We start from the raw sequence: 144,179 nt of genomic DNA on the forward strand, positions 1-144,179 counted from the left end.
ACGAATCATTTTAACCCGTTTTTGCTCCCAAGTCACTTATCCCACTTTTGCTCCCAATGTTATTTTAAACCATTTTTACTATCAGCCCCTCAATTAATATCTCGATAGTAGGGTAGGGTTCTCACTATTGGGTACTATGAATCATTTTTATAACGTTTATTTTACTTGTAAAGAAAATGTATTGTTTTTAATTATTTCAATTTTTAATTATATACTTGTATATAATTAAAACTTGAAATAATTAAAAAAATACATTTTCATTATTAATAAAAATTAATTAATCATTATTCTTAGTAGAACTTATTTAAAAACAATTATAAGATTATGATGCTGTACAAATTTTCTAATATATTTGTGCATCAGTAGAACCTTATTCGGACTAAATGTATTATATATACATAACATGCTTGCATGAAGAAAGAAACTAACGCATATAATTCATATGTGATTGTATATTCGTATATACGGGCTAAACGTGTCTAATAATCGTGCTTGTAAGACGGAGAAAGACGAAGATGACGAATAACACTTCGACCAATGGGATACAGGTTACTGTGACAAACTTCGAGAGTTTATCGATTAGAGATTTATTATATAGGATAGGATATATATATATATATATGGTTAGCTCGGCGACGAGAGCTCAACCTCGAGAGAGTATTAAAAAGATAGTGATTCCCTTTTTTTGAAAAATGCAGGAAGAAAATATCAAATACCTTAGTGCAAATTCCGAAGTTTTCCGAAATCTCACAAAATTACAATATCTTAAAGAGAGGGAAATTACCTGCACATCGATAAATGTGTTTTTAAACTCTATTGACAAGAGCGTATAGTTACAAAGGAGAATTCTTTTTCAAATATAAATAAGCGCCTTTCGAAATACTCAAAATTTCAAAGGACTTGAAAGTAAAAACTATCTTATATTGTAACAAACGTCTGCCTTACACATGGTTTCAAAGTTATAAAAGAGAAAGTGCGAAATAGTAATTATTCAATGAATAATATAATCCTTACTTTAACCTTTTTTGTACAATATTTAAGAAACTGTTTCGAATTGTATTTTTCTTAGTAAATAGAGTATTAAGAAATAATGAAAAATTATTATTAAATAATATAAAAATTATATTCGAAAATAATATAAATGTTGTAATATAATTGTTGTAAATTTATACGCTGTCAAGACTCAACAATATATTCAATATTTTATTATAAATATTTCAATATATTTTAAAGATTTTAATTCGAAAGCTTAAATCGTATAAATTAATACAAATAAATTAAATGTATTTACATTACTAAAAAAAATTACTAAATTTTTTACTGCAGCGACCACCACTGAGACAACACCTACGTTCATATACCCAGTCCATGTCGTTCAAACTAATAAAAATAATATTAATTTTTTCTGAGTACGTGAATTAATTACGCATGTTATTATAAATAACAAAAAAAATTACTTATTTTATAAACTGAAAAAGTGATAATCTCGCCCCACTCTACTCTATTTTACGATTCTAATTAAAATTTCCCCCACATCACCGAAACTTTCCTGAAAATTTAGTAAATATTTACTAAATTTTCAGTAAAGTTTCGGATCTGTGGGGATTTGCTGTTTTTTAAAATTCTAAAATTGATGCGGTAATTTTCCGGACTCAACTAATTTAAATTCGTCAAGTTATCGAAAACTAGTGAGTATCACGTCTCAAGCCAATGTAATGAATTTTAAGAGATTTTTGCTTGATAAATTGACAGGCTATTTTAATTTAAAAAAATGATCTCGGAATCATAAGCAACGAGCCAGAATATCCTTATGTATAACGTGTTTTAATTGAATTTTAATTATTTTGAAAATTGATTTATCGGTTGTGTTACGTTTAAAAAACGGCAAATTCCTATGACAATCAATTAAGTTGATCTATTGATTTAACGGTTTTGGGGGGTGCGACAAAATTATTTATTTCACAACTAATTAGCGATTAATATAAGGCAAATTACATACATGTGAATTACTTGATTTTGTTGTATATACACTACCGTCGGAAATTGTCGGTAAGACTGGAGTAGAAATTCGGTGCTGACTTTAAAGCAAGATATTTTAAGTTAGAAAGAAGATAGAGACTTCTACCTTAGATGGTTGGAAACCTAATAAAATTCTTCTACTGAATGTATATCAAGAAAATTTTTTTTTTGTATTTATAACACCGAAAAGATTACAAGAAAAAATTATGCAATTTTCGTACTTTCGTACTAATGTTTTTGACTTCCGGCATAATCTGGAATAATATATGGAAAAATTTGACAATTTTTTAACATAATCTTTAAGATCTCAGCTTTAATTTGCATTTTTGAAACTTAAAAAATGTTGTGCGGTTCCTGAAATATGTTAAAAAAGGTCCGAGCATGTTTTTCTACAACTCAGCCGTCGATCATCACTTTTTGCCGCCTCGCTGCTGGGTTGTAGAAAAACATGCTCGAATGTTTTTAACATATTTCAGGAAATACAAAACATTTTTTAAGTTTCAAAATTTTTAACATAATCTTTAAGTTCTTAGCAATTTCTTAGCAGTTCTTACAATTTTTATTTGTTACTCTTTATGTAATTAACGATTAAACATGAGCATATTTTGTATTCTCAACGTCAGCTGTGAGAGGCAGTCATGAAAACCAGACTCTCTACTTTCACACTATTACACTCGTTATGTCCGTGTGTTTCGCGCGCATCGTCCAGTCGAGTCTAACTCACGCATGTACGTAAATAGTGGGGTTGTATTTCGATGCAGCGTCTCCACCAATCAGAGACGCGCCACTTTAAATGCCTTTCCTGCAAAATTCGCTTTCAGACCATAAGGTCCCTTTTCTCGTGAAACGTCACATATATAATGTATTCCAAGCCAAAGTGTAAGTCCATCTGCAATTGCATCTCCGATTTTTTTTCTTTTAGTACTAATAGAGACTAGCTTCCATGAATTTTTTCAAATTTTATTAGCATCCCGTTTTCGAGTTATGGAATTTTGAAAATTGGAGAATTTTCATGACTTTTAATTTTTAAATGCTCATAACTTCCTTAAAAATACACTACCGTCGGAAATTGTCGGTACGATTGACGTGCGCGGGATGAAATGTTGATGTCGCACCTAAATTAAGATATTTTAAGTTTGAGAAAAGCTAGAGACTTGAAACTTAGATCACCTGAAAGCTGATAAAATTCTGCTTCTGAATATATACCTAGAATTTTTTTTCGACTTTCTGGAGCGATTATAACACTGGAAAGATTTCGAAAAAAAACGTCTAATTTTCCCAATTTCGTACCCAGTTTTTGATTCCCTGCATAATCTAGGAAAATGCAAGGAAAAATTTGTAACTCCTACAACATAATCTTTAAGATCTTAGCTTTAAAAGTAATTTTTAAGACTTAAAAAATATTGTTTCGTTTTTGAGATAAGTTGAAAAATGTCAGAGCATGTTTTTTACACAACTCAGCGTCAAAGATTAGTTCTTGCATCCCCGCTGCTTCGCCCGTTCCTTGCGCCAGGACCGAATATGCGTGCGGGCCTCTGCTTGAAACCCGTCTTGTATTTTCTTACATTTACAGTTATTGATTATTATAAATGTTATAAATATTTTATTATTATTAATATTTATATTATTATTAATATTTATATTATTATTATTTATTATATTATATTATATTATACTATATATAATTTAGTGTACATAAGAAAGTTCTTTTTTTCTGAAAATGCACTTTCTGCCCTTTTAATCGAGACTAATTTTTGTATCTACATTCAAACTTTTGGTTAAATTTTTACTAAAATAATTAGTACTACAAATTAAATTTTTCAAAATTAATTACAAATTTTAAACAAAAAATTTTTAAGTTCTGAAAAAGAAGAACATTTTTCCAATTTGGTAAATTTTAAGTACAATATTAAAAAGTATTTGTTAAAGTTTTAATTAACTAATAATAATAACATTTTTTAAATAAATTAATTAATATTCTAATAATCAATAACTGTAAATGTGAGAAAATACAAGACGGGTTTCAAGCAGGGGCCCGCACGCATATTCGGCCCTGGCGCAAGGAACGGGCGAAGCAGCGGGGATGCAAGAACTAATCTTTGACGCTGAGTTGTGTAAAAAACATGCTCTGACATTTTTCAACTTATCTCAAAAACGAAACAATATTTTTTAAGTCTTAAAAATTACTTTTAAAGCTAAGATCTTAAAGATTATGTTGTAGGAGTTACAAATTTTTCCTTGCATTTTCCTAGATTATGCAGGGAATCAAAAACTGGGTACGAAATTGGGAAAATTAGACGTTTTTTTTCGAAATCTTTCCAGTGTTATAATCGCTCCAGAAAGTCGAAAAAAAATTCTAGGTATATATTCAGAAGCAGAATTTTATCAGCTTTCAGGTGATCTAAGTTTCAAGTCTCTAGCTTTTCTCAAACTTAAAATATCTTAATTTAGGTGCGACATCAACATTTCATCCCGCGCACGTCAATCGTACCGACAATTTCCGACGGTAGTGTACATCAATTTTAAAAGTCTTTTTTCAAATTGTGTGTTTTTAAACGTACTTTTCAACAAGAAATTTGAAATTTTTTTTAAACGATATTACTATCAAATTTTTGAGTTTTAATGATAAAAAGTCATTTTTCGCATACTGATCGATTTTTTTCAAAAATTTTTCAAAAAACTACTTATTACGAAACTATTAAGCCTAGTCCGACGATAGGCAAACTATTTTTACAGTATTTTCAGAATTTTTCGAAAATTTTTAAATTTTGATTTTTTAAAAAATATTTTCGGTTTTTTTATACTACGTACTTTTATGGATTTTGATGCGCTTATTACGAAAATCATAGTGACAATACCCAAAAATGTGATTTTTATGGTGAAAACCATAAAAAAGTTCCAAAATTTATGGTTTTTTTCGTTTATTGGGTAAAATATGCAAAATTAAAAAAAAACTTTTAAACAAAAGTTGAAGGGTAGAATGACAAAAGGGGTCAAGTGCCAATTCACTGTTTTTTACAGAAAGTAAAAAAAATATTTTTAAAAATTTTGTAGGTCATTTAAAAAAAAACTGAAAAAACCGTTTCGATATATTAGTATGTTTTAATAAATAAACAACAATTTGTTGAAATAAACCTACATATTAACGATAAAATTAAAAAAACTGTGGTGCCTTGAGGTTATATCAACTGCGCACATTTTCTTTAATCAATAATTATAAAAAAAATATACAGTTTAAAGAAAAACTGGAAAATTAGTTTCTTTCTATGGAATCGACGAAATGAATAGAAAAAAAATTCCTTTAAAAAAATTGTTTGTTTTCAAGAAAATTATGAATTAATTGCTTGCTTTGAAATTGAGCAATATACTTTCATCTTTAAATTCAATTGTTCACTTAGTATAATCATAAAAATATTTAAAAATTAATAACAAAATAATTTTAAAATTGTTTAAAATTGAAAATATATTATTATTATTATTAATTTTATTAATTAAAATATTATTACAATAAAATTAAAATTAAAATTTAGGTTACATATACATACGTATACCTGATTTACAACTTCTTTAGCTAAAACTTTTTCCCCATTACTTTTAAAAAACATTTCACCTTCATATCATAATTTTTATTAAAAACTGATTTAAATACGCAATAAAAAAGGAAATCCTTCTACAGAAATGTGTAAATGAATTTTCTTGATTTTTTTATGCAAAAACCTCATTTTCGATAAATTGGCGCTTGACCGCTTTTGTCATTCTACCCTTCAGTTATAGATCTTATTAAAATACATTTTTTTTATCTTATGCATTTTTTTTAATTTTGCATATTTTATCCAATAAACGAAAAAAACCATAAATTTTGGAATTTTTTTATGGTTTTCACCATAAAACTCAAATTTTTGGGTATTGTCACTATGATTTTCGTAATCAGCGCATCAAAATACATAAAAGTACGTACATATCCCTATAAGATGACTGTCCTATAGTTCACTTTCACAGATATTAACCGGAAATATCTAGATGCTAAACATTAATATTCATTTTTCTCAGTGTATACACGGAAAAAATTTTGGCGCGTCAGAAGCGCTGTAACATCAGACGCACTGTACGGGACATAGATTGCACCAAACCGGGATAACTGATGTCCGTTTTTAAAGTACAAAAATTTTTTAACTAACCAGTACAACCGGTGCACCAAAATTTTTTCCGTGTAGTGAATATATTTGTCAAAAAAATTGTGAGTCGAAGTGCAATTTACAATATGTTTGTTAAAAGATAGTGAGAGGGAAAAGTACACAAATGCGCTTAAAGAAGTTGAAAAATTTTTAGGATGGAATTGTATGTGTGATACTGATGTCTTTTAAAGTTTAATTAGGTGAAGATTTGTCCTGTAGGTTAAGTCAAATTTGTGAATTTAGATTAACAATTTATGTATGTATTTGTGGTCTAGAAATAAAAGAGTATATTTTTGATGTAAAGAAACATGAGGAGAGTGCAATAAATAAAACTATTTAATGTATTCAAATTGCAATCATTGTGAATTTTGATTTCTAAATTCCCTAATTGTTTTCCAACATGAATTAAATAAATATTTGGTTTGTTAAATAAATTTTATTTTACCAAAAAATTAGGAATTTATAAAGAAAATAATTTCTGAAGTAATGTAAATTTTCTGTCTTTAGAAATGTTTAATTATTATGTTTGCTGACGTTTGTTTAATATTTTTGATTTTTTGCATTATTATATTACTGATTAAAAACATTTTTTTGTATAATCGAGACATTTACGCATAGCTGGAGAGAAATTTCCGGTTAACCTTTAAATTGTTAACGATGCCTGATATGTCGTTCTTCATACTAATTATATTCCCAATGTAATGATTTGACTTTTAATTGTCTAAGGATTTCCTCGCCGGATGGAGTCCGGGTACATATTTTGACTAGTTTCTTTAATTCTTACGAGATGTCGTGAAGCGCCATCTATGTTTCGTTTATTTCGGAACTATTTCTTACTATGATGTAGAGGAGAGGTGTAGTCATTAACAAGTCTTTATTTAAGACCTTCGAAAGAGAATATATTGTTTAATTAAAAGAATAATAAAATATACAAAAATAAATTATTACATAAAATAATAAATGAATAAAAGAATCTATACAATGCAAATGAAATATTAAACTATAGAAAACATAATGATAAAAAGAAATAAGAAAAGAACTAGCTATTCTAGTGGAACGCTTGATATTTCTGTCCTTTTCTAACTCATTTGAATCATATCCTGCACACTGCTCTGTCTTTTCTTATGCGAGCGCCCTAGCGTGAGGTACATTCTGGAAATTACCCCCTAGACGACGGAACGGACGGATACTGGGGTCGTGCACGCGAGGACGATTATCATTCGTAATCGGGGAGAAGTTAGATATTGGATTTGGTTCCAATATTTTTGCCCAACGCGAAGCTAGTGCAAAATAATATTCATTAGGTGTCTCCTCCACCCGAGAAGCACCTCGAGATGGGGAATCGATCTAGTGCATCATCTTTGTCGAGAGAGAAGCACCTCCACTCGGCAAGGATGGTCCTGGTACATGGGTGTGTAACGTGTAACCCAGTTGGCCAGTCTTCCACGGACGCACCCATAGGAAGTCCGGTTCACCAGGTGGAAGAAGGGCGACGGGTGTTACTGTTCCGCAGAAGCACCTACAGAAACAAGTACAGCTCCTTCTAGGAAGTGAGGAAGGCTCTGGTGTTCTGAGAGAAGCACCTCTACTGAGCACCAGGTAGCCATCAGGAGTGAGACGCTCCCATTTGTCCAGAGAAGCACTAGGAAGCACTTGTAGGCGAGTTGGAAGAAGACTGAGGAAAAAGGTAAGAGAGGAAAGGTATATCACTGGCAGTTACGTGACAGCGAGTGGTGGGGGAAGAGAGTGACACTACTAGTTACGCTGTCTACTTCCTCTCTTTTCACCGGGCGACTGTACTACGTTACTCTATCACGGTGCGCGGGAACGAGCTTAGAAATTGACAAAAATGACGACAAAATCTGATAATGCCATCTTTTTTATCACTTAAAATTATGTAAGAAAATATTTTTCCCAAAATCTAAATCGCAGAGTTTCGCGTTTTTTAAAATCATTTTGTAAAAAAAATAACTTTTTAACACTAAATCTTTTTTAATGCTTTAAACTTTTTTATATAGATGATTAAGATTAATTATTCTTATTTTAGCATAAATTATGAATTTGGTCATAAAATACAAAAGTTAAACTTTTTATAGATGACAAAAGAGAACATGAGCTACTGCTCAAATTCAAACACTGCGTGACATGGTAATTTACTAGTAGTCCAGTTAAGTTAGTCTGAATACAAGGCATATCATGTTTTAACTCAGGACCTCAAGTTTTTTTTGCTTAAACCCTTCATTTTGGGGTAAGAATAAAGTACCTAAAGTTGGTACTTCGAACTTCTACTAAACCTAAAATTTTTCTTAAGAAATAGGTGCAAAAAAATCAGGTTTTTCAAATTGCCGCCTTTCATGACATATTAGCATAAAAATACTTATTATAAAAAAGAAAGTGTATCAAATTGCGGCAAGCTTGCCGTGAAAGATTGCTGTAAGCTTGCTACGTAAGTTTGCAGGAGAATTTCAACAAGATTCTAGAAAGGTTGCTGCAAGCTTGCTGGAATTTTTAAAAAATACATTTTAAATTTTAAAAAAATTTATTTGTTTTCTGAATTTTAAAATCCTTGTGACGTTTATTATTATTATTAATTATGTCCTGTTTATTTTCATTTGGAAACTTAACGAGAAAATTTTCGAAACAAATTTGAGGGGACTGGGAATTGAACCCGGGTTCGACAGACACTAACCGAAGACCCTAACCGAGAACCTACTCGACCAACTATCAGAGAATAAAAAAATTTTGCTCTTAATCCTCGACTGTTTTTATGAGTTGAAAAACAGTTGAAAAACGGCGGGCGAGGGTTAAGAGCAATATTTTTTTATTCTCTGATAGTTCGTAAACCAGTGCTGATCTTTTTCTCAGTGCGCAAAATACTTGAAAGGTTGAGCTATTTATAATTGTTTTGTTGAGGAGAAATATCGCAGAACACATTAAAATTGACAACGCCAATATAAATAATGTACGCAGTGACATCCCTGTGGGCAAACGTTAGAACGTTTAGAACGTTTCATGTCCACCAAATAATGTTCTGGAACATTATTTGAACATCCATGTTCTTAAAATGTTCCAGAACATTATTTGGCGGACATGAAACGTTCTAAGAACGTCCTTAAAACGTTTTTAGAACGAACATGGTTTTTTGCCCACAGGGAACCGTTTGTAAAGTTACAAATGATTTTTTTGGTAAAGTTACAACGTTAGACATAGTAAGAAAATCAGAGGTTAGGAATACAGCGACGTCTGACGTTGTAAAGTTGCAATATTTTGAACAGAAACAGTTCGTTTTGTAGCTTTACAATGTTAGACGTTGTCCATTTTTCGTGTCATGTTGGACGTTGTAAATTTACAAACGATCGTAAATTGACAATCGTTTGTAAAAATGCAAACTAAAATAAATAAATAAGCTAATCTTTAGTAAATAAACAAAAAGGCTTGTATGAATACGTGTTCATACAAGAATTTATAAAGCGCTGTTCGAGTCCGCAGTAAAATTCATGACAAAAAAATAAAGTCATTTTGTGATTGCATTGAAAAAAAAGTCTGGTTAAAATAACCAGAATTCTGGTTAATCTAACCAGAATAAAAAGTTATATATACCCTTACTACTTTTTCTGGTTAAAAGTACTAGAAAATTTGGTTAAAAAATTCTGATTAAAATTCTGGTTAATTTAACCAGAATTTCAAGTTAATCTTACTAGAATTTTTCTAGTTAAAAATTTCTGGTAAAAAAATTTCTGGTTGATCTTACCATAAATTCTAGTTAATCCGAGAATTAATTAAATTTATTATTATTATATTATAAAATATGTATTAAAAAAATTTGTATTATGTACATATAAATGCAATCAAATAATAACACCTTTACACTGAAATTCTCTTAATAATGTTTATTTAAATATGATTATTCAGAACTAAAATTTTGATAAAACGTGTCGAGCACGTTTTCAACATAACCTTCAAACTATTTTCCACACGAACGGGTTTGCCGTTCGTTAACAATTTCTTCACTTATATTATAAAATTAATTAACCCACCTTTAAACAGATCTTTTAATTCTCCCAAACCCCAATTTTCCAGAGCTTGGTTAACTTTTTCATCCATTCTTACTATCCGCACGATAAACTATTCGAAAAAGAACATCAGACGCTATGCAGTGTCCGCGAACGCGCGTTTTTAACCAGAATAATTTAACCATACTTATTTAACTAGAACTATTTAGTCTTTTTAACTATATTTTCTTGTTAAAATAACTAGAAATTTTTTAACCAGACGCATCTAGTAACTTTAACCAGAACTTTTTTTTCAGTGTGTGATGATAAGATACTGTGTAGTGAAGATAATTCCTTTTTTTAATTAATATATTCGTTGCTTTTAATTATAATTAAAAATTATACTTTTAATAAAAAATTATTTCTTTAATATCTGAGTTTTATTATTAAGAATATAAAAAAATAAATAAAAAAATCTAACCTCTTATTTGAAAATCGCATTCTCATATTTGTCTCTACAATTTTACAAAATGTTGGTAACTCTACAAAACATACCGTTTTTTTTACAAACCGTTCGTAACTTTACAACGTCTGACGTGGTCCATTTTTCGAGTCACGTTGGACGTTGTAAAGTTACGACGGCATTTTTCTCAGTGCGAGAAAACCTGCGGAGAATATTTACATGTAAAATCACAACAGTCACATGACCCTTACTACACAACACTCTTTTCTAAATTTTTGCTGTTAACAAAGCAGGACGTAGGAAACACTGCATTTACAATTTTGGGAATAATAATTGTTATTTTATTAACTCTCGTGCGTTATTGTATCATCTACTTTTTTTAATTAAAGAATTGTAAGTTTGGCATTTAATACCCGTGCAGCACATGATATTGTGTGGATATCCAAATGACGTCCCGTTCAGATCCCGAAATATCTAGGATATCTTATGGATATAACATGAAATATCTCAAGGGGGGGGGGAATTTTTGATATCTTGAGGATGTTTAGGGGATATCTATGGATATTTCTCAGATATTTATAGACATCTGAGGGATATCTTAAGAGTCGGAGTTTGATATCCGATTAACGTCCCTAAGATATCTTGGAATATTAGAGGTTAAATTAACTTAACCTCAAAAATTCGTCGAAACCACAAATGTCAATGTATTTTAGTTTGTGATAAACAGGGGCAATAAATTATTGATAAGTGGAAAATTTGTCTGATGTATCGCATGTACAAAAGGGTAAGTAAACTGTGTTATTAAATTTATTAAATGGACTTTTAATTTTGAACAACATAAAAAGTGCTTAATTTAAATTCTTTTACTTTAAGATAAATTTTATATTGTTGAAGAAAGAATCGTTTAGTGTTTTAAATGCTACCTACTGAAAAACGAGTGACTTATAAATATTTTATTCAAATAAAACACATTAGTGCATTTAGTAAATTTTCTTATCAATGTAAGAAATAATATTGATGTCACTTAACATAACTTCAAATTTACGCATTTTTAGAATACCCAGAAAACTCGAAAAAAAATATTTAAAATAACTACGTATCTCGTATCTTGCATGAAAACACTTGTTTTTTTAGTCAAAAATTACGATAACATTTTTTCTAATTTTAACCTTCGCGCTACCGGGAGCTAGCAGGGGTGATCCAGTGATAGAAAATGTTTAAAATCTACTCGAGTTTTGCATCAATAATTATTAATTTCTAAAATTACTATTAATATTACTACTACTAAAATACATTACTTGTAAAATACACACTATTATGTCGAAAAATCTTGATGAGTGTATGTCTTTCGTGCAACATAAAAATAAAAAAACGTTTGGGTCACCCCTGGCGGCTCCCGGTAGTCCGCGTATACAAAAAATCGTCGGTATAGCGCAAAGGTTAAAAAAAATATATTAAAAATAATTTATAATTAGTCAAGAATAGATTATAAATATAAATAAATAATAGAAACGTTTTATTTGAAACAATTACATAGTAAAATAAACAGTACAAAGTGCGAAGATATTGTATGTAAGTACAATTTTATACAAAAATGAAATATAAAATTTATTTTATGTTTTTATAGAAAATTAAGTTTTAAATATCCCAAATATATCTCACAGATATACACTACTGACATCTTAAGAATATCTTAGTAGAGGGAACTTTTGATATCTATTTGCTGTACGGGTAATTAAATAATTAAATTTTCAAAAAACTTGATTGAAATATTACTAACAGAAATTTATTTAGTGAAGAATTGAAGATGAAAATTTTAGTAATAATTGAATTTTTGTAGAGTTGCAGTTAAGATTTTTTAGAAAAAAATAAATTCTTGAAGTTTTTTAATCAAAATTGTTGGAAATTTTAATTGCTAAATATTATTAACAAAATTTTAAACAGTAAATGAATTTTAGAGAATTAAAAAAAAAATGTTTCTACCAGTTGAATTTATAATTATAATTTTGCCGAGAATTTAGCCAAGAGTTTTAGATTCAAATTTTGGAATGATGTTAAAGTCTACGCAATATTTTTAAAAACGAAAACTAAAATTTAATAATGTGCGATTCCAAGTGAGATTTTGACTTTTTCGGAGTAGGTTAACCGATTGCAATGAAACTTTGGAATTTTGTTATATATAGTAAGACTAATCTTTAACGTAAATTTCAGCCTAAAATATTTGTTAGTTTACGAGATTTGCAATAATAACAAAAAATTTAAAACTGCTATATCTTCCGTTCTAATAAACGGATTGAGGTCTACTTTTTTTTAAAATGTCAAGGAAAATGAGAGGAATAAATCTCTTTCAGAACATTTTTTTATAATTTTACAACTAAAAAAATTATTAAATAATAATTGAATAACTTTCGCGCGACTAACTAAAATTCAATCACTTAAACGCTAAAATGATCTTACCTGTGTTTTCTTTAATGTTCCAAAGGATTTTTATTGTAAATGTAAGTTTAACTTAAGAAATTTTATTAATTTATTAGTATAAACAATTGAGATTTCTGCTAGTTGACGTGCAGACGACATTGCGCACGCAGCATTCTCACATAGCCAACTGACGTGATTCGTGGACTAAATTGGCTATGTGAGAATGCTGCGTGCGCAATGTCGTCTGCACGTCAACTAGCAGAAATCTCAATTGTTTATACTAATAAATTAATAAAATTTCTTAAGTTAAACTTACATTTACAATAAAAATCCTTTGGAACATTAAAGAAAGCACAGGTAAGATCATTTTAGCGTTTAAGTGATTGAATTTTAGTTAGTCGCGCGAAAGTTATTCAATTATTATTTAATAATTTTTTTAGTTGTAAAATTATAAAAAAATGTTCTGAAAGAGATTTATTCCTCTCATTTTCCTTGACATTTTAAAAAAAAGTAGACCTCAATCCGTTTATTAGAACGGAAGATATAGCAGTTTTAAATTTTTTGTTATTATTGCAAATCTCGTAAACTAACAAATATTTTAGGCTGAAATTTACGTTAAAGATTAGTCTTACTATATATAACAAAATTCCAAAGTTTCATTGCAATCGGTTAACCTACTCCGAAAAAGTCAAAATCTCACTTGGAATCGCACTAATGAGTTTATATTTATGCAACAATATCAAATTTTATAAATAAATTTTGTTCAATTTTCAATAAAAAAAAAAACATATTCTGGAGCTAACGAAAATTCAGCTGGCTGATAAAATTTTCCCATTACCCTAAACCCACATAGCATGACATTTTTCAGCAAGTTTGCTGCAAACTTGCACCATGTATGCAACATTGCTGAAAATTTGCATAGTAATTTTACTGAAAATTTCTATGGTAAACTTGTTGAAAGCTTTAATAATAAATTTACTGTTAACTGTCAGGATAAAATTGTTATAAACTTTCGCTGAAATATGGAAAGGTAAACTTGCTGAAATTAATTAGGAAAAATTTACCGACAATTTTTAAAAAATTGTAATGTACAATCGTTTCAATTTGATTATTTGAATTCAACATTACCCATTTTTATAATTGAGGCTCCGGATCTTAAAAGGGCACACGCGCCATTCACTTAACATTGCGTATGTGCCCTTTTAAGATCCAGAGCCTCAATTTTTAATAATTTTATATGAAAAAGATTTAAATATTTCAACAAATTTATCATGAAAGTATATAGCAACTTTATCTCGACAGTTAACAGTAAATTTACTATTAAAGTTTTCAGCAAGTTTACCATAGAAATTTTCAGTAAAATTACTATACAAATTTTCAGCAATTTTGCTATGTAAACTTGAAGTAAGTTTTTAAGTTCAACTTACTGCAAGTTTTCAAGGCCATTCTGCAGCACATTTTAATGGTAACCCTTGTAGTTTACTTACTTTAATATCTAGAAATATTTTCAATTTAATAAGAAAAACTCGAAAACAATTTCTTTTTGTAGTTACTACAAATCTATCAGAAATGTGACCATTTGTCTTCGTACGACATACACGAAAATTGTCAAAGTTTTCCGAATTATTTACGCAAAATTTAAAGTCTCTAAGTACTTGAAATTTGAAAGCACCCGTTACCCCACCTATCCCATTTTCCTTATTTTTACACCTTATTTAAACGTATTCCTCATAAGGAAGCAAAATTATTTGTTTTCAAATGAAATACATTATATATATAATTATATGTCTTCTTATTTGCATTTTTTTCTGATGGGCTGAAAACGTGGATGGGTGGCGCAGCCACCCACCAAATCCCCTCTCTGTCGAAAGTATTGTGCGCCACTACTCCTTTGATCTTTCACATGCATCATTTCGTTTACACAGGCGTTACAAGCGTGTAATAAATAATAGTGTTGAAAGAGTTACAACTAGTTATATATTTGACTTTTGCTATCAGCCCCTTATTTTAAAATACATTCATGTAAGTAATTTAATAGAATTTTATAATAAAAAAATATTTTAGAGGTACTAGTTTTTTGAAAAAAGACATTTTTAAAATTTCGTAGGAGCGATGAAGATTTCTCAGGAATGACTTTAAATATTGATTTAAATATCACATGAATTTCACACAAAAAGAACTGGTTTTTGAATGATGGTTTTTTTAATTAAATAAAATCTTTTACTTTTACATGAAATAAGAACTATAATCATGAAAGCGATGGCCAAAGTCGTTTTTGTAAAATCTTGGTCACTGCAAAATTAACAAAATGTTCTTTTTGCTTCCTCTGGAGGAAGCTATGTAGTCCTTCAAATTATGAAATTATTAGAAATGCACCAAACAAATTTTTTTCTATTTATAAATGTCATATATAAGTCCCTGATCAATTGTCCGGATGTATGTATGTGTGTGTGTGTGTATGTGTGTGGATCCATTTTTTTGTGAACACGATAACTTTAATACGTTTTAACGGATTTGGCTAAAATTTGGTACGTATATTTGTCACATCAATATCTCAAAATGGACACAATGATTTTAGAAAATACCCACAAAAAAAATTTTTTTGGCATTTTTTCAAAAAAATCGATTTTAATCGAAAAAATTTATTGAAAGCAAAATTAAAGGCAATACATAGTAAAATCGTATTCCTCATATCAAGACGAATCGATTGGTATATGAGAGATTCTTTTTCAATCGCCCCAGCCCAAAAAGTCAATGTTCTGGGATTGGCTTCAGACTTTGGTAAATTGTTGTCCTATATGATAGTAATAAATCCCTAAAATATAAACTCATTAAAAAAATATTTGTAGAAAGTAGAGGGGGTTGAAGTTTTGACGTTAAGGGTAACATTGTCATTTTCAAATCCGTTTAACTATGACAAAAGTTAATGGATTTTAATTTATCTATAATGAATTTTATTGCATTTTTCACGTACTTTTCAAAAATGTATACGAAATTTTTAAAAAAAAAATTTTAACCCCTTTTCTTCAAAATCAACCCTTATTTTTCGATTTTCACCCCTTCGGGTATTTTTTTTTTTTTTTATTTTCATTGGAAAGCTGAGGTTTTTTCCCATGAGCTATGTAAATATGAAAATGGGACAACAATAATTTTGTGAGAAACATAATATTAAATTAGGCGGTGCCTATCTAAATCCTCAAAGATGATCTCCAGGTACACCCCTTATCGGCACCGCCTACTTTAATATTCTGTTACTCACAAAATTATTGTTGTCCCATTTTCATATTTACATAGCTCATCGGAAAAAACCTCACCTTTCCAATGAAAATAAAAAAAAAAAAATACCCGAAGGGGTGAAAATCGAAAAATAAGGGTTGATTTTGAAAAAAAAGGGGTTAAAAATTTTTTTTTTAAATTTCGTATACATTTTTGAAAAGTACGTGAAAAATGCAATAAAATTCATTATAGATAAATTAAAATCCATTACTTTTTGTCATAGTTATACGGATTTGAAAATGACAATGTTACCCTTAACGTCAAAACTTCAACCCCCTCTACTTTCTACAAATATTTTTTTAATGAGTTTATATTTTAGGGATTTATTACTATCATATAGGACAACAATTTACCAAAGTATGAAGCCAATCCCAGAACATTGACTTTTTGGGCTGGGGCGATTGAAAAAGAATCTCTCATATATAAAGTTTATATTTCATTGAAATTTAAAGAATAAATTAAAAAATTCAAAAATTCATATTTTAGTTAAAAAAGTTTTTGTGAACACGATATCCTTAATACGTTTTAACGGATTTGGCTAAAATTCGGTATGTACATTTGTCACATTAATATCTCAAAATGAACACAACAATTTTAGAAAGTACCCCCTAAAAAAAATTTTTTTTTTACTTTTTTTCAAAAAATCGATTTTAATAAAAAAAAAGAAAAGATATATTTTTTGAAATCATTTATCATATTTTAAAAATAATATGTATATAAATTATTAATTTATTGCTTCCTCCAAGAGGAAGCAAATCTTTTGCTTTGCGCAATGAGGAAGCAAAATGTTCATGAAATGAACATAAACTTCTTTTATAAAAAGGGACCCCCATCTTGTTTAAAAAACTAATACCTCTAAAATATTTGAAAATACATTTTGATTATAAAACTTTTGTTAAAACACTTAAATTACATATTTTTAAATAAAATCCAAATTTCTGACTTGCCAACAGGTTATAAGTTTAGTGAGTTGAAAAACATTATTTGTGATCCCCTGCGTTGGAAAAATAAGAAAAGTGAAAATTTATGTTTGTATGGTGGGAAAAATTTGAGTAGAAAAAATCTGAAATTTGTCTTTACAAGTAATAAAAATAAAAGAGAAGAAAATGTCTAAGGAAACAAACATTTGTGGTGAGTCAAATATATTAGTAAGGCATGTATAGTGAGAATGAGTTATATGGTATGAAGTAAAATTTGTTGAGAAACATGTATTTTTAATAAAATAAGTGCTTGCATTTAAATATGAAAGATATGTTTTAAAGAATAATAAATAAAATTTAAAGAGGATTAAAATTTTATAAAGAAAATATTATTAAAATTACAATTTTAAGAAAAATAAAATTAACGTGGATGAAGAAAGATTAACCTGTTGAATAAAAGACCAGTGATAAGTGAGACGAAGAGGAATAGATAGTGTTGCATTCGAGACGAGAAAATCGTTAAACTCGCTTGATTTCACTTGAATCTCCAAACATTTTTCGATCAATTTTCTCGGTTCATCTTTTGTTAATTATCATGAGCGAGTATGTGTCAAATTTAATTTTTGAAATTTAAGATATAAAGTCGCTAAAAAGATTTTACTATTTATTGATTTATTTTTACTAGCATCATATTTCTCTCTCGCTAACGCTCGTTTGGTTGAAATTAAAATTCTTATTATTCACTTATTACAGTTCATTTATAGGTATTTAGTTTATTTTTTAAATTAACATTATATTAAATTTATTATTTTCAAATTTGACATTTTTAAGAAAATTTTTTAATATTTTTCGTAAATCTTATAAGAATTATATTAAATAATGATAGAAAAAAGACATTCTCTCCATAATAGAGGCTCCGGATCTTAAAAGGGCACACGCGCGAACTGACGTAAAATAAGTTGGCCTCTGGAGATAAAATTTTGAAATTTCTCAAAATTAAATTCCAATTCCAATTATTGTTTCTTGTAGAGAATTTTATTGCGCATATTTTTTCCAAAATAAATTTTTTTGTATTACTTACCGTTTTTTATTTATTTACAAAAAACGTCATTTTTAAGAATCGCAATTTTTAATGCATTTTTGTGTTCAACTCGCAATTACTTGGACAAATATGAATATTTTTTTACGAAATTTTAACACAATATTCTTCAAACTATTCTAAAAGTGAAAGCACATTTGAAAAAATTTTATCTCCAGGGGCCAACTTATTTCACGTCAGTTCGCGCGTGTGCTCTTTTAAGATCTGGAGCCTCAATTACTTTATAAAATTGTATCAAATAATTAATGTTTCATACAATTAAAGATTGTCGCTTGAAATTAAAGAAAATAAGAAAAATTTACCAAATTTTGACAGTTTATTCTTTAGATTATAAAGTCATGATTTTCATATTTTTTTAGAAAAAAATTAAACTATTTGAGCAATTTAACATACTCTCTAAATCTGAATTAGTAGTTTTCTACTAATTAAACAGTGCGCATTCGTTTACCAATTGAATTAGTAGTTTTCTACTAATTAAACAGTGCGCATTCGTTTACCAATTGAATTAGTAACAGTTTTGACTAATTTGTAATAAAAAACTACTAATTTATCGAGTAAATCGGTTTACTAATTTGAAATAGTAAAAAATACGACTTACTTCATGAATTAGTAGTTTTCTACTAGCAATTAGTAGTTTTTTACTACAAATTAGTCAAAACTATTACTAATTTAATTAGTAAACGAATACGCACTCTTTCATTAGTAAAATAACTACTAATTCAGATTTAGAAAGTATGCTGGGAGCTTGCACAAACATATAAAGAAAAGGATGATGAAAATAAGACAAAAATCTAATACTTGGTACCCGCGTGGAAATGGAATCATGGATAAAATTAAAAAAAAACATGTGCGAAATCAATTGCCAAGGTAAGAACGACTAGAGTCATAGTTTCAACCTTGGCAAAAATCACAAAAACCATTGCTCATGTCCGTTTCCCATGGAACAATTAACATTATTCTTACTTATAGACCAATTTCATTTTATTAACGGATTTTTGACCATTACTAAAATCTTGCAAACAATGGGAATATTAATTTTTTAATTTTACTGATTTTGAATCATTGCTAAAGGCAATTTTAATTAATAAAATCAATTCTAAAATTTTGGAGGAATGGTAGGCTGATTAAGTCCAGTTGGTAAAGCTTAACCATTTATTTTTATGTGAGAACGTTTGTTCCTATTGATCCTACGGGGGTCGTCTTTTAATTTATTTTACTATTAAATAATTGCCTTGCCTTGACACTTATAGTTGTTTAATTTAAATGACTTTAGGTATATGAGAAGTCCAATAAAGAATTTTATTGATATAAATGTTGTATAATTATTATGTATAAATCAATGAAATCAAAATGTTACAATAATGTTTGATGTTAATATATGCTGTTACAAAGAACTGTGAATTTTAAAATGTTGTACTTACAATTGCCTCTGTTCAGAGAGCAGAAACAATTATAAATTGACAACTTGGTACTTGTCCTTGACGCTTTGAGTTTTTACAACTCCTGGAAAAGAAGGGTTGGGACTTCCTCACAGTTCTTAGTTCGTAAACTCCGAAATGCATACACGTCACGTTTGCAAAATCGTTAAATTGAGAATACACTAATACGACGATTAACAATAAAATTTAATAAATGACAAGCTTACAAATCTGGCAATGATGATTACTTGCTCTGATACCGAACAACGAGTAAACATATACTGTTCGAGATGCAGGAGTTACAGTCGTAATAATTCTAAAGTAACCGAAGGGGCAAACTCACGTTGGTAATTTCACATTATGAAACGAACTATGAAATGATTCTTGAGTAAATGACGACTGACAATGCATTTGCATGGGTTTTTATACTAGAAAATCATCCTCAGTGGGAGTAAATACGTTTAAACATCACCCCATCTCCAAGCTTGACTCTTAAGACTTTTCATAGAATTGAGACAATTCTCAAAATTTAGTAAACGCATACATGAGTTATAAGTCTATTCGTTGCTAGAGAGTGTTATGCGTAGTAGCGTCAAATGGCATAGGTTTAATATCTAGGACTTGCCCACCATCACGCTTTCGATATTCAAGTCAAAGGTCAGCCTATGCTATTTGATACAAGTGAGTAATTGAACATTGCATAGAATTTTATACTTTATGCAGCTGCAAAAACAATTACTAAGAATTAGCCAAAGAATTGAGTGGAAATCATATTAGGAAAGTTTTTATATTGAGAATTATTCATACTTTTAAATAATAGCGTTTTGTCAGCTTAAAATATTGAAAATGTGAGGTTTGTTATTTTGATAATAATAGGTAATTAAATTTTAAATAATATTACAAAAAGAAATAATTAATTTTGAAGAATTAGGGCGAAAACTAGTATAGATAGTTTTCGCTCTTGATCAGCAACCACACGCGATTCCTCAGCATAGCCCTTCTTTGGCGGGAGGTCACCTTCGGTGATGCATCTACGCGCTATATCTATACTCACGAATCCATGCCTGTACGCACTATATCTATATACATCGTTCGCTCGCGTCGAGTCAAAGCATGCAGGCAAAGATATGCGTATATATAGATATAGACACATGTAATGATATATATTTGAGTCAATGCTTTAATGTAATATTAGAAATAATTATAATTTTAGATTATCAATTTTGAAAAGATTAAGAATAAAGATTTGTTTACTATTATTTTTACTACTTATTAGGGTAACGGCACCAGTGAAGGAACTGACACCAGTGAAAGAACAAATTTCATGTTTTGCATTCTAATTAGTGTAATAAGCAATTTGGTATTATAAATTATATATTTTTATGTTCCTTATTTAATTTACGTCTTTAGTATCTAAGATACCTAGTGAGTTAACACGTAAATTTTATAAAAAAAATTTTTTAAAAATGTTGTGTTGCAAATTTATCTTCAACAATAAGAACTCTTCTCTGACACGTTATTTCTTTTTTCACATTTAACTAATTTAAACTGCCTTAAATCGTCGGTCTTCTTTAAACTAAATTTATCTTGTGTATTAGAAATACTTCTTTTCATTTAAAAGCTAATAAAATATTAATTTGCCATAAGAAAAGCAAATTCCGTCATTGGGGGTTTTTTTTTTATTTACTAGTGAAAGAACAGAAATATTTTTTCACTGGTTCCAATGCAATCCAATGAAGGAACACCTTCAACGAATAGTCTGAAGTCAAACAAAAAAATGACAAAATCAAATAGGTTAACACTGTTAGGTTACAATAATATTGTCAAAATAAATTGCAAGTAGATGATTGATTGTAGGTTATAAATGCATTTTCAATTAAAAATAAGATTCTGCAAACTTAGTTAAAAAATATTCATAATTATCATTAATTTACCTTTATTTTAGTATATTACAAACATTTTATTACTTTATCTTTGTTTTAATATATTTTTTAAATATATTTTAAATATATATTTCACATCGTTCTTTCACTGGATGCAGAAAATTCTTTCATTAGACAATTTGTTCTTTCACTGGTGAAATAGGTATGTTTTACTTATTTAATTAAAATTTTAATTAACATCTTATATTTATGAAAATTAAATATGACCTTCGCATTCTACACTTAATTAGCTATCGAAAAAAAATTGGTAAAAAAATTTTCAATAACTGCATTCAAAAATAATAAATGATAAAAGTATGCATTTCCTTAAATGTTCTTTCACTGGTGCCGTTACCCTATATGTCTATATAAATAAAATATATTTTTAATATATTTTTAAAATTTTTGTTCCTGGGATGTAACAGTAAAATTAAAAATTAATTTTCCCATGGATGCCAAGATTTAAGCAATATGATAAAAAAAAAAAAAAAAAAAAATACCTGTTTAAATATCCAACGGGTTACAAGATTTAAGGAATGGTTCAAAATCCGTAAAATTAAAAAAAAATCTGTGGGAGTACTGAAATAATAATAATTCATTTTTATTTATTAATTTTTAATCAATAATTTTTTTTATTTATATGATATATGTATTTGCATATATTGTATGAAATATGTAACTTGTCTCACTTATTTTAAAATATCCGGTGTTTTATATTATTTTAATTACTTAACTTTATCAAATATTAATTGATTATTTGTTTAAATTTAAACATTATTTAAAAAGAATTTTAAACTTGGTATTTAAAATTGCTTTGATGATAAGAAAAAGGTATTATCACATCCTAACCTATAAATATGTTATATGTATAAGAAAAACTATAACAAAATAACAGAAAATTGAATTTAAAAATATATCAATATGATCAAGACCGAATTTATGAATTTTTCTTAATATAAACAAGGAGGGGGTCCTTTATGTTTATTTCATAAACATTATGCTTCCTCATTGTGTGAAGCAAAAAATTCGCTTCCTCGTGAAGGAAGCAATGAATTTGTCCAATTCAATTGATTGATTTAAAAAATTTCGAGTTAAAAATGGTTTAAATTAATTAAATTTTTTGAAAAATAAAGAAAATTTTAATTAATTTTGAGTGTAACATAAACTTTATATATACGAATCGATTCGTTTTAATGCAAGGAATACAATTATTTTATTCATCAACTTGAATTTAAAAAAAACACAAAATTTTTTAGCTAAAATATGAATTTTTGATTTTTCAATTTTTATTAATTCTCAAATTTTAAATCAAATCTATACTTTATATATACCAACCAATTCGTTTCAATGCAGGGAATAAAATTATTTCATATTGTATAAACATGAATTTAAATAAACACATCATTTTTTAGCTAAAATGAGAATTTTTGATTTTTTAACTTTCTTTAATTCTTTAAATTTCAATCAGATCTATACTTTATATATATATCAATCGATTCATCTTGACATAAAGAAGACTATTATATTATATATTACCTTAAATTTTTCGATTTAAAAATTTTTTCAATTAAAAAAAAATTTTTGGAAAAAAGACGATAAAATTTTTTTTTTGGGGTATTTTTAAAAATCCTCTCGTCATTTTTGAGAGATTAATGTGTTAAATAAGCCTACCAAATTTTATCAAAATCCATTAAAACCTGTTAAAGATATCGTGTTCACAAAAACGATCCACACACATACACACACACACACATACACACACACATACATACATCCGGACAATTGATCAGGATCTCATATAACATGTTTCTATATAGAGGAAAATTTGTTTTCACCATTTTTAAAAAGTTTATAAAAGAAAGGACTACATAGCTTCCTCCACGAGGAAGCAAAATGTATAAAAAAGATTATAAAAGAAAAACTTTTGATGTTTTTTAATGACAGAACACCATAGCACAATAAGCGGCATGTCAAAGTAAAAGAATAGAAATCTTATAAAGATCGAAAATTTAATATAAATTTAATCTCGGATATTGAAGATAGTACAGAACCGTTTTCAACGAAGCTGAAGTACGCAACGTTTATATAAACGATTTTTAAAGAAATAATTTTTTAAAATGAAAAATTCTATAATTTTTTGCCTAAAAAATATTTTTTTATAATGTAGAATCTGGAATGTAGAATCTGGAATGTAGAATCTGGAATGTAGAATCTGGAATGTAGAATCTGGAATGTAGAATCTGGAATGTAGAATCTGGAATGTAGAATCTGGAATGTAGAATCTGGAATGTAGAATCTGGAATGTAGAATCTGGAATGTAGAATCTGGAATGTAGAATCTGGAATGTAGAATCTGGAATGTAGAATCTGGAATGTAGAATCTGGAATGTAGAATCTGGAATGTAGAATCTGGAATGTAGAATCTGGAATGTAGAATCTGGAATGTAGAATCTGGAATGTAGAATCTGGAATGTAGAATCTGGAATGTAGAATCTGGAATGTAGAATCTGGAATGTAGAATCTGGAATGTAGAATCTGGAATGTAGAATCTGGAATGTAGAATCTGGAATGTAGAATCTGGAATGTAGAATCTGGAATGTAGAATCTGGAATGTAGAATCTGGAATGTAGAATCTGGAATGTAGAATCTGGAATGTAGAATCTGGAATGTAGAATCTGGAATGTAGAATCTGGAATGTAGAATCTGGAATGTAGAATCTGGAATGTAGAATCTGGAATGTAGAATCTGGAATGTAGAATCTGGAATGTAGAATCTGGAATGTAGAATCTGGAATGTAGAATCTGGAATGTAGAATCTGGAATGTAGAATCTGGAATGTAGAATCTGGAATGTAGAATCTGGAATGTAGAATCTGGAATGTAGAATCTGGAATGTAGAATCTGGAATGTAGAATCTGGAATGTAGAATCTGGAATGTAGAATCTGGAATGTAGAATCTGGAATGTAGAATCTGGAATGTAGAATCTGGAATGTAGAATCTGGAATGTAGAATCTGGAATGTAGAATCTGGAATGTAGAATCTGGAATGTAGAATCTGGAATGTAGAATCTGGAATGTAGAATCTGGAATGTAGAATCTGGAATGTAGAATCTGGAATGTAGAATCTGGAATGTAGAATCTGGAATGTAGAATCTGGAATGTAGAATCTGGAATGTAGAATCTGGAATGTAGAATCTGGAATGTAGAATCTGGAATGTAGAATCTGGAATGTAGAATCTGGAATGTAGAATCTGGAATGTAGAATCTGGAATGTAGAATCTGGAATGTAGAATCTGGAATGTAGAATCTGGAATGTAGAATCTGGAATGTAGAATCTGGAATGTAGAATCTGGAATGTAGAATCTGGAATGTAGAATCTGGAATGTAGAATCTGGAATGTAGAATCTGGAATGTAGAATCTGGAATGTAGAATCTGGAATGTAGAATCTGGAATGTAGAATCTGGAATATAGAATCTGGAATGTAGAATCTGGAATGTAGAATCTGGAATGTAGAATCTGGAATGTAGAATCTGGAATGTAGAATCTGGAATGTTGTCCAGTCAGTATTGGTCAATGTAGTCACTATCAGGGTTAGAAATAAATTTTTGCTTGAGTTCTTTTAGGTACATAATATTTGACTACTTATTTATAACTATTAACTCTTAGTATGTCTAAAAAAATTGTAAATATTTTTCAATTGAAGAAATCTTTTTGTACATTTTAAAGCAATTGATTACATAAAACAATAAATAACCTATAAATTAATAATTATGATTATTTAGATTAATTGTAAAGATGGTTATTAGGTGTCATCTATCGGATAATTCTATTAACTTATTCTTATCTTATGTGATAAAGTAGAAATTATATTAACTGCAGTCAATTTATGTACGATATTGCACAAATCAGTTCGTACATATTTTCCGAAAAATTAGGTCGTATCATGCCGCTCGGGTATGATGCCGGTACCTTCTTATATAATTTCTACCTTATATATAATAAGAATAAGTTAATATAAATATCCGATAGATGACACCTAATTACCATATTCACATTTAAAACTCACAGACAAACAAACTTACCATCATTTCACTATAAAAATTAAAAATAAATTAATAAGAAAGCAATAAATATTTTGCATAATATTATTATTTATTAACTAAAATGTTTAAATCTTTTCGGATTAAAAGTTACTTTTTCAGTAAGTATACGAATGTAAACAAATTTCTCGTTTTAAGGTTGTTGGAGAATTATTATTACATTATCAAATTATGAACATTTAATTTTTCTTTTGTTCATTTTATAATATTCCGAATTGAATTTGGCCTAAAATTTGTATATTTTCAGAAAATTTAAAGGGCAAACTACTAATTGCTTTCCTTATACCGACGCCTGCTTAGGTCACTTTCGGTACTATCGTGATACAGATGATGAATTACCGACGGAAAGCCTGATAAATTGTCAAAATTGTGAAAAATAATCAATAGTACCGAAAGTGACCGTCGCAGGCGTTGCTTCGGTTAGTAGTGTGCCCTTTAAATTTTGTGAAAATATACAAATTTTAGGCCATATATTACGTCTTCAATTTGAAATATTATAAAATGAACAAAAGAAGGAAATGTTCATAATTTTTTTTGCTTTGAGAACGTAAGTCCGGCTAGCGTAGTTATTATAATGTGAAAGTTTTTAAAATAAGTGACATGTTACATTATAGATAATTATTCACCCGTAAGTATTTACTTAAATTAGTATCTCCTGATACTACTGGTAAAATATATAAAATGTAAAAAAAACCTTTTTAGCCCAAAAATTTTTGAAAAAAAACTTAATCCTGAAATAAGGTATTATGAATTGCATTTAGCATGCATAGCAGGAGGAGTTCCGTTTACTTGCACGAGTAAAGGTTTGAAAGACAAAGGGTAATTCAATTTGTTGTTTTATTACACGTAATTTTAATTCAGGCTCAAATAAACATTAGTTACATTAAGAGCTTAATTTATTTATGACTTTTTAATTTTTTAGTACTACGAAAGTGGATTGTCATGTCCATATTAAATTACGTGCATTTGAGGATGGTAACGAACTCGTTGTTACAAGTGTTAATATGGATCACAGCAGCCATGATCTCTCTCAGGTAATACTGTAAATATATTTTTTTACATTAATTTTTAATTAACAGAATATGTTTTATGATTATAATTTTCAGACAGTGTATGAACATCAAGCACCAGTCAGACGACTCAAGGGGAAAAACGAGAGGAGGTGAAAGAGTTAATAAAATTAGGATGCAATAAGAACTAATTTAGCAAAAGATTTATGATGAAACAGGAAAGCGACTAACTTATAAAGACTTGGGAAATAATCAAAGTAAAATTAGGAAAGAGTTAAAAGGGATCTCGGATAAATAAATATATATATATATATATGACTATGATGTATTCCACACCAAAGTGTAAGTCCGTCTCCGATTTTTTTTCTTTTAGTACTAATAGAGACTAGCATCCACGAATTTTTTCAAATTTTTTTAGCAAGTCGTTTTCATCATAAAAATCAAATTTTTGGGTATTGTCACTATGATTTTCGTAACCAGCGCATCAAAATACATTAAAGTACGTAGTATAAAAAAAACTAAAAATATTTTTAAAATATTTAAAATTCAAAAATTTTTGAAAAATTCCCAAAAAAAAATTTGTAAAAATTGTTTGCCTATTATCGGACTAGGCTTAAAAGTTTCATAAAAAGAAGTAGTTTTTTTTAAAATTTTGATAAAATTCGATCAGTACGTCAAATGAGAGAAATGACTTTTTTTCATTAAAACTCAAAAATTTGATAGTTCCATAACTCGAAAACGGCTTGCTAAAAAAATTTGAAAAAATTCATGGATGCTAGTCTCAATTAGTACTAAAAGAAAAAAAATCGGAGATACAATTGCAGATGGACTTACACTTTGGCGTGGAATACATCATATATATATAAATAAAAATTTCATTAACATTTTTTTAAATACTTGTAGGAGCTAACGTTCATATTCTACACGATGAAGCCGATATTTTTCTACACCCAACATGAGAGAAACTGTGGCAGCATGGCCATATATAGTATTTATTGATGAGACTGTTTTATACATTTGTATTTGGCATACATTGAAAACTTTTGGGCGGCAAATAACAGTAGAAAAAATGAAAAAAACCTCTAGTGAACGAAACTTGTCATTAGAATTTCTCTCTAAACTACTTTATAGTAAATCTCCGGAAGATTATGATGAAATTTATAGCTCATTTTGTGAATTCGTCCCTGAGTCAGTTTTAGAATATTTTAATAAGATTTGGCACTCCATAAAGTCTGAGTGGACTGTTCACAACATGACAGTAGGAAATGCTGGACATATTACTAACAATAAGTTGGAAAGCATAAATGGTAAAATTAACCAAACTGTAAAGAAAAACAGCAATATAACATTATTTATTCACAGTTTTATGATATGGCTCAATTGTCATAGATACAACAAAGATCACAAAGCTGCTGATCAAGTTTTGAAAAAGTCAGTCAAAGATTACGGAGTAGCATCTGAGTACATTGAATTTTTGCAAAAAAAATTGGTATAACTATATAAAAGAACAAATGGAACTCAGCAAAAAAATTACCGTGATTGAAGAGTTATGAGGATCGTAGATCGTATCGTGTCTTGTAGACATATTTTCGTCATAAGAAGATTGGAAAAATTGTCTCTTTTTGATAAATTGTTATGTAACGAAAGATTCACCAAAGAATATTATTTAAATAATCAAAGAGTTATGCGTGACCATTTTAGAAATACCGAAACCAACTGTGATAATGTAATTAATATAGAAGAGAACAATAATGAGGTAAAACAAATTCCTCCTGTGATTAAAGGTCCTCGAACTAAAACATTGACAGGCTTGTGCTCAGACGAAAGACACTACGAGAAAATAAAATTATTAAAGCAATTGGATGAATATTGGAGAAAGGACTTGAACGTATCCTTATTCGCGTATCCTGAGAAAATTAGCGAAAGTGTAGAGCAAAATTTAATCAATGAAGCCAATGAAAAAGAATATGCAATAAACTATAAAACTAAAGGAGCTGCAATGTTAGATTTGAATAAGTTAGATAATATTGTGACTAGTTGTGCTGAATTACACATTTCTTCTGACACCTCACCGAATTATACTTTAGCCGACTATATTGTAGAAAATGGTATTTTGATAGCAGTACATAAAGTTCATTCTGATTTTTTTTTTTATTTGTACCAAAGAATACAGCCGTAAGAATATCATTTTCGGCACTATGTGTATACATTAATTTATGAAAGGATAATAAAAATAAAAACATATAATTTAAAAAAAAAATAAAAAATACAGTAATAACCAAATAGTATTAGTTAATGTAGAAAAAAAGGATAAAAAAGAAACAGTTTAAAGAACAAAAAAAGGTAAAATATTAAACAAAACTCAAAGAGGTGATCCTATCTTTTCTGTAACATGTAGGTGACAATAAGTTTAGCAAAGGTACTAATATTTGTGTTGAAAAAATCAAAGTCAGATTGCGCATTACTACAAATCTCATTTAATTCATTACACATGACGTACATTGGTGAAATAAAACCTATAGATGAAGTAGGCCTCGGTAAATTAAAAGGTAACCACTTTCTACTGGTTTTGCGAGGTACTCTCAAATTAATTATATAAAGTAATTCAGAACAATCGATTTTATAATTTAATAAAGCATATATAAATTTACATTTGGCGATTGTTAGTCTTTCTTTCAATGTAACAACGTTATATTTGGTACAAAGCTCCAGATAATCCGACCCTCTAGGCGGATAAAAATTATATTTCTGAAAATTGCAATATTTTAAAAATCGTTTTTGTAGACCTTTAAACATTAAAATATCTTTATCATAGATGGGGTCCTAAAGTAAGGCTAAATATTCGATTTTAGATCTAATGATCGTATTAAATAAAAGAATTAAAATGTCAGCTGACTTAATATGTTTGGTTGATCGAATAAGGTAACCCAAAGATCTGGACGCTTCTTTATAAATTATTTGTATATGGTTAGAGAAGGATAGATTGGATGAGAAAGTAATTACTAAATCACGAATAATATTTTTCCTAGGAATCAAATCATCGGAAGCCTTGTAATCAAAAAGCAAGACATTATTAGAAATAGCGAATGTTACAACGTAACATTTAGACGGGTTAAGATCAAATTTATTTATATTACACCATTGGAGCAAACTAATAATGTTTTTTGTAAAGTACGACAATCTGCATCAGACTTAATAACTGAATAAATTTTTAAATCGTCAACAAAAAGTGAATTATTTACAATAATTTCGACGACGTCATTAATATAAATTGTAAAAAGGATTGATCCAAGTGTAGAACCCTGCGGTACTCCAGAAGTAGGGGTAAAAGGGGGGGAAGAGAAACCAGCATATTGAACAAAACAATTACGATTAGTTAGATAAGAAAAGAGCGTTTTAATAACGTTACTAGGCAAATGTAAATCTAATAATTTAGAAAATAAAATTTCATGATCAACTTTATCGAAAGCTTTAGAGAAATCTGTGTAAATAACGTCGACCTGAGAGCCCGATTGCAAAGCTTGATTTATAAAATTAATTAAAGACAGAAGGTTAGTGCAAGTTGATCGTTTTGCAATGCAACCGTGTTCGTTAGGGGAAACAACATAAGAAAAAGCATTGGTTAAGGTTTTAAGAATTGACTTTTCAAAAATTTTTGCAAAATTAGAAATAATAAAGATAGGTCAATAATTTAGGATATTTTCAACATTATCACTCTTATAAACTGGAACCACTTTAGTATATTTCCAGATTTCTGGAAAGTAACCTGTTTGTAATATTCTATTAAACATTTGACATAAGATGTCACTCAATATAAAACTGCAATCTTTTAAGATAAAGCTAGGAATTTCGTCAGTACCTGATGTTAACTTTGGTTTAAGAGATTTTATAGCTTATAATAATTCGTTGCTAGATAATTGATAAAGTAAAGAAGAATTTGGATTTATGTAAAAATTTAGGAGGTCATTATTAAAAGTAGAGGGATTGTAAACTGAAGCAAAGTGGGTTGCAAAACCATTAACGACACTTTGTGGATCACTCAAAACAATATCTTTATAATGAAGTTGATCAGGTATACGTGGTTTTTTCTTAGACTTATTTATATGACTCCAAAAAGCTTTTGGATTACTTTGCAATTGGGCTTCAATGTTTGCGTGATACTGTAGAAATTTTGAAGAAGCTTTAGAAAAAGATGCTTTAGATGATATTAAATGGCCAACTACTATCAAAAGACGTGGACGTCCAAAACATAGTGAAACTACAGTCGCAATTGGATTAAGGAAAAATCGTCAAGTAAAAATTCTAACTTCATTTAGACTTCTTAAAGAAACAGAAAAAGTTGGTGTTATTTTAAGTTGTTATTTAAATTGTTATTTTAAGTTTAATATCGAAAGCCCAGTTAACTGCAGCTTTAAATGGCGATTATTTAGTTGAAGAAACAGACCTTGAAATGCGACCAGAATTTATAAAGCACTCGATTTACGACGAAGAAGTTGATTTAGAACTATTAATACCTTATATGACTAAAACTGCATATCAGGGTTTAATGAAAACTGTTGAAATTAAATTAAAAAGTAAGAAATGGCTTTGCGAAGTATGTAAAGTATCTTCTGATACAGAAATGAGTATTGTATGCGAAAGTTGTCTTTAGTGGTATCACTTTAATTGTGTCAATCTGAAATCTGCACCAAAGAAAAAGTGTTGGTTCTGTTGTAATTGTTCTTCCTATTAACTATTTTTAATATTTGTTTAATTTAAATGCGTTAGACTGAAATTTGCACCACATAAATATCTTGGTTCTGTTTTAATTTTTCTTCCCATTAACTATTATTATTTGTTTAATTTAATTGCATTAGACTGAAATTTTTACTAAAGAAAAAGTCTTGCTTCTTTTTTAATTATTTCTCGTTATTAAAATTTAAAAATTCAGTTAATGTTAATCAATGTGTTGATAAAAATGAATAAAATAATTCTATTGTAAAATCTTCCTTATGCTACTGTATTGAAAGGAAAATAAAACAAGTTTTATAAAGAAAAGCAATTATTATTCTTATTTTATTGTCCTATTTTCTTTTCATTCACCGAAATTAATTAAGTATTACAATATAAATCATCAATCCTCTAAAAATATCTGACTTTTCAAATACTCAATTCAATTAATTTTAATTAATTAATAACGATATTATCAATTTTATTTTATTTTTAGTCTGTAGCTATTCCTTAGGACCATCAAAAGTATGGTACTAAAGACGTTTGCAATAGTGCCTTACATGTGGGGAGGTGAGGTCAAAATACCAAAAAAGAAACCTTACGTAATTTGTACATGGCCCCCAAATACGTTGGTTAAAATAAATTTATTAAAATTATTACTGTATGAAAATTTCTAATTAATTAAATTAAAATAAATTTTATTAAGTTTTAAATTCTCAAAATGTAATTAAAAAAACCATTGCATATTACCAATACACTTCGTCTATTACTATTTTTTTATTGTATATCTTTGAATTTGTATTTTTGCATTTTGCGCCAATTTTCATGACGAGGATGAAGTGTATTTACACTTCGCGTAGCTATAGTTTTGGATATCAGTTTACGTTAACCTAGGTATATAGAGCCAGCGTTTGATAATGCCCTACCGAAAGAGTGGTACTGGAATGGTACTGAATTGGACTTGGCTTGAGTTCCACTTCAGTACCACTACCTGATAACCCATAAGAAGACATTTTTAAAGTACTTTAACAATAGTTTTAAAGGTATATAAGATCAACAAACCGTCTCTCACGATATACGTGTAAAACAGCAAAAAAAAAACATAATAGTTTGTAGAAAATTTCTGTTAAGTTTGAAAATTATATTGCAATCCCTCCTTGAACAATAGACCCCTAGGTCCTTTGTTGAAGGATTAAAATTTTAACCCGAGTTTTATTGCTTAAAAAATTTGTAATTTTAATAACTCAACTTTAAAAAATATATATTCAGATTCGTTAATATTTCCAGATTATGAATATCTAAAATTTATCATAAAATAATTACATTTAAAAAAGTTATAATTTATCTCGTATACCTTAAGTTTGATAAAAAAATGGACATCATTTTTGAATTTAGCTGACAAAGGAAATATCATATGCATAATAATGTATGAAAATAATATAAATCCATGAAAAACAAATATAATATTGAAAAAAATATAAAGTTTTAGTTTAAACATATTGAAAAAGCTAGTCGCTTTTCACTTTTATGAGGGTATTAACGGTAACTCGACCCTTTTCGCAGGTAAATTTCCCAGTTCCATTTCAGTACCAAAATGCACCAAATTAGTACTGAGTTGGTACTGAGATCTCAGTTCCAATTTCCCAGTACCAATCCAGTACCAGCCTTCCGGTAGGGTGTGCTCTTACCCTCACATTTTTTACAAAACCGTAAGTATTTTCTACATAAAATGATTACTTATGTACTTGTAAAACTGGTTTATTTGCACTCTCGAAAATCATTTCAATAAAAAACTAAAATTTATTATAATTATTTTTTTAAACACTAAAAAATAACATTTTTACTCTCATTGGCGTCACGTGTGGCGGTAACAGAAGCGTCAAAAATGCATAAATGGCGTTCCTACTTGTATCCAATTTGTAAAGTCTGCCCAGCTGAAAAATTCCGTCTGGATTTTCACACTTATTTTCCATGCGGAAATTCGTTTGGAGATTTCAAAATATCCACATGGAATCCGTCTGGATTTCCATGTGGATTTCCGCATGAATTTTTATATATTTTTAATATACACAAAATATGAAAGAGAACCTCTTTAAAAATGCGGAAAATAGTGAGTGAAAATTCAGAATTCGAATTTGATGTTCATTTTTGAAAATATTTCAAAATAAAGAAAATGAAGAAATTTACATGTGGATTTAAATGTGGATTGTTTCAAATCTCCTCATGGATTTCCGTGTGGAAAAACTAGACTGATTTTTTCAGTTGGATGTAGACATATTTTAATAACCAAAACATATCTTTCATATTTTTTGAGGTCAAGAAGACTGTGCCACAAAAATGCCACATTCAAATGGTTTTTCGCTTATTAAAGTCGAAAAAATATTAGAACGCCTTTCGCAAAAAGTACTGAAACTGTTGATTTTAAAATTCAAAAAATCCATTTGAACGTTTAAAAAAATAATTTTTTCCTGGCGCAGTCGTCTTTCTTGATCTCAAAAAATATGAAAGATACGTTTTGGTTATTTAAATACGTCTACGGAGTTTACAAATTGAATTCAAATAGGAACCCCATTTACGCATTTTTGACGCTTCTGCCACCGCCACTTGTGACGCCAGTTGGAACGCCATGATGCTCAAGTGGTTAACTAAACTTTATTATAATTATTCAGTAAATTGTAGTAAATCATTTTTTAGAAAAAAAACTATTTTTTCCCCATGCAGGGCCGCAGTAAAATGTCTTTTTGGAATATTTTCAGTCCTAGGGGAAACAATATTAATACTCCAACGTCCTTAACGAGAATCTGTCCAAACTAAACAACACCTAACAATAATTTTTTAACAATTGAACAAGTACGTGATCGTTTAGGTTTTTCTCGTGAAGTCTAGCTCGAATGCATCACGAGAATAGACGCCAAAATGAAAGTGAAAAAGGGAGCATATGTCTTTCTTTTTTCTCTTTCAATCGCCTTTTTGTATTTTATTAAAACTACATTTTCATCTTAGAGATATTAAAATGTCAAATAATCAATTAAACTCAAAAGTAAATTTTTATATATTAAAATAAAATCCAACGCTATTATTTTAATGCCAAACTGCGAATTCTCATAATTTACTGTATTATTACAGATGAATTATTATTGGAGAAGTTGTGGTGTAACCTAAATTTAATGTTTGGATTTAATAGAAGGCATCCAAACGCCAAAATTATAGTATCAGTAGAAGGAGAAAACATAACACTTGAAGTCGTTGAATGTTATATTTATCATACAGGTATGTTTTGTTTTCTAAAAAAGGATATGTCCTCAAGTGGTCAAATGTAAAACTATTTTGACTATAAAAATCCTTTAGAATAATTATAATTAATAAAATTTATCTGTTTCAATCTCTAGAATCAGAAATGATAAGTATTGGAGAATGGAAGGCTCTTCAAAAATGGATAGAGAAAAAAAATTTGCAAAATCAACCTCCTATAATGCCAAGGACTTTTGTAGAGAGTACACTTGATAATTTATCTACAAATGTTGAGGTAGATGAAGAGGTGTCTCTAAAGAAAGGATATGAGGTAGGTAGATAGATAAAAACAAATAAATGTGAAAGAAACCTTATACAAGAGAGAATTGGGAGGTTCATTTTTCTCTAATTGGACCGTTTATTGAGTCCAAGAAAAGGATATAGATGAATAGAGCGGATTTCTGAATTCGGAAATTAAATTCTGACGTGTGATCTCAATTATTATCGGCATGGTGAAAATGTATAGTTCATAGAATTGAATTCAATCTGTTACATTTAGAATATACCTATTTACATTTTTAGTAGTTCTGTCTAATATTCTTTATTAATTTGAATTAGTAGTACATATTACAGTTGTAATTAAAATTATTTTTACAGGGTGATGAATGGATAGATGACAATGGAGAGGTAAATAAGGAAAAAGAAGCAGATACAAAAGGAGAATTCAAAATAAAAGAAAAAGACATTTCGACAATTGAAATACATGAAGAAGGTAATTTCAATAATTTTGCATCCAAAATAATGTTAAATGTAATGTAAATACTGTAATTTTCCAAACAAGCTTTGCCCGCATAAAAATGAAAGTATGGGCAAATTATAGGAAAGTATGGATTACGATCATTTCCCATACTTTTAGCAAAGTATGAGAAGAGTATAGGATGCAAAAATAATTAATTCTTCTCAAAAATTTACTTCTTTTCGTCAAATTTCTCAAATTTCAAACTTTTGTCAAAGTCTATAAAAAAAATAATTCTTTTAAAAAACTAATTTGTTTTCTTCAAATTTCTTAAATTTCAAAGTTTTGCAAAAGTATAGAAAATTTAACGAAAAAAAGTAAATTAAAAAAAAATTAATTATTTTTGCATCCCATATTCTTCCCATACTTTTGCAAAACTTTGAAATGTAAGAAATTTGACAAAAAAAAATAAGTTTAAAAAAAATTTTTTTTTTAATAAAATCATAGTAAACTTGGTTGTATCTTTTTCTATTGCAACGTTTTAATGCACATAAGTTATATCAAAAAGAGATCGTTTTGTGTATCATTTTTAGAAATGATACACGAAACGGTCTCATTTTTTGATGCATAAAATTTAATCAATTTATATCAATCATGGCCGAATTGAATCGACTCAAAATTAAACGAATTTTTTTCAGATATTTTGGTAATAGTACAATTGCGGAGACCATTTCACTATTTAATTTGAAAATGAAAATAACAGAAAATCAAAGACAATGTGCAATTCGATAATTAAAAAGTAACAACTTATAAACATAACCTAAAATACATGAGAAAAAATTTGTCGATAAAATCAATATAGCCGAGCTTTTTAGAAGGTAGATGGCAGCACTCATCTATTTTCTTTCTTTAAATTTTTTCTGAATCGTTTTTATAAAAAGCAAAACTGCCATCTACCTTCTAAAATGCTCGGCTATATTGATTTTATCGACAAATTTTTTCTCATGCATTTTAGGTTATGTTTATAAGCTGTCACTTTTTAATTATCGAATTGCACATTGTCTTTGATTTTCTGTTATTTTCATTTTCAAATTAAATAGTGAAATGGTCTCCGCAATTGTACTATTACCAAAATATCTGAAAAAAATTCGTTTAATTTTGAGTCGATTTAATACGGCCATGATTGATATAAATTGATTAAATTTTTTGCATCAAAAAATGAGACTGTTTCGTGTATCATTTCCAAAAATGATACACAAAACGATCTCTTTTTGATATAACTTATGTGCATCAAAACGTTGCAAAGATTTGATGCAATTTTTGGTCTCAATTTGATACTTTTAGGAAAACTGTGATCTTGCCAAAGGTTTGAAAGTTGAGAAATATAGCGAAAAAAGTAAGTTTTTGAGAAAAATTAATTATTTTCGCATCTTATACTTTATTGTGTAAACTAAAGTATGTCTAAAATCCATATTTTACCCATACTATCCCATACTTTGCCCATACTTTCATTTTTACGCGGGCATGGTTTCCTTAAAGATGGGTCGCATATCAATAAACGTAATGATTTTATAGTTTTAGACATACTGGTGGAACAAGACAAGAAAATTGAAGAAATTATGAAAACCATAGAGAAATTGAGCGAAACGCTCCTATTTACTATAGAGATAATGAATAATACAGTAAAGCAAATAATAGAAGACGCGAAAATGAAAGTAAATGAGATAGTTATCCAACAAACACTCACTAACTTAATCGCCCTGCTTAGATTTGACTATGAGAAACAGGGTAATAGAATTATTGAAATGCTAGACGCATTAGATAAGATTGCACATGTAATATATACTGGGTCACAAAAAGACATAAAAGAAGTAAGTATCTAATAAAGAAGTATTATTAGAGGAGAGAGGAACATCAAACTTGAAGAATGAATCAAAAACTAAAATAGAAATTATTATCATATAGCAGCTTTGTGTCCCTATTAGAAGTCAGCGTTAGAACATATATTTCAGTGTACCTAACAAATAATAGTTCTTAAGGTACAATTACTAAAAAAATAAATTGATCTGCCGGGTCAAAAAAGGACATAAAAGAAGAGGTTTTAAACTAATAAAAATAAAATCAGACAAGTGAAAGTTACACTCGTAGCGTAACGTAGTGAACTTATTTGGTATAAAAGCAAACGTTAAAAAAATATAAGTTTTGTATGATTATTTGACATACAAAACTTATATTTTGTAAATATATACGAGATAAGTTCGCTACGTATATGGAACCCTCGATTTCAGTGCGAGTGTAACTTGCACTTCTTTGATTTTATTTTATGACAATTTTTTTTTGAAAATAACACAATTCTACAAGGTATTTTTTTGAGATAGCAGAGTGGGTTCTGTGACAAAATAGTAACACTTGTGCTAGAACAAGTTACACTTTTTGTTCTAGAACTGTTACGTAACGTGCACACACTGGGTTGTTGCTTGCTTTTTATTACAAACAGTCAGTTGTTAGTCGAGTGCAGATGTGAAAAAAATTGCGTACCAAAGAAAAATAACTAATTAAAAAAAATTTTTTTAAACATAAAAGGAAAAGAAAACCCTATACTCTGTTCCAGGAGAGATCGATATTTTTCTGCGCATCTTGTTGTAAATGGGTGTACTTTTAAATGAAAAAGGCGTTTCCTAGATTTTTTTCAATAAATTATAGCCTATTATAAGAAAACGATTGTAACATGTGTTGCTTTTCCTATGACTAAAATCAATCAAGTTTAAAAAAAATTGAAAGAGAAAGCTTATTCGCTGAAACAAAAAATAATATACGCCTCCTTTTATAGTTTTCTGCGCGTAAAGGGCCCAAATTCGTCCTCAAAAAAATCGATCTCTCCTGAAACAGAGTATACCAACATGTTTACAGCGTTTAAAAAAATGTAGATCATCTTAAATTAATTTGGGCCTAAAAGGGTTAATGAAAAAGAATGTTTATGTTGATAATAACGGCGTTACATATTAAAGAATAGTAAATCTACTCATTTCTATTTTCAGAAATTGCAAATATTTAGTTCATTAGATGTGAGAGTTGATTAAAGTGTGAATTGTAACGTTCTCTATCTATCTTCAAGTGCTTTATGGAATTTGTAATGTTATTAGTAGGATCAAACCACTGAAAATCATCTGAAAGTGGTTGCTGGCTTATTTCTAAAAAATTTAGTTTTAATATTATCTTAAACTAGATGAATTTCTAAGTTTATTGGTGATAATATTATCGTGTAAATTTTATTTCCTTTGAAATTAATATTAATTCAAAGTAGGAGGTTCACGATGTGATTTTGTAACCTTAAAAAGAAATGTGATATTTTTTGTCAACTTCAAGTCATAGAACAAACCCTTTTAATTGACAAAGTTTCAAATTTATTAATTTCGAAACAAAGCAAAATACTCTCACTAAATTTTCAGAGCAGGTAAATTATAGGTATCAATATTAAAATATAAATGCAAAGCCCCATATTTTTTGAAATACCAAAAAAAAAGTTATAAGCTTCGAAAAATTGTGAAATTTTTTTTACTAAACAAATTTTCAAATTCGAATAACCACCTTAAAATAAAATATTTATATAATAATTCCATCATTTTTTGATGTAGAATAAATTGATTTATGTTTCCGGTAAATAGTAATATGTAATATTTCGTAGTTTTTGAACAATAGCGTTTCCAAAAAAAGTGCAACATTTAAGGCTACGAAATCACATCGTGAACCTCCTCCTTTGCATTAATAATAAATTTAAAGAAAATAAAATTTACATGATAATATTATCACCAATAAACTCACAATCAGAAATTCATCTAACTTCAGATAATATTAAAACTAGACTTTTTAAAAATAAGCCAGCAACCACTTTTAGTGGTTTGACCCAGTAGTAATACATGTTGGGTAACTTCAGACGATTTTTGATGCTTTTCATTAATATCTTTAAGGGGCCATCCATAAAGCATGTGATGCCTTAGGTGGTAGGGCGGTCAGCAATTATTACACTACATGTTAATCGTAAATTGAGAAAGCATCACAAGGAAGAGGGGGGGGGGGGGTTAAAATTTCGAAAAAATGTATCACATGCTTTATGGATGGCCCCTTATGAAAAAATATCTGGAGATTTGACGTTTGGAATGTACAATCTTTAGGGTCTTGTGTATTGATATGCTGAAAAAACTTGTAAAAGAAAATATACAAGTTCTTGTGCATGTTCATTAATAAACTTCTACATTTTCTTGTACATGTTCAAGTAATGCTCTTGAACAAGTTCAGCATCCGGAATTGAGACATGTTCTTGTACCAAAACTTGTACAAGATCCTGGATAAGAAAATATACTTGTACAAGAAAATGTACATGTTCTTGTACATTATTTTGGTGCAGGATTCATGTAAAAGTACTTTTACATGAACACGTTTATGTTTTTGTACATACAAGAACATTTGTTTAAAAATGTTTTTGAAAAAAAATTTGAAATTTTAATAAGTTATAATTATTAAGACTCTTCACTTATGCATGGTAAAAATTATTGCGCTGTTGTAAAGGCTTAAGAAAACTACTGCGCAGCCTTTAAAGTTTTTAATTTTTAATTTAAAAGACATAAATGAACATGTACAAGAACGTCTTCCACATCTGGTACAAGAAAATGTACATGAAACCTGCACAAAAAATTATGTACAAGAACATGTACATTTTCTTGTCCAAGATCTTGTACAAGTTCTGGTACATCCCTGATGCTAAACTTGTTCAAGAACATTACTTGAACATGTACAAGAACTTGTACATTTTCTTGTACAAGTTTTTTCAGCCGGCATTATATTTTTTGGATGTTCAATAAAATAAAATAAATGTTAACAATATCTCCCGTTAATACTAGACATTTATTAACATTTTGAGATACATCTAAAATGAGTAATCCCCATGTATTTTGGGATATAAGGCGTTTCATATGAGAACGACATATGATGACTCAGATTTTCCTTAACTTTTGAGTTTTGAGAAACATTTTGGTGTTAAATAAGTAGGTAAATTTTGAATTAAATTTTTTAAATATTTTTAGAGATATTTGCATTAAAAAATTGTTGTAACATTTTTTTCTTTTTCTTATAACTTTTGTACTATTGATCCTGCAAAAAAAAGTTCTGAATGTTTTTTACTCTAAAAATGTTAAAATTTATGAAAAAAATTATTAAATTTTAATTAATTTATTTAAAAAATAAAATCTTAAGAATTATTAAAAAAGTGTGGAAAAAAATTGGCGATGAAAAATAGTTAAAATTGAGAAATAAGATAGATATTTAAATTAATATTAATTTTTAAAAAAAATTTATTTCTAAAATGGTCTAAAATTAAAATTTTATTTTTTTGATCATCATGTATGTTTTTAGAGCCCAAATTATGCAAGAAAAAAAATATCTTCCTACGATCATTAAAATGTAATGATTCAAAATGAAGGTTGTGACTCCCCTTAAGTCAGTTTCAAAAGGTTTAGCTATATTTTTCGTGAAATATACTTTGTATGATTTGCCTAAATATGAACATATATCTTTATACAGAGTTAAATCAGGGTTTCTGAGCGTTGCCACTAGAATACAGTTCTTTATTGGTACTCTTCTCTGTAATATTTTCAATAGTAAGATTCCAGAATATTTATATCATTTTTTCGAGTTCAGAAACCCCAATGAAAGTATACATAGTAGGCTTCGAAAATGAAGATCTACTTTATAGATACCTCAACATAATACTTGTAAAATGCAACGATCTTTCATTGTTAGAGAAGCGAGATTGTGGAATAAACTTCAATTAGAGATGTATCTAAGCAGTCGATGTTATAAAAACTGTTTTATAACTTTTTATTTGAAAGCAACACTAAATTGTTCGACATAACATATTGGTTACCAAGTTAAATTTCATGAACTTATTTAATGTATTTTATAATTAATCGAAATCCATTTATTTATTTATATAATATATATGTATATGTATATACAAAAGCATTGAAAAATAAAGTGTAATAATATAACTAGTTTTTTTATTATAAATGGATTAATAAATTGTTTGATTTTAGTAATATCATAAAATTGTAAATCATTATAGTTTCTTACCTTCTTTTTAGGCATGTAGTACTGAGTTTTAAAAATAGATTTAAACATTTTCAAAGATGCACTCTTCAATTGTTGTCCCCAGCTAGTCAAATCAAATGTCTCTCATTTAAATCTAGGGTCTAAGATCAAGACTGCATAATATATACAGTTACTCTTATTATAGTGTTTGTCGAGCTTTGCAAGTCCCACTTTCAAAGCTTGCAAAATGTTTTCTTTTACTGAATTTCTTTTTTTCTTAGTCAACGATTCGATAGACTTCTCTAGCTTGTCTAAAATCATATTAAAGCCAACAACCACCAAATTAAGGGTCGGATTATTTTCTCCGCAAAAAACAACTGATAACATCTTAAACTGACGAAAATATTGGTAAATTTAACTTAAGAGCATTTGAACCTTCGTGACGTCACAAATCATGGCGCATAACACGCAAACTTCTCAGGTATGTGAAAAGCACAATTTTGAATATTTTTTAAAAAAACCTTTTGGAAAATGTTCAGAATAACATAGACTCTGTCTGTTATGTGCGAAAAATTCAAAATTTTGCGTTTAAAACGTTTTTTAAACAATGTTTAAGTTGGTTGTCACAAGTAAGGAAAAACACACGAATTGCTTATATGTAGGCCATTTTTGGAAAGACCAGGATAAAAATTGAAAAATTCTCATGTAATTTATCAAATATTTAAATTAATTTTATTATAAATAATAATTAAAATTGTTTATTACTAATTAAACAATAAATTGTTGTTTATTTACTTTTTTCAAAAAGCACATATAAGAAAGCATTTTTTTGACAGCTTTCTAAATTATTCATCTCAATTTTGTAAAAAATACACGGAACAACTTTGTTCAAGAATCATTCCTGAATTTGTTCAGGAACTGAGGATATGAGAAAAATTCTAAAAAATTTACAGAAAAATACAAAAATCATTCAAGAAAATACTTGTATTTTTATTATGACATTGGAAGACTTCTTGTTAATGCCGCGATCGGAATATCTCAGTCACTGGGCGTTGAAAGTTTCTTGAACTGTTTTAGAAGACACAGTACAGTAACCAAGCACTAGACAGGGATCGGTTGCGTTAAATACGTTTCCAATGCATAATACCATAAGCTGCTAAGGTTGCTGAGAGATGTAAAGCGGAGTTTTTGGACTCTCGAGGACGTGGGATCGAGTCCTCCCAAAGTAAATTTTTTTTCTAGCAAACGTAAAAATTTATTCTAAAACAAGTTCAAGACTTTCTGTAGTGAGTTTAGGAAGTTGTCTTGAATTTCTCTACAATTCTTATAGAAATACTGCTTAGAATTTTTCAAAGAAAATATAAATAAGATTTCTTAAATTATTCTCATATCCTCAGTTCCTGAACAAATTTATAATTTATAAGAATAATTATAAGAATAATTCAATTTTTAAACAAATATTTTTCACAACTTTGAAATTTTCAAATATCAAAATTAGGAAAAAACTGCATTTTTGTATGTTTTTCTTTAAAAAAAGTAAACAAACAACAACAATTTATTGTTTAATTAGTAATAAACAATTTCAATTATTATTTATAATAAAATTAATTTATCCTGGTCTTTCAAAAAATGGCCTACATATAAGGAATTCGTGTATTTTTCCATACTTGTGATAACCAACTTAAAAATTGTTTAAAAAAAGATTTAAACGCAAAATTTTGAATTTTCCGCACATAACAGACTGAGTCTATGTTATTCTGAACATTTTCCAAAAGATTTTTTTTTTAAAATATTCAAAATTGTGCTTTTCACATACCTGAGAAGTTTGCGTGTCATGCGCCATGATTTGTGACGTCACAAAGGTTCAAATGATCTTAAAACAACACGTATAATCTTAAAAAAAACATACCAATTGAACCTAAATTGCAGTAGACTAAGAATAATCAATTTTATTCCATTTTTTGGGATAGAATGTTTTCCTGGAAAATGAAAAAATTACTTACAAAATCAAAAAAAATTAATCAGCATGTCTCTATGATTTTTTTACCTAAAAAGAACAACTAAAACCTTCAAAAAAACCTACCAATTGAACCTAAATTGAAGCAGACTAAGAATAATCAATTTTATTCCATTTTTTTAAATAAAATGTTTTCCTGGAAAATGAAAAAATTCCTTACAAATTTAAAAAAAATTAATCAGCATGTCTCTATAATTTTTTTACCTTAAAAAACAACTAAAACCTTCACAAAAACCAACCAATTGAACCTAAATTGCAGTAGACTAAGAATTATTAATTTTATTCCATTTTTTTAAATAGAATGTTTTCCTGGAAAATGAAAAAATATCTTACAAATTAAAAAAAAATTAATCAGCATGTCTCTATAATTTTTTTACCTAAAAAGAACAACTAAAACCTTCAAAAAACCTACCAATTGAACCTGAATTGCAATAGACTAAGAATAATGAATTTTATTCCATTTTTTGGGATAGAATGTTTTCCTGGAAAATGAAAAAATTTCATACAAATTCAAATAAAATTAATCAGCATGTCTCTATAATTTTTTTACCTTAAAACCACAACTAAAACCTTTAAAAAAACCTACCAATTGAACGTCAATTGCAATAGACTAAGAATAATGAATTTTATTCCATTTTTGGGGTTCCGTACTCGGTTCGGAACCCTATTAATATCGGTTTTTTTGAAATCATGTACCCCCCCCCCTAGCGGCCACATAAATTTATCTGGAGGGCTGAAAATTAGTACACATATGTATTTTCGCGTGTAGATTACAGGAAAATTATAGCGAACTTGATTGGAATTGATTAACATAGCGTTGTCAAGGAAAAACCATGAATTTTTACGAAAAATGCCTAAAAATGACTATGTACCCCCCCCCCTAGCGGCCACATCTTTTGACATAAAGAGCTCAAATTTGACACACTTACGTATTTTTACGTAAAAATTACAGGAAACTTATAGCGAACTTGATTCGGATCAATTTACATAGCGTTGTCAAGGAAAAATCAAAAATTTCGAAAAAAATAATTTATTCTCCCTAGCGCACACAATATTCAATCCAGACTGTTCATACTTGCTGTAAAACTCAATTTTTGCGTGAAAAATACAGGGAAAAAATGTAAGCGCGATTGGAGTTGATGATCAATTTTTATCAAATTTTTGAAGAAAAATGATAAATTTCAGAAAAAAATGTATTTTTCCGCAAAAAACGAAAAAAGTTTTTCTACAGTGATTCAAATTTATATATTTTGACGTATTTTTACGTGTAGATTACAAAAAAAATATAGCGAGGATGATTGGAGTTGATTTTTCTGGAATTAATAAACAAATTTTACTTTTTAGATAACTTTCGATTTTTCCTTGACAAGCAGCTACTAGCCTTATATCAATATCTTAAGTTTTATCTCTTTTTGACTTAGAAAGATAAAATTTAATATTCAATATATTTTTAAAATGTAAATACAATAAAAATATTGCGAGTTGAAATAAAATTATGATTCTTATATTTTTTTAGTAAAATATTTTTTAAAAAATAAAATCGGACAAGTGCGAGTTACACTCGCACTGAAATCGAGGGTTCCGTACTCGAAGCGAACTTATTTGGTATAAAAACAAATGTTTAAAAAATATGTGTTGTATGACAACTAATATAAGTGATACGAAGAGGAACAATTTTCTTGAATTTTACAAAATTGTTCCTTTTTGTATCACTTATATTATTTGTCATACAACACATATTTTTTAAACATTTGTTTTTATACCAAATAAGTTCGCTTCGAGTACGGAACCCTCGATTTCAGTGCGAGTGTAACTCGCACTTGTCCGATTTTTTAAATAGAATGTTTTCCTGGAAAATGAAAAAATTCCTTACAAATTCAAAAAAAATTAATCAGCATGTCTCTATAATTTTTTTACCTAAAAAGAACAACTAAAACCTTCACAAAAACCAACTAATTGAACCTCAATTGCCAAAGACTAAGAATAATCAATTTTATTCCATTTTTTTAAATAGAATGTTTTCCTGGAAAATGAAAAAATTCCTTACAAATTCAAAAAAAATTAATCAGCATGTCTCTATAATTTTTTTACCTAAAAAGAACAACTAAAACCTTCACAAAAACCAACTAATTGAACCTCAATTGCAAAAGACTAAGAATAATCAATTTTATTCCATTTTTTAAATAGAATGTTTTCCTGGAAAATGAAAAAATTCCTTACAAATTCAAAAAAAATTAATCAGCATGTCTCTATAATTTTTTTACCGAAAAAGAACAACTAAAACCTTCACAAAAACCAACTAATTGAACCTAAATTGCAATAGACTAAGAATAATCAATTTTATTCCATTTTTTGGGATAGAATGTTTTCCTGAAAAATGAAAAAATTCCTTTCAAATTCAAATAAAATTAATCAACATGTGTCTATTATTTTTTTACCTCAAAAAAACAACTAAAACCTTCACAAAAACCAACTAATTAAACCTAAATTGCAATAGACTAAGAATAATCAATTTTATTCCATTTTGCTTCCTCGTGGAGGAAGCTATGTAGTCCTTTCGTTTATAAACTTTTTAAAAATGGTGAAAACAAATTTTCCTCTATATAGAAACATGTTATATGAGATCCTGATCAATTGTCCGGATGTATGTATGTGTGTGTGTATGTGTGTGTGTGTGTGTATGTGTATGTGTGTGTGGATCGTTTTTGTGAACACGATATCTTTAACAGGTTTTAATGGATTTGGATAAAATTTGGTAGGCTTATTTAACACATTAATCTCTCAAAAATGACGAGAGGATTTTTAAAAATACCCCAAAAAAAAAATTTTATCGTCTTTTTTCCAAAAATTTTTTTTTAATTGAAAAAATTTTTAAATCGAAAAATTTAAGGTAATATATAATATAATCGTCTTCTTTATGTCAAGATGAATCGATTGATATATATAAAGTATAGATTTGATTGAAATTTAAAGAATTAAAGAAAGTTAAAAAATCAAAAATTCTCATTTTAGCTAAAAAATGATGTGTTTATTTAAATTCATGTTTATATATGAAATAATTTTATTCCCTGCATTGAAACGAATTGGTTGGTATATATAAAGTATAGATTTGATTTAAAATTTGAGAATTAATAAAAATTGAAAAATCGAAAATTCATATTTTAGCTAAAAAATTTTGTGTTTTTTTTAAATTCAAGTTGATGAATAAAATAATTGTATTCCTTGCATTAAAACGAATCGATTCGTATATATAAAGTTTATGTTACACTCAAAATTAATGAAAATTTTCTTTATTTTTCAAAAAATTTAATTAATTTAAAACATTTTTACCTCGAAATTTTTTAAATCAATCAATTGAATTGGACAAATTCATTACTTCCTTCACGAGGAAGCGAATTTTTTGCTTCACACAATGAGGAAGCATAATGTTTATGAAATAAACATAAAGGACCCCCTCCTTGTTTTGGGATAGAATGTTTTCGTGGAAAATGGAAAAATTCCTTACAAAATCAAATAAAATTAATCAGCATGTCTCTATTATTTTTTTGCTTAAAAACAATAAGGAAAACCTTTAAAAAAACCTACCAATTGAACCTAAATTGCAAAAGACTAAGAATAATGAATTTTATTCCATTTTTTGGGATAGAATGTTTTCCTGGAAAATGAAAAAATCCTTACAAATTCAAATAATATTAATCAGCATGTCTCTATTATTTTTTTACTTTAAAGAAACAACTAAAACCTTCAAAAAGAAACCAACCAATTAAACCTAAATTGCAGTAAAATAAGAATAATGAATTTTATTCCATTTATTTAAATAGAATGTTTTCCTGGAAAATGAAAAAATTTCATACAAATTCAAATAAAATTAATCAGCATGTCTCTATAATTTTTTTACCTAAAAACCACAACTAAAACCTTCACAAAAACCAACCAATTGAACCTAAATTGCAATAGACTAAGAATAATGAATTTTATTCCTTTTTTTAAATAGAATGTTTTCCTGGAAAATGAAAAAATACCTCACAAATTTAAATAAAATTAATCAGCATGTCTCTATTATTTTTTTACCTTAAAACAACACGTAGTTGAGTTGTACCTCACATCATATTTAACAGTTTTTATTTCTAATACGCACTCTCTATTTTTATTTTCTATTATTTTTATGAATAATTAGAATGTTTTGAACATTTAATTATTGTTCTTTAGTATAACGAGACTTTTTACATCTGTATCCACTGTAAATGAAATTAATTATCTAGTTTCATGCAATTATTTTTAAGGTGGGTGGGGTATAGTTAATTTATTAACTTAATTTCCAGATATTAATACAATATTTGAAGTATATTTTCCTAAATTCTCAGTGAAAAATATTGCAAATTGCAATAGTGGCAGTAAATCTCTTCAGGCGCCTCGTAAAAAATGGATTTGCGGTGTTCAACGTAACTCGCAACAGGATCATCTAAATAAAAAAAAAGTTTTGTTGTTTAAGGTTGATTTTTTTCGAGGTAACTACAAGAGGTTTTTTTTTTTTCGCAGCACTTTAAACCAAAAAACTCGATTTTCGCTGAAAAAATCGATGCATTTTTTACTGTATAATTAATAATTATTAAAAAAAAGTATCTCGTAGTTACCTGGGAAATTTAGTTAAGAAGAACTGTGCCAAATGTTAAAAAGATTGGTTCAGTAGATTTTGAGATATCGTGATCACATGGACTTCAAAAACGTCATTTCGAGAAAAGCGCAATTTTAAATTTTGACAATTTTTGAAATCAGACTTCAGATTCGTAATCAACGACCCCAAAACTTATACATACACATTAATGACATCAGAAAACATTCAGAAATGTCCGCAAAAGGTCAAACACATTCATTTAAAAAAATAATAATGCAAGAAAAAAAATTAAATACCATACCCCCCTTAAAATAATATAATTTTATCTAAATTATATAAAATTAATCTTTATCTTATCTATTACTTTATTCTATGTATGTTATCTTACTTTTTTCACATTTCATAATTTAAATAAAGAATATTCTAAAAAATATGTCATTTTCTTCAATTTTCAACGGTGGAGCGCAGCTCCCCACTGTTTTTGAAAAATCATAAAACCAGTATTTTCGAAGAACAAGCGAAATTTCTATTTCCTTTTTGAATTTAATTAATCAATTATGCCAAAAATTGTATTTTTACGTGTAGTAAAAGTTCTATATTAGAATAGTAAAAAAAAATTATGTATGGTTAGTTGGGGTAAATGGGGACAAGAGGTTTTGGAGCTTAATTTACAGTTTTAAAATTAAGTTCAACGTCAATATTTTAACCTCATATCATCTGCAAGAGGTTTTGAGTATTGCCAAGCTTTTATCTTGACAATTGGTGGCAAGATAATTCAAGTTATCACTCAATGCATAAAAACTTGAAAATCAAAGTCAAACTGTTTCAGTATTTTGTCGAGCATTTCAAAGAAAACAGACTTAAAAATCATACCAAATTTTTTTCTTATTCCTTATGACTCCTATAACAGAAATTCACTTGAATTTTTGATTTTTGTTAATTTGGTAAATAATGACAAACTGTCCCCATTTACCCTGAGTTTTCCAATTTTTGGGGTAAATGGGGATAGCTTGTCATTATTTACCAAATTAGCAAAAATCAAACATTCAAGTGAATTTCTGTTATGGGAGTCATATAGAATAAGAAAAAAATTTGTAATGATTTTAAAGTCTATTTTTTTCAAATGCGAGACAAAATACTAAAATGAAAAAAAAAAATTTTAAATAAAAAAATTTTAATCTGTTCAACTATTATATATCTACTACAAATTTTTTTCAAGTTTTTTCATCCCTTAACACAGTAATATTCATCAGGAAACTTCTTTCTTAAAACTTTTTTAGAAACTATGCTGTCCCCATTTACCCCAAATTTTATGAAATTTTCTAAATTTTGGGGTGAATGGGGACAGTCAGTTTCATGCGTTTATAGCTTATCTAAATTTTTTTCTGCTGCATAAAATTAATCCTGGGAACGTAAATAACAACTTAAAAAAAATAAACCCGCAAATATTACCTTTTTAAGGAAGGAACTTACGTAATTTGTGAAAATATCAATTTTGTCCCCATTTACCTCAACTGACCCTAATAGTTTTGATCGAAAAACAAAACTTGGAGCACAACTCCCCACTCACCCCTAAAAAATGGATTTATTAATCATTTTATTTATTATATTATAAAAAATCATGTTTTATGTACATATAATAAAATAGATTTTTCATAAATTTCAACAATATTTGCAATTATTATTTTATTTACATTACAATAAAAAATTGATGAAAAATTTTAATGGAGAAACTTAAAAAATTTTCAATTTTACAAATAGTAACTTATTTTATCTAATAAACTAACAGGACATTGTTCATTATATTTATGGCAATTTTTTATAAATTCAGCTTCTTTTATTTCATTTGGCAAATTTTCATCACGTGAACTGGAAGGCCTGAAAGAATTATTTCATACTTATTATATAATATAAAAAAAGGTTGAAAAATAATTGTAAATAAAATAAAAATGAATGTAAATAATATTTTAGAAATAGGTACGTGAAATTGATTTTGAGGATAAATATTATTTACCAAAAAGTTTTTTTTTAATGGTCATAATATATGTTTATTTACAGTTTTTATGTAAATAGTTACTCATTTTTTTTGTTTACGTAAATAAAGTATAGAAAATTTGTGTACATTGCAAGTAAATAATTTGTTCTGTTAATGAAGAACATACAAAACAGAGAGAAAAATTTACTTTTCACATGAAAAGAAAATAATTCGGGAATGTTTGAAGTACAATCGATTATGTACATAAATAGTTTAAACAAGGAAGTGATTTTTTATCCATATTATTACACAAAAGTGATTATCAAAATCAATTTTTAAACAATTAATTTCCAAATGACATATTATCATATTATTAAAATATTTACTTATATAAATAGGGTCAGTTGGGGTAAATGGGGTAATTTGTCAAAAATATCGATTTTGTCCCCATTTACCCCAACTGACCCTATATATGTTTTTTTTTTTTTTGTAAATTACATTTTTCTGTAAATTTAAATTGAAGAATAAAATTAAATTATTTCAATTTTTTATTTTTTTTTTTTAATATCTATTATTTCTTTTTAATTAATTTTTTTTCATTCGTATTCATTTATACCAAAATATTCAAAATTCAATATTTCAAAAGCTTTTAATAAATACTAGAACGAGAATTTCAGATGTAGTATTTTATAATCTCTTCAAATTCATTTTAATTTAGATGAAATTTTCAGATTAAAAAAAAATTATACGCAAAACTCTTCACTCACGTAAAAAGGATGTGTAAAATATCTCCAATTAATCCATTTTCATTTATTGGCTTTTCCGCAACTTCACAAATTGTACGTAATAGACATGCTTTACCCGGAAATCCCACACTAAAGAGAAAATATTTATATTATTCAAAAATTAATTATAAAAAGTTGATAAAAAACTTTTACATTATATATATATAATATGATGTATTCCACGCCAAAGTGTAAGTCCATCTACAATTGCATCTCCGATTTTTTTGAGATTTTTTTTTTCTTTTAGTACTAATTGAAACTAGCTTCCATGAATTTTTTCAAATTTTTTTAGCAACCCGTTTTCGAGTTATGGAATTTTGAAAATTGGAGAATTTTCATGATTTCTAATTTTTGAATGCTCATAACTTCCTTAAAAATGCATCAATAAAAATCAAATTTTTGGGTATTGTCATTATGATTTTTGTAATCAGAGCATCAAAATACATAAAAGTAAGTAGTATAAAAAAAAACCAAAAATATTTTTAAAAAATTCAAAAATTTTTGAAAAATTCCGAAAATATTGTAAAAATTGTTTGCCCATTATCGGACTAGGCTTAAAAGTTTCGTAAAAAGAAGTACTATTTTTGAAAAAATTTTGATAAAAGTCGATTAGTATGTCAAATGAGAGAAATGACTTTTTTTCATTAAACTTCAAAAATTTGATAGTTAGGGTCAGTCGGGGTAAATCCGAACGGGGGGTAAATCCGAACGCTAATTATTTCAGCTTAATTAAAATTTTTAAAAATAAGTTCGATATGAGAATTTTTACCTCAGATCCTCTTGAAGAGATTCTAAGTATTATCCCATTTTTTGTTTGTTAATTAGCAACAGCATAAACAAAGATAACAAGTATTGCAAAAAAGATTGAAAATCAAAGATGACACTCTTTCAGTATTTTGTCTCGTATTTGAAGAAAAAGAAGCTAAAAATTCATTTTATTATTTATAATTGTTTGTTATGAATACTAGAACAGAAACTATATTTGATTTTTGCCTTCTGTAAAATTTTATTAATAATATCAGACCGTTCGTATTTACCCAAGAAAATTGGAAAACTGGGGTAAATCCGAACGGTATTTTTAATAATTTTTTTTTACATCAAAGCCACACAAAATTGTTTTTATTTGATTACACTATTATTTTAACATTATAAAAGTACATAGAAAAAAGTTTTTCTTTCTATACGTATCCTCGTTAGTAATTAATAAGCAGAAACTTAATCTCTGTTCTCTCGAAGGAGTGTTTCAAGTTTTTTGCCAAATGGTTTGTTGAAAAAAGTTTTTCAGGATCTTAATAAAATTTGGTATTCTACGGTTTTTGGGGTCGCTAATTACCAATTTGAAGTCAGTTTTTCAAAATTCAAAATGGCGGACGAGAATTAAAAAATTCATTGGATTCGCTCGAAAATTGTTACTCGAGGGGTTTCAGGGTCGCTGATTACGAATTTTTGATCATTTTTAAAAATAAGTTTTAGGAAAGTCCGCCATTTTGAATTTAAAAAATTTGACTTTTATTTTTGTATTTACATTCAATCACTCCAAAATACTTTCTGTACCAAGTTTTGCAAAAATCCGTTATGATTTGATAAAGTTATTGAAGGTTTTAATTGTGTAATACATTTTAATTTTTAACCTGTTTGATTTTTGTATTTATATATGATGCATTATTACATAATAGGTTTATTATCGTATTTTTTTTGAGTTTTTATATAAGTTTAACAATTGCAATACTTTAAATTTATTTTCCCTAAGATTTTTCTGAAATACAGTGGCGTTCGTATTTACCCCCATATTTTAGGAAAGTTGCAAAGTATCGAGGTAAATACGAACGCTAAGTTTCCTGCGATTGTAATTTATCAAAAATTTTTTCTACCCCATAAAATTGTTCTATGGAAGTAAAGTAACAACTTCATGCACCAGAATACCGGAAGTATTTTTTTTTTAAAGAAAAAACTTATGTTATTGTTGAAACTTACTAAAAGCGTTCGGATTTACCCCAGTTGACCCTATATCGTTTAAAAAAAATTTCGATTTTTTTTTTGAAAAGTACGTTTAAAAACACCCATTTTAAAAAAAGACTTTTAAAATTGATGCATTTTTAAGGAAGTTATGAGCATTCAAAAATTAGAAGTCATGAAAATTCTCCAATTTTCAAAATTCCATAACTCGAAAACGGATTGTTAAAAAAATTTGAAAAAATTCATGGAAGCTAGTCTCAATTAGTACTAAAAGAAAAAAAAATCTCAAAAAAATCGGAGATGCAATTGCAAATGGACTTACACTTTGGCGTGGAATACATCATATTATATATTAAATTATTGAAAAAACTTTTAATTATAGAAAGTTTCAATAATTCACTTTCTTTCAAAGGAAATATAATAGAAATAAATAAATATTATGTTAGTGCAGAGAATAATAACTTAAGTATTTTATTATTTATTATTGTTATTTAATTATTTAATGTTATTGTTACTTTTTATTAGTTCTCGCGAAATAACGATAATTGTGTAAAATTGATTTATTATTTTAAATATTTCATTAAATAAATTAAACCTTTCGAATTTTCTTTTCACAATATTATAAGCTAAACTTCTATCGATATTTCTTTTTTGATAATATTCGTCGTAATAACTGGAATTTTTATCACCAGGAAGTGCGTAGTTTGCTTCAAAGTAAAATGAAACTGAAATTGATTTATCTGGTATGTCTATTGGTATTGCCACAGCGAAAAAGATCTGAAATTAAAAATTCGTCAAAGAGAATTGTGATTAATTGATTTCTTGAAATACGTATAATTTGACAATATATGGAACTAATGGTTGGGGTACACTTTTTCTAAAAAATAATTAAAAATTTTTTTTTTTGCTAAAATTTTTTTTTCTAACTTCAATTTCTAATTTGTTTTTTTTTTCTAACAAAGTCTACTAAAATTTATAATAACAGAAATTGATATTGCAGTTCAACTTAAAATGTAATATAAATTGTTTTTTGTTATTCGCCAGCAACTTCGGAGAAGTCTTATCAGTTCTTTATTATAAACTCAAAATTCATTGTGTCAAAATTTATTGTGTCATTTTAATTTAAAAAAGTTTCAAATTAACAAAAATTAACAATTAAAATTAACAAAGATGATATTCTAAATTATCTTAGAAGTGTTGGCAATAACATAAATGTTTAATAAAAGTGACTGCAAATTATAATAAAAGCATTTCAACATTTTAATAGAAATATTTCAATAATAAATTATTACTTTTAGAAAAATTTAAAAATATTTTTTAAAAATTGAACTTTATTAGAAAAATTTTTTTTAGGAATCAAAACTTGTTAGAAACAAATTTTTTAGAAAACTAATTTCATTAAAATTGGCTTTTTTAGAAAAAAAGGATAAGAAAATATTGTAAAATTAATTTTAAGAATTGTTTAAAGTTGAAAAAAAGGAATTGAATTTAAATAAGAAAAATTATTATTGTATTTGGCAAGATAAAGAAATAAGTTGGTTGTGAATTATGACATTAATTTAGTGTTGTTGTTTATATGTATATAGGGTGTGCATTCGAGACCTATTAAGCGAATGTGAATGATTGATTTAGTACCCCCATTCCGCTACCCTCGGGAAATCCAATGGATCGAATTTGCCTCGACACGGCAGAAGAGATGTTCTTTACTCTCACTTGGAAGGATAAGCATAAAACGTTCCAAAAAATGAACAAGTGCAGTGGAAATCGAGCTCTGAAATTCCAAAGGCAATTTCCTATCACTTATGCACTCTATCGACAACGTAAATTATATATATACTAATATGCTCTTCCTTTTACTCTATATTTACTTCCGTATTCCCTATAATATATATTACATACAATTTTCTATTAAATCCATATCATATGTCAAATTCATATTTTTCATTTTGTAAAAATCAATTTTCAAATTAATATAAAAATATTAGACATATTTATTATAAACTGAAAAAAATTTATAATTGGTTACTTGACTGTGTATTGTCAAATAAATATTTATTTGAATTAAATAATTATTATATTTGAGTACGGTATTTTTGTTTCAAATACAGAAATTATTGGTTCAAATATAATTTATTTAATTTAAATAAAAATTATTTAGTTCAAGTAAAAATTTATTTGATAATAGTCAAGTAACCGATTATTTAAATCGAATTTTTTTCCAGTGTATACTGGATGGGTGATTAGTAATACGCGTTCAATATTTGGCCAAACCGATTTAAATTGAATTTGTGGGGGGACTCTCAATTTATTTTGAAAACTTTCTTGTAGATTTCGAGATGAAAGAAATGGGATTTTGAAAAAATTCTTAGTGGGTGGGTATTGTTTGCCAGCCATTTTGGAAATTTTTGCAACTTCTCAATGTAAACAGAAAGAATTAACAAAAAGCATACTTCCGTTTTATGAAATAATTTGATTGGTCGTCTACAGAAGAAATTCCCTAGAAATCAACAGGTTTTAAAAAAATATGAATTAAAAACAGAAAGTTTTTAATTTTCAAAAATTATCAAAAATAAATAAGTGGTTAAAAAAGTGGATTAAAAAAAGTGAAAGAAAATTTTGGAAATGAAAAGAAACTTGTTCTGAGGTAAGTAGAAAAAAAAATAACATTTGTCAGGTTAAGTGGGGTTAACTTGTTTGTTTACTTTTTTTATTTTACAGTTATTGTATTCAAATTGTTAATATATATTTAAATGTAATGGAAAAAACTTAACTACTAAAAAGTAAAAATAATAAATTATAAGTCATTTTTCTTAAAATTATTAAAAATTGTTTAAAAAAAATTAGACAATAAATTTTTTTTTTAAATTGTCCGTCAACAGCTGTCATCTGGTGACGTGTTTTGTTAAACAACAAATTTTTTTTTTCCTTTATAAAATTTTTTTTCAAGAAATTAGGTTTATTATTATTAGAAAAAGTAATAATTAATTAATTAATTATTTAATTTTGCTTTCTATTTTAGCCAATATTCAATTTAAATAAATAAATTGATAAGTCTTAAAAAAAGTCATCAGTATTTTTTTTAAATGATATTAATTTATACTACTCAAAAAAATGCTCGTCAACAGCTGCCATCTTGTGGCGCTTATCATTAATATCGTTAACAAAAAATGTTTTTTTCGTCAAATTTTTTTCACTAAATGTAATAAATATTCTTGTTTTATTTGATTAATTAAATTAAATTAATAATTTATTTTATTTTCTATTTTATTATTTTTATTTAATATGTAAGTGAACAAAATAAATTGGTACGTGATAAAAAAAATCAGAAGTATTTTTTTCTAAAATTAATTTAATTTCAAATTCTCAAAAAAATGCTCCCCAACAGCTGCCATCTTGTGTCGCTTCTCATTAAACAATACAAATTCCGTTATAACTCTGAACAAAAAAATTTTTTTTCCGTCAAATTTTTTCTTCTTAAAAGTAATAAATATTCTAGTTTTATTTGATTAATAAAATTAATTATAAAATCATTTTTTCAATCCCCAGCACACCCCAATTTGTTTTCAAAAATTGTTGTTTATCAAGCATGCAATACTTGATTCAGTGTGAAACAAAGCATCAAAGCAGAGCAACGATGTTGAAACTTATTTATTTTATTTTTATTCCCAAAAAATAAATTTTTTTTATTGTCCCCCGATTTAATAACTAACAATTAATAATAATAATTAATAACTATTAATATAAATTAATACAACAATAATAATAATAATCTATTATTATAATTATTATTATTATTATTATTATTATTATTATTATTATTATTAATACTTCTTAAATATTATTTATTTTTATTTTCTGAAAATGTAATTAAAATTTTCAGAAAATGTTCGTCGCAAAAATTGACTGAATATTTAAATTAAATTTTCAGTCCACTTTTGCGATAAAACTTAAACAAATGTTTAATTTAATTATTTAGTCAACTTACCTGCTAAACATTTAACGAACATTTAATTTCAATGTTTATTCAACTTTTGAACTAAACAATTAACGAACATTTAATTTCAATGTTTATTCAACTATCCTGATGAACATTTAAGGAATATTTAATTTAAATGTTTACTCAGCTTTCCTGATAAAGATTTAACGAATATTTAATTTAAATGTTTACTCAACTATTCTAATAGACATTTATTCATGGCGGACATTTTAATATTTATGCAACCTTTACTCAAGTTTGCAATTAAACATTCCGAACATTGCAGTTAAAGATTTAATAAATGTTTACGAAACTTTCAGTGCTGTGTGGGCTGCTTAAATGCCAAAATTTACTTTTTTTGTTAAATTTCTCAAATTTCAAACTTTTGATTAAGTCTCTTTCTAAAACAAATTAATTTTATAAAAAACATTTTTTTTCTTCAAATTTAACTTTATTTGACATTGTAAGGGATTTTTTATTTTCCAGGAAAACATTCTATCTAAAAAAATGGAATAAATTTGATTGTTCTTATTCTCTTGTAATTTAGGTTCAATTGGTAGTGCTTTTAAAAGTACTACTTAATTTTTTAAGGTATAAAAATAATAATACAGACATGCTGTTTAACTGTATTTGACTTTCTAAGGGATTTTTTCATTTTCCAGGAAAACATTCTACCTAAAAAAATGGAATAAAATTGACTGATCATATTTCTTATTCTCATGCAATTTAGGTTCAATTGGTAGGTTTTTTTTAAAAGTTATATGTCATGTTTTAAAGTAAAAAAATAATGGCGACATGTTTTTTTAACATTATTTGACTTTGTAAGTGATATCTTCATTTACCAGGAAAACATTCAATCTAAAAACAAGTTGTAAATTCAGATGTTCATTACATGAAAATATTGCTTCCTCTTTACGATCAGCAAAAAAATTTGCTTCCTCGTGGAGAAAGCACAATTTTATTGACAAAAAGGGAATTTTTGATTTTTTAAATTTCATTAATTCTTTAAATTTACCTCAAATGTATACTCTATATATCTATCGATTCGTCTTGACGTAAAGAATACGATTTTATTATATATAACCTTAAATTTTTCTATTTAAACATTTTTTCGATTAAAAAAAAAATTTTTGGAAAAAAGACCATAAAATTTTTTTTTTTGATTATTTTTCAAAATCCTTTGGTCAGATAAGCATAAAAAGCATAAAAAACTTTCTAAAAAAATTCAATTTTTCTTAGGCAGAAGATTTTATTGCATATTCTTGCACAGAATACACCGAAAAGTGTAGAAAAAAATTGACACCCAGATCCGAGTAGAGGAAGACCGTTTTTATTACCAAAAACTCATCCAAAAGCATAAAAAACTTACCAAAAAAAATCAATTTTTCTTAGGCAGACGATTTTATTGCATATTCATGCACAAAATACACCGAAAAGTGTAGAAAAAAATTGACACCCAGATCCGAGTAGAGGAAGACCCTCTTTATGACCAAAAACGCATCCAAAAGCATAAAAAACTTACTAAAAAAATTCAATTTTTCTTAGGCAGAAGATTTTATTGCATATTCTTGCACAGAATACACCGAAAAGTGTAGAAAAAAATTCACACCCAGATCCGAGTAGAGGAAGACCCTTATTATGACCAAAAATGCATCCAAAAGCATAAAAAACTTACCAAAAAATTTAATTTTTCTTAGGCAAAAGATTTTATTGCATATTCTTGCACAAAATACACCGAAAAGTGTAGAAAAAAATTGACACTCAGATCCGAGTAGAGGAAGACCCTTTTTATGACCAAAAACGCATCCAACAGCATAAAAAACTTACCAAAAAAATTCAATTTTTCTTAGGCAGACGATTTTATTGCATATTCATGCACAGAATACACCGAAAAGTGTAGAAAAAAATTGACATCCAGATCCGAGTAGAGGAAGACCCTCTTTATGACCAAAAACGCATCCAGAAGCATAAAAAACTTACCAAAAAAATTCAATTTTTCTTAGGCAGACGATTTTATTGCATATTCATGCACAGAATACACCGAAAAGTGTAGAAAAAAATTGAAACCCAAATCCGAGTAGAGGAAGACCCTTTTTATGACTAAAAACGCATCCAACAGCATAAAGAACTTACCAAACAAGATGGGGGTCCCTTTTTATAAAAGAAGTTTATGTTCATTTCATGAACATTTTGCTTCCTCATTGCGCAAAGCAAAAGATTTGCTTCCTCTTGGAGGAAGCAATAAATTAATAATTTATATACATATTATTTTTAAAATATGATAAATGATTTCAAAAAATATATCTTTTTCCACCTTTCGCGGAGGAGGGGGGGTTTAAAAATGTATAAAATTGTCCACGATCCAATGCATTTTGGTGTCCACAAGGGGGGAGGGGGGGGTCAAAAATCTGTAAAAAATTGTCCACGTGGTATATGGACGGTCCCTATAACAAAACTAATTATAATATTAATTAAGTTAATTACTGTAAACAATTATTAAGTTTAACTAGCTAAAAGAAACGCGCGTAAACGCGCGAGATATCTGAAATTTTTTATGAAAAATTAAAAATTTATTTTTATTTGACTGACACTTTTTGGAATTTTGATCTCACAAAAATAATAATATTATTTTTGTAATCGTTACTGTATTACTATTTCAACATTATGGTGTTATAATAATATAATACCTATTATTGCCCAGTCAATATGACCTTTAAATTTTGTACTCAAATAAAGATTATACAATGCTACGATCGTCGAATTGTCAGCAATACATTTAAATGACCCATCTCAGGATCCATGCAGGGTGAATTCCTATTTTGTTTACCACAAGGCCCATGAACTTAAAATCGCTTTACAATGTTAGAAAGTTCTGGATTCTTTATTTCGTCTGTGATTTCAGCACATATCATTTTATTTAAAGTTTCTGAATCGCAAATTTGTGTACGTAAACAAATAGTTAAACGCACATGTGTCAATCCACGCTTTTTTCTTCTCTATGAAAGACGATACATATAAAATTGTAAATGAATAAAATTACAAGTACCTTGAGTATGCTTAAGGTTAACAGTCCATCCAGGATCACCATAAGGAAACATTGTAGGATATGTCATAGGATCAACATTTTCCCTAACAATAAGACTAGAAATTATTTTCTTATTATTTTCTGTTGTGCATACTGAATTTACATCAACATGTAAATCCCTCTTCAATTTCTGTAGATAATTTCTTCATCTTACAGGACAAACTTTTTTCTTTGGGTATTTTCTTTTCATTCTCAGTTTCAGTAGACAGAACTCTGTTGTCATTTTTACTGGGAAAAGTCTTCAAAAAATATGAAAGGTTTAGTTCACCATTTTGAACTTCTTTAGCTCGATTTATGAAAAGACAATTCCAATCATTCTCTACAAATCGAAATCCTAATATTAGACATTCTAACTGCCGGAAAATTATTTAATTAATTGTTTTCAAAAAATGATATCAAATGCTTGCTCATTATATTATTATCAGTTTCATAAATTAATCTTTTAATTTACACTGTTAACCAATACAGATGTTGCAAATGCTATTGCATTATACTTTACACTTAACTGTACCAATCGGTTGTTGATCAACATCTACAAAAAATTCTGTTGGTTTAAAAGGGAACAATCTAATTAAATAATCTATTTGGTGAATATTCAAACACCCTGCATTAAGGCTATCAAAAATATAAAGTCTTACTCCATCGTAATAAACACAAATCCAATGACCAGAATTGTTATTACCGCTAAAAACTATTTGAATATGTTTAACTCTTTCTCTAATTGGAACAAATTAATCAAGCATTTGTAAATACAAAGTACTTTGCATAATGAAAAAAGAATTTGAATCATTTTTTGATAATTCTTGAAATTTATACATGTGCATATCATTTAACATTTCATTTACATTTTCAATAATTTTAAAATCTTCATTACTTAAAATAAAATACTCTTCTATATTCGACATGGTATCCTTCTTCAACTTTTAAACTATTGATAAAGCCAATTTTCAAAACAAATCGTTTATTTTAGTTTATTGCTTTAAAAAATTTACTTACATGTGTTTCACCTATAAAATATTGCATTAACTATAATTCAGCTAACTAATGCAACAATGATAGTCTTTTATGAACGTGAATTAGCGTTGTTTAATCTTTTTCCACATTACATCATTTTCGATAATGATTATTATTGAACTTATTTTCCTCTGCACTTTTTATTAATATTCAAATCAATATTCAACTCACAAACTATTATTTAACCCATAAAACAACTTTAACCCTTAAAACAATATTCAAACCTCTTTCTATCTATTTAAATACTTTTCCAAAAGCCAGCATCCTCTATTCTCAAACAGTCAATATTTTTTTTTCAATATCGAAATATATTCAATGCCAATGTTATCCAATATCATATTTTATTATCCTCAAAATCCAAATATCTTTAATGCCAAAATTACCCAATACCAAAAAATTTTTCCAAAAGACAGCTTCCACTATTATAAAACAATCAATATTTTTGTTGCATTATTAAAATATATTCAATACTAATGTTATCCAATATCTTTCTTTATCCTCAAAATCGTAATATCTTTAATGCCAATGTTATTTAATACCAAAAAAACTAAATGGATTGAAGTATTTTTTATATAAATCATTTAAGACAGCCAAAAGAAACAAATATCTTCAATACCAATATCATGCAATATCCATATATGGGCAAATCCACAGAACCGGCCGATTTTTACTTATCAAGATGAAAATTTTCCAAATAGCAAGCACACCTTTTATTTATGGTTTACTTTCTTTAAAATATATTCAAGAACAATTATCTTCTTGCGTGATTCATTTTATTTTAATGCCGTTTGAGTTAAAAGCCAAAAACGAAAATATTATTTTTCTTCTGGAAATTATAATTAAAAATGGCATTTCTTTGTTTTTTTTTATATATTATTTGAAATATGTGCAAAACATTTTGAATAATAAAATATGATAAAATACAAATAATTAATTTTTTAATTATCAAAAATAAATTATTTATATTTTATCATATTTTATTATATATTTTATTTATTAGCATTTAATTTTTTATTTCTGTAAATTAAATTGTTTACTTACTAATTTTGATATTAACTATTTTAACCAACAAACTGACATTATTGACATCGATTTTGATATAACTTTGAAAATAAAACAAATGAAAGGATAATTCATTTTTCACGATTAACTAGTTAAATTTCGATAAATTTTTTTTTATTTTTAATTTTTAGACGTTATAAATTGAAAATATAATTTGGCGTTTGCATACAAGAATTATAATAATGTCTTTATATAATCACACATGTTTTCATCTCATCATATTTTATCCTGTAGTTGTGCTACTGAAAAAAGGCTAAGTTGAAAATGGTTCACGCTTAAACATAGAGTGATAATTATTGGAATATTTTCTTTAATTCTGATTGCACTCTATTCTATGATACATACATTTGTTCGTCTGTTCACAAGCAATAAGCTCCAATTTGAAAAATTCAAATCGAATAATCGCCGCAAAAGATATTTACAAAAATGTATAGACATTTCATTATTATAAAATAATGAGTAACGCTACTTTCAACGACTATCATTTCTTTTTATTTAAGAGCACATATTTTTTATTACTTTCAAAACATTCTTCAATAAGTAAACTATAATTCACCACAGTTTGGAATTGTTCGGATCTATGCCGAACAAGTTATACCTATAAGAATTAAAATTTATACCTGGAGTAACACCGTAAATTTCATTTTTTAAGTTACTTAATTCGATTTTATTTTTTATAAAAGACTAGAAGGTTCACATTTATTCAATTTTCTTATTTCAATAGGTTCTCAGAGATATTACAAAATGGTTGAAGTATGAAAATAATTAATATAATACTTCTAAAATAGAAAAATATGTGAGTAACATGAAATCGGCCGGTTCTGTGGATTTGCCCATATATCTTCAAAATACATATATAATTATTAATACTATACAAAAATAGGAATATATTTTTTGGGCCCAATACAAAAATGAAAAAGACTAATATAATATAAGAACATTCAACACCTGCAGTAAGTTATTGATCGACAAATTGCAGAAAAATATTATAAACTTTATAATAATCAAGTTAAGTTACCTGAGACTATTAGAATCTTTTTTTAGCAACACTACTACAATGTTGTTGAAACGGTAGTCGGTTGCTCTATGTTTATCTTACATCAGCAGTAGCCGTTTCACTCCATTGAGGAGAAGTGTTATACCCCCACTCTACCAATCTGGGCCTATATTAAGTTCTCGCGAGTGGCAGATATTACGGTAGGCCTGAGTGGCGTCCTCGGGGATAGGTGTTGGTAAGTTAAGTATGAATACACCACTTCCACTCACTGGGATTAAACGGTTATCATCTATATCGCATATACAATAATAAAAAAATTTCCCTCAACCCAAGACTGTTAGGACGAATCGAGCGATCACGGATTGGGTCCTGAAAAGGGAAGTGGTATATCCTCACTCTATCGGCCTGTCCCGGGCTCAGACCTCGAGTAAGTCAATTACAGCGTGGGCCTGTATGACGTTCTCGGGCTTAATGACAATATTATTTTATGACGCTTAATGAGTTTTTCAAAAAAATTATAAAATTTTTAAATATAAACACTGTTTAATTTATTTTGACATATTCGTTTTCCTCAGAAGTTCACGATTACGATCATATATTGCTCCAATAATAACACAGGCACAAAAAAAAATTCAGGTCCCAAAAAACACAACCCCATATTCCTATGTTTTTGGGGTCGCTGAAACCGAATATGACCATGAACAATTTTTTTGACGACCCATTTTCCCGCAACCACCCCTTGCACCTACTCACGGGGGTTGGAGTTTCAAATTAAAAAAAAATTGAGTATGGTGTCTATTCCAATGTTTTTTGGGTCGCTTCATCCCAAAAACACCATTAAAAACAAATCCTTTCTTTCCTTAACCCCGTACAACCCTCTGGGAGGGGGTTAAAATTTTAAATTTCACAAAAAGTCAAGTTCGGTGTCTAATCCTACGTTTCTTGGGGCGCTGAAATCAAAAAACACCACACAGAAAAAACTTGGACTCATTTTTGTTGCAACTCATTTTCTTTTGGGTATCGAAATGAGTATGGGACAAACTTCATGTTATTCAAAATGATATTGGCTGGAATTTCAGATTTCTAAGTTGGCATCATAAGCAGAGTAATTTTGTATTTCAATTATTGTTTCTAATATTTCAACAACACCAGAAAGATTATTTTGACCAGTACGAATATTTAGAAGTTTTTAAATAAAAATTATTTATTATTATTTACGTAGATAATAATTAATATCATAAGTTTTTAAATTTACCGCTATTATTTAAGTTGGCAGTACCGTTCCTGTTGTCAAAACACATGTTTTCATTTTTCTAACCTAAAAACATATTTCCTTTATTATTTTATTACGCGATTACAAGCAATTTTTAATAAAATATATTAAGTCTAGCGTGTTATTTACTTCTTTGTAATTATTATATTTCATGTTTTTGTGCAAAATTATTCGTTATTTCACAATATTTTTCCATTTTTCTTTTTCTCAAAATGAAACTTGCCTGTTTCATTTTGATACTTTTACCTTAGAACTCGAAATGAGACAACCAGTTTCATTTTTGTTGCGAATCAAATTGAGTATAGAATCTATACTCAATTTGAATTCAGGTTTTTTCTGTGCACCAAAAACAAATTCTTTACCCCCTTAACCCGCTAGAACCCCTGGGAGGGGGTTGGAATATTATTTTTCACGGCGCTAAGTGTAGAAAAATAAATTTCCTTAAGACATTATAGGTGCGTATTTGTGTAATCATAGGTAACTTTCTAGAAAACTTTATTGTTGGTGATGTTTTTTGGTTTCAGCGACCCAAAAATATAAGATTAGACACCGTACTCGACTTTTCGTGAAAAATGAAATTCCAACCCCCTCCAGGAGTTGTAGGGGGTTAAAAGGGTAAAGAATGTGTTTTTGTTGGTGTTTTTTGATTTCAGCGACCAAAAAAACATAGGAATAGATACCGTACTCGACTTTTTGTAAAAATTGAAATTCCAACCCCTTCTCAGGGGGTTGTAGGGGGTTAAGGGAGGAAATGACTTGTTTTTGGTGGCGTTTTTCGGTTTCAGCGTCCCAAAAAACATAGGATTAAACACCGTACTCGAATTTTCGTGAACAATGAAATTCCAACCCCCTCCCAGGGGTTGTAGGGGGTTAAGGATTTGTTTTTAGTGGTATTTTTCGGATTAAGCGACCCAAAAAACATTGGAATTGACACACTACTCGATTTTTTTTTTTGAAACTCCAACCCCCGTGAGTAGGTGCAAGGGGGTGGTTGCGGGAAAACGGGTCGTCAAAAAAAATTTTCATGGTCATATACGGTTTCAGCGACCCCTTTCATTACAGTATTTAAAAGGTCATCGACCATCTTATGAACCCTCAACCAAAACCTGTTTTGACAACAAAAATTTCAGGTAGAAACCTTCGAGAACCCTAATTATCAAAGTAAAGATATATATGTATATATAATCTAATAATAATGAGAAAATTCAAGTACTAAGAAAATGTGAATGAATGACGGAATGAATACAAAGATTTTATTAAGTTTAATTAATATAATATAAATGAAAAACTTTTTCTACATCCTCTACGAGGTGAAATTTTTTAAAAGATCAGAAGAATAATGGAATTCTTCCTTAAAGATTTATTCTTTAAATTTAAATGAAATCTAAACTTTATATATATACCAATCAGTTTCCTTTGACGTAAGGAATAAGATTATTATATGTATTGCTTTATTTTAGCTTTGAAACAATTTTTTTATTAAAATCGATTTTTTGAAAAAAAGTAAAAAAAAATTTTTTTTTAGGGGGTACTTTCTAAAATTGTTGTATTCATTTTGAGATATTAATGTGACAAATGTACATACCGAATTTTAGCCAAATCCGTTAAAACGTATTAACGATATCGTGTTCACAAAAACTTTTTTAACTAAAATATGAATTTTTGAATTTTGAATTTTTTAATTTATTCTTTAAATTTCAATGAAATATAAACTTTATATATACCAATCGATTCGTCTTGATATGAGGAATACGATTTTACTATGTATTGCCTTTAATTTTGCTTTCAATAAATTTTTTCGATTAAAATCGATTTTTTTGAAAAAATGCCAAAAAAAATTTTTTTGTGGGTATTTTCTAAAATCATTGTGTCCATTTTGAGATATTGATGTGACAAATATACGTACCAAATTTTAGCCAAATCCGTTAAAACGTATTAAAGTTATCGTGTTCACAAAAAAATGGATCCACACACATACACACACACACACATACATACATCCGGACAATTGATCAGAGACTTATATATGACATTTATAAATAGAAAAAAATTTGTTTGGTGCATTTCTAATAATTTCATAATTTGAAGGACTACATAGCTTCCTCCAGAGGAAGCAAAAAATTCAATTTTTCTTAGGCAGACGATTTTATTGCATATTCATGCACAGAATACACCGAAAAGTGTAGAAAAAAATTGACACCCAAATCCGAGTAGAGGAAGACCCTTTTTATGACCAAAAAAGCATCAAAAGCATAAAAAACTTCCCAAAAAATTCAATTTTTTTTAGGCAGACGATTTTAGTGCATATTCATGCACAGAATACACCGAAAAGTGTAGAAAAAAATTGACACCCAGATCCGAGTAGAGGAAGACCGTTTTTATGACCAAAAACGCATCCAAAAGCATAAAAAACTTACTAAAAAAATTTAATTTTTCTTAGGCAGACGATTTTATTGCATATTCATGCACAGAATACACCGAAAAGTGTAGAAAAAAATTGACACCCAAATCCGAGTAGAGGAAGACCCTTTTTATGACCAAAAAAGCATCAAAAGCATAAAAAACTTCCCAAAAAATTCAATTTTTCTTAGGCAGACGATTTTAGTGCATATTCATGCACAGAATACACCGAAAAGTGTAGAAAAAAATTGACACCCAGATCCGAGTAGAGGAAGACCGTTTTTATGACCAAAAAAGCATCAAAAGCATAAAAAACTTCCCAAAAAATTCAATTTTTCTTAGGCAGAAGATTTTATTGCATATTCTTGCACAAAATACACCGAAAAGTGTAGAAAAAAATTGACACCCAGATCCGAGTAGAGGAAGACCATTTTTATGACCAAAAACGCATCCAACAGCATAAAAAACTTACCAAAAAAATTCAATTTTTCTTAGGCAGACAATTTTATTGCATATTTATGCACAGAATACACCGAAAAGTGTAGAAAAAAATTGACACCCAAATAAGAGTAGAGGAAGACCCTTTTTATGACCAAAAAAGCATCAAAAGCATAAAAAACTTCCCAAAAAATTCAATTTTTTTTAGGCAGACGATTTTAGTGCATATTCATGCACAGAATACACCGAAAAGTGTAGAAAAAAATTGACACCCAGATCCGAGTAGAGGAAGACCGTTTTTATGACCAAAAACGCATCCAAAAGCATAAAAAACTTACTAAAAAAATTCAATTTTTCTTAGGCAGACGATTTTATTGCATATTCATGCACAGAATACACCGAAAAGTGTAGAAAAAAATTGACACCCAAATCCGAGTAGAGGAAGACCCTTTTTATGACCAAAAAAGCATCAAAAGCATAAAAAACTTCCCAAAAAATTCAATTTTTCTTAGGCAGACGATTTTAGTGCATATTCATGCACAGAATACACCGAAAAGTGTAGAAAAAAATTGACACCCAGATCCGAGTAGAGGAAGACCGTTTTTATGACCAAAAAAGCATCAAAAGCATAAAAAACTTCCCAAAAAATTCAATTTTTCTTAGGCAGAAGATTTTATTGCATATTCTTGCACAAAATACACCGAAAAGTGTAGAAAAAAATTGACACCCAGATCCGAGTAGAGGAAGACCATTTTTATGACCAAAAACGCATCCAACAGCATAAAAAACTTACCAAAAAAATTCAATTTTTCTTAGGCAGACAATTTTATTGCATATTTATGCACAGAATACACCGAAAAGTGTAGAAAAAAATTGACACCCAAATAAGAGTAGAGGAAGACCCTTTTTATGACCAAAAAAGCATCAAAAGCATAAAAAACTTCCCAAAAAAATCAATTTTTTTTAGGCAAACGATTTTAGTGCATATTCATGCACAGAATACACCGAAAAGTGTAGAAAAAAATTGACATCCAGATCCGAGTAGAGGAAGACCCTTTTTATGACCAAAAACGCATCCAAAAGCAAAAAAAACTTACCAAAAAATTCAGTTTTTCTTAGGCAGAAGATTTTATTTCATATTCTTGCACAAAATACACCGAAAAGTGTAGAAAAAAATTGACACCTACATCGGAGTCGAGAAAGACCCTCGTTATGACCAAAAACGCATCCAAAAGCATAAAAAACTTACTAAAAAAATTCAATTTTTCTTAGGCAGAAGATTTTATTGCATATTCTTGCACAAAATACACCAAAAAGTGTAGAAAAAAATTGACACCCAGATCCGAGTAGAGGAAGACCATTTTTATGACCAAAAATGCATCCAAAAGCATAAAAAACTTACCAAAAAAATTCAGTTTTTCTTAGGCAGAAGATTTTATTGCATATTCATGCACAGAATACACCGAAAAGTGTAGAAAAAAATTGACACCCAAATCCGAGTAGAGGAAGACCCTTTTTATGACCAAAAAAGCATCAAAAGCATAAAAAACTTACCAAAAAATTCAATTTTTCTTAAGCAGACGATTTTATTGCATATTCATGCACAGAATACACCGAAAAGTGTAGAAAAAAATTGACACCCAAATCCGAGTAGAGGAAGACCCTTTTTATGACCAAAAAAGCATCAAAAGCATAAAAAACTTCCCAAAAAATTCAATATTTTTAGGCAGACAATTTTAGTGCATATTCATGCACAGAATACACCGAAAAGTGTAGAAAAAAATTGACACCCAGATCCGAGTAGAGGAAGACCATTTTTATGACCAAAAATGCATCCAAAAGCAGAAAAATCTTCCCAAAAAATTCAATTTTTCTTCGGCAGACGATTTTATTGCAGACGATAACAGCATAAAAAACTTCCCAAAAAAATTCAATTTTTTTTAGGCAGACGATTTTAGTGCATATTCATGCACAGAATACACCGAAAAGTGTAGAAAAAAATTGACACCCAGATCCGAGTAGAGGAAGATCCTTTTTATGACCAAAAATGCATCCAAAAGCATAAAAAACTTACCAAAAAAATTCAGTTTTTCTTAGGCAGAAGATTTTATTGCATATTCATGCACAGAATACACCGAAAAGTGTAAAAAAAAATTGACACCCAAATCCGAGTAGAGGAAGACCCTTTTTATGACCAAAAAAGCATCAAAAGCATAAAAAACTTACCAAAAAATTCAATTTTTCTTAAGCAGACGATTTTATTGCATATTCATGCACAGAATACACCGAAAAGTGTAGAAAAAAATTGACACCCAAATCCGAGTAGAGGAAGACCCTTTTTATGACCAAAAAAGAATCAAAAGCATAAAAAACTTCCCAAAAAATTCAATATTTTTAGGCAGACAATTTTAGTGCATATTCATGCACAGAATACACCGAAAAGTGTAGAAAAAAATTGACACCCAGATCCGAGTAGAGGAAGACCGTTTTTATGACCAAAAAAGCATCAAAAGCATAAAAAACTTCCCAAAAAATTCAATTTTTCTTAGGCAGAAGATTTTATTGCATATTCTTGCACAAAATACACCGAAAAGTGTAGAAAAAAATTGACACCTACATCGGAGTCGAGAAAGACCCTCGTTATGACCAAAAACGCATCCAAAAGCATAAAAAACTTACTAAAAAAATTCAATTTTTCTTAGGCAGAAGATTTTATTGCATATTCTTGCACAAAATACACCGAAAAGTGTAGAAAAAAATTGACACCCAGATCCGAGTAGAGGAAGACCCTTTTTATGACCAAAAACGCATCCAAAAGCATAAAAAACTTACTAAAAAAATTCAATTTTTCTTAGGCAGAAGATTTTATTGCATATTCTTGCACAAAATACACCGAAAAGTGTAGAAAAAAATTGACACCCAAATCCGAGTAGAGGAAGACCGTTTTTATGACTAAAATCGCATCCAACAGCATAAAAAACTTACCAAAAAAATTCAGTTTTTCTTAGGCAGACGATTTTATTGCATATTCATGCACAGAATACACCGAAAAGTGTAGAAAAAAATTGACATCCAGATCCGAGTAGAGGAAGACCCTTTTTATGACCAAAAACGCATCCAAAAGCAAAAAAAACTTACCAAAAAATTCAGTTTTTCTTAGGCAGAAGATTTTATTTCATATTCTTGCACAAAATACACCGAAAAGTGTAGAAAAAAATTGACACCTACATCCGAGTCGAGGAAGACCCTCTTTATGACCAAAAACGCATCCAAAAGCATAAAAAACTTACCAAAAAATTCAATTTTTCTTAGGCAGAAGATTTTATTGCATATTCTTGCACAAAATACACCGAAAAGTGTAGAAAAAAATTGACACCTACATCGGAGTAGAGGAAGACCGTTTTTATGACTAAAATCGCATCCAACAGCATAAAAAACTTACCAAAAAAATTCAGTTTTTCTTAGGCAGACGATTTTATTGCATATTCTTGCACAGAATACACCGAAAAGTGTAGAAAAAAATTGACACCCAGATCCGAGTAGAGGAAGACCCTTTTTATGACCAAAAACGCATCCAAAAGCATAAAAAACTTACCAAAAAAATTCAATTTTTCTTAGGCAGAAGATTTTATTGCATATTCTTGCACAAAATACACCGAAAAGTGTAGAAAAAAATTGACACCCAGATCCGAGTAGAGGAAGACCCTTTTTATGACCAAAAACGCATCCAAAAGCATAAAAAACTTACCAAAAAAATTCAATTTTTCTTAGGCAGAAGATTTTATTGCATATTCTTGCACAAAATACACCGAAAAGTGTAGAAAAAAATTGACACCCAGATCCGAGTAGAGGAAGACCCTTTTTATGACCAAAAACGCATCCAAAAGCATAAAAAACTTACCAAAAAAATTCAATTTTTCTTAGGCAGAAGATTTTATTGCATATTCTTGCACAAAATACACCGAAAAGTGTAGAAAAAAATTGACACCCAGATCCGAGTAGAGGAAGACCCTTTTTATGACCAAAAACGCATCCAAAAGCATAAAAAACTTACCAAAAAAATTCAATTTTTCTTAGGCAGAAGATTTTATTGCATATTCTTGCACAAAATACACCGAAAAGTGTAGAAAAAAATTGACACCCAGATCCGAGTAGAGGAAGACCCTTTTTATGACCAAAAACGCATCCAAAAGCATAAAAAACTTACCAAAAAAATTCAATTTTTCTTAGGCAGAAGATTTTATTGCATATTCTTGCACAAAATACACCGAAAAGTGTAGAAAAAAATTGACACCCAGATCCGAGTAGAGGAAGACCCTTTTTATGACCAAAAACGCATCCAAAAGCATAAAAAACTTACCAAAAAAATTCAATTTTTCTTAGGCAGAAGATTTTATTGCATATTCTTGCACAAAATACACCGAAAAGTGTAGAAAAAAATTGACACCCAGATCCGAGTAGAGGAAGACCCTTTTTATGACCAAAAACGCATCCAAAAGCATAAAAAACTTACCAAAAAAATTCAATTTTTCTTAGGCAGAAGATTTTATTGCATATTCTTGCACAAAATACACCGAAAAGTGTAGAAAAAAATTGACACCCAGATCCGAGTAGAGGAAGACCCTTTTTATGACCAAAAACGCATCCAAAAGCATAAAAAACTTACCAAAAAAATTCAATTTTTCTTAGGCAGAAGATTTTATTGCATATTCTTGCACAAAATACACCGAAAAGTGTAGAAAAAAATTGACACCCAGATCCGAGTAGAGGAAGACCCTTTTTATGACCAAAAACGCATCCAAAAGCATAAAAAACTTACCAAAAAAATTCAATTTTTCTTAGGCAGAAGATTTTATTGCATATTCTTGCACAAAATACACCGAAAAGTGTAGAAAAAAATTGACACCCAGATCCGAGTAGAGGAAGACCCTTTTTATGACCAAAAACGCATCCAAAAGCATAAAAAACTTACCAAAAAAATTCAATTTTTCTTAGGCAGAAGATTTTATTGCATATTCTTGCACAAAATACACCGAAAAGTGTAGAAAAAAATTGACACCCAGATCCGAGTAGAGGAAGACCCTTTTTATGACCAAAAACGCATCCAAAAGCATAAAAAACTTACCAAAAAAATTCAATTTTTCTTAGGCAGAAGATTTTATTGCATATTCTTGCACAAAATACACCGAAAAGTGTAGAAAAAAATTGACACCCAGATCCGAGTAGAGGAAGACCCTTTTTATGACCAAAAACGCATCCAAAAGCATAAAAAACTTACCAAAAAAATTCAATTTTTCTTAGGCAGAAGATTTTATTGCATATTCTTGCACAAAATACACCGAAAAGTGTAGAAAAAAATTGACACCCAGATCCGAGTAGAGGAAGACCCTTTTTATGACCAAAAACGCATCCAAAAGCATAAAAAACTTACCAAAAAAATTCAATTTTTCTTAGGCAGAAGATTTTATTGCATATTCTTGCACAAAATACACCGAAAAGTGTAGAAAAAAATTGACACCCAGATCCGAGTAGAGGAAGACCCTTTTTATGACCAAAAACGCATCCAAAAGCATAAAAAACTTACCAAAAAAATTCAATTTTTCTTAGGCAGAAGATTTTATTGCATATTCTTGCACAAAATACACCGAAAAGTGTAGAAAAAAATTGACACCCAGATCCGAGTAGAGGAAGACCCTTTTTATGACCAAAAACGCATCCAAAAGCATAAAAAACTTACCAAAAAAATTCAATTTTTCTTAGGCAGAAGATTTTATTGCATATTCTTGCACAAAATACACCGAAAAGTGTAGAAAAAAATTGACACCCAGATCCGAGTAGAGGAAGACCCTTTTTATGACCAAAAACGCATCCAAAAGCATAAAAAACTTACCAAAAAAATTCAATTTTTCTTAGGCAGAAGATTTTATTGCATATTCTTGCACAAAATACACCGAAAAGTGTAGAAAAAAATTGACACCCAGATCCGAGTAGAGGAAGACCCTTTTTATGACCAAAAACGCATCCAAAAGCATAAAAAACTTACCAAAAAAATTCAATTTTTCTTAGGCAGAAGATTTTATTGCATATTCTTGCACAAAATACACCGAAAAGTGTAGAAAAAAATTGACACCCAGATCCGAGTAGAGGAAGACCCTTTTTATGACCAAAAACGCATCCAAAAGCATAAAAAACTTACCAAAAAAATTCAATTTTTCTTAGGCAGAAGATTTTATTGCATATTCTTGCACAAAATACACCGAAAAGTGTAGAAAAAAATTGACACCCAGATCCGAGTAGAGGAAGACCCTTTTTATGACCAAAAACGCATCCAAAAGCATAAAAAACTTACCAAAAAAATTCAATTTTTCTTAGGCAGAAGATTTTATTGCATATTCTTGCACAAAATACACCGAAAAGTGTAGAAAAAAATTGACACCCAGATCCGAGTAGAGGAAGACCCTTTTTATGACCAAAAACGCATCCAAAAGCATAAAAAACTTACCAAAAAAATTCAATTTTTCTTAGGCAGAAGATTTTATTGCATATTCTTGCACAAAATACACCGAAAAGTGTAGAAAAAAATTGACACCCAGATCCGAGTAGAGGAAGACCCTTTTTATGACCAAAAACGCATCCAAAAGCATAAAAAACTTACCAAAAAAATTCAATTTTTCTTAGGCAGAAGATTTTATTGCATATTCTTGCACAAAATACACCGAAAAGTGTAGAAAAAAATTGACACCCAGATCCGAGTAGAGGAAGACCCTTTTTATGACCAAAAACGCATCCAAAAGCATAAAAAACTTACCAAAAAAATTCAATTTTTCTTAGGCAGAAGATTTTATTGCATATTCTTGCACAAAATACACCGAAAAGTGTAGAAAAAAATTGACACCCAGATCCGAGTAGAGGAAGACCCTTTTTATGACCAAAAACGCATCCAAAAGCATAAAAAACTTACCAAAAAAATTCAATTTTTCTTAGGCAGAAGATTTTATTGCATATTCTTGCACAAAATACACCGAAAAGTGTAGAAAAAAATTGACACCCAGATCCGAGTAGAGGAAGACCCTTTTTATGACCAAAAACGCATCCAAAAGCATAAAAAACTTACCAAAAAAATTCAATTTTTCTTAGGCAGAAGATTTTATTGCATATTCTTGCACAAAATACACCGAAAAGTGTAGAAAAAAATTGACACCCAGATCCGAGTAGAGGAAGACCCTTTTTATGACCAAAAACGCATCCAAAAGCATAAAAAACTTACCAAAAAAATTCAATTTTTCTTAGGCAGAAGATTTTATTGCATATTCTTGCACAAAATACACCGAAAAGTGTAGAAAAAAATTGACACCCAGATCCGAGTAGAGGAAGACCCTTTTTATGACCAAAAACGCATCCAAAAGCATAAAAAACTTACCAAAAAAATTCAATTTTTCTTAGGCAGAAGATTTTATTGCATATTCTTGCACAAAATACACCGAAAAGTGTAGAAAAAAATTGACACCCAGATCCGAGTAGAGGAAGACCCTTTTTATGACCAAAAACGCATCCAAAAGCATAAAAAACTTACCAAAAAAATTCAATTTTTCTTAGGCAGAAGATTTTATTGCATATTCTTGCACAAAATACACCGAAAAGTGTAGAAAAAAATTGACACCCAGATCCGAGTAGAGGAAGACCCTTTTTATGACCAAAAACGCATCCAAAAGCATAAAAAACTTACCAAAAAAATTCAATTTTTCTTAGGCAGAAGATTTTATTGCATATTCTTGCACAAAATACACCGAAAAGTGTAGAAAAAAATTGACACCCAGATCCGAGTAGAGGAAGACCCTTTTTATGACCAAAAACGCATCCAAAAGCATAAAAAACTTACCAAAAAAATTCAATTTTTCTTAGGCAGAAGATTTTATTGCATATTCTTGCACAAAATACACCGAAAAGTGTAGAAAAAAATTGACACCCAGATCCGAGTAGAGGAAGACCCTTTTTATGACCAAAAACGCATCCAAAAGCATAAAAAACTTACCAAAAAAATTCAATTTTTCTTAGGCAGAAGATTTTATTGCATATTCTTGCACAAAATACACCGAAAAGTGTAGAAAAAAATTGACACCCAGATCCGAGTAGAGGAAGACCCTTTTTATGACCAAAAACGCATCCAAAAGCATAAAAAACTTACCAAAAAAATTCAATTTTTCTTAGGCAGAAGATTTTATTGCATATTCTTGCACAAAATACACCGAAAAGTGTAGAAAAAAATTGACACCCAGATCCGAGTAGAGGAAGACCCTTTTTATGACCAAAAACGCATCCAAAAGCATAAAAAACTTACCAAAAAAATTCAATTTTTCTTAGGCAGAAGATTTTATTGCATATTCTTGCACAAAATACACCGAAAAGTGTAGAAAAAAATTGACACCCAGATCCGAGTAGAGGAAGACCCTTTTTATGACCAAAAACGCATCCAAAAGCATAAAAAACTTACCAAAAAAATTCAATTTTTCTTAGGCAGAAGATTTTATTGCATATTCTTGCACAAAATACACCGAAAAGTGTAGAAAAAAATTGACACCCAGATCCGAGTAGAGGAAGACCCTTTTTATGACCAAAAACGCATCCAAAAGCATAAAAAACTTACCAAAAAAATTCAATTTTTCTTAGGCAGAAGATTTTATTGCATATTCTTGCACAAAATACACCGAAAAGTGTAGAAAAAAATTGACACCCAGATCCGAGTAGAGGAAGACCCTTTTTATGACCAAAAACGCATCCAAAAGCATAAAAAACTTACCAAAAAAATTCAATTTTTCTTAGGCAGAAGATTTTATTGCATATTCTTGCACAAAATACACCGAAAAGTGTAGAAAAAAATTGACACCCAGATCCGAGTAGAGGAAGACCCTTTTTATGACCAAAAACGCATCCAAAAGCATAAAAAACTTACCAAAAAAATTCAATTTTTCTTAGGCAGAAGATTTTATTGCATATTCTTGCACAAAATACACCGAAAAGTGTAGAAAAAAATTGACACCCAGATCCGAGTAGAGGAAGACCCTTTTTATGACCAAAAACGCATCCAAAAGCATAAAAAACTTACCAAAAAAATTCAATTTTTCTTAGGCAGAAGATTTTATTGCATATTCTTGCACAAAATACACCGAAAAGTGTAGAAAAAAATTGACACCCAGATCCGAGTAGAGGAAGACCCTTTTTATGACCAAAAACGCATCCAAAAGCATAAAAAACTTACCAAAAAAATTCAATTTTTCTTAGGCAGAAGATTTTATTGCATATTCTTGCACAAAATACACCGAAAAGTGTAGAAAAAAATTGACACCCAGATCCGAGTAGAGGAAGACCCTTTTTATGACCAAAAACGCATCCAAAAGCATAAAAAACTTACCAAAAAAATTCAATTTTTCTTAGGCAGAAGATTTTATTGCATATTCTTGCACAAAATACACCGAAAAGTGTAGAAAAAAATTGACACCCAGATCCGAGTAGAGGAAGACCCTTTTTATGACCAAAAACGCATCCAAAAGCATAAAAAACTTACCAAAAAAATTCAATTTTTCTTAGGCAGAAGATTTTATTGCATATTCTTGCACAAAATACACCGAAAAGTGTAGAAAAAAATTGACACCCAGATCCGAGTAGAGGAAGACCCTTTTTATGACCAAAAACGCATCCAAAAGCATAAAAAACTTACCAAAAAAATTCAATTTTTCTTAGGCAGAAGATTTTATTGCATATTCTTGCACAAAATACACCGAAAAGTGTAGAAAAAAATTGACACCCAGATCCGAGTAGAGGAAGACCCTTTTTATGACCAAAAACGCATCCAAAAGCATAAAAAACTTACCAAAAAAATTCAATTTTTCTTAGGCAGAAGATTTTATTGCATATTCTTGCACAAAATACACCGAAAAGTGTAGAAAAAAATTGACACCCAGATCCGAGTAGAGGAAGACCCTTTTTATGACCAAAAACGCATCCAAAAGCATAAAAAACTTACCAAAAAAATTCAATTTTTCTTAGGCAGAAGATTTTATTGCATATTCTTGCACAAAATACACCGAAAAGTGTAGAAAAAAATTGACACCCAGATCCGAGTAGAGGAAGACCCTTTTTATGACCAAAAACGCATCCAAAAGCATAAAAAACTTACCAAAAAAATTCAATTTTTCTTAGGCAGAAGATTTTATTGCATATTCTTGCACAAAATACACCGAAAAGTGTAGAAAAAAATTGACACCCAGATCCGAGTAGAGGAAGACCCTTTTTATGACCAAAAACGCATCCAAAAGCATAAAAAACTTACCAAAAAAATTCAATTTTTCTTAGGCAGAAGATTTTATTGCATATTCTTGCACAAAATACACCGAAAAGTGTAGAAAAAAATTGACACCCAGATCCGAGTAGAGGAAGACCCTTTTTATGACCAAAAACGCATCCAAAAGCATAAAAAACTTACCAAAAAAATTCAATTTTTCTTAGGCAGAAGATTTTATTGCATATTCTTGCACAAAATACACCGAAAAGTGTAGAAAAAAATTGACACCCAGATCCGAGTAGAGGAAGACCCTTTTTATGACCAAAAACGCATCCAAAAGCATAAAAAACTTACCAAAAAAATTCAATTTTTCTTAGGCAGAAGATTTTATTGCATATTCTTGCACAAAATACACCGAAAAGTGTAGAAAAAAATTGACACCCAGATCCGAGTAGAGGAAGACCCTTTTTATGACCAAAAACGCATCCAAAAGCATAAAAAACTTACCAAAAAAATTCAATTTTTCTTAGGCAGAAGATTTTATTGCATATTCTTGCACAAAATACACCGAAAAGTGTAGAAAAAAATTGACACCCAGATCCGAGTAGAGGAAGACCCTTTTTATGACCAAAAACGCATCCAAAAGCATAAAAAACTTACCAAAAAAATTCAATTTTTCTTAGGCAGAAGATTTTATTGCATATTCTTGCACAAAATACACCGAAAAGTGTAGAAAAAAATTGACACCCAGATCCGAGTAGAGGAAGACCCTTTTTATGACCAAAAACGCATCCAAAAGCATAAAAAACTTACCAAAAAAATTCAATTTTTCTTAGGCAGAAGATTTTATTGCATATTCTTGCACAAAATACACCGAAAAGTGTAGAAAAAAATTGACACCCAGATCCGAGTAGAGGAAGACCCTTTTTATGACCAAAAACGCATCCAAAAGCATAAAAAACTTACCAAAAAAATTCAATTTTTCTTAGGCAGAAGATTTTATTGCATATTCTTGCACAAAATACACCGAAAAGTGTAGAAAAAAATTGACACCCAGATCCGAGTAGAGGAAGACCCTTTTTATGACCAAAAACGCATCCAAAAGCATAAAAAACTTACCAAAAAAATTCAATTTTTCTTAGGCAGAAGATTTTATTGCATATTCTTGCACAAAATACACCGAAAAGTGTAGAAAAAAATTGACACCCAGATCCGAGTAGAGGAAGACCCTTTTTATGACCAAAAACGCATCCAAAAGCATAAAAAACTTACCAAAAAAATTCAATTTTTCTTAGGCAGAAGATTTTATTGCATATTCTTGCACAAAATACACCGAAAAGTGTAGAAAAAAATTGACACCCAGATCCGAGTAGAGGAAGACCCTTTTTATGACCAAAAACGCATCCAAAAGCATAAAAAACTTACCAAAAAAATTCAATTTTTCTTAGGCAGAAGATTTTATTGCATATTCTTGCACAAAATACACCGAAAAGTGTAGAAAAAAATTGACACCCAGATCCGAGTAGAGGAAGACCCTTTTTATGACCAAAAATGCATCCAAAAGCAGAAAAATCTTCCCAAAAAATTCAATTTTTCTTCGGCAGACGATTTTATTGCAGACGATAACAGCATAAAAAACTTACCAAAAAAATTCAATTTTTCTTAGGCAGAAGATTTTATTGCATATTCTTGCACAGAATACACCGAAAAGTGTAGAAAAAAATTGACACCCAGATCCGAGTAGAGGAAGACCCTTTTTATGACCAAAAACGCATCCAAAAGCATAAAAAACTTACCAAAAAATTGAATTTTTCTTAGGCAGAAGATTTTATTGCATATTCTTGCACAAAATACACCAAAAAGTGTAGAAAAAAATTGACACCCAGATCCGAGTAGAGGAAGACCCTCTTTATGACCAAAAACGCATCCAAAAGCATAAAAAACTTACCAAAAAAATTCAATTTTTCTTAGGCAGAAGATTTTATTGCATATTCTTGCACAAAATACACCGAAAAGTGTAGAAAAAAATTGACACCCAGATCCGAGTAGAGGAAGACCCTTTTTATGACCAAAAACGCATCCAAAAGCATAAACCCAAAATCTTTTTCTTCGGCAGCGTTTTTTGCAGACGTACGCAAAAACTTCCAATTCTTTTCTTTAGGCAGACGATTTTATTGCATATTCTTGCACAGAATACACCGAAAAGTGTAGAAAAAAATTGACACCCAGATCCGAGTAGAGGAAGACCCTTTTTATGACCAAAAACGCATCCAAAAGCATAAAAAACTTACCAAAAAAATTCAATTTTTCTTAGGCAGAAGATTTTATTGCATATTCTTGCACAAAATACACCGAAAAGTGTAGAAAAAAATTGACACCCAGATCCGAGTAGAGGAAGACCCTTTTTATGACCAAAAACGCATCCAAAAGCATAAAAAACTTACCAAAAAAATTCAATTTTTCTTAGGCAGAAGATTTTATTGCATATTCTTGCACAAAATACACCGAAAAGTGTAGAAAAAAATTGACACCCAGATCCGAGTAGAGGAAGACCCTTTTTATGACCAAAAACGCATCCAAAAGCATAAAAAACTTACCAAAAAAATTCAATTTTTCTTAGGCAGAAGATTTTATTGCATATTCTTGCACAAAATACACCGAAAAGTGTAGAAAAAAATTGACACCCAGATCCGAGTAGAGGAAGACCCTTTTTATGACCAAAAACGCATCCAAAAGCATAAAAAACTTACCAAAAAAATTCAATTTTTCTTAGGCAGAAGATTTTATTGCATATTCTTGCACAAAATACACCGAAAAGTGTAGAAAAAAATTGACACCCAGATCCGAGTAGAGGAAGACCCTTTTTATGACCAAAAACGCATCCAAAAGCATAAAAAACTTACCAAAAAAATTCAATTTTTCTTAGGCAGAAGATTTTATTGCATATTCTTGCACAAAATACACCGAAAAGTGTAGAAAAAAATTGACACCCAGATCCGAGTAGAGGAAGACCCTTTTTATGACCAAAAACGCATCCAAAAGCATAAAAAACTTACCAAAAAAATTCAATTTTTCTTAGGCAGACAGATTTTATTGCATATTCTTGCACAAAATACACCGAAAAGTGTAGAAAAAAATTGACACCCAGATCCGAGTAGAGGAAGACCCTTTTTATGACCAAAAACGCATCCAAAAGCATAAAAAACTTACCAAAAAAATTCAATTTTTCTTAGGCAGAAGATTTTATTGCATATTCTTGCACAAAATACACCGAAAAGTGTAGAAAAAAATTGACACCCAGATCCGAGTAGAGGAAGACCCTTTTTATGACCAAAAACGCATCCAAAAGCATAAAAAACTTACCAAAAAAATTCAATTTTTCTTAGGCAGAAGATTTTATTGCATATTCTTGCACAAAATACACCGAAAAGTGTAGAAAAAAATTGACACCCAGATCCGAGTAGAGGAAGACCCTTTTTATGACCAAAAACGCATCCAAAAGCATAAAAAACTTACCAAAAAAATTCAATTTTGCTTAGGCAGAAGATTTTATTGCATATTCTTGCACAAAATACACCGAAAAGTGTAGAAAAAAATTGACACCCAGATCCGAGTCGAGGAAGACCCTCTTTATGACCAAAAACGCATCCAAAAGCATAAAAAACTTACCAAAAAAATTCAATTTTTCTTAGGCAGAAGATTTTATTGCATATTCTTGCACAAAATACACCGAAAAGTGTAGAAAAAAATTGACACCCAGATCCGAGTAGAGGAAGACCCTTTTTATGACCAAAAACGCATCCAAAAGCATAAAAAACTTACTAAAAAAATTCAATTTTTCTTAGGCAGAAGATTTTATTGCATATTCTTGCACAAAATACACCGAAAAGTGTAGAAAAAAATTGACACCCAGATCCGAGTAGAGGAAGACCATTTTTATGACCAAAAACGCATCCAAAAGCATAAAAAACTTACCAAAAAAATTCAATTTTTCTTAGGCAGACAATTTTATTGCATATTCATGCACAAAATACACCGAAAAGTGTAGAAAAAAATTGACACCTACATCGGAGTCGAGAAAGACCCTTTTTATGACCAAAAACGCATCCAAAAGCATAAAAAACTTACTAAAAAAATTCAGTTTTTCTTAGGCAGAAGATTTTATTGCATATTCTTGCACAAAATACACCGAAAAGTGTAGAAAAAAATTGACACCCAGATCCGAGTAGAGGAAGACCCTTTTTATGACCAAAAACGCATCCAAAAGCATAAAAAACTTACCAAAAAAATTCAATTTTTCTTAGGCAGACAGATTTTATTGCATATTTATGCACAGAATACACCGAAAAGTGTAGAAAAAAATTGACACCCAAATCCGAGTAGAGGAAGACCCTTTTTATGACCAAAATCGCATCCAACAGCATAAAAAACTTACCAAAAAAATTCAGTTTTTCTTAGGCAGACAATTTTATTGCATATTCATGCACAGAATACACCGAAAAGTGTAGAAAAAAATTGACATCCAGATCCGTGTAGAGGAAGACCCTTTTTATGACCAAAAACGCATCCAAAAGCAAAAAAAACTTACCAAAAAATTCAGTTTTTCTTAGGCAGAAGATTTTATTTCATATTCTTGCACAAAATACACCGAAAAGTGTAGAAAAAAATTGACACCTACATCGGAGTCGAGAAAGACCCTCGTTATGACCAAAAACGCATCCAAAAGCATAAAAAACTTACTAAAAAAATTCAATTTTGCTTAGGCAGAAGATTTTATTGCATATTCTTGCACAAAATACACCGAAAAGTGTAGAAAAAAATTGACACCTACATCGGAGTCGAGAAAGACCCTCGTTATGACCAAAAACGCATCCAAAAGCATAAAAAACTTACTAAAAAAATTCAATTTTTCTTAGGCAGAAGATTTTATTGCATATTCTTGCACAAAATACACCGAAAAGTGTAGAAAAAAATTGACACCCAGATCCGAGTAGAGGAAGACCATTTTTATGACCAAAAACGCATCCAAAAGCATAAAAAACTTACCAAAAAAATTCAATTTTTCTTAGGCAGACAATTTTATTGCATATTTATGCACAGAATACACCGAAAAGTGTAGAAAAAAATTGACACCCAAATCCGAGTAGAGGAAGACCGTTTTTATGACTAAAATCGCATCCAACAGCATAAAAAACTTACCAAAAAAATTCAGTTTTTCTTAGGCAGACGATTTTATTGCATATTCATGAACAGAATACACCGAAAAGTGTAGAAAAAAATTGACACCCAGATCCGAGTAGAGGAAGACCCTTTTTATGACCAAATACGCATCCAAAAGCATAAAAAACTTACTAAAAAAATTCAATTTTTCTTAGGCAGAAGATTTTATTGCATATTCTTGCACAAAATACACCGAAAAGTGTAGAAAAAAATTGACACCCAGATCCGAGTAGAGGAAGACCCTTTTTATGACCAAAAACGCATCCAAAAGCATAAAAAACTTACTAAAAAAATTCAATTTTGCTTAGGCAGAAGATTTTATTGCATATTCTTGCACAAAATACACCGAAAAGTGTAGAAAAAAATTGACACCTACATCGGAGTCGAGAAAGACCCTCGTTATGACCAAAAACGCATCCAAAAGCATAAAAAACTTACTAAAAAAATTCAATTTTTCTTAGGCAAAAGATTTTATTGCATATTCTTGCACAAAATACACCGAAAAGTGTAGAAAAAAATTGACACCCAGATCCGAGTAGAGGAAGACCCTTTTTATGACCGAAAACGCATCCAAAAGCATAAAAAACTTACTAAAAAAATTCAATTTTTCTTAGGCAGAAGATTTTATTGCATATTTATGCACAGAATACACCGAAAAGTGTAGAAAAAAATTGACACCCAGATCCGAGTAGAGGAAGACCCTTTTTATGACCAAAAACGCATCCAAAAGCATAAAAAACTTACTAAAAAAATTCAATTTTGCTTAGGCAGAAGATTTTATTGCATATTCTTGCACAAAATACACCGAAAAGTGTAGAAAAAAATTGACACCTACATCGGAGTCGAGAAAGACCATCGTTATGACCAAAAACGCATCCAAAAGCATAAAAAACTTACTAAAAAAATTCAATTTTTCTTAGGCAGAAGATTTTATTGCATATTCTTGCACAAAATACACCGAAAAGTGTAGAAAAAAATTGAAACCCAGATCCGAGTAGAGGAAGACCCTTTTTATGACCAAAAACGCATCCAAAAGCATAAAAAACTTACTAAAAAAATTCAATTTTTCTTAGGCAGAAGATTTTATTGCATATTCTTGCACAAAATACACCGAAAAGTGTAGAAAAAAATTGACACCCAGATCCGAGTAGAGGAAGACCCTTTTTATGACCAAAAACGCATCCAAAAGCATAAAAAACTTACTAAAAAAATTCAATTTTTCTTAGGCAGAAGATTTTATTGCATATTCTTGCACAAAATACACCGAAAAGTGTAGAAAAAAATTGACACCCAGATCCGAGTAGAGGAAGACCATTTTTATGACCAAAAACGCATCCAACAGCATAAAAAACTTACCAAAAAAATTCAATTTTTCTTAGGCAGACGATTTTATTGCATATTCTTGCACAAAATACACCGAAAAGTGTAGAAAAAAATTGACACCCAGATCCTAGTAGAGGAAGACCATTTTTATGACCAAAAACGCATCCAAAAGCATAAAAAACTTACCAAAAAAATTCAATTTTTCTTAGGCAGACAATTTTATTGCATATTTATGCACACAATACACCGAAAAGTGTAGAAAAAAATTGACACCCAAATCCGAGTAGAGGAAGACCGTTTTTATGACTAAAATCGCATCCAACAGCATAAAAAACTTACCAAAAAAATTCAATTTTTCTTAGGCAGATAATTTTATTGCATATTTATGCACAGAATACACCGAAAAGTGTAGAAAAAAATTGACACCCAAATCCGAGTAGAGGAAGACCGTTTTTATGACTAAAATCGCATCCAACAGCATAAAAAACTTACAAAAAAAATTCAGTTTTTCTTAGGCAGACGATTTTATTTCATATTCTTGCACAAAATACACCGAAAAGTGTAGAAAAAAATTGACACCTACATCGGAGTCGAGAAAGACCCTCGTTATGACCAAAAACGCATCCAAAAGCATAAAAAACTTACTAAATAAATTCAATTTTGCTTAGGCAGAATATTTTATTGCATATTCTTGCACAAAATACACCGAAAAGTGTAGAAAAAAATTGACACCTACATCGGAGTCGAGAAAGACCCTCGTTATGACCAAAAACGCATCCAAAAGCATAAAAAACTTACTAAATAAATTCAATTTTGCTTAGGCAGAATATTTTATTGCATATTCTTGCACAAAATACACCGAAAAGTGTAGAAAAAAATTGACACCTACATCGGAGTCGAGAAAGACCCTCGTTATGACCAAAAACGCATCCAAAAGCATAAAAAACTTACTAAAAAAATTCAATTTTTCTTAGGCAGAAGATTTTATTGCATATTCTTGCACAAAATACACCGAAAAGTGTAGAAAAAAATTGACACCCAGATCCGAGTAGAGGAAGACCCTTTTTATGACCAAAAACGCATCCAAAAGCATAAAAAACTTACTAAAAAAATTCAATTTTTCTTAGGCAGAAGATTTTATTGCATATTCTTGCACAAAATACACCGAAAAGTGTAGAAAAAAATTGACACCCAGATCCGAGTAGAGGAAGACCCTTTTTATGACCAAAAACGCATCCAAAAGCATAAAAAACTTACTAAAAAAATTCAATTTTTCTTAGGCAGAAGATTTTATTGCATATTCTTGCACAAAATACACCGAAAAGTGTAGAAAAAAATTGACACCCAGATCCGAGTAGAGGAAGACCCTTTTTATGACCAAAAACGCATCCAAAAGCATAAAAAACTTACTAAAAAAATTCAATTTTGCTTAGGCAGAAGATTTTATTGCATATTCTTGCACAAAATACACCGAAAAGTGTAGAAAAAAATTGACACCCAGATCCGAGTAGAGGAAGACCCTTTTTATGACCAAAAACGCATCCAAAAGCAAAAAAAACTTACCAAAAAATTCAGTTTTTTTTAGGCAGAAGATTTTATTTCATATTCTTGCACAAAATACACCGAAAAGTGTAGAAAAAAATTGACACCTACATCGGAGTCGAGAAAGACCCTCGTTATGACCAAAAACGCATCCAAAAGCATAAAAAACTTACTAAAAAAATTCAATTTTTCTTAGGCAGAAGATTTTATTGCATATTCTTGCACAAAATACACCGAAAAGTGTAGAAAAAAATTGACACCCAGATCCGAGTAGAGGAAGACTATTTTTATGACCAAAAACGCATCCAACAGCATAAAAAACTTACCAAAAAAATTCAATTTTTCTTAGGCAGACGATTTTATTGCATATTCGTGCACAAAATACACCGAAAAGTGTAGAAAAAAATTGACACCCAGATCCGAGTAGAGGAAGACCATTTTTATGACCAAAAACGCATCCAACAGCATAAAAAACTTACCAAAAAAATTCAATTTTTCTTAGGCAGACGATTTTATTGCATATTCGTGCACAAAATACACCGAAAAGTGTAGAAAAAAATTGACACCCAAATCCGAGTAGAAGAAGACCATTTTTATGACCAAAAATGCATCCAAAAGCAGAAAAATCTTCCCAAAAAATTCAATTTTTCTTCGGCAGACGATTTTATTGCAGACGATAACAGCATAAAAAACTTACCATAAAAATTCAGTTTTTCTTAGGCAGAAGATTTTATTTCATATTCTTGCACAAAATACACCGAAAAGTGTAGAAAAAAATTGACACCTACATCGGAGTCGAGAAAGACCCTCGTTATGACCAAAAACGCATCCAAAAGCAAAAAAAACTTACCAAAAAATTCAGTTTTTCTTAGGCAGAAGATTTTATTTCATATTCTTGCACAAAATACACCGAAAAGTGTAGAAAAAAATTGACACCTACATCGGAGTCGAGAAAGACCCTCGTTATGACCAAAAACGCATCCAAAAGCATAAAAAACTTACTAAAAAAATTCAATTTTTCTTAGGCAGAAGATTTTATTGCATATTCTTGCACAAAATACACCGAAAAGTGTAGAAAAAAATTGACACCCTGATTCGAGTAGAGGAAGACCCTTTTTATGACCAAAAATGCATCCAAAAGCATAAAAATCTTCCCAAAAAATTCAATTTTTCTTCGGCAGACGATTTTATTGCAGACGATAACAGCATAAAAAACTTCCCAAAAAAATTCAATTTTTTTTAGGCAGACGATTTTAGTGCATATTCATGCACAGAATACACCGAAAAGTGTAGAAAATAATTGACATCCAGATCCGAGTAGAGGAAGACCCTTTTTATGACCAAAAACGCATCCAAAAGCAAAAAAAACTTACCAAAAAATTCAGTTTTTCTTAGGCAGAAGATTTTATTTCATATTCTTGCACAAAATACACCGAAAAGTGTAGAAAAAAATTGACACCCAGATCCTAGTAGAGGAAGACCATTTTTATGACCAAAAACGCATCCAAAAGCATAAAAAACTTACCAAAAAAATTCAATTTTTCTTAGGCAGACAATTTTCTTGCATATTTATGCACAGAATACACCGAAAAGTGTAGAAAAAAATTGACACCCAAATCCGAGTAGAGGAAGACCGTTTTTATGACTAAAATCGCATCCAACAGCATAAAAAACTTACCAAAAAAATTCAGTTTTTCTTAGGCAGACGATTTTATTGCATATTCATGCACAGAATACACCGAAAAGTGTAGAAAAAAATTGACATCCAGATCCGAGTAGAGGAAGACCCTTTTTATGACCAAAAACGCATCCAAAAGCAAAAAAAACTTACCAAAAAATTCAGTTTTTCTTAGGCAGAAGATTTTATTTTATATTCTTGCACAAAATACACCGAAAAGTGTAGAAAAAAATTGACACCTACATCGGAGTCGAGAAAGACCCTCGTTATGACCAAAAACGCATCCAAAAGCATAAAAAACTTACTAAAAAAATTCAATTTTTCTTAGGCAGAAGATTTTATTGCATATTCTTGCACAAAATACACCGAAAAGTGTAGAAAAAAATTGACACCCTGATCCGAGTAGAGGAAGACCCTTTTTATGACCAAAAATGCATCCAAAAGCATAAAAAACTTACCAAAAAAATTTAATTTTTCTTAGGCAGACAATTTTATTGCATATTTATGCACAGAATACACCGAAAAGAGTAGAAAAACATTGACACCCAAATTCGAGTAGAGGAAGACCATTTTTATGACCAAAAATGCATCCAAAAGCATAAAAATCTTCCCAAAAAATTCAATTTTTCTTCGGCAGACGATTTTATTGCAGACGATAACAGCATAAAAAACTTCCCAAAAAAATTCAATTTTTTTTAGGCAGACGATTTTAGTGCATATTCATGCACAGAATACACCGAAAAGTGTAGAAAATAATTGACATCCAGATCCGAGTAGAGGAAGACCCTTTTTATGACCAAAAACGCATCCAAAAGCAAAAAAAACTTACCAAAAAATTCAGTTTTTCTTAGGCAGAAGATTTTATTTCATATTCTTGCACAAAATACACCGAAAAGTGTAGAAAAAAATTGACACCCAGATCCTAGTAGAGGAAGACCATTTTTATGACCAAAAACGCATCCAAAAGCATAAAAAACTTACCAAAAAAATTCAATTTTTCTTAGGCAGACAATTTTATTGCATATTTATGCACAGAATACACCGAAAAGTGTAGAAAAAAATTGACACCCAAATCCGAGTAGAGGAAGACCGTTTTTATGACTAAAATCGCATCCAACAGCATAAAAAACTTACCAAAAAAATTCAGTTTTTCTTAGGCAGACGATTTTATTGCATATTCATGCACAGAATACACCGAAAAGTGTAGAAAAAAATTGACATCCAGATCCGAGTAGAGGAAGACCCTTTTTATGACCAAAAACGCATCCAAAAGCAAAAAAAACTTACCAAAAAATTCAGTTTTTCTTAGGCAGAAGATTTTATTTCATATTCTTGCACAAAATACACCGAAAAGTGTAGAAAAAAATTGACACCTACATCGGAGTCGAGAAAGACCCTCGTTATGACCAAAAACGCATCCAAAAGCATAAAAAACTTACTAAAAAAATTCAATTTTTCTTAGGCAGAAGATTTTATTGCATATTCTTGCACAAAATACACCGAAAAGTGTAGAAAAAAATTGACACCCTGATCCGAGTAGAGGAAGACCCTTTTTATGACCAAAAATGCATCCAAAAGCATAAAAAACTTACCAAAAAAATTTAATTTTTCTTAGGCAGACAATTTTATTGCATATTTATGCACAGAATACACCGAAAAGAGTAGAAAAACATTGACACCCAAATTCGAGTAGAGGAAGACCATTTTTATGACCAAAAATGCATCCAAAAGCATAAAAATCTTCCCAAAAAATTCAATTTTTCTTCGGCAGACGATTTTATTGCAGACGATAACAGCATAAAAAACTTCCCAAAAAAATTCAATTTTTTTTAGGCAGACGATTTTAGTGCATATTCATGCACAGAATACACCGAAAAGTGTAGAAAATAATTGACATCCAGATCCGAGTAGAGGAAGACCCTTTTTATGACCAAAAACGCATCCAAAAGCAAAAAAAACTTACCAAAAAATTCAGTTTTTCTTAGGCAGAAGATTTTATTTCATATTCTTGCACAAAATACACCGAAAAGTGTAGAAAAAAATTGACACCCAGATCCGTGTAGAGGAAGACCCTTTTTATAAACAAAATCGCATCCAACAGCATAAAAAACTTACCAAAAAAATTTAATTTTTCTTAGGCAGAAGATTTTATTGCATATTCTTGCACAGAATACACCGAAAAGTGTAGAAAAAAATTGACACCCTGATCCGAGTAGAGGAAGACCCTTTTTATGACCAAAAATGCATCCAAAAGCATAAAAAACTTACCAAAAAAATTTAATTTTTCTTTGGCAGAAGATTTTATTGCATATTCTTGCACAAAATACACCGAAAAGTGTAGAAAAAAATTGACACCCAGATCCGTGTAGAGGAAGACCCTTTTTATAAACAAAATCGCATCCAACAGCATAAAAAACTTACCAAAAAAATTTAATTTTTCTTAGGCAGAAGATTTTATTGCATATTCTTGCATAAAATTCACCGAAAAGTGTAGAAAAAAATTGACACCCTGATCCGAGTAGAGGAAGACCCTTTTTATGTAAGGACGTAAGGAATACAATTATTTCATATATAAACTTCAATTTAAAAAATCTCAAATTTTTATAGCCAAAATGTGAATTTTTGATTTTTTAACATTCATTAATTCTTTAAATTTACCTCAATTGAATACTTTATATAAATTGATCGATTCGGCTTGACGTAAAGAATACGATTTTATTATATATAACCTTAAATTTTTCTATTTAAAAATTTTTTCGATTAAATAAAAATTTTTGGAAAAAAGACCATAAAATTTTTTTTTGGAGTATTTTTCAAAATCCTTTGGTCAGATTTGAGATATTAATATGATAAATGAGCCTACTAAATTTTATCTAAATCCATTAAAACCTGTTAAAGTTATCTTCTAAACAAAAAAGAGATCCACACACACACACATACATCCGGACAATTGATTAGGATCTCATATCACATGTTTCTATAAAGAAAAAAATTTGTTTCCGCCACTTTGAAAAGTTTTATAAACGAAAGGACTACAAAGCTTCCTCCACGAGGAAGCAAAATGGAATAAAATTGATTGTTCTTATTCTCATGCAATTCTCTCTAAATTTGAATCAGCTAAAATCCGCTGATTGGCAGCGAATAGTCGCTGATTGAAAAAGCTATAAGTATGCAGCTGCGAATTAGCGACTAACAACTATTTCAATCAGCGGAATACTCCATTTTAAAAATAATTTTATCTTCACAGTTTTCCTAAAAGTATCAAATTGAGACCAAAAATTGCATCAAATCTTTGTAACGTTTTGATGCACATAAGTTATATCAAAAAGAGATCGTTTTGTGTATCATTTTTAGAAATGATACACGAAACGGTCTCATTTTTTGATGCAAAAAATTTAATCAATTTATATCAATCATGGCCGAATTGAATCGACTCAAAATTAAAGGAATTTTTTTCAGATATTTTGGTAATAGTACAATTGCAGAGACCATTTCACTATTTAATTTCAATATTAAAATAACAGAAAATCAAAGACAATGTGCAATTCGATAATTAAAAAGTGACAGCTTATAAACATAACCTAAAATGCATGAGAAAAAATTTGTCGATAAAATCAATATAGCCGAGCTTTTTAGAAGGTAGATGGCAGCACTCATCTATTTTCTTTCTTTAAATTTTTTTTGAATCGTTTTTATAAAAAGCAAAACTGCCATCTACCTTCTAAAAAGCTCGGCTATATTGATTTTATCGACAAATTTTTTCTCATGCATTTTAGGTTATGTTTATAAGCTGTCACTTTTTAATTATCGAATTGCACATTGTCTTTGATTTTCTGTTATTTTCATGTTCAAATTAAATAGTGAAATGGTCTCCGCAATTGTACTATTACCAAAATATCTGAAAAAAATTCGTTTAATTTTGAGTCGATTCAATTCGGCCATGATTGATATAAATTGATTAAATTTTTTGCATCAAAAAATGAGACCATCAAAACGTTGCAATAGAAAAAGATACAACCAAGTTTACTGTGTTCCGACGAAAATGACCGACGTTCGCCGATTCGTGTTTCGCTATTTTATTAGCTGTAACCGCTGATTTGCAGTGAAAACTTTATTCGCTGATTCAAACAGTGAAATTTTCGCTAATTCAAATTTAGAGAGTTTAGGTTCAATTCGTAGGTTTTTTTTAAGGTTATATGTGATGTTTTAAGGTAAAAAAATAATAGCGACATGTTGTTTAACTTTATTTGACTTTGTAAGGGATTTTTTCATTTTCCAGGAAAACATTCTATCTAAAAAAATGGAATAAAATTGATGGTTCCTATTTTCTTTCAACTTAGGTTCAATTGGTAGGTTTTTTAAAATTAATATGTGATGTTTTAAGGTGAAAAAATAATGGTGAAATGCTGTAAAACTTTATTTGACTTTGTATAAGGGATTTTTTCATTTTCTAGGAAAACATTCTACATAAAAAAAATTGAATAAAATTGATTGTTCTTTTTCTCATGCAATTTAAGTTCAATTGGTAGGTTTTTTTAAAGGTTATATGTGATGTTTTAAGGTAAAAAAATAATGGCGACATGCTGATGAACTTTTATTGACTTTGTAAGGGATTTTTTCATTTTCCAGGAAAACATTCTATCTAGAAGAATAGAATAAAACTGACTGTTCTTATTCTCTTGCAATTTAGGTTCAATTAGTAGGTTTTTTTGAAGGTACTATGTGTTGTTTAAAGGTAAAAAAATAATGATGAAAATGCTGTTTAACTTTATTTGACTTTGTAAGCGATTTTTTCATTTTCCAGGAAAACATTCTATCTAAAAAATGGAATAAAATTGATTGTTCTTATTCTCTTGCAATTTAGGTTCAATTGGTATGTTTTTTTGAAGGTAATTTGTGATGTTTTAAGGTAAAAAAGTAATGGAGACATGCTGATTAACTTTTATTGACTTTGTAAGGGATTTTTTCATTTTCCAGGAAAACATTCTATCTAGAAGAATAGAATAAAACTGACTGTTCTTATTCTCTTGCAATTTAGGTTCAATTAGTAGGTTTTTTTGAAGGTACTATGTGTTGTTTAAAGGTAAAAAAATAATGATGAAAATGCTGTTTAACTTTATTTGACTTTGTAAGCGATTTTTTCATTTTCCAGGAAAACATTCTATCTAAAAAATGGAATAAAATTGATTGTTCTTATTCTCTTGCAATTTAGGTTCAATTGGTATGTTTTTTTGAAGGTAATTTGTGATGTTTTAAGGTAAAAAAGTAATGGAGACATGCTGTTTAATTTTTTGTGACTTTGTAAGGGATTTTTTCATTTTCCAGGAAACCATTCTATCTAATAAAATGGAATAAAATTGATTGTTCTTATTCTAATGCTGTTTAGATTTAATTAGTAGGTTGTTTTGAAGGTATTATGCGTTGTTTGAAGGTAAAAAAATAATAGGGATATGCTGTTTAATTTAATTTTACTTTTTAATGTAGTTTTTCAAAAAAACGAAATATTTGATTGAAATAAATAAATTAATAGTTGCAAGTACTTATTGTTTGGATCCAAATTAAAAAACATTTGAACTACATAAATATTTTTAAGTAGTTTGTATTATTTTAATCAAATAAAATTTTTTTAAATGTAAGTTTTCTCATTTTGCAATTTATTTTACTTTATTTCATTACATATGAATACAACATTTAATTATTATGTAAACAATTTTTAAATAAATTATTATAGATATTAATTTTTTAAAATTAAAAATTTAGTTATTATTTAATGAATTTTTACAGAAATTATAATAGTTATTTAAAATTGTTTTAAAAGAAAGCTTTTTTAATGCTGCCATCTGTGAGCGCTTTTCATCACAAATTAAATTTTTTTAAAAATTCATCTTAGTTTTTTTTATCAAGAGAGATAGATTTTAAAATTTTTTTTATCAAAACCGATGCTCATTTTTTTTTGTGACATAACGAAATAAAACTTGAAAAGTTATTAAACAGTAAGTAATTTGTTATCATCAATTATTCTTTAGTTATTAATATTTATTATGATATTTTATAAATTTTTATATTTTTGTAGTGGATGAAAATAATGTTAATAGGCGTATTAGAAAAATCACCGTTTCTCAACAAAATAAATTCGTTAAATTTCTTGAAAGTCATCTTAGCCTTCTACAGAAAAATTTCAGAGATGAAAATTCGAAACATTACAATTTGAGATTGTGGAGTTGTATTTCCAACTGGCTCAATTTGTTAAGTCCTGAAAGTGCGAGAAGCATGCAAAAGTGGAAACAGGTGAAATTATTTATTCTACATTTTAAATTAAGTGATGCATTCTAAAGAGATTAAAAAAAGTTTTCGTTAGGCCTCGCGTCTAGTTTTCAATTATAAACAAATTTACAATTTTTAGTTTTTGAAAAAAAATTTAATTTTTTCAGTAGAAAAATGAATTTAAAATTAAATTAATTTTAGAAAAAAATACTGCTGATTTTTTTTATCACGTACCAATTTATTTTGTTCAATTACATATTAGATAAAATAGAAAAAAAATTAATTATTATTTTTATTTAATTACTTACTTAATTACTTTTTTTTACTGAATTATTACAATTTTTTTGCACATAGCAAAAGAAATTTATTCTGAAGTCAATTTAAAAATTGATTTTATAATTAATTTTATTAATCAAATAAAACTGGAATATTTATTACTTTTAAGGGGGAAAAATTTAACTGAAAAAAAATTTTTTTGTTTAGAGTTATACCGGAATTTGTATTGTTTAATGAGAAGCGACACAAGATGGCAGCTGTTGGGGAGCATTTTTTTTGAGAATTTGAAATTAAATTAATTTTAGAAAAAAATACTTCTGATTTTTTTTATCACGTACCAATTTATTTTATTCAATTACATATTAGATAAAATAGAAAATAAAATTAATTATTAATTTAATTTAATTAATCAAATAAAACTAGAATATTTATTACATTTAGTGAAAAAATTTGACGAAAAAAACATTTTTTGTTAAGGATAATAATAAAATTTGTGTTGTTTAATGATAAGCGCCACAAGATGGCAGCTGTTGACGAGCATTTTTTTGAGTACAGTCGAATCTCCCATAAGTTAATTCTGGTGGGGGGTTAACTTAAGGCGCTCTCACACCTTTTTGACTGCCTGCAGGTTACCATGGCAACGCATGAGAGTGAGTGCGACAGAAAATTTAAAAATTTGAATATTCAAATTTTCTGTCTCACTCACACCCGTGCGTTGCCATGGTAACCTGTAGGCAGGCAGGCAGCCAAAAAAGGTGTGAGTGCGCCATTATGAGAGAATTGCCGCGTAAGGAGAAATAGTTGCGCAGTGACCTATTGCGCATGGCGGTCAATTTCAAAATATATGTTTGAAGTCTTGTGAAGTAAATGAGTTATTAGAAATGTTTGAATATTTAATTTAATATAAGTTTAGTTGACTGTGAAAAACATTGTCGGTACATACTTGTATTATTCTTTTAACTACTTTTATTAATTTTATAAATCATGGACAGAATTTTATTCATGATAAAATATTATTTGAGTTAATTGGAAATATTATTAAGGAATTAATATTCGTAAATGATGCAGCTACATCAGTGAAACAATTATTTAATAATTAAATTAAATTAAAAAAATCAAAATTCAATTAAATTAAAAGAAAATTCTTTTAAACATGAATCGAATGTTTTTATTCTAGGTAGTGGAACAAGATGTTAATTACACGTTTTAGAAGAACATTGTTAAACATCGTAGACATACATAAAACATAAAACTTTAATTTTTATCAAGTTATCTTATTGTTTTTAATTTTATAAAAACCTTGATTTTTTATTTTGAGGTTCTAGAATTAGATCACAGTTATTGTTGTGATCGGGATTATCACAATGCTCCTTCTGTAATTCTTTTAAAGAAATATCCTCCCATTTAAGAAAAAATTTTTAAATTAGTATTTTTTTTAATTAAATTTTTTTCAATTAAAAAATCTTTTTTGACAGTTTGTCAAATTCAACATATTTGTGTACATTTAAAATAGTCTATGCGCATGTGTAATGACTAAAGTTTTTTTTAGGTAGAGGGGGTACGTGATAGGGGAAAATTAACTTATGGGAGATTCGACTGTAGTATAAATTAATATCATTTAAAAAAAATACTGATGACTTTTTTTAAGACTTATCAATTTATTTATTTAAATTGAATATTGGCTAAAATAGAAAGCAAAATTAAATAATTAATTAACTAATTATTACTTTTTCTGATAATAATAAACATAATTTCTTGAAAAAAAAATTTTATAAAGGAAAAAAAAATTTGTTGTTTAACGAAACACGTCACCAGATAACAGCTGTTGACGGACAATTTAAAAAAAATTTATTGTCTAATTTTTTTTTAAACAATTTTTAATAGTTTTAAGAAAAATGACTTATAATTTATTATTTTTACTTTTTAGTAGTTAAGTTTTTTCCATTACATTTAAATATTAACAATTTGAATACAATAACTGTAAAATAAAAAAAGTAAACAAACAAGTTAACCCTACTTAACCTGACAAATGTTGTTATTTTTTTTCTACTTACCTCAGAACAAGTTTCTTTTCACTTCCAAAATTTTCTTTCACCCTAGTAGAAATTTGTCGTGGATGCACTAGATTGACTCAAGTTACTTGACAGTTTTTCTCGCGGACGCTGATTCTAGCTGAACTGATAAATAACTGTGAAGTTACTGATCAGTGCTTTTTGAAAGAAATTCAAGTTGAACTTGATAATTCCACGACTCAAAGCTATCCAGTTTTTTTAATGGCACTGTCCAGTGCTGCTCGAAATTAAATTCATATCCTTGTCATGGCGGTGGCGCTTCAATAAGTCTAGTAACTGGACAGCTATGCTAGGATTTTGTGTATTGACATTTCGCTTGCTTGATTTAAAAAAATTACAACTTGTTTATAAAAATTAATAATAATAATATTAATATTCCTTTCTCAAAAAAAGACAGTGCATACAAAACACATGAAAATGTATCGAAATATCTCGGTGGTCGAAAAAATTGAATTTAAGAAAAAATGAACTTTGCTTTCCAGAGCATCTAAATCAATATTCATTTTATGAAAATCACTGTAAATTATTGTTCCACATATATATTTTTTGCATAACTTATCTTATTGCAATAAATATACACTTGCAAAATATTATTTGTTGTAAATGTTTGCCAGCTGTCATGAATCAGAAACGAACATAACCTATATTTAGTTGAAATCACTTGATTGGCCCAAGACAAAATAGCGCGCGCTTTTTTAAAATAATAAAATTTATTAAATTATAATAAAATAATTGCAATAAATTAAATTATTATGAAAATAATATTACCTTGAATAAAAAGTGTTTTTAGTTTTTAAAAAAAAATGATTAAACAATTATTATTATTTTCAGACAAATTTTACAAATATAGTAGAATATTATTTTTCTGTTTGAGTATATTATAATAATATAATAATAATAATAATAATAATAATAATAATAATAATAATAATAATAATAATAATAATAATAATATTATATTATATCAATAATTATTAATTTATTAAAATAATTTTATTTATAAAATTTTACATATAATTTTTGAGGATAATAAATAAAAAAAATTAGTAATTAGTTTTTTATAATTGTCTAATGTTTAAATTAAATTATAAGTAAATCATTTAAAATCAAATAAACATCTAAAATGTTTATTTGCCTAGAAAATAATAAAAATAATATGCACAAATTCATAATATTATTAGGTACAGTGAAATACGTCAAGCATTTATTCTAATATCACTGATCAGAACGGCCGAGTTGCGTAAAGCGTGCGTTTCTTTCGTTCCCGCCCAGCGGACCCGTGTTCGCTCCCCGGTAGCCCCAAGATTTTTTCGTTGAAACTGCGAGAAGTGTTTTAAGGTTTATGTTATGACATTCATATTAATATAAAAATTATAATTGTTTCAGTGTTGTTAACAGTTCAGGTCAAGATGTTGCTTCAATCGTTTTACTTATGTAAATTTTTTTTTTAAATCCAGTTTAATTGTGAATGAAAAATTACATTTTTATAACGAATTACTATATTTAGTGCAATATATTTTCTTATAATAATTTTTGTTGATAATTGGAATATTTTTTTTAATTACATAAAATAAACGTGTTTACTACATTAAATCTTATTATTAAATGAATTTCGAAATATTTAAAAGAATTAATTTGACTAGTTTTTCAAAAGTCCTATTGATAAATAATTATCAAGTTGGGCTGGATAATAACTTGATGAAAAAAGCGTGACATGACATTCGAGTTTTTAGCTAGCTGGTCAGTCAAGTAACTAGACAGACTCCAGCGCGACTAGGCAGTTCCTTTAAAATAGCTAGGACAAATTTCTACTAGGGCACTTTTTTTAATACACTTTTTTAACCACTTATTTATTTTTGATAATTTTTGAAAATTAAAAACTTTCTGTTTTTAATTCACATTTTTTTAAAACCTGTTGATTTCTAGGGAATTTCTTCTGTAGACGACCAATCAAATTCTTTCATAAAACGGAAGTATGCTTTTTGTTAATTCTTTCTGTTTACATTGAGAAGTTGCAAAAATTTCCAAAATGGCTGGCAAACAATACCCACCCACTAAGAATTTTTTCAAAAAACCTATTTCTTTCATCTCGAAATCTACAAGAAAGTTTTCAAAATAAATTGAGAGTCCCCCCACAAATTTAATTTAAATCGGTTTGGCTAAATATTGAACGCGTATTACTAATCACCCTACTAATACACAGATAACATTTTGAAAATAATTACCTGTTCATTGTTTCGCTCTTGGAATAACAGTGTTTAGAGGTAGTAAAATTGTTTAAAAATACTTCAACTTCTGAGACTAATTAACACTCTGTCGAGACATAAAAAATTTAATTTTTCCCATTAGTAAATGTTAGACACATATCAGTTGATGTACTAAGAATTTTATAAGCTTTTAACAGTCAATTTTAGTTTTAACTATACTTAAATAATATTTTTATAACTGAAAAAAATATATATAAGAAATTTCTATAAATAGAATAGAAATTAGAAATTTTAGTAAATCTGTTACAAATTCATCAGAAAAATTAAAATATACATATTCAAAAATACAGGGCCGAATTTATAAATGCATGCAAAATAAGTAGCTGCTTAAGGCCCCGTTTTGACAAGGGCTCCCAAATTTTTGTAAGGCTTAATTTTTTTTCGAATTTTTAATTGCAATGATGTCACGCACTCATTTCAATCATTTATTTCAAAATAAATAAACAAAAACATCAATTTTTTCAATATAATTAAAATTGTTTGCATTTTTCTATACAGACTTCTGGTTCTCGATTAATCGCAATGCAATTTGTATTATTCTTCTTTTTATAATCTCATTTCTCCTTATCATAATTCAGCAAAGAGAACATTAACCCTATAATGCCATCTACATTGGTAAAGAATAACTATTTCAAAGCTTACGCACCAAGATAGCTCAGCCCTGCCATGACTATGTTGAACAGCTGGTTTCAGAAAATCAACATGGCGCATCAGTATTAACATGAAAATAGTTTATTTTAATTATAATTCCATCGATTATAAATTAATAATAATAAATTAGTGTTATTCAAATGCTTACACTTTATTTTTCGTTTTGGTTATATAGTGAAAAATATCTTTGTCAAAGACAATGAAGCGGGTAAGAGGCCCATTCTGTATTTCGTTTATAATCTGAAAAGACTGATTTTTTATATAAAAAAAGATCTTACTTTTAATATATTTTTTGGACTTTAATATGACACAATTGCAAATTACTCAATTCTTTTCGCTAATATTCATTGTGTTTTTTACATAATTTGTAATAGAATTTGTTAATAATAAATAATAATTTTTTCGGAATTTTTCACATAGGCAGAATTTTAATTTTTCTCGCTCCTAGGTAATCTTGTAAAAATACAAGTTTACTGCTGTTAAAAACAGTATTATTAATTTAAATATATATTGAATTAAAGGTACACAAAATACATTTGTTTTAAAAAGTGTTTTATTATACGTTGTAATAAAATTTTCGTCAGTTTTTGATATGAAGTTGTCTAATTTTTTATTCTAAATTTCAAAAGAGCTAAGTGCTTAGGGCCCCCGTAAGTGTAAATTTTAAATAACAAAATGACCGCGAAAGATCTTTGAATAATTCAAACAAAAATTACATTTACATTTATCAACACTGAAAGATTATTTTTTGTATCGAAATATAATATAGTACATTATACAAAAATAAAGTAAAATTTAAAAACTAGTATGTAATTTTTAAATTTTATGAAAAAAAGTAAAACTAGGCTTAAAATCTGCATTTGAGTGGAATGTATTATATATGGGCAAAATCACGTGAGATTTCCGTTGACCCTTTAAATTCGGCCAAATATATTTTTTCTTGTTCTGTAGTGAAAAAAAAGATATACGTATTTATTTATTTTTTTGAAAAATTTTCGAGTTATGAATTTTTAAAATTTCAGTTTCTTCAATGTAGACCTGTTTTCAATGGCTGATAACTCGAAAAAAATGGATTTTTTCAATTTTTGATAAGAAAATAAAAGTTTCAGTTTTTCTTTTACTTTACAATTGGCGATTGAAACAGCTACACTAGCGCCACAGTTGAACTAACTTAAGCGTGGCTCGCTCTGTAGCACTCCATGTGTTTTAAATTATTTTTTTATTTAACGCTTAAAAATTATTTTACAAACGCAATAAAAATATCAGAATAATTAAATAATTTGAAATAAACTGTCAAAACAGAGACTGCTTTAGAGCGAGTCACGCTTACGTTAGTTCAACTGTGGCGCTAGTGTAGCTGTTTGAATCGCCAATAATGTTAACAAAAAATTTTTTTTTTCATTTTTTATTAAAAAAATATCAATTTTTTCTAAACAAATTAAGTATTTTTTAATTTGGATATGATATTTTTTTAATTTTTTTTAAACATACCTGGAAATACTAAGAAGATTTTGCAAAAAAATTTATAGTGGGCGGATAAGTTTTATAGGTTTAAATAAACATTTAAACACCGCGCGCAGCATTTTTTGCATTTTTGAAAATTAAAAAAACTTGTAAAATTGTTAAAAATTACTTATTTTTCATAATGAAATATGATTTTAGGTTCAAAAAAAAAAATGAAAAAAATATTTTTTAACAATTTTACAATTCATCACATGTTTTAATAATGAATGTTCTTTTCTTACATATTTTACTAATGAATGTGTTTTTCTTACTGGTTACTAATAATTAATTTTTTTTACATGTTATAATGATTAATGTTTTTTCTTACATGTTTTATTAATGAATGTCTTTTTCTTACTGGTTACTAATAATACATTTTTTTGTGTTTTACTAATCAATGTTTTTCTGCGTTTAAGGTTACTAATAATAATTTTTATATTTCAGGTTTTAATAATAAATCGTAATAAATATGTTTTTCTTTCAGGTCTCCCACAGTACAAAAATATTTTGGCAATATTGAAAATCTTTCAACTATTTCTGTAATATATTTTGTTCTGAGGTGTGGATAGGCCTAATGCACATATTGACCTTAATTACATATTGAAAAAAATTAATTTCAATTTGTAATTGAATAAACTGTGCAATGGGGAAGCACGTTAAGGAGCGCGTCTAATGTTCCACCTCATGGGTGATGTGGAAGAGGACATAATTATTTTTTGAAATTTGAAAAACTAATATCAGATTTGTAATCAGCGACACCAAAAATCCCCGAGTAACGTGCTTCTACTCTACATATAAAGATCTCTATTATCCGTAAATTGATTTTTTTGTGAAAAAAAATAATGTATGATTATTTTATATATCGTATATTATATAAATTTAGTAAAATGTTTTACGACAGTTATATAATATTATAGGTATGAAACATAAAATAATATTCAAGTAATAACGCTAATTCAAAGATATGGGAAAGTAATGAATTTAGAAAATACATAGGTTTCATTTCATATTTCTTTTAACCGAAGAACGATTACAGCGTACTTTAATTAATTTTTCTTTCTTTTATATATTACATCATAAAAATGAGTTTGTCTGGATTCTACTGAATCCGGAAATGGAACGTGCCAAATCGACCTTACCGTTTACGGATAATCGTGAGAAAATTCAAGTTTTACGAGAGTCGATAAAAGCATACTTTTCACCTGGTATACTTTAAGAAAAATTAAAGGACAATTAATTTCATTAAACAAGAATTCATTATAAAAAAGAAGAAACAATATATCAAGCGCATTGGAAAAATTGTAAAAAAATATATTACATAACAATTAAAGGAAATCTTTATATTAATAGTTTTATAATAATTTTTTTATTTTGACCAGAATTATATGGTCGCATAAGAGGACACTGGTCACGACCTCATCAGTTTTACTAATGAAGTTAATTCCATGAGTCGAGATTCCCTTAGAATTATAAGATGGTGATATTTTATTTGGCCTAATGGCTTTTTTAACAATTATAAAAATTTATAAAATTTTTTTGATGGTTCCGTTATAGGGTTTTTGGAGTCGCTAAATTCAAATTTGAGGTCAGATTTAAAAAATTAAAAATGGCGGGCCCAGTATGGCGAAAAATTTTAAAATTGATTCGATTTGTTCAAAAACCCCCGTGTACCGATTGTTGAACGAATCGAGTCAATTTAATAATTTTCCGCCGTATTGGGCCCGCCATTTTGAATTTTTTAAATCTGACATCAAATTTGGATTCAGCGACCCCAAAAATCCCCGTGTACCACATTTTGAACGAATCGAATAAACATGGAGAATAGACTACAGGAGGCCAATCTCCCATGCATGTGCTTGACTAAAATGGGGCTGGGAGTTGTTGCAAGTTCAGCGGTAGTACTCTGTACGTTCCGACAGGTGGCGAAAGAAACGCATAGATTTAAAATTGAGATTTTTGAAACTAATTGAAACTTTTAAGTGTTTTGTAATCAAAATTTTAGATGATTTCACTAAAAATTTATTAGAAAATGCGGACAAAATACAATAATTTGAAAATCATTTTTAATTAAAAAATGGTTTCAGATAGTTGAAATTTGAAAGAATATTATTAAAAATAGTTAAAAATAATTGAATTTCCTTAGAGTTATAATTGAAATTATTAAATTTCAAAAAAAAAATTTTCGATGGAAAATTTTAAAAATAAATAAATTTTAGATGCTTTTAAATTCAAATTATTGAAAATTCTATTAATTTTGAATTCAAATTTTTGAGAATAATGAAATTTTATTTGAATTTAAATTTGGAAAATAATTGAATTTCAGTTCATTTTGAATTGAAAATTTTGGGAAATAATTGAATTTTAATTGAAATTGTGGATAATAATTTAATTTAAGTTCATTTTTGATTGAAAATTTGGATAATTAATTTTGAATAGAAATTTTAGAAAATAATTGAATTTTAATTCATTTTAAATTGAAAACTTGGTAAATAATTAAATTTTACATTGAAAATTTTGGATAATTATTGGATTTTTAATTGATTTTGATTTAAAGTTTCAAACTTTTCGCTAAGTACCTTTAGAAAAAAGGAAATTATTTTTTTTTAAAAACTTAGTATTTTCTCTCAAATTTCCAAGTTTTGAAAAAGTATGGGGAAAATATAGGAGTATAAGAGGAAAAACTTTTTAAATTTTTCCAAATTTTTTTTTTCTAAAATTTTAAACTTTTGGCAAAAACCTTTTTAAAAAAAGGAATTTATTTTTTTTAAAAAAGTTTTTTCATCAAATTTCTCAAGTTTCAAAGTTTTAAAAAAGTATGGGAAAAGTATGGGGAAGTATGGGAGGAGTATGGATGCGGAAATCATTTAATTTTTTCAATAATTAACTTTTTTTCGTCGAATTTTTGAAAATTTCAAATTTTTGGCAAAGTTCTTTTAAAAAAGAAAAAATTTTTTTTTAAACTTAGTTTTTTTCGTCAAATTTATCAAATTTAAAAGTTTTGAAAAAGTATTGGGAAAGTATGGGAGGAGTATAGGATGCGTAAATTATCATTTTTTTTTAAAAATTCGCTTTTTTGTCAAATTTTTAAAAATTTCAAACTTTTTGGCAAAGTCCTTTTAAAAAAAGAATTTTTTTTAAACTTAGTTTTTTCCGTAAAATTTCTCAAATTTCAAAGTTTTTAAAAAGTATGGGGAAAGTATTTTCTTTTTTTTAAAGGACTTTGCCAAAAGTTTAAAATTTTTAAAAATTCGACAAGAAAAGCGAATTTTTGAAGAAAAATGATAATTTCCGCATCTCATACTTTCCCCATACTTTTTCAAAACTTTTAAATTTGAGAAATTTGACGAAAAACACTAAGTTTAAAAAAAAATTTTCTTCTTTTTTAAAAGGACTTTGCCAAAAATTAGAATTTTCAAAAATTCGACGAAAAAAGTTAATTTTTAAAAAAATTAAATAATTTTCGCATCCATACTCCTCCCATACTTCCCCATACTTTCCCCACACTTTTTTAAAACTTTGAAACTTGAGAAATTTGATGAAAAAACTAATTTAAAAAAAAAATAAATTCCTATTTTTTAACGGGTTTTTGCCAAAAGTTTAAAATTTTAGAAAAAAAAAAATTGGAGAAATTTAAATAGTTTTGCCTTCCATACTCCTATATTTTCCCCATACTTTTTTTTAACTGTTCGTTTTTTTGTATCTATTTTTCACGAATAATGAATAGTCGTCGCAAGTTTGAAAATAAAAATAGCACTCTTGAAGGCTCGATTGGAAGAGTGTCGAATAATTGAGAATATGTCCTTTTTGTAAAATATCAGGGCTGACCGAGCTGATCTGATATAGAAAGTATGCGGTAGGGACTGGTCGTGTTAAACGAGCCATAAGGGGACAGAAAAGAAGATTATCCCTTAAAATATGGGATTGAACTCCTTGTCCGATCAGCATCGTCCAACTTGAGGAAACCTATCGTAAAACTACGTGATGTGTATATTAACAATACACTGTTGTGTGAAATACAGTCCCTAGGTTTCTGGCGATAAGAAATATATCGAACTACATATATATAAATATATAAAGGTACACAAGAAAACCAGAAGGGCTACTCAGTTACTAACAATATGTTATGTGGTTTTCCGACAGACACTTCAACCTTCACCTTCACCAATTTTATTTCTCATTTCCTTTCCTCCATACAAGTTTTTACTTTTTCTTCTTTTTAGTTCTTCCTATTTTTCTTTTTCTTTATACCTTCTTGAAATACAAATTTCTCAATACAAATGTTTCCCATGAAATCCATTTGCTATAGCGAAAAATATATTTATACATTTATATTTATTATTTGATTTTAATATTTAAAATTATAATCAATAAAGTTTTAAAATAAAAAACAACCCTCATACATTTGAAAAATCAAAATTATCTCTAAATCTGTATTAGTTAAAAATAACTAATTATCAGATAAATTCAATTTTACTCTCTAAACTTAAATTAGACACTTTTGACCAATTGTAGTGCGCCGATTCGTTATTAAACGAATTAATAACAGTTTGAAATAATTTTTAGTCGAAAATATTGATAGCACAAAAATATTAATTAATTTATCAAAATTTACCAATTTTTAATTTTAATGAAGGTTAATGTTTTCTTTAAAAAAATGACTTTTTAAAATGTAATTGAATTTTCGGTGAAAAACAATTGAATTTCATTAAAGGTGGAAAACGATTATACGATTTATATAATTGACCCCTAATGCACAAAATAAGAAAATATTAATTAAAATGATACAATAATTATAAAAAAAAAAAAAATAATAATAATAATAATAATAATAATTCTTATTATTATTATTATTACTATTATTATTATTATTATTATTATTATTATTATTATTATTATTATTATTATTAGTAATTTTTTTGAAAAATCTGAATGTTGTCTGTGGATTCTCAGTTTTCTCTATGCGACTGAAGGAAGTTCACAAAGGTTAAATCAAAAGGACCTTTACAATCGGTACAACAAAGTCGCAAGATAATCACAAAGGGAAATTGTAACGTTGAATCATTTGGACAGTACCTTCGAAGTTTATTTAATTGATTCACTAACGAAGCACTTCCTATATACTCAAAGAGAAATTATTGTCTTCCTCAGCATTGTGCTTTTTCATTCATCAGATTATCAAATAAAATAAAAATCTATTTAACATTAGATAACTAACTGAACAATAAAATTTATGATTTTTATCGAAATTACAAAAATAATATTTTTTGTTCCAAACTTTAAAAATTCTATTTAATATGTGTAGATGAATTGTAAGACAAAAAATTTTAGGTAAAATTATTTATACAAAGTAGAAACAATGCACCATTCGTGCAGAAATTAAAATGTGGGACTGATAGGGTACTGACTAGATTTCCTTATTTTTGATATGATTAGTGTTCAAAGAAACTAACCAGTGTCCTAAAAGGCTGTTTCAATATTTCCGACAGATACCCTACACTCAAAAAAAAGTTCCTGTTAAATCAATCCATAACCATAAAAAAATTCCACAAAAAATTCAATTTTTCTTAGATAGACGAATTCATTGCAAATTCTACAACAAAATACATCTTAAATTGTAGAAATTGGATTAGAGGAAGGCACCTTTTACAACCTAAAAGGCTAATTTTTTTCTACACTTTTCGGTGTATTTTGTGCAAGAAATTGCAATAAAATAGTCTGCCTAAGAAAAATGGAATTTTCTTGTCACTTTTTCTAAGACGAAACGTGCTTTAATGGTGCTAAAAGGTGTCTTCCTCTACTCGGATCGGGCTGCTAAATTTTTCTAGACTTTTCGTTGTATTTTGTGTAAGAAATTGCAATAAAGTAGTTTGCCTAACAAAAATTGAATGTTTTTTTTTCTTTTTCTCTGACGAAAAGTGTTTTAATGGTGCTAATAGGTGTCTTCCTCTACTCGGATCTGGCTGCTAATTTTTTGCTACACTTTTCGGTGTATTTTGTGCAAGAAATTGCAATAAATTAGTCTGCCTAAGAAAAATGGAATTTTCTTGTCACTTTTTCTAAGACGAAACGTGCTTTAATGGTGCTAAAAGTTGTCTTCCTCTACTCGGATCGGGCTGCTAATTTTTTTCTAGACTTTTCGTTGTATTTTGTGCAAGAAATTGCAATAAAATAGTCTGCCTAAGAAAAATTAAATTTTTTTGTCACATTTTTTTTGACGAAAAGTGCTTTAATGGTGCTAATAGGTGTCTTCTTCTACTCGGACTTGGCTGCTTATTTTTTTCTACACTTTTCGGTGTATGTTGTGCAAGAAATTGCAATAAAATTGTCTGCCTAAAAAAAATTGAATTTTTTTCTCTCTTTTTTTTGACGAAACGTGCTTTAATGGTGCTAATAGGTGTCTTCCTCTACTCGGATCTGGGTGTCAATTTTTTTCTACACTTTTCGGTGTATTTTGTGCAAGAAATTGCAATAAAATAGTCTGCCTAAGAAAAATTGAATTTTTTTGTCATTTTTTCTATGACGAAATGTGCTTTAATGTTGCCTGATTGGATTAGAGGAAGGCACCTTTTACAACCTAAAAGGCAACCATATCCATAAAAATGTTCCCAAAAACATTCAATTTTTCTTAAACAGACGATTTAATTGCAAATTCTATCACAAAATACACCTAAAAGTGTAGAAAAAAATTGACACCCAGATTGGAGTAGAGGAAGACACCTTTCACCAACAAAAAGGCAACCATACACGGAGAGAAATAGATGGTAAGAACTTATGATCTTAAGATGGTAAAAAGTAGATGTTATCCGGTACTATCATTATGCTACTCGGTACTATCAAAGATGTTACAAAAAGTATAGTTATGTTATCCACTTCAATCAAGATGTTACTCCATACAATCTGGATAGTAACTGATAGAATCTAGATTGCTGTCCGTATATGTGACGCTCCACGAGAAAAGGGACCTATCGCGACAAAACAGAATTATACAGGAAAGGCGTTTAAAGTCGAACGTTCTGATTGGCTGAGACGCGCCAGCGAAAATCAGCCCCACTACCTTACTACTACATCGTTCCTACGTCTCACGGATACAACAAGTATACTAGTGTAGTGGTGGTGGGGATGGTTTTACGTAGTCCGTGCTGGAACGCGATTGACAGGGTCATGTTTAAAGCTTTATTACAAAAAAAGTAATTAGAAAAACATTATTTTTGACATTTCTATATGAAAGAGCAACTCAAATACTATCGATTCGCATATAAAACTGGAAATTAATTTTTTGTCGCGATAGGTCCCTTTTCTCGTGGAGCGTCACATATGTAAGATCAAATATGGTACCTGGTACTATCTAGATAGTACCCCGTACCATCTATTTCTCTCCGTGTAACCATAAAAATGTTCCCACACAAATTTAATTTTTCTTAGACAGACGATTTCATTGCAACTTCTATCACAAAACATACCTAAAAGTGTAGAAAAAAATTGACACCCAGATCGGAGTAGAGGAAGACACCTTTAACCAACAAAATAGCAATCATAACCATGAAAAGATCCCCAAAAAAATTTAATTTTTCTTAGACAGACGATTTCATTGCAAATTCTAGCACAAAATACACCTACTTTTTTCCGAAATTTCGAGTTTTTGTACTATAACTATATTAAATTTAATTCCTATCGTGATCGCTATAATTTTCTTTAATCTACTCACAAAAATACGTATGTATACTATGTTTGAGCCTACACGGAAAAAAAGAAAAAGTAATTTCTACTACTTTCAGAGTAAAACTGGACCAACTCGAAGTTTCTGCGCATCTCTGGCAATTTTTACTCCAAAAATAGTAAAATTTATTATTTCTGTAGTAAATTTTACTGTTTCCGTAGTAAGTTTTACTATTTCTAGAGTAAATTTTACTATTTTTGGAGTAAAAATTGCCAGAGATGCGCAGAAACTTCGAGTTGGTCCAGTTTTACTCTGAAAGTAGTAAAAGTTACTTTATAAAAGAAATCTTTTTTCTCCGTGTAATCCGTTAAAATGGTTAGATTTTAGGGGGGGGGGACAGTATTTTGTGGATGGACATATGAGTGAAACCATAAGGGTTCCGTTTTGGTTCACTGCATAAGCGGAACCCTAAAAATTGTGAATTTTGAAGAATATTTTGAGAAAATTTAGGAAAGCTGTTACATACTAATTTTGTTATAAAAATTGGCATAAATATTGAAAAATTGTATCTTAATGAAACTGGTTTTTTGGGTATGAAAGTTATATTGTATTATATCTCGAGAGAAAAAGTTTCTTTAAATAACGGTAACATTATCGTGTGAAGTAAAAAAGTAAATTTTTCAATTAGTAATCCATTCTTAACCTTTTGAGCCTTCTTTCTCATCAGTTGATGGTGTACTCTTGCCGTTTTATGTCTCAGAAACTAATCTACGAAGATGAAATTACCTCTGACATCAAAGTAAGTACATTTAAAATGTCTCTTTAAAAAACATCTACTAATTACAAGCGACAAAAAAAGTGTTAACACGTTAAAAGCAAGTGTTTACTATTATTAGATTTATTTTAATTGGGTTTTAATTGCCATAAATGATGTCAGTATAACACACTCGTTAGTTCTTTCAAGAATTTATGATTTTTTATTATTATTTTTTTTATTTAATTTTTCTAATTCATTATTTATATTTATAAACTGTATTATACATTTTCATCATAAACCGCAAAGAAAATATTTTCTTATTAAATGAATATATATTTATTTATTCTTAAATGAAAATAATATTTTTAAAAACGAAATATTAAATTGAAGAATATGATTATACTGGTTAAAAATTTATTTGATTCAAATAATCGGTTTCTTGACTATTATCAAACAATAATTTTTACTTGAACCAAATAATTTTTTTTGAATTAAATAAACTGTATTTGAACCAATAATTTCTGTTTTTAAAACAAATACCACTTAATTAACTCAAATAAAAATGATTTGATCAAATAAATATTTATTTCATAATAGCCAAGTAACCGCGATTATTTGAGTGAAATAAATTTTTTTTTAGTGTATCTTAAGCAATAAGTATTTTAATTCATTAAGTTTTTTTAACAAAAAATGAGCCAACAGTTCTGAGCGTTCAAATGAACGTAATATTTTTGTCAATCTATAAATTATTAAAAATTATGATGGCTATGTTCATATACGTATCATTTCATCTGTTCTTTTGAATTTTTTAGTTTCATATATTTTTTTAATTTTGATGCTACATTTTCAGTATACTTTTTTTTACCTTTTTTTCATATTGAATTTTTATTCTATTTGAAATTTATTTTAACTCTTCATTCCCATTCATTTTCAGTGTGTTGAATCATATTTTGTCAGAGATTTTCTATGAAAAGAATTGAACATGATTTTTAAAGGTTTTTTTTTCTTCTTAAAAAGATCCTCTAAGACATGTCATTTGAATGTTCAATCAGCTTTTCTGTCTATAAGGTCTCAAAATTTGTTCTTTAATGTATTCAGTCGCAGGAAAAGAAGTTCAAGCGACATTTCCTTTGAGCTATCAAATTCTGAAGCAGTTGCCTGGAAATAGAGATATCTAAGCAGACTCGCGAGATATAAATCTGTGATTTGTTTTATCGGATTTCATAAAAATGTTCGATTTTATCGTGACCGTATTTTAACAATTCTGTAAAAAAAAGAAAAAAAAAATGAAATGCAAAACTCCCATAAAAGAGAATAATTTACATGTATATATAGTTCGTGACTCGTGCATTTTATGTTACCAGGGTCATAGATTTATAAACTTGGAAAAACATCATAGTTTCATATATATAAAATAGAACAATTTCCCTCCCTTCTTGTAAATGGATGATATTTACGCAGAATGAATTATGACTGAAAGAAAATATCATTCAACTGAAAAATTTATGCAATATTTTCTCAAACAAATTTCTTAGAAAATTTCCAATAAAATAGTTGAAGATTTTTGTAATGTTTTTTCAAAATTTTTCCATTTTTATTTTTTTGTTACATTTTTTACAATTACTTTATATTATTGAAAATGTATAAAAGAATTTTTGAATTATTTTCAAAGAATTTTTGAATTGAGAAAAAATGAGAATAATTTTTATTTATTTTTCAATTATTTTTATATTTTTTTTTCTCTTGATATATTATTGAAAATTTAATATTCCTTGTCTTTTTGAACATTAAATTTTTTTTTTGAGTGGTTTTTTTAAAAATAAAAATATAGTATTTCATCAAAAATCAAAAATGGAAATTAATCATAACTATATATAAGTAAGATAAGCATTCAAATAGTGAGTTTGCTTGCGCTCAAATCTGGCATGACTTTGATAAATAATTTTTTCCAATAGGAATCGTTTTCTTTTTTTAATCAAATAACGTATAACAGTGTTCGTGTGCCAGGGAAAATGCAATTTCTCTCCGAGTCTTCTCGACCAGTTACAATCAACCCTCTTTCAATCCCCATTTCTATCTTCTCTCGGTCGCTCTCTCTGTATATGTGTGGATAACGCGCGTTGAAAAAAAAAGTTGAAAGAATGAGAATTGAAATATCGTTTTAGCTCTTTGTCCAACTGATTTCTTCTCTTTGTCCCTGTCATTAGATGCTGACAGGAGCTTTCCACATGGTTGAAAAACTTCCCTATGATCTCAGTTAATTAGGTTCATTAAAATAAAAAAGGTAATTATTCAAATTGAAGGATTTTTCAAAAAAAAGAAAGAACTGAAATAAAAAAAAAAAAACGTTATTATGAAAGTTATCTACTTCTTTTAAAGTTTCCATTTAGAAAGAATTTTATCTCTTTTCTACCCCGCGTGGTAGTCAATAAATTAGTTTCAATTAATTACACAAAATTTATCAAATTCTATTGTATTTATTAACTTTGTACATTCTATTGTAATTTAAATGTAATTAGAATTAAATTTTGAAATTAATTCCCATTGATTTATTGGTAAATGACATTTATTATATATAGTAAGTTTCGTACAGAGGAATTTAATTATACAATAAAATTACCTAATAAAAATTGTATGAAATAATTTTCAACTTGTATAATTTAATTAATTTTAGTGCACTTTAAAATTATAATTAGCTGATGGATCCTTGCTTCTGCTTTTGTTAATTTTCTCCTTCATTTATCTGTGAATACAATGCTTAGTTCTCGTAACTTCTGTTCCCCTCAATTCAACCCCAAACACGGAGATTTATTTTAATTCACCCTAATTCACTCTCATTGACCTCAATTCTCTTCTATATACACGAACACCAATTCTTCTTCATCTCTCCATCCCCCCCTTCGTCCTATTTTTCTCTTCTCTATGTACTTTTTTTTTCTCATCCCCCTGAGAATTACGAAGCACATGTATACCTTTCTTTTTAATAGAATAGAATTTCAAGTTGGAGAAATAAGCTTTTTCTTAAAAATATTTCTATTATAATTTTTTATAATATTTCGATATTGAAACTAGCAGGTTAATTACACAGGCCAACAAAATTAGCAAACTTTTTTGTTGCGGCTAATGTCAGACCTGTTTCTAATAGGTTTTTTCATGCCGAACACGAATCCGTAAACGAAAATATCCTATCAGCTCTAGTTTTTGAGAAAAACGGGTTTAAAATGTTCAAAAATGGCGTTTTTGGCTAACTTTTAGTATCTCTAACACTTAAACAAATGGTCGTAGAACCTTCCACTTGGGCTTAATTTGAAGATTAATGTTTTAACTATTATCCCCAAAAATGACCTATCTTGCACCATAACCTCAAAGTCATTTGTTATCCATTTTTGATTCCCAAATATTAATTTTGTAAAAGTTTGAGCGCGTACATCTAGTCCTTGAGGTTAAGGTGCAGCAATGTAATTTTTATGAACTACAGTCAAGGGATAAATTGAATTTAAGCTCAACAAGAAGGTTGAACTTTGATTTTATTGACTAGAGTTATTCAAATATTACCAAATAAGTACAGTAGTTAAATACTAGTTACCAAAAATTTTGAGGTCATTAGTGAATAATATAATTTTTAGGGCTTGTAGTCTAAAGTTCAAACTTTATTTTAAATTCAAATAAAAGGTTCTATGATCCTTTTTTCTTTGCTAGAGGTACGCGCTCAAACTTTTACAAAATTAATATTTGCGAATCAAAAATAATAACAAATGACTTTAAGATTATGGTGCAACATAGGTCATTTTTGGGGATAATAGTTGAAACATTAAGCCTCAATTTAAGCCCAAGTGGAAGGAAACCTTTTATTTCAATGCTAGAGGTACTCAAAGTTAGCCAAAAACGCGATTTTTGAACATTTAAAACCCATTTTTCTCAAAAACTAGAGCTGATAGGAACTTTTCGTTTACGGATTTGTGTTCAGCATGAAAAAACATATCAAAAACAGGTCTGACATTTGCCGCACCAAAATCACTGTTGGCCTGTGTTATTAACCTTTGTTTGGCACACTTCTTCTGAGTAGCATACTTGGCACATTGGGGTTTTTTTGTATCCCATCGAGAAAAATCATCATAAAAAATAAAATATTAAATATATCTACTTAAAATTTTTTTTACAAACTCTTGAAAGGTATCTTTTGAAGACTGTGTAAGTTATATAGTAGAATATTTAAGGGGACTTTCTGGTCTAGAAACCCAAAAAAATTGATTTTTTTTGCTTTTACATCATTTTGTTTTATACATCATCAACTGGGGCAATTTTGGTACAAAAATCGCAATTTTTCTGTATGTTTAATAACCAGAATTCTAATAGTAGAGAATATAAGCTTTAAAAAAAGTCATTGTTTATTGTTTTATCTTTATTAGAAACAAAAATAGAAAACTTTTTGCAACGCCTAAAATTCTTTAAGGTGGGCAAAATCTACTGAGTGATACTGTATATATGTACATATATCAGAAAGCAATATTTTATGCTTTGATGAATTATATGTAATGTTGTATTATTTTATAAATTGTTATAGAATGAAGCTGCTTTTAATAAAACTGATAATGGCAACTTTAATGTCCTCCAGAGCAGATGTTTTGAAAAGCTCGCTTGCGAATGCAGTGCACCGGAACATCAGAGCTTTGTCCTTTCCGGAAGAGAGCGAAATGGGGGTCAGTTAATTTAATAACACGTTTGATGTACAATATGAAATTTTATCGCATATATACATTTTCACTCTATCATTTTAATATCGAAAAATAATTAAAGAGTTTGTCGCGCAATATAATATATATTTATAATATTTACACCTTGATGCTGGTTTTTATGATTTTTGTGCGTAAAGAGATATTGTGATTTTATTATTTTACATTTATCAAATATTATTTCAATTTTTAATTCTGGTATTTTTAATATTCATTTTGAAATTTAATTTAATGTATTTGTTTAATTTACAAAAATGTTATCATACATTTCAATTCTTTTGTTTTTTTTTTTTTAATTTGACGCATCTCTTTTTATCAATTTTACACAATTCCACTTTTATTCTATATTTTATTTTACTCTTGATCCATGGGCGAAAAATAATATTATACAGAGCAATTAACATGGTTTTTGAAAATGGGGTTGAATTGAAATTCACAAAAAAAAATATCAAAAATTTTTTTTTGTGATAACTTGCTAAATCCATTCCAAGGTTTTTTTTTGTCAATTTTTATCCGAGGTGTCAAACTATAAGTGATGGACACTGGTGTATATTTTCGGCTTAGGTCAGCTTATTCAGTAAAGCATCTCTGCTTATCTCATATTCAAATCTCAGAGAGAAGGATCATAAATTTTTGAACTTCAGCCACGATAAGAATTTCAACTCACATTCTCGTAAAATATATATGGACCCTTTTATTGTAGAAATACTGTTAAGAAAGGTAATAAACTTTGCTAAAGAAAAGAAATTAAAATTTATGTGACTTTTTTTATATTATCAATAAATATTATATATATATTTTTATATTATTATTTTATCGTTTTACGATTATTATTTTTTGTAATATGTATTTTTAATTATTTTTTTACAATTATTATCAATATTTTAAATGTGTATTATTCTTAACAATGTTAAGTATTTTTTTTTTACTTTGTTTTGGTATTTTATAAATCTTTATTAGTTTATTACAATTTTTGAAATTTGTATTATAATTTAATTTTTTCATACTTTTTTTTCCTTATTTGTCGAATTTGCAAATCTCCTCAACATCAATAAACTAACACTGTCTGCCGACAGCAAGTTTTAAACCACGAGATCACGACCTTTATTTTTCAAAGTCTCATAGAGTATTCCATAAAAATTTTTTAACGTGAAAATTAAATCATTTCTTTGTTTATGCATATATGCCTTTAAATTATATTATCGAAATAAATTTATAAAATTAAGAAACATTTATATTAATTTCTTATGTAATTCGATAGTTTAGGAAACGATTCACGAATATAAAAAATAAATAGTTACATTAATGTTTAAAAAATGGAAAAATAGTTGAGTAATATTTCTATTTGTTGGAAGTATGTCATCTGGATTTATTGATTGTATGTATTATTTATAACGCAATCTCATTCCGATTCAACAGATGCCAGATTAACACGGTTTTAAATTATATTACCCTCTCCTTGAAATCTTATATAAATGACATTACTCTCGCAATTTTTATTAAAAATATATTTGTAATAATAAATATAGTATTTAATAACTATTTTTTTTCGAATAATACATCATTTTTTATAAATTATATTAATTATTATAAATATATATACAATTTTTGAAAAATTTATCAAATAAAAAATTAAAATGCAGCAAAATGTTGGTATATACATATAATGAAAAGTTTTTTTTTTATTTTAAAAAAGAAATGAAAAGATTTCTCAGGTGCTTTATCGAGATTATATAACGAGGCAGAGTGCAGAAAGGAAAGGATTGGAAAAAGGATTTTGAAGTACGTTTCGCTTTCTCTCTCTCTCTCGCTCTCTCACTCTCTCTTTTGCCCCTCCTCCGTCAAGGGAATGTTAACAAAAAGAAGGATTTTCTACCCGCTTTAGCAGTGATATATTTTATCATTGTCTGGGATTCCTTTTGTTGGGAATTAGATAAAAGAGCACTTAAATGCTGATTGCGGTTGTGTGGTCATTCCACATTGAACTTTATCAGATGCACACTGATGAAGAAGAAGGGTTTCGAACTATGCTAATGAAAACTGGTCCTCGTGATGCTGAGTACAATTTGGTTTTGGTTACAGAGTCTGCTCTTGCAATATCCAGGTGCCTTAATAGTTTCCGGAGAGATCGAGGCCGTGTTAAGGTCTGCGGTTAAGCTATTAGTACTTGAATTCGATATAAATCCCATCAATGTGTCAAACCTCTCACAATTCCTGAAATTCAATTGTTAAGTTTCCTATATACATTTACTAACTTGTCACTATGTATCTATATTATTTGTCATAAAATGAAACATTTGAGAATATAGAAATTTATTTCTCAATATATTTATTCTGCAAATATTTCTTTTTAATTGCTTTTATTTATTTATATTTATTTACATATATTTCTTAATATATTATTTTTATTTATATTCATTTATATGTTTTTTTATATTTTATAAAATTTTTGTGAAAAATATTTTTATTTAAAACTTCGGGATTTTTTTTTGCAAATTTTAAGAAAGCCTTTATATTATAATTTATTTATTCATTATTTTTTAGCTCTCGGAGTTAGTGCCCAATTCTAGCTTACAATTAAGGAAAGGCTGAGTAGAAAAAGTAAGGGCGCAGTTGGTAAATGCGAGTCGCAAAAATACACGGAGAAATTATGCGTCTACAGTCGCAATAAACTAAATAACACTTTTGTTTTGTGTTTTAGTAAACACACGATCATAAATTTTGCTGCTAAAGAAAACTTGTCGCATAGAAAATTTACATTTTTGTATTAATATATATATATATACATATATTGTATTTTAAAAAATATTTAGAGAGCGAGGTATTGTCAAAATTTTCAAATATAATATTGAAAATAAACATATTTTGCAATTTGAAGCGATCTTTATTTTTTTCAAGATTATTTTCATTATGCTTACTGCTTCTAAAAAAAATGCGCGTATCGCTTTAGTATTAACACAAAAACAGTTTACTGTCAACATTTTTTTGTATGATGTCTTTTATTTTATTAACTAATTTTTTAGTGAGTTCGCAATTGAATGAATATAAAAATAGAATTTTTTGCAAAATAAATATGATCAAAAAATTAAGTTTTTAAAAATATTTTTACTATTTAAGCAATGAAAATTGATGATGATTATAAGTTAACGTGACATTTCGTATTCAAGAGAACATCGGTGCAACAAGTCGCATCGAAGTTAGCAGGTAAACGTCGTAGGCGGTAAATCAGACGGAACACACATTGCATGATGCTATAAGCCTCTCATACAAAGCAGTTATGTGAAATTTCAAGCACTTCCATTTAGCATTAATATATATAGGTTATAATATATAGGTTATAACGTAGATTTTAATATATTTTAATTTTAAATTATTTTTTATTGCATTTTCAAGACAATCTTCGTTATCTAAACTTTTTAATTATTAATTTTGCCAAGACGCCAAGTTATTTTATGGAAAATAACTAAACCTAAAAAAATAGTTAATTAATCCAACAAGTAAATTTTATAATTCTAATTAGGAAAAACTAAAATCATCTCAGGAATTCCATTGTTACTTTACAGCAACAATAGACCACGGAGAGGGGCGAATAAGGATAAACACCATTAATTAGACAAAATTTATTACAATAACACTATTTATTAATTATCACTTCAAATTTATTAAATTTATGGAAGTGGCAGAAAGCCAACTAACAAGATTCAATTTTATTTTATTCATTTTTAAATAATTATGAGATCGATTCAGAAGGAAAACGACTCACAAATAATAATTGGGGACTCACCGCCATTTTGACGACGACGATGAAGTCTCGTCTCACAATTAGAATTTTGTTATATTTTTAATTTACACGGAGAGAAATCTGGTGCGATTTACGCATGAGCATGTCCTTAGGAATATAGTAACAGACGCTTTCAAGCAAAAATCCTAAGTGAGCGAGGTATTATTGTATGAGTCTCACCTGATATTCAGATGGAATCTTATAGTTTTTGCTTGGAAGTGTCCATGCTATATTCCTATGGACTTGCTCATGCGCAAATCGCAGCAGATTTCTCTCCGTGTAGTTTCACGAAAAATAATATAGAGGAAAGCTAACTATACTGCACTGACATCAGGATGAGAATGAGATTAAAATGACTGACGAGTCAAACTCAAAAGCGTCGCTAAACAGCGGCCTCTCTTCTCGGTGTCATTGAGATCAATTAATTTTCAATAATATAATACCAGCGACCGATAATCGATATGCAGTCGTCGATAACGCAGATACCTGCACTATCCGATGTTAAATTGATTGAAGCGAGAAGTCCATAGGAAATTGACTGCCAGTATTGATTTGACAGATCGTCAACAAAACAGCATTTTCGTCTTCCTGGTGTTCTTGAATATTCGTGACTCTCATCCAAATATATACACCAGGAAGCTCTTCCCTTGATGACTTCTAATTTCAATGATAGATATAGTGATGTCCTCAACGGTTTTGTGACCTGGCGAGAATTCTCAGTGCCTCGTGAGAGTTTTCATAACAGAACGAAAGGACAAATCAGAATCGAATTTATTTATTACAAGTCGACTATTAATTTGACGACTTTGACAAGTTGGTTTGTTAATACGTGAATTTATTATTTAAACAAAATGAAGTGCGTATCATAAGAAAACAATTTTTTTAATTTATAATATTTTACAGACATTATGGCTGGATTCCCACCCTGGTGTCGTTTATTTACAAAATTTATTTAAATTTACTATTTTTAAGTCATTTGTACGCGACAAAATGCCGCGTTACAAGGTATATTATATATATATACTCTGTTCCAGGAGAGATCGATATTTTTCAGGACGAATTTGGGCCCTTTACGCGCAGAAAACTATAAAAGGAGGCGTATATTATTTTCCGTTTCAATAAATAAGCTTTCTCTTGCAATTTCCTTTAAATTTGAAGAAACATGTGTATTGACAACTAAATTTTTTTTATCCATTTTAGGGTCGTTTAGATTTTATGGTATTTTGGCGCAAAATAAAAAATATTTAAATCCAAAGAAATAATTTTTTAAATATTAAATTTACCATTTGCAGATTTTGACGATTCAAATGATATAAATTTTTAGGTCTAAATATTAAAATTTGCTTTTGGAAAAGTTATATAATTTCATGTTTTACATATGTACAAACTCTAATCTTTATAGTATTTGAAAAAAATTTTATATTGTTGTAATTGTTTTAATCTGTACATTGCAAATATAATATTTATACAATTATTTTTTAAATTCCAACAATTTTTAATTTTGCAATCAAAAGCCATAAAAGACCCTTCCGACTGCCTTTTGGAGACCAGGCTCGCAGGTCACAAAAATTTTAAATATGTTTACTTGATTTTAGTTATAGGAAAAGCAACACATGTTACAATCCTTTGTTTTTCAGAAAAAAATCTAGAAAACGCCTTTTTCACTTAAAAATACACCCTTTAACAACAAGATGCGAAAAAATATCGATCTCTCTCGATATATATATATGAGAGATTCTTTTTCAATCGCCCCAGCCCAAAAAGTCAATGTTCTGGGATTGGCTTCATACTTTGGTAAATTGTTGTCCTATATGATAGTAATAAATCCCTAAAATATAAACTCATTAAAAAAATATTTGTAGAAAGTAGAGGGGGTTGAAGTTTTGACGTTAAGGGTAACATTGTCATTTTCAAATCCGTTTAACTATGACAAAAGTTAATGGATTTTAATTTATCTATAATGAATTTTATTGCATTTTTCACGTACTTTTCAAAAATGTATACGAAATTTAAAAAAAAAAATTTTTAACCCCTTTTTTTCAAAATCAACCCTTATTTTTCGATTTTCACCCCTTCGGGTATTTTTTTTTTTTTTATTTTCATTGGAAAGCTGAGGTTTTTTCCGATGAGCTATGTAAATATGAAAATGGGACAACAATAATTTTGTGAGTAACAGAATATTAAAGTAGGCGGTGCCGATAAGGGATGTACCTGGAGATCATCTTTGAGGATTTAGATAGGCACCGCCTAATTTAATATTATGTTTCTCACAAAATTATTGTTGTCCCATTTTCATATTTACATAGCTTATGGGAAAAAACCTCAGCTTTCCAATGAAAATAAAAAAAAAACAAAAAAAAATTCCCGAAGGGGTGAAAATCGAAAAATAAGGGTTGATTTTGAAAAAAAAGGGGTCAAAAATTTTTTTTTTTAAATTTTGTATACATTTTTGAAAAGTACGTGAAAAATGCAATAAAATTCATTATAGATAAATTAAAATCCATTAACTTTTGTCATAGTTAAACGGATTTGAAAATGACAATGTTACCCTTAACGTCAAAACTTCAACCCCCTCTACTTTCTACAAATATTTTTTTAATTAGTTTATATTTTAGGGATTTATTACTATCATATAGGACAACAATTTACCAAAGTATGAAGCCAATCCCAGAACATTGACTTTTTGGGCTGGGGCGATTGAAAAAGAATCTCTCATATATATATATACATATACTCTGTTCCAGAGAGATCGATATTTTTTATATATATATATATACTCTAAATTACATTATCATATTCAGTTTTAATTAAAATCGTTAATCATTTTCTGCTTCTCATTTGGTATGTGTTGTAGCTCTTTTTCGCCCTCGCCATTCCCCTGGACGATCCTGTGTCGACAAAATCGATTTCCGTTGCGTTCTTCTTCGAGGCCAATTATGAATTACCCAATAACATCACGGAATTTCAATCGAGCGTGGAGAGCCGTCAACATCGGGACAAACGGTTTGCAGGTCAACGACACTCAATAAATCGCAAAACGATATACGCTGTATTGGAGTCTAAGTTCGAATCGTTAGTATTCTGCACTATGAACGATATACCTATTACTCTTGAGGAAGATAAACTGTAAATGGGCTGATTTTGTTGAAACCATTCGCGCGAAGAACTAAGACTAGAAAAAATATAGTGTTTTACCCATTTTCAGGTCATTTCTTCTATTCTTCTGAGAGGGGTAAATTTTTTTCTACTTTTTTTCATTTCCAGTGAATCTTTTTAGGTATATAAGGTAAGATAATGCAATGTAATATAGGTACAAGCAATTTAGAAAAGGATTTTATGTAAAATATTATACATAGCAGGTAGGGGGTAGGTAATTTTTTCATATATATTTTTCATATTCTGATATTTTCAGTCAGATAGAACCCGTTGTGTTTGAAGGAAAATGTTTGTTACAGCTAATGTTCAAATATAAAATTATTGTTTGAATTAATTAAATATTTGTTTCAAATACAGAAAAATTATTTGATTCAAATAGATTGTTCAGAAATAATATTTTTTTAAAATATTTTAGGTATTCTTTTTATTATAGTAGAAAGTTGAAGTTTTCGTGGTATTTATAGGAACATATGCCAGAATTGAAACTAGATATTTATTTGGTTTCTTTTTCTGTAAGACGTTTTGATCTTAATTTGGTTCCTCTTCAGTTTTTTATTTTCTGTAAAAGTACATAATAATTTCTATGAAATATTTCCAAACAGAAAAAGAAACAAAGTAACCATCTATAGTTTCAATTCCTTCATGATCCTAAATATCACGTAAACTTCAACTTTATAATTAAATACCTTGAATCGTTGAATCACAAAAATGTCAAAAATTTTGTTATTCTTTTTATTACTTACAATGTTTCTTTTTTAACAACAATAAAATTTTAAGTCCTTTTCTACATTTATATAAAGTATTGTTAGAGGAAAAAACTAGTTTTTGATTCATTCGCAAATATATGGAACGAGTGAATGTCAATATTTGTTTTAATTTATAAACAAATGTAAATTATTCGTTTGGAAAATTGCAAAAGAAAACAAAATTTATACACTGTATTTCAATCGAATCAATCGATATTTTAAGTAAACTAGAACTTTTCCTATTACAATATGTATTTTTAGAGTTCAAAACTTTTTTTCATTTCCATAAAACGTAAGTGATATTTTGATTACATTTAACAAAAATATTTAAATAAAACCCTTTTTTGTATATATTAGATTTTTTAATTCAGAGTTATATAATCGGTTAAAAAAATCAAGTATTTGTTTAGAACTAACAGATGTAAATAGAGATCTAACATTTTAAACTAAACAAGAATGGTTTTGTTTTAGTTTTTCTATGAAATCATCATAACTACTGCATAAGTATTTTCTGAATTTGTATCAGTGAGATTTCACTGATGAAATAATTGGAATTAAACAACTTATAATCACACGGAGAGAAAAGTTTTAATCCATACGACTAAACACGTTTAGTAAAATCTTTAAAGGGTATTTACTACTCGGACAGTATCGCCAACGAGATGTTGAGTAGGATTTACAACGCCCGTTTAGTAAGATTGTCGGTAAGGTAGAATATACTATTATATTCCTACCTTACCATATTGTCGTTTAGTATTCCTATTACAAGTTCAGTCCGTCCAAAACTAGCGATTCTGTTTAGCAGATTTAACTGCCATTATAGTAAAATTGACTTAACATTTCACTCCGTGCACTTGAGTAAGATTTCTTCTAAAGTTGATTGAAATAGTCAAATCTGTTTTACCCATTAATGATAATGCAGATTTGACTGTATATATCAGTAATAATTCGACTAATTTTCAGTGAAATGTGACTGAATTTTAGTGGAAATCTTACTGAAGTGATTCTGTTGCTAAATTTCAACTATTTTATTAGTGAAATCTCACTGATTCAAATTACAGAGAGTACATACAACATTTGGGGTTTTTTATAGTGAATTATTAAGAAATTTAATTGAGTATAACAAAATAGGGAAATTATCATCAAGAAAAGGAAAATAAATTAAAATCTTTCTGATACAATTTAATATAGAGAATTATTAATACCTCGAAGCTTGATACATAAATGTATACATATATATCTGAAGGATCATGTATCGTGAAAATGGGTAATTTCGAACAGAGTTGGTCAGAAAATTAAGTAGCGAAACTCATCGAAGTGCTGATAACGCAGTCCTTTGTCCATTAGGCTTTGCTTAAACAGAGAGTTGAGGTAATACAATTTCCTCCCTCTATGAAGTGTATAATCACGATGAGATATTAACTAGAGAAGTTAGTAATTCTGCTGAAAGGGCAATGGCGTAACATTAGGATTGGGAAAACCCTTCTGCAGTTTGAAACTTGAATAAGATTAGTGCTTCTGATGTTACATTTCATCTGTCGATCTCTCGTTTTCCTTGCGGGGCTTGCTGGGGCTAACAACTCGGCTCGCACGATGACAGTTGCATCTGTGCACGTTTATCTAAAATATGTGTGACTGTATATATATTTGAACATGTTGCCATGTGTATGTGTGCATCATATCTGTACATGTGGTGAAGATTCAAATTCGTTGTGGCAGCTGAATTTGCATATTAGGGAACGTTAAGGTCAATGCACACCAAGATCTCAGGCATACACTGTCCCTACAATTAACAATTGAAATCGCTTCGCCTCTCCCAAGCTTCATCCTACAAGCAATTTCATCTCCAAGAACCTCAAATATATATATATACAAGTGTACATTTGAGACATCCCAATTCACACAACACACGTGTATATGCAAAGTTTATTTAGCTTTTGTTATAATTCAACTATAAACAATGAACGTAGACGTTTAATTTCATTTGTACCTATGTTTATTATTACGTTGAGTACTTCTTTTCTAATTCACGATTTTTAAAGTTTTTGCTGTATTTACACTCAGAAAAAAATTTATTTAAAACCAACAGTTTAATTAGTTCAGGTGAATTCCACCCCGCGTGGAAATCGAACCATGGATAAAATCATAAAAACCATGGGCGAAATCGATTACCAAGGTAAGAACGACTAGACCCATTGTTTAAACCTTGGCAAAAATCTCAATAAACATTGCTCATGTCTATTTTCCATGGTACAATTAACATTATTTTTACTTATAGACCATTGCTAAAATCATGCGAACCATAGGAAAAAAAATTTTAATTAACCCCTCACAACAAAAGGATATTCAGGATATCCTTGGGACGTCCTGGGGATATCGATATTTTTTCGGCGGTTTGGATATCCCTGGGATATCTTAGAGATGTCCATGGATATCCAGAGGATATCTTAGGGATATCCGAATCGCCAAAAGCAAATGGATATCCCCAGGACGTCCCAGGGATATCCTGAATATCCTTGTGTTGTGAGGGACGGATTTTTTAACCTTGCTAAAATCTTGCAAACCATGGGGTAATTTTTTATATCGTCATTTTCCTATTTTTTGTTCGAAAACCTATGGCGGTTCCACAATGAAACTTACAGGTAATATGTTAAAGACAAATTTTTGTAATATTTGATATTTATAAAGAAAAACAAATTGAAAAACCCATATTTTTAAAATGTCGATTTTTATTTTTCAAAGTTGACAAAAGTGGTGCAAACCGTTTGAAACTGATCTATAATTTAAGAAAATGTAAAAAAATTAATATTCAAAATTTTGAATCTAATAATATAAGCGTTGGATAATTTTTTGAAAATTTTGTTAAACTTTAATGAATTTTCAGAATTTGCTTTTTTTCTACTTTATCAAAATAAAAAACATATTTGTTGATTTATGAAATTTGAATTTAATTATAAAAGAAAAGAAAAAACAGAAATTCAACATCCAATCTATTCAGAATATTCTATTTAGAATTTCAAATCTTCGAGACTGGCTTTGTAATTGGCAATTCTAAAACCCCCTTATGATTAGAATTTCAAGCGAATTCTGTTGATTATGTTGCAAATTTCTGTTAATTGGATTTCTGTTCGATGTATATACGCAATCTTTTTTTTTCTAATTATAACTTTTATAATATATATGAATAAAAAAGAATAACGAATATTATTAAAAATAAATTAAATTTTTTTTTTATTGACATATATTTAATTTGAATTTCCTTTGTTCAAAGCTCATCCACATTCTGCTGAATTTGTTGACTCTGCTCTTGCAGCCACTTCATTCCATATCAATTTGTGTACCTGAATGATTATATCCCATCTCTCCATATTGTTGGGGTACTCTACCAACTTTTGAAATTGAAGTAAAGCACTAAATGGGATTATGTGTGGTAAAGAGGAGGAATAATATATAATGTACTAATGGGCAGAATATATTCACAGAAATTTATAAGTGAACTTAATTTTCCGCAGACTTATGAGAGATTGCAAAAATTATATTCAATAAAGATATTTCTTACTCTCGTTATAAATAATAAGTACAGCGGTGAAACTCTTAAAATCAAAAAATTATTAAAGCGCTAGTATAAAGATTGTTTATATATTTTTTTTACAAAATGTAATGTTAAAAACCTAATTCATTTACATTTTTGTCAAACAGGGAAAACTAGGGAGGCCCTGACTATAGTCTTCTTTTAAATAAAAGAAGGACAATATTTCTGTACTGGAAATAAAGGAAGAGAAAGTTTTGTCAATATTTTGAATTAAGAACAATAATTTTATTCAATTTTCATTTTATACTTCGAAGAATAAAGATGAATTTCGACATGAATAAATTTGGATAATGTTACTTCAATGCTTTATTATTATATATATATATATATATATATATATATATATATCCGGAAGTTTTGAAAGCCACAATAAAACGTTCATGTTACTAAAGAGTTTTCAGTAGTGATCGGCGCAAAGGGAAATTCTCTTAGGATTGTTTACTTAGAAATTTCTTAAAGTACTCGATGCTCGCTTCATAGCTATATAAGTACGAGACACTTAGTTAAAGTCTTTGTGTTCTTTCAAAACTCTACTTTTAGTTTTGCCGCACAGCTCTCCTCTATCACAGACAGGTCCTTCACTGAATTTATCGGAAAGATCGTTTCTTTTTAGTAGATACTCAAAACTTTTCAAAAAGATCCTTATTTCGTTATTGTATTTTTACTTAAAAAAAAACAAAGAAAAAACTAAGGATATATTTGGTAAAATAATATTTTATCCCCTAGAATATTAGTCATGTTACTTTCTTTTTTAGGGTCTGTCTGACATATAGAACAATTTATGAAGGGGAAAAATTTGAAAAAAAAACCATAGTGGTTTCATTATCGACAAAATATTTTCACACATGTTGTCTTAAAAAAAAATATCTAAATTTATAATTCAAAAAATCGTGGTATTTTATATCCTCATATAAATTTTTAGAAATAATATCTCTTTTTTCGTAAGTTATTATTAAACCAATCAGAGATTCTGATCGATCGTCTTTTACATTACAGATTGGGATTTCCTGGTAAGCAATGTCTCTTGAGATATATTTGTGAAACGTCACGAGAACCTCTGCATCAACACAATGGTCTCATCGGTGATTTGATGCACATCACGTTAACGTAAGACTTTGTTGAATGTAAAATAATTATCAACAGTATGTTCACTTTTCACAAAAGCGTCGTAGTCATTATTTAAAAAAACATCAGGACATCTTATATATATATATATTTAAATAGGGTCAATGCAAACAATATAACTAATTTTTACCAACAACTTACCCTAAAAATTAAAGGCTCTTTATGTGCCCTATCCCGAATTTAATTGCTCCCATAGTTTTCGCGAAAAAATATGTTCTTCTAAAACTAAATTTTTCATCTACCACGTCCAAAAAAGTCCATTAATGGCATAAAAAGTAAGAAGATAAAAATAAAGTACCTACTGTTGCTTTTTATCATGTACAAATGAAAAAATAAGATAAAAACACACTCTTTCTCATGCTCACTATTTAACCTTCAAAAAGGTGACAAATAGCACTCACATCGAGCATAACAACAAAATTCTTTTCGAAAATCAACAAAAAATTTTTTTAATTATCAAATAATTAAAGACTATTTAAGGGCTATTAATTTAATACCCAATAAACAATCTTCAATACTTAAAAAGTGCATAAACATCCTCTAAGTCAATCAGAAAAAACTTTCCTAAAACCAATTATAACTTTTTTGTTTTTTTAATGTAAATAATTAGAGGCTACTTAACACAGAAAAAACCTGAACTCAAAATGATAGCGTATGCTACTCATTTTGATATGCAGCAAAAATAAGTCAGGTTGGTGGTGCCACTGTCTATGTCGTTTGGCATTGACTCATTTTTGCTGCATATCAAAATGAGACTAAGTTTTTTCTGTGAAAGGGTCTTGATTTAAGACTAGACTAACAGTCTTCAACCATTAATAAGGGCACAAATAGTACCAAATTTCAACAATAGTTCTCCTTCACAGGAACATAAAACATACTCTCTAAATCTGAATTAGTAAAAAGGTTTACTAATTTGAATTAGTGACTCACTTTTTGCTTCTCAATTAGTAAAATTTTACTAATTATTAGTAACTTTTACTAAAAATTAGTAAAATTTAACTAATTCTAAAGCAGAAAGTGAGTCACTAATTTAAATTAGTAAACATTTTTACTAATTCAGATTTAGAGAGTATAACAATAATCCAACGCTGGAATTACATCCACGAGCTTATAAATAGAATGTTCCATTGGCTTTATGGAATTTATAATTAACAATTCTAAAATACTTTTGGTCAAATAATTAATCTATATTATAGAATCAATAACACTATTCTAAATTTATACAAAGATCATTACAAAGGAGAAATTTATTTTCAATTTGGTTAATTTCTATTCTCAGAAACATTTATATAGAGAACGTATTTCAGAAGAATTATTCTTATACATTAATAAGTATTAATAGATTTTTAAACTTAAATAATAAAACATTCAAGTGCCTAATATTATCTCAATACATTGAAAGACTTTTCATTTAAAAAATTAATCTAAAATATTTCAAAATGGGGACATCTCTGTTTTTGTAACCCAGTAAAAAGCGAGGAATTGAAAAGAATTAAAAATTTTTCATTCTTCTGAATTTCGTTTCTGTTCAATTCTTTTGTATCCATCTTGGGTACTCGAAAATAATGCCATTAAAATTCTTTTCAATTCCGTTTCAAAATTTTGTACAGATAAATTTTGACGGTCCGAAGATTTGAATTTTCGATTTTCATCGTGGGAGCCAAACAACTGTTCCGCGCAGCCGTATCAACAGAACTGTAGATATTTTATTTCAAACGTACTTATATTTCAGAATATTATGGAATTCAATGGAAGTAAAAAGTTAGTGAAATATCAATACGGAATTGATTGGAATTGAGTTTCAGATATAATTGAAATATTTAGTCCGAATTACTTATTCAGTATTTTGGAATTTAAAAGAATTAAAGAATTTGAGAAATATTAAATCTGAATTTATTAGAAATTGAGTTAGATAGAAACGGAATTAAAAAAAATTGATAATTTATCCTTTTCAATGAAAAGTTAAAATTTTTCATTTCTTTTGAATTCCTCACTTATTACTGGGAGGGTAAGAGGTTCGAATGTGGTCATGGTTCGCTTGTGGACATCTTTGAGTAACTTTTGACAAAAAAACTAATGAATCAAATCTGACAAATGTCAAGTGCGTGGTAACTCCGTACGTTGATTTTATGCGAATAGCAAAATGAGGAGACACCTGTACACTGTGCTGAGAAGAAATTAGTTTTTTTATAGATCGGCACAAATGTTTTTTTTTAATCATTTTTAAAAGTGCCAGAAACCTATGTGAATCAATCGAGTACTAGCTATTGGCAATACAAACGTTGTAAAAAGGCAGAAAAAAAATATCTGCTGTTGTTGTTTTGCCGCTAAAGGCTTTTGAAATAAAGAAATTTTTATTTCATCTGAGATGAAACGTACTAATTTCTAACAGTACAAAAATACAAATGTCTCCAATTTGAAATACATTATATTAATTTTTGAAATGAAAAGTCTTTCAGTGTATTATATTTAATATGACCTTGAGGCGGTGATATTACGTGCTACTTTGGTAGCGTAATAAAAAGGAGAAAAGTAGATATTTTTTGCTCTTATCCTTTAAAGTTGAAGTATAAAGGAAAAACATTTTAATAAACGGATTTTAATGTTGGTAGCGATATAAAATTTGTAAATCACATCAAAGAACGCGTTTATAGTACTGCTGGAGAGTCGGACATATGAAAGCATCTCAATTGAATAGTAATCTTTCGGTTGATTTCCATTCTAATTAGGAAAATAAATCCTCTTTTTCATATAGAAAAATATGATCATTTTTAAAGTAAAATGTCAAGGGCATTTAGAAGCGGATAATACTTCTCATTTTGAGAAATTTTTTATGCAAAAACCTCATGAATATAAGGATTTTCTTTTATTTATGCTTGTAAACATGAATCCACCCACTAATCGTAATAGAGACGAAAACATTTTTTTGAAATATTGATGCATTCGATAATCTTTCCTTTCATGAATGAAAAAAAAGCTAAGCGCCACCAGTCTGCTCTTTGTGAGTTATATTTTTGTCAAATTGTACTTGACTGCATTTCTGTACACTCCAAGTCGTGAAGCGTGGTACTTCTGTGAGCTTATTATATATCAATTCGTGTAAACAGACGTTACAAGCGTGTAAGTAATAATACTGTTGATGGAGTTACGACTAGTCATAAGGGAATACATAGTGATATTTGAAAATTTGTTTTCATTTTACAAGTTTTTTTTTTAAAAAAAGAAACATTTTATTTGAAAAGTTGATAACAAAAGTGGGTTGAGATGTTCATGAATTTTTTTTTACAATTATTATTTAAATAAATATTCTAAACCTAAAATTTCTACAAAAAAGTGTAAATTTCTTCACTGAGAGAAAAGATTGGTTGATGTTATCATTTTTAGTTAGTAAACTATACTGCTGCTAATTTAGTAGTTGTGGTTACTATTTTTATTAGTTGGCCTATCTAATTAGTTGGTTGGAATAACTATTTAATTAGTTACCATACTAACGAAATGGTTAGGCTAACTAATTAAATGGTAACAGTAACTAATATAAATTAGCAAAAATACTCTTACTAATGAAGTGTTAATTCGCAATCAATCGTTTCTCACAGTGTTTACTAAGTAGATTAATTAATCAAAATATTCCAATCTATTTTTGCTCTCAATATTTTTAATGAACTTTTTCTATCAGCCCCTCATATTAAAATATATCTATTTAAATAATTTAATAGAATTTTATAATTGAAAAATATTTTAAAATATTTTAGAGGTACTAAATTTTTGAAAAAGGACATTATTTGAAATTTTGTTTTATTTTGTTTCATTTGTTTCATAATCATAAAAGCGATGACCAAAGTCGTTTTTGAAAAATCTTGGCCACTCTAAAATTAAAACAAAATGTTCTTTTTCAAAAAACCAATATTTCTAAAATATTTAAAAATATATTTTGATTATAAAATTTTTTTTTTAATCAAAAATCGCTATTTTCGAATTTTTAAAATGAAAGAAACACTTGTTTTTCCCTATGACTATTATCTAAATTCCTGTCTTACCAACAGGTTATAAGCCCAGTGAGTTGAAAAACATTATTTACAATTCCACAGCGTTGGAAAAATAAAAAAAGTGAAAATTTGTGTTTGTTTGGTGAGAAAAACTTGAGTCGAAAAAATCTGAAATTTGTCTTGACGATTAATAAAAATAATGGAGAGTAAAATGTCCAAGAAAACAGACAAATGTGGTGAGTAAAATATATTAGTAAGATATGCATATAGTGAAAAAGAGTTAGGATATAAAGTAAAATGTTTTGAGGAATACGTATTTTTAATGAAATAAGTGCTTGCATTTAAATATGAAAGATGTGTTTTAAAGAATAATACTTAAATGAAATTTAAAGATGATTAAAGTTTTATAAAGAAGATATTATTAAAATAATTATAATTTTAAGAAAAATAAAAGTCACGTGATTGAACAAGAATGGACCTGTTGAATGAAAGGTCGATGTTAGTAAGACGAAGAGAGGAATAGATGCCGGAATGAATGTGACAAAGAGGAAAATTTGTCTTTCTCCTTATTGCTTTCGTGTATTTTATTAAAACTATGTCCATCGTAGAGATTTTTGTCCTAAATATAAAATTTTTTAAAACGTTATCAATTTTTAAAAAAATTGTGATGTCCCAGGTGGAAAAGTTCCCGGAAGTGACTACCGGTAGTCATTACCGCTCCCGCTACCGGAATATTCACTACCTGTAATTTTTCCGGGACTACCGGTAGTAACGAAAAAATTACCGGCAGTGACTACCGGTAGTACCAGAAGAATTACCGGTAGTGATTACCGGTAGTGAATATTCCGGTAGCGGGAGCGGTAATGACTACCGATAGTCACTACCGGGAACTTTTCCACCTGGGGTATTAAAATAAAATCCAACGCTATTGTTGCAATGCCAAATTGCGAATTTTCATAATTTACTGTGTTATTATAGATGATTGCTTCTTAGATAAACTGTGGCAAAACTTAAATTTAATGTTTGGATTGAATAGAAAGCATCCAAATGACGATATTACAATATTAATAGAAGGAAAGGATATAACACTCCAAGTGAAAGAATGTGTTCTTTATTATACAGGTAATTTTTGTTTTCTAAAAGAAGACATATCCTGAAATAGTCGAATGTAAAACTATTTTGACTATAACAATCCTTTAGGATAATTATAATAAATAAAAATTATTTGTCTCAATGTCTAGATGCAGGAAAGATAACTACTGGAGAATGGAAGGCTCTTAAAAAATGGATGAAGAAGAAAATTTCGCATAATCAACCGGCTATAATGCCAAGGACTTTTTCAAAGAGTTGACTTGCTGATTTATCTACAGTTGGTGAGGAGGGGTTTTTAGAAGAAGGATATGAGGTAGGTAGATAGAGGAATAGGTCCGATTTCTGAATTTGGATATTAAATTATTTAGTACTCTTACAAGTATAATTAAAATTATTTTTACAGGCGGATAAAGAGACAGATAACGATGTAGAGGTAAGTGAGGAAAAAGAGCTAGATATAAAAGGTGAATTGAAAATAAAGGAAGAAGACGTTTCGTCAATTGAAGTACTTAAAGAAGGTAATTTTAATAACTTTTCATCCAAAGTAACGATAATTATTGTTTTTCAAACAAGCAAACTTGATTCTTTATAAAGATGTATCGCACATATGTATAAACGTAGTGAATTTATAGTTTTAGACAAACTGGAGAAACAAGACATCAAAATAGAAGAAATAATTGAAATAGTAGACAATTTCTGCAAAAAGCTCTTATTTGTAGTGGATCGAATGACTCATACATTAAAGAAAATAACAGAAGATGCAAAAATTGATGAAAAAATTATCCAACAAACACTCACTAACTTAACCGCGCTGCTTAGAGTTGACTATGAAAAACAGGGTGATAGAATTATTGAAATGCTACACGCATTAGATCAGATTACACATGTAACATATACAGAGTTACAGAAGGACATAATTAAACAAACAGAAGAAGTAAGTAGGTAATAAAGAAGTATCATTAGAGGAGAGAGGAACATCAAACCTGAGGAAAGATTCAAAAACAAAAATAGAAAATATGATTAAAGAAAGCCTTGGAAATTTAAAGGGAAAAGGTCATTTATTCTTTAGGAGATAAAATAGACTTTAAATTTTATGGAAAATTCAAACACATATTTAGAAAACACAAAAATTCTTAGGATTCTGTTCCTTTTTTTGAAAATGAGATACTTTAATCATTACCCTTTAAAAATAGAAATTAACATATTTTGAAGCGTTTTAAAAAAAGGAGGGGGTCCTTTATATTTATTTCATAAACATTTTGCTTCCTCGTGGAGGAAGCTATGAATTTTTCCAATTCAATTGATTGATTTAAAAAAATTCGAGTTGAAAACTGTTTTAAATTAATTAAATTTTTTGAAAAATTAAGAAAATTTTAATTAATTTTGGGTGTAACATATACTTTATATATTCAAAAATCGATTCGTTTCAATGCAAGGAATACAATTATTTTATTCATCAACTTGAATTTAAAAAAACACAACATTTTTTACCTAAAATGTGAATTTTTTATTTTTTAACTTTCATTAATTCTTTAAATTTCAATCAAATCTATACTTTATATATATATATATCAATCGATTCATATTACCGTAAGGAAGACGACTATATTATATATTACCTTAAATTTTTCGATTTAAAAATTTTTTCAATTAAAAAAAATTTTTGAAAAAAAGACGATAAAATTTTTTTTGGGGATATTTTTAAAAATTCTCTCGTCATTTTTGAGAGATTAATGTGTTAAATAAGCCTACCAAATTTTATCCAAATCCATTAAAACCTGTTAAAGATATCGTGTTCACAAAAACAATCCACACACACATACAAATACATACATACATCCGGACAATTGATCAGGATCTCATATAACATGTGTCTATATAGAGGAAAATTTGTTTTCACCATTTTTAAAAATTTTATAAATAAAAGGACTACAAAGCTTCCTCCACGAGGAATCAAAATTAATAGAATTAGAGCAATTTCAAAATTTTTAATATTTTAATCAATTTTTAGACCCTACTTTGAATTTAAACGTGGAAAAAAGGGAAATTTGCGACTAGTTGAGGAAGCTAAAGTGGTTCTGTTTAACCCTACTTTACTTCTAAAAAAGTTGGTCTTAAATTTCGCCTCGGGTCAGTACCTTCAGTAAAGACTAAATAATTCGTATCGGTAAATACAAAAGGTAAAAGCGTTGCTTAAGATGAATTAAAATTTTTGGTTATGCAGGATAAGACTATAAGTCCAGAAGAGGAAAAATAAAAAGAGATAAGGACTGTCAACATAGTCGAAGAAAAGGAACGAAGTGCTACAGGTGCAACAAATTTGGCAATCATATAGCAGCTTTGTGTCCCTATTAAATGTTAACATTAGAACATATTTTATGGTAACAAATAATACTTCTCAAGCTACAAATATTAAAATAATAAATTACATATTCAAGTACGTGTTTTAAACTTAAAATCTAAATGTATAATTATTTAAATTTTGTTAAAAAAAGGTGAGGTGAAATAAAAGTTTCCCTGCATCTTTAAATGAAAATTTGCAAAAATGGTTTTAGAATCTGTTTCGTATTGTCTGATCAGAAAAAAAATACGGAATAAAATACGAAACATTAAAAAAAAATTGTTTAGTTTTAAAGTAAGCTTATTTGGCAACCATGCACCAACCTTGCTACAAACTTATCGTGCAAGCTTACTGATAAATCTTGCGATAATCTTATTGTGCAACCTTAAATTACAATCTTTCGGTGAGCTTACCATGCAAGCAAGTAATTGTGCTAAAACGTAAGCCTGTTGTTCGCTACGCTAAGAAAACTTATGTGATTTCTATAGATGTTTTCAAAAATTTCTAGATTGCTAAAATTTTTAGCATTAAATAAATTTATTAAATTAATGATAAAGCAAGGAAATTAACGATCTGTTGGTAAAGCCTTTGGTAAATATGTGATTGAGTGAAATTAGAAGGAAAGAAGTAGATACATAGGTTAAAAAGTAACGAAGTGTAGGAGGGAGAATAGAAGACTATCAAAATACTACATTGTAAGGCCATAATATTGCATCATTAGTACATGTCTCTAGTGGACTCGAAAATGTTGCGGTCCACTGTATCCAGCAGTGGGATTACTAATAGCGTTAATCGCTATGTAGCGCTTTTCGTTATTTAGAATAAAAAACTTACATATTTTTAGTGAAATTTGTTCCAAATCATGACCAAAATAAAATACCGTTGACAGTTTCTTCATAGCTTAAACTGCAAGATGGTAATTTAGAAGACAATATAAACATAACCCCTCTAGATAAGGACATTGATATAGATTTCATGTCAATTTCCTAAAATATTTTCTCTACGTAGCAAACAAATACAACATGAAGGTGGTATCAATTCTTCAACTTCATGTTTGCCAACTGTTAGTTTCAAATGAAATAATTAACTAGTGACGAAATAAATTATAATATAAGAAGATGATATCGATCATTCCGAGTCAAGGATTAAATAAAAACATTATTCTTTACGTTTCAATGGCACAGCCATCCTCTTCAGAAACTGAAAGTTTATTACAAAATATATAAAAAAAAAAATTTTTTTAAATTTTAACACATTTGTAGAAAAAAATATTTCTTATAAAAAAAATAAAATTAAATGACTAAATTTACCTTTAAAAAAAATGAAAACATTATTCAAAAAAACTCTTTTTGAATAAGTAAATTTAAAAGTGATTAAACGTCTCAATTGACACGATTGCTAATAGACACTGATCAATTACAAAGTTGTATAAAGAAGCGTAGAGTGAAATTCGGTTCATTGACCTTATTTCAATAATGTAAATAGAGAAACGTCAAGGTATTATTAGACAGGGATAAAAGTTATGAATATTTTCTGTCATTGAGAAAATGGAAGTAACAATTACTGAGATTTTGAGTGTCATCTTTTTTGTTTATTGCATTTTTTTGCAGATTAATATGAATCATTTCGGATATCAAGCGTTTGTTTTCATTTGATTCTCTGTCAAGAATTGAAAAGTTATACCAGTCAAAATCATGCTTTTTAGAATCTCTATGAGTAGAAGTGACACCAACTTTTGATTTTTTATGTTCATTAACGCGAACCCCCACCATTCTCTTTGTTTCACCAACATAAGATGCGGTACAATTTTTGCAATTTAATTTATAAACAACATTAGTTACTTCTGTTTTTTTGTTTTTGTCCTTACCCTTTCTGATCAAATTATGACTCATAGCATTATTATTTGTAGGAATCGTTAAAATATTATAATTACTAAGCATTGAAGACGTTTTTTCATATAAATTAGGAACATACGGTAAATTTTTTTTTTTTTTTTTTTATATTTTGTAATAAACTTTCAGTTTCTGAAGAGGATGGCTGTGCCATTGAAACGTAAAGAATAATGTTTTTATTTAATCCTTGACTCGGAATGATCGATATCATCTTCTTATATTATTAAATACTACCGAGTGAGAGAATCAAAATTTTATTATTGAAATAAATTATACTTTAATATTGTAAATAACCTATTAATTTAATAAATAACAACTTTAAAAATAAATTATATAGTTTAATATTAAAATAATTTATAAAGGAAATAAATTTTTTTTAAATTTAATTTAATATAAATAACAATTAAGAAAATTAATCTTATTGCAAGAATTAAAAATAATAATTACATGACATTTAAAATTAGGATATTCTTTACAAGCCTAAATTTAAAAATTGATAAATTTTTTTAATTAAATTAATTAATTATTTTTTAATAAATTGATTTCAATTTTCATTTCCTGAAAAATTCTTTAACTTACAAAATATACCCTATACATTTTTTTAGTGAACCCTTGCGTGAAAACAAAAATTCTATTTCCGAGGTTATATCTTCAAAATTTTTTTAATTAAATTTTTTTTCCAGTTTATACAATGTCTAATAAAAACTTTTAATCCTATGAAACAGATAATAAATATTGCAATAAAATTTAATTAAATATTTTATAAAATATGCAATAAATATTTAATTATTAATATAAAAAAGAAAAGTAAATAGTTTATTATTATTGGATAAAGATGAATTATTTTCTTGATTTTTTGTAAGGATAGAAATTGGAAATAAATATCACCTTTTTTTCTTTATTATTATTATGTTTTATTTAGTTTATAATTATTAGTTATAAAAAAATTTAAGGTTTAAATTTAGTAATAAAAGTGTTAATATAATAATATTAATAATTATTATCGTTGCCTCGAATTGCCTTTTTTATAACTTTTGAGATTTGAAGTGTTACACTTGAAAAATTTGTCAAGCTTTTAGATATTTCTTTTAATTACTTCATTTCTTCATCGTGGGAAATCCTTATAAATTCGATACATTTTTTATTCTAAAAAAAATGTTTAAATTATAAAATAAAGCAAATATGAGAAAAAGAATACACAGAAAAACAATTGTACCAATCTAAATCTATCAAAATGATACCATTTTTTTGAGTCACTCGATATCTAAAAAAATTTTTAAAGTGAATGTAGCTTTGAATCGCTACATAGCGAAATCTTCGTAGCGCTGTCGCTATTTGTAATCCCACTCCAGAGTCGCTTTGACGCACAACCAAATAATCACAATAATTAAACGAAAAAAAACTTTCTTGTAAAACTGAGAGGAATTTTATTGTTACATACACGACAAAATAAACAAAAAGATTTTCCGAAAAGATAAGACATGGCTTAAATGCAATTAATAATAAAAATATGTTATTAACTTATTACATAGTCAAGATTCGACGGATTTATTGCCTCATAGTTCATATATATACATATATTTGAATTAAATATCCATTTATTTAAAACAAAATATATCTTTTCAATGAGTTCTAATAATTTTATTTATTTGTGAAAAATAATTACAAATATTTAAAATAAATATTAGTTATCCAACTAAAATTGGATAATAAAATATGGAATAAATATTTCGGAAAATATTTTACAATTATTAATCACTGCAGTGCAATAAATTAATAAATCTTAAATTAATTGAATTACCACATATAAAATAAAATGGTAAAAAGAAAAGTACATATCATAATTAATGCATTTAACCTTAATAGAAAGTTGAGGCATTGCATTGTTTGTGTCTATCGAGGCTAAATTTAACACTTTTTGTGTTTTATAATGTTAGCCGTAAAAAGAAATGTAAAAATAGTATCTTCATTTAAGACATTTTAGTACCTTTGAGAGATTTTACTGTTAAATACAGAGAATAAAAGACATTTTGACCATTCGGGTATCTTCGAGATTGCTCGTCCTCTCTCGTCTCGATGAAAGTCAGAACTGCTAAACGCAGTACACTCATTGGTTGACTATTTTCTTTTAATTTGGCAACTCTGATTTATATCTAACCTAACCTAGTAATGTAAAGGATCCTCATTATAAAATTACAAAACCAACTACATAGGATCTCATGTAAGAATTCATCATATAAGAATACATATGGGATGTCATGTGTGGATTTCACTATTTAGTTGTCCATCTAAGATACCAAGTAGGAAATTATATAAGAAATTATATGGGAAATTTCAATATAGATGTAGATCATCATAGTTCCACTCTTACGCCGCCAGATGGTGATAATTTTTTTTCTCACAGTTGAGATCAGTCTTGAATACTATAAAAGTTGAGACTCTAACTGAGAAGATGTATGCAAAGCACAAATTATTTATTTTCAGATGAATTACAGTAATGTTATTTGATTTTTAATTAAATAATTTTTAATTTTTATAAACTGAAGTTTCCCAACTGAAAATTCCTATATGAAATCCTATATTGTTTCCTTTATATATAATTCTATGTGAAATCTTAGGTAGATATTTCAGAATCTACATGAAATCCTATATGTGACCAGATCTGAGAAAACGGCGTTACCTATCGACCAAAAAATAAATTATTTTATAATGGTTTCCTATAGTTCAAGGTCCTAAAAATACAATGCAACTAGGCTCAAATGTTAAAAATTTTTTTTTGCATTTGTTTAAACAAATTTAAAAAAAAATTTTCAAAAAATTTCGAAAAAACACGACACTTCAAAATTTTTTTAAAATGTTTTCCTGACTGGATATAACCCACTTTCTCATTGTAAAATATTCTCATGAACACTTGTTACGCCATATTAGATCTGCAACTTTTATTTTTTTTCATTTTTGAAATTACATTTGGATTCAGTGATCCCAAAATCTAGCAAATAACAATTTAAAGAATAATTCTATGAATTTTATGAATGTCATGTTGGATCAGCCATTTCTCGTTAAATCTAATATAAAATTCCGAATCAGCATCCTAAAAAACTCATGAGTATTAAGTTTGAAAGGAATTGACCGCCATCTTGTTTTGTTATAAATTAAATAATATTAAGAGCATTTGAACCTTCGTGACGTCACAAATCATGGCGCATGACACGCAAACTTCTCAGGTATATGAAAAGCACAATTTTGAATATTTTTTAAAAAAACCTTTTGGAAAATGTTCAGAATAACATAGACTCTGTCTGTTATGTGCGGAAAATTCAAAATTTTGTGTTTAAAACGTTTTTTAAACAATGTTAAGGTCACAAATTATGGCGCATGACACGCAAACTTCTCAGGTATGTGAAAAGCACAATTTTGAATATTTTTTAAAAAAACCTCTTGGAAAATATTCAGAATAACACAGACTCTGTCTGTTATGTGCGAAAAATTCAAAATTTTGCGTTTAAAACGTTTTTTAAACAATGCCTACATATAAGCTATTCGTGTATTTTTCCTTACTTGTGACAACCAACTTAAACATTGTTTAAAAAACGTTTTATACGCAAAATTTTGAATTTTTCGCACATAACAGACATAGTCTATGTTTCTCTGAACATTTTCCAAAAGGTTTTTTTAAAAAATATTCAAAATTGTATTTTTCACATACCTGAGAAGTTTGCGTGTCATGCGCCATGATTTGTGACCTTAACATTGTTTAAAAAACGTTTTAAACGCAAAATTTTGAATTTTCCGCACATAACAGACAGAGTCTATGTTATTCTGAATATTTTCCAAAAGGTTTTTTTAAAAAATATTCAAAATTGTGCTTTTCACATACCTGAGAAGTTTGCGTGTCATGCGCCATGATTTGTGACGTCACGAAGGTTCAAATGCTCTTAAGTAATTTTTGTCAAAAATCGCGTTTGCATAACTCTCTCCTTTTAGTGACTAAACATGAAACATTAAAAAAGAATTATGTCTCGTGTCCAAACACTAAACGTTATTCAATGAGAAAATGTTTTGTGTCTGGACACAAAACATTTTGGTTTTTTTAAATGTGTTAGAATAGGAAGGATAGTGAATATATTTGGGAATGGTGTACCAAAGTACTTAAAGGAGTTGAAAATTTTGAATAGGAAGGAATAGTGTGTTATTTTTGAATTGTAGTAAGTGTATAAATGAATGTAGATATTGAACGGATGAGACGAAAAAGAAGTGTAGAATATATGTGTGTTATTTACAATAACAAATTACAGCAATATTTTTTTGCTTTACTTATAACTTTTTTCCTATTAAAAATAGAGAAAAATGTTGAAAATGTTTTTTACGCGGAAGATCTTAAACTTTTAGAAAACAAATATTTTTTTAAAAAAATATTAATTTTTAAACAATTTGTTTAAAAAATAAAATTTGTTTATAACTTTTAAACATGTTCTCCCTCATTTAGAATCACGAAAAAAATCATGAATATTGTTTAAGTCATAATAAATCGATGGTTAAATTTTTGAGATTGAATTTTTTTTTGTTTTCGAGATATTAATTAATTAACTAACAAAAGTTAATAAAAAATGAAATATTTTACGAACAAATAAAATTAGAGTAATTTTAAAAACACCATTAGAATGTTTATCAAAATCCGCATCAAACGAGCCTTATATGAACTATTTCTGATAAACGGGCACAGTAAAAAGAAAGGTATTAATTTAATACCAACTTCAGGTACGAAATTGTCATTTGGTTCTATTTTGATACCTAAAATCTGTACTGTTTTAGTACTTTCTTTTTACAGTGGGTGTTAAATTAATAATTAATAACATTTAAGGAAATGAAGATAAAACGTCAATACTTTTTTTGTTTGAAAAATCATCTAATTCAGTGTCAAAGAAAGAATATTAAAAATTACTAAAAATCAAAAATTAATTATAAAATGTTATTTAGAAAAAGACTAAAAAATACAATGCCGAATAGGTAGGCAACCTCTTCCAACTTGTGTCGTGGGATGCTGAAACATCGATTTTCAATAATCATCTGTTAATAATTTAGATTTATTAAAAATTCTATGTACACTGATTTTATTTAACACAGAATTAGATGATCTTCCAAACAAAAAAAGAATTGACGATTTATCTCTATTTCCTTAAATTTAGGAAATTAATAACTAAAATTAAATTAAAATTTAATTTAAAATTTTAATTTCTTAATTTAAAACGAAACATCTTCTATTATATTAAGTTAACAAATTTCGAAAAACGACACCGACCCCGTGACCTCGACACCGTCCTTGAAAAATCTATTTTCAATTATTTTCAAATAAATCAAAATACTTTGCATACTTGCTTTTAGAAAATCTTACAATCTATTTTTATGTAACATCTTTTTTCAATTTTAAGATAAATTTTATACAATATTAATAAGATATCAATTTAAAACATAAATTATATATATAATATACATAAACTACAATAAGTAAACAACAATAAGTACAATTTTAACCGAGCGAGCGTTAGCGAGCGAGGAATACATCGCTAGTAAAAATTAAATTAAATTTTAATTTAATTTTAGTAATTAATTATTAATTTAACACCCGTTTATCAGAAATAGTTCATATAGGGCTCGTTGGATGCGGATTTTGATAAGCATTCTAATGGTGCTATTAAAATTACTGTAATTTTATTTGTTCGTGAAATATTTCATTTTTTAAATTTTGTTAGTTAATTAATTAATATCTCGAAAACAAAAAATAACGCCATCTCAAAAATTTAACCATCGATTTATTATGACTTAAACAATATTCATGATTTTTTTCGCGATTCTAAATGAGGAAGAACATGTTTAAAAGTTATAAACAAATTTTATTTTTTAAATAAATTGTTTAAAAATTAATATTTTTTTAAAAAAATATTTGTTTTCTAAAAGTTTAAGATCTTCCGTGTAAAAAACATTTACAATATTTTCCTCTATTTTTAGTAGGAAAAAAGTTATAAGTAAATTAAATAAATATTGCTCAAATTTGTTATTGTAAATATCTCGAAAAATATAAAAAAATTTCAAATTCAAAATTTGTACTCTTATTTAGCACCACTATCAGTACAATTTACCGAATTTTGAGAAAAATCAGAGACATGACCCCGTATTCTCATATGAAATGTCTCATGTATTTTAGACGAGAATGGAAAAGTTGATAGGTGAAAAGAAAGGATGATTAATTAGATGGACGTTAATGAATACGGAACCGGAATGGGCCAAAAAGAATTTAAGCCAGTTTCGAAAACGGATACTGGTGGATTTTAAAGTTAAAGATTTGCTCTGTTGTTAATTGTAAATTGATTAATTCATCTTTGTTAATTTTGATTAACAAATCAATATATGTATTTGTGGTCTCAAAATAAAACTATCTAATGTATTCAAAGTGTAATTATTGTGAATCTCGACTTCTATAAATTCCTAATAATCTTCCAACATCAATCAAATGAATATATTTATTTAGGTTAAAAAAATTTTAATTTACCAAAAAATTAGGAATTTTTAAAGAAAATAATGTCGGAATTATATTATATAATTTCTCTATCTGCAGAAATGTTGAATTATTATTTTTGCTGACGTTTGTTTAATTTTAAAAATTTTGCATTATCATATTACTGATAAAAAAAAAACCGTTTTCTTTGTATAATCGAGACATTGACGCATAGCTGGAGGGAAATTTCCTTTTAACCTTTAAATCGTTAATGATGTCTGATAGATAGCCTTTTATACATTTGCTGTCGACGAAGAGCAGCGAGGATCGAGTGAATATGAAAACGGATATTGAAACGAGCGAGGTAGAATGTAGGAGTCAGAATAGAAATGATGGACTAGGAACTCATTTATGCGTGTAGGATAGTGTCTATGTATGCAAATTTATTGGTTAACTAATTGAATTACCGTCCGTCTGGTGTATGTTGATGAGTTTAACAGATCAATTAGAATCGAGTGAGTGATCGATGTTTATGACGGTGTGTAATTTCAGGCCATCTTCTACCACTGACGAGGGTCTGCCCATTGAGTACGTCAGAGCAGAGCAACTGGGCTTTGAGGGCGATTGTGAAACAATTTACTCCCACTGTCCCTTTACAATTTATGACTACATAACGGATACATTCGCTGGCGAATAGTGGCGCACCTGCATCTGCTGTATAAATAAGTTAAGAACACTCTAACTGTGAACACCATCGGGTATACCATGTATACAGTAATCAACGCGAGCTGTAGGCAACATGTTCCGTATTGCTTAAATTCAAATATTTCAAATTAGTCTGTCTGTTATGCGATGCTTTGAAACAGATTGTTTTCTTCACCTCTTCTCTGTTCTTGTCATACTCGATACAATCATGTCTCTAAAGATAAAGCCAAATTGAATTTGTAATTTTATTTTTTGTTTCTCGGAATAATAATAAAGTGCTAAGTCGAAATTATTTTTATTCTCACTGAAAATATGTTCCATGGAACTTTTTATTTTGGGCATCAGTTGTTAAAGACAATTTTAGTCCGACTTAAGTTTTAAACTTGCGACTTTAAATTCCGCAGTAAGAATAAGAAAAAGTCAAACAGAATTGTTTCCAGAAATTTATTTTGTTGGTATCAGATTTTAGTCAGGTATAAGTTTCCTCCCTATCTGTAATTTTAGAATAAGCAGTAAAAGTAAGAATGAATGAGACAGAACTGTCCCAAGGGACTTATTATTTTGGTGTTAGTTGTAAATGTCAATTTTAGTCAGACATAAATTTCAAAATAGTCTGTAACTTTAAAGCCAGTAGTAAAAGTTAATTCCAGTCATACATAACTAATTTGGTGTCAGTTTATATCAGTAGTAAAATACATTGTTAGTAATACACAACTCTACTGTTTCACTGCAATTTTAGTATAAGTAGTAAAAGTGGAATTCAGTAAGACGGAACGATTTCAAGGATCTTAGTGTTATTGATAACAGTAACAAGAACAATTTTACTATTTTATTCGGGCATAACTTTCCTGTTTGACTGTAATTTTAATCTCATTGATGAAAGGCAGAACTTTCTTAATGTAAAGATGTAAAGTAAATGTAATGTAATGTAAATATAAAGTCAGATAGAATGATTATTATATTTATTATTTAATTATGGTATTAGTAGTAGGAGAAATTAGTTTTAGAAAGGAATATATTTTCTAAATTGCTAATAATATTAAAAAAAAAATTTAATATCATTATTTTTACATAATAAAGTCATTTATTATTTGATATAACAATATTACTGGATATTATTTGCCTACTACATTTTTCGCTATTTGCAAGAATTGATTTTGAAAGATGTATAAAAATAATATTTACCTTTAAAACGATTATATCGAATTTACAAATGTGTCTCAGTTTTTTATTGGACAAACATGCCTTGCTTTAGATCTAAAATATATACAACATAAACGACTTTAATTGCGAAAGCTTACACGCGTACGTGCAAAAGAAAAACCTAGTATGACGATGTTATATTTTAAAAGTTACGACTATTTTTGTGAGGTAGAATCAAAATTGTCCATTTTTTTTTTCATTTTTATGGGAGACAACACTTCGACCCCTTTGACTCCGCGTCTCGATGTGCCCTGTATATGGAACGAGTCAGAATTTTTAGTTCAAAGAAACGGATAACACTAGAGCATACATATGACTCTCGTAAACTGCACGTACGATTATGTTGAAATGTCATTTTTCGGACTTCGACTTTGATGGTGTTCTATAAAAAATTTTTATGAATTGATCGAAACTAAAGTTTTTCTCTGTTATTTTTTTTTCTCTACAAAATTTTTGTCCCAAGACCAATTTCATATTTGTGTTATACATCCTATCAATATCATATGAAATGTTTTTATTTCAATATCTCTCTGAATTTGGATTTAAAACGAAAAATCGTCAAAAGTTGTTTTAAAAGGAAATAGATGTAAAAAAATAAAGAATTTATTTTTTTGAAATGTTAAAAATATATAAATATAATAAATATAACAATTATATATGTATATAGAATGTAAATATAAG

General features: G+C 28.3%; 2 protein-coding genes and 2 long non-coding RNA genes across 5 annotated transcripts; 3 read left to right on the top strand and 1 right to left on the bottom strand.

The window, feature by feature from the left end:
- The first annotated feature begins 26,205 nt into the window (after positions 1-26,205).
- Positions 26,206-31,851, top strand: LOC127278685 (uncharacterized). 2 transcript variants are annotated; one of them, XR_007842533.1, is made up of 5 exons: positions 26,206-26,428; positions 26,503-26,619; positions 26,723-26,834; positions 26,907-27,152; positions 27,714-31,851. It is a non-coding gene; the product is annotated as an uncharacterized LOC127278685 (long non-coding RNA). The 2 variants fall into 2 exon arrangements; XR_007842534.1 differs by having other exon boundaries at positions 26,907-27,067.
- Positions 31,852-49,954: 18,103 nt separating this feature from the next.
- On the bottom strand, positions 49,955-98,097 carry LOC127278687 (uncharacterized). The gene is made up of 5 exons (XM_051300502.1): positions 98,044-98,097; positions 54,555-54,690; positions 53,515-53,696; positions 50,946-51,053; positions 49,955-50,081 (listed from the first exon to the last, which is right to left on the bottom strand). Exons 1-5 carry the CDS (start codon positions 98,049-98,051, stop codon positions 49,955-49,957), a joined length of 561 nt encoding a protein of 186 aa, XP_051156459.1. The 5' UTR covers positions 98,052-98,097.
- A 10,525-nt stretch (positions 98,098-108,622) lies between these two features.
- LOC127278669 (uncharacterized) lies at positions 108,623-125,916 on the top strand. The gene is made up of 4 exons (XM_051300483.1): positions 108,623-108,695; positions 113,218-113,353; positions 120,022-120,239; positions 125,658-125,916. The coding sequence occupies exons 1-4, from the start codon at positions 108,673-108,675 to the stop codon at positions 125,770-125,772; spliced, it is 492 nt and encodes a 163-aa protein (XP_051156440.1). The 5' UTR covers positions 108,623-108,672; the 3' UTR covers positions 125,773-125,916.
- A 2,906-nt stretch (positions 125,917-128,822) lies between these two features.
- On the top strand, positions 128,823-131,715 carry LOC127278717 (uncharacterized). The gene is made up of 6 exons (XR_007842536.1): positions 128,823-128,906; positions 129,830-130,008; positions 130,751-130,894; positions 131,014-131,177; positions 131,268-131,382; positions 131,497-131,715. It is a non-coding gene; the product is annotated as an uncharacterized LOC127278717 (long non-coding RNA).
- Positions 131,716-144,179: the final 12,464 nt, after the last annotated feature.

Source organism: Leptopilina boulardi, unplaced genomic scaffold (genome assembly GCF_019393585.1).
Source record: "Leptopilina boulardi isolate dan_hultmark-lab unplaced genomic scaffold, ZJU_Lbou_2.1 LbouV2_210, whole genome shotgun sequence".
Lineage (NCBI taxonomy): Eukaryota > Metazoa > Arthropoda > Insecta > Hymenoptera > Figitidae > Leptopilina > Leptopilina boulardi.

What these genes read in the sequence shown, in the direction of transcription:
- LOC127278687 (XM_051300502.1), bottom strand. An exon ending in CCGAGGGTAGCGGAATGGGG is followed by an intron (nt 53,697 to 54,554) that starts GTACTAAATCAA and finishes TTTTAATTTCAG; the next exon opens with ATCTTTTTCGCTGTGGCAAT. An exon ending in ATTTTACACATCCTTTTTAC is followed by an intron (nt 50,082 to 50,945) that starts GTGAGTGAAGAG and finishes TAATTCTTTCAG; the next exon opens with GCCTTCCAGTTCACGTGATG.
- LOC127278669 (XM_051300483.1), top strand. Translation starts at nt 108,673, where the DNA reads ATGAAATTACCTCTGACATCAAA. An exon ending in AAATTACCTCTGACATCAAA is followed by an intron (nt 108,696 to 113,217) that starts GTAAGTACATTT and finishes AAATTGTTATAG; the next exon opens with AATGAAGCTGCTTTTAATAA. An exon ending in CGGAAGAGAGCGAAATGGGG is followed by an intron (nt 113,354 to 120,021) that starts GTCAGTTAATTT and finishes TATGTGTTGTAG; the next exon opens with CTCTTTTTCGCCCTCGCCAT.